Consider the following 104,089-nt stretch of genomic DNA (forward strand, 5'->3'; position numbering starts at 1 on the left):
AGAGAGACAGACAGACAGAGAGACAGAGAGAGACAGAGAGTCATTATGAGTCTGGTAAGATTGATATAGCAAATGAAGGAGAAGAAAGATGTTACAGGTAATGCATAGTTTAAAATCTGCATTCATATTGCAATTCAATGAAACTCTCTGTAATGATATCCCATTGGCACATTCATTGTATTATATGGCTAAAAGGTTAATAGGACCTTCTTGAGCCTTATTTTTGTTGCTTCATTTACTGCAGAGCTAGAAATAAATTGTAAGAGGTATCTTACTTGAAAATTACTCTACCTCGCACAGCAGAATATTAGGCCATAGATCCTACCAGAAAAGCTGGGAAGTGAGCAGGGCCAAGCTATACTTGGCTTTTCTCTATAACCCAGAAAATACTAGTAAATTCCCTGAACAGGGAAGCAGGGACTTGCAGCATTCTACTTGTGAGATGGACTTTTTGCTAAAACAGTAGACTGAGAATCTTAGCTCCTTTTCTTTATTTTCCCATTTCCTTTTCAGACCTGGAGATGAGATGCATGGATAACTGAGGAGACTTGGTCATTTGCCAGGGTTTTGAGGCTGTTTCCATTAGCACACACACTTCTAACTGCTCAGGGTTAGCCTCTGTTCCTGTTAAACACTTTCCCTTCCTGTCCATAACCTGATGTTAATGCAGTGTACTCCAAATGTACTCAGCTCAGCTCCTTGCAGTCCATTGTCTTAACAGTATTAAAGTATTACCCAGCAGTCCCTTGCCCCATAGCCCTTCTGCTTGATGAACTCATTCAGTCTCTTTTCTGGCTGCCACCATTGTTCTCTTCCCCATAACCACACCTCCCTGTCTACGCTTTCCAAATTCCCCTGTGCAAACAGTTCTAACTATAGCTTAAACATGGAAGATTGCCATTTTCTTCATTATTTCCTATTCCTAAGTATGTTTAAAGGTCTTTTTACCCGTGACTTTTTAAAAACATTTATTTATAGACTTGTAGAAATGCAGAAATGTAAGCCATCCTTTTATACCATATTTATAATGCTGCTACATTATCTACATAATGCCAAATCATTGGAATTCAATATTAAAACCCCAGCACAATTCTTGTACAAGCTTCAGGTTTAGAGGGCACCTGCTAGATTTCTGCCTTAACAATTCACCTGAATTGTCAACAAAACGGATGCTATTTAGAATCACATGTTAGATATTCTTCAGTGTGTTTATGAAGGTTTTTCCAGAGAGGTTTAACAGATGAAGAATGACCCAGGATGCCCATGGGTAGTACCATTCTATGGGCCAAGATCCTGGGCTGATGTAAAGGAAAATGGTAATAATCTATTCATCTCAATCCTTTCAGTATCTCAACTTAAGAACTGATTGGTAGTCTCTTAATTGGTGTTAAAGAAACTGGAAGAAAGCACAAATATCTATACAAATGCATTCTTAACAAAATAAAAGAGAAGCATTCACACCACTTACAATACTCATTTCTGCAACTGGCCATGTGTCCTTCCAGTTAAAGTAGGGGATTATGGAGGACAGGTGATTAATGGAGTTTGGCTGACATCTGACTCACAGTAGGTCCAATAGGTCCCTGAAGATGTCCTGTGGTCATTTCTCCAGTTCCAGAATGTATAATTAGGATAGATATACTTAGAAGTTGGAAGGATTCTCACATTGGTTCTCTGACCTGTGAAGTGAGGGCTATTATGGTTGGAAAGGCTAAATGGAAACCTTTAGAGTTGCCAATGCCCCCCCCCCCAAAAAAAAACCAGTGAATCAAAACAGTATTGTATTCCTGGAGGAACTGAAGAAATTAGTGCCACTATGAAGGACTTGAAAGATGCAAGGGTTGTGGTTCCCACCACATCTCCCTTTAACTCTCCTACCTGGCCAGTGCAGAAAACAGATGGAGAATGGGAGTTGACTATTGAAAACTAAATCAGGTAGTAACTCTGATTGCAGCTGCTGTACCAGATGTAGTTTTGTTACTGGAGCAAATTAACACATCTCCTGGTACCTGGTATGTAGCTATCGATCTAGCAAATGCCTTCTTCTCAGCACCTGTCATAAGGACCACCAGAAGCAATTTGCTTTCAGTTGGCAAGGCCAGCAGTATACCTTCACAGTTTTGCCTGAAGTATATATTAACTCTTCTGCCCTGTGTCCTAACTTAGTTAGAAGAGATCTTGATGGTCTGTCCCTTCCACAAAATATCACATTGGTGCACTATATTGATGACATTATGCTGATTAGACAAAGTGAGCAGGAAGTAGCAACCACTTTAAACTCACTGATAACACATATGTATAACAGAGGTTGGGAAATAAATCCAATCAAAATCCAAGGACCGTCTACCTCAGTGAAACTTCTAGGAGTCCAGTGGTGTGGGGAATGCAAAGATACTCCTTCTAATGTGAAAGATAAGTTATTGCACCTGGCCCCTCCCACCACCAAGAAAAAAGCACAATGTTTAGTGGGTCTATTTGCATTCTGAAAACAGTACATTCCTCGCTTTAGTGTTTTACTCAGGCCCATTTACCAAGTGACTTGGAAAGCTGCTAGCTTTCTGTGTGCCCTGGAACAGGAGAAGGCTCTTCAACAGGTCCAGGATGCTGTGCAGGCTGTTCTACCACTTGGACCATATGATCCAGCAGACCTGATGGTACTTGAGGTGGCAGTGGCAGATAGAGATGCTGTTTGGAGCCTCTGTCAGGCCCCTATAAGTGAATCACAGAGGAGACCATTGGAATTTTGGAGCAAAGCTCTACCATCATTTGCAAACAACTATTCTTCCTTTGAAAACCAACTCTTGACCTGCTATTGGGCCTTTCTGGAAACTGAATGTTTGACAGTAGGACAGCCAAGCTTAGGCAGTGAAGGTGTTATAAAACGGAAAGCTGGTGATAATGTAATAAAACAAGGGGCGGGGCATGGAATTCCACAGCTATGGCCATATGGCTCTGGCTTTAGAGTCCAAAAATAGAAGGCACAATTGATGCTGGTTAGCTGAAGCTAAGAAATTTTCAACAACTAAGAAGAGACCAGCATCACTGAGGTGAAATCTCTGGGTAAAGTTTTCTGACAACACAAAGAATCTGTGTTTCACAGATAGCCAAGGCTGTACCTCATACTGCAGCTGGATTTGGTAATGTGTAAGAATCACCCAGGTGGGGCTGGTTCAGTAGGGATGAAGGGGTCTTGTAGAGCATCGGAGGCTTGTAACTATGAGAAGCCAGGGAATGTCATAGGTGAAGATTCAGCCTCAGTTGCAGTTGACAGCCCAGGACTAAAAGGGTCATGTAAAGGAGCTGAGGCTTAACATCATTAAGAGAGCCTATGAGAGGCTATTGGTGAAGCCTCATTGCAGTAAAAGACCCCAGTGCATTGGAGATGCCAGTACCATAGATTAGTCACTATGAACAGCAGCAGCAGTAGAGTCAACTAGAGCCTAGAGTGCTAGAGAGGACAGAGCTGGAGATGTGACCCAAGCCTTTTGGAGGAGCCCAAAGGATCATATGCAGATCCCAGACATTGGAACAAGAAGCTGTTAACCTTGAAGTTGCCTTGGAGACCCCATGATGTTCCAGATACCAGAGCCATGGAGTATCTGATGAAGAAAGGTTCTAAGAGGGAATAGAACCAGCCCAGGAGAAAGAAGTTTGTTGCAGTTAACAAAAATGTAAAAGGAGTTTGTTGCGGCTTAAATATACTTGGCCCAGATTAAAGGTGTGATTAAACCATGCCTGGATCTGGAACTTGCTTTGTCTTGGGCTGGCCTTGAACTCAAAGATCTGCTTGCCTCAGTCTCCTAGGATTAAAGTCGTGTACTATCTTGCCTGGGCCTAAGCTTTTCATGGCGATTATACCTCAAGATCTCTATATCAAGATCTAGGTCAGAAGGCTTTGTCTTCCAGCCTCAAGACTTAGATGACAGGTGTGCCCTCCATTTCTAGATTGTAGTTCATCCCAGATGTAGTCTAACTGACAACCAGGAATAGTCATCACACTGACTTTAGATACAAAGGGACCGGTTGCCCTATACTTGGGCTGCTGTGCTTGTCCTACAGTGATAAACACATGCCCTCCAAAGAGGAACCAGTATAACCCCTTCCTTCTTTAAGCTTCTTGGTCATGTGTTTTGTCATAATAATAATAAAAGCAGCCAATACACCTAAGTGCTCCTGACAAAACATGTTCTTCTCTAATTGGCCTATGGATACTAAAATTATACGTAATTGGTTATTAACTATATATTCTGTGTATTGGTCAATCTTTTTGTATCTTTAGGTTTAGTTTGATTTAAACAGTTCCCGAGAAGTGTTACAATCTCCAGTTAAAATGGGTAATACATTCAAAAATCCCCATTATTCAGGCCACTTCTCCCTCCTACTTAAGCTTGCCAGCAAAGAAAACAAGAAACCAAAGCCATTAGAATTGCTCATTAGAAATTAAGTCATTTTTGTAAGCTATGATTCCAGGGCTACAGAATGAAAATGAAACCTCTATTTTTAACTTGACTTCCTGATGTGAAAAATCCCCCCTCCCCGAGATGTGTGAGGTACTGTCCTGTTTAACACTAACATGTCCTGGAACGTATCCGTGTCTACACAGCCAGGAAGTCATCGTTACTAGTATCACTAAGTAAAGTTTCTTCTGCTTTTGTACATGAGTAGAAACTTCTAAAATGTATGCATAAAATGAGGTGCTTATTTGTGAGAGAACAAAACTTAAACTTCAAAACCATTCACCCAGATCTTTGTATAGCTAGCAACTGTAGGAGCTATACTTTGGGAATTCAAATTAATTACTTAGAATTATGACTGCATAATTTGAATTTTTAAGTATTATTTTTTTAGTGAGAAGGGTATACAGCCATAGGCATTGTTTAGAGAGATTATAACGTGAAAATGGAAGTATAATAGTCACACATGAAGGTAAGAAGACAGAGGCAGTTGCCTGGTTTCTATTTTTGTATTTGGAGCCCTTTCCCAGGCCAGCCCAAGACATAACAATAACTTCAGTATCTCCCTCTTTTCCTTCAATGTGTCTAGTTGGTTTGTGTCTATATCATACCAGATAGCAGTAAATAGCAGATTGTAGCTAACTTGTTAAAACTGAGAAATGTATCCCGATCAGGAGAAAATTATAGTAGCACCCAATTAAAATCTTAAATTGATCCCTGCACGGCACATTCCTCACTACCTGCACTCATGTTCCGGGTTCCTGACTAAGAGATACACAGCCTCTATATTTTGATATACCTAAAACAGCTCAATGGCTGCACCACTTCCTAACCTCCATGTGGTTAATCCATCTTCATCCAACATTCCCAAGTTACTGGGAATCTATACTAGAATCTATATTCCATCTTTGCTGCCCTGGACCCAGTCATCTATATGGTGGCTGGCTATGCTCTTTGTCCAGCACCTTCTCAGGCATGGTGTCTCCTCTACCTCTCCTGGCATGGTGGACCTCCCTTCTTTCCCTCACCTCAAGTCCAGGTAAATCCTAAGTTTCTGCCTCTATCTGCCCTGCCCAGCCATTGGCTGCTCGAATCTTTATTTACCAATCAGAAGCAACTGGGGGCAGGGTTCCTCAGTGTCTTAGGTGTGGACATGTGGACTCTGGTGGAAACAATTTGGGAGATCCAAATTAACATAATACAAGCTGCTCACCATCTCTTTTTCACTTAACACAAACCTGAACCACGAAGTCTGGATAGCTGCCATGTATCCAACCTGAACAAAATTTTGTAAAATGGCATCAGTGGGAGATTCCCCAACCTGCAGGAAGTTCTGACATCATTGAGAAGAGCTGTTTCATCTTAGAACCAAAGAGTCTTGGTAGGAACTCACTACCCTCTCCCACTTTTAGTTCGTTGGGGCATTCTGTTTCTTCCCTGCTGCGCCTGAGCTTGGTGATGGAATTGCATTCTTTTTATATCCTCTGCAGTGAAAAGTCATTGGTTCACAGTCAACTGCCAATTTTATTTCCTGTAATTCATCAAGATTACCTCTCAATTCATTAGTGTCTCCAGGCACCATGCTTGAGTTAGGTTGGACTTACAATGGGCAAGAGACAGTTTTAAAGCTAAATCTACCCTCTACAGGGTACTTACTCGGAAGCATGACGAGGTAGGGAAAGGAAATATTTTGTATGTCGAGTCCACTTTTATGTAGAAAGAAGTGCGTGAAGGGAAATGTCTTGGCTTCTTTCTAAAAGAACACAGCCTAGTTACATTAGTGACTTTGGAAGAGAGCAAAACAAGATGTCCAAGAGGTTTTTGCCCCCAGAAGCAGCCCTGGTCCTTTATTTCACTGTGATTTGACATGCCCTAACTTTTAGAGGGTTTGGAGCCCAAGGGAAGAGAGCTGAATTTAGGCAGCTTCTTGGGAGAGGAGAGGTAAATGTTTTTAATCCTAGAGTTCACTTTCTTGCAGCAGACAGAATCCCATCCTCTGGTTTACTGTATCAGCAGTAAAGGTGTCATGTTTTTCTCCTGTCATGCAATGCTGACAAATGTCTTAACTGATCTATAATTTGAATAAGGGAGAAATTACTAATGGAAGCTGGGTTAAGGATATTAGCAATGCCTATCTCAAGCCCTGCCCTCTCACCTTAGACCTTGCTTTGTTTTCTAATAATGACATATATGCACATGGACTGTTTACTACTTCAAATTCAGCACTTCACAAGTATCCAATCTTTGCATGAAAGAGAAGTGGAAGTTTGCACTGAGTATTTCTGACTTAACCAAAATACCTCATTTACCAAATATTTGAGATTTGAAACCCAGGTTACTAATGACAGTGTTTCATCTATCATTCATGATAGGTTCCAATTTAGACTTCTGTGTGCACACCCACCCCAATCTCACGCATTAGATCTTGCACACTCCACAGGCCATTTTGACCTCCTCATTCCTTCCAAGTTGCTTTTTTGCTGACTTCTATCTCCAAATAAAATCCTTCTTCCTGGTATGAAAACACTTCCGGATGTGGAAAGAAACTGGGTTTCCTCAGAACTGAAACATTCTGCCCAGAACAAGGGCTTCTTAAGATTAGAAGTGAATAAAACCCAGAAGCCTTGGAAAGTACCAGGTCCTTCCCAAGGCTTACACAAACAGTAACCCTTACTGGGGAGAGGAGACACTCTAAACTGCAGAGTAGCCAACAGGTCAGGCATGGAGCTCCAGCGATGCTGTGTTCTTGAGTCATCGCTCATGCTGGGGTGCGCTTTTTGGTCATGCAGTTGCCTTTGAGCAGCCTGTAACTCCTTGCCCATATTCCTGAAAGGAAGCCCAAAAAGCTCACAGGTTCAGTAAGATAAACTTAGGTAGAATCATTTCCCTGGCCAGGGTTTGAATACCCTGCCTGGGGTGAAAAGATGTTTGTTTGTGTCATCGCAGAGGTCAGACTGAACTTACCCACTCTGCTGTAACTGTTATCCTTGCTCATAATCTTATCCAAAGACAGAGAAGCCATTAGCCCTGTTGCACAGACTGAACTAGTTTATGAAGCAGTGTTTCTATTATATGGCTTTGCTCAAATTGTGATCAGCCCACACATTATCACCTCAAGTCAGCCTCGCTGCTCTAACTCCTCCAACTATTTAAGCACAGGTAGGAAGCCCAGCGTTCTGTCCTCCAATGTTACTTTTATAGCTGCAGTGCAGTTTTTCAGTTAATCACACTGTATATGAAATTGAGTGCCCCTGTGGTTTATTACAGCGTCATCTTTGCCCAGGATGTAGTAATATGAGTTTTTGTGGCTGGAGAACCAGAACCTGCATCCCACATCATAAAATTCACTCACTGATGATCACACAGTGGCTGTAAAAAAAAAAGTTAATGATTGATTGACTTATAAATAAAAACAAAGTAACTGTCTTCACTTAAAAGATGGCTCAGTTCAGGACTCTGAAATCTCTGAGTAATTTAATCATCAGAATTTCTACTCTGACCTCTTTGACTTTCTCTATTGCTCCAGGCAGGCCATTTTAGTGATTTTATATTCATTTTCTTAATCCAAAAATGGAAGTAGGGCTTGTCATCTGTCTTACTCCTAGAGAGAGGTGAGGAGTGTCCTAGTCGATGCAAGGCACATGGCTAATACAAAGTTTAATAAAAATGATAAATAACATCCATTATAAAATTGAACCATTGTTCAATTTCTACTGCCCTTTCAGTGGTTTGATTCAATTCTCCCTCACTGAAATTTGAGAACTTTAATCTGATGAGACGTTTTACTAATAACCACAGGCTTCCTGCATTAACCTTTTCTTTCATTAGGTACACCTGGACGATATAAAATTATTCTTTTAAAGAAATCAATACATCACTGTAAGTACATAGAAAACATCTGTTAATGAGCTTCAGGTAAGAGAAATCGAGTACAACATATAATGTCAGAAAAATCCTCATTTTTGATGGAATAGTGCTTTAACTAAGCTCTAATAGTATTATCTTTTATTCTATAATTTCTTAGGCAAAATTCTTGGTGTTTTTTTTTTTGCCAGAGAAATTAATTTTTCTTTTCTGTGAATTTCAGAATGTAAAACCCAAAACAAATCTCTTTTTTTTTTTTGTATTTCTAAAGAAATAGCAAAATTCGAGTCCCATTAAATGACTTTATAACCTTAAAACTGCTTATTGAAAAGTACTAGTCAAATAATGATCTCATGTGATAAATAAAATGTCTTAAGACTGATAAGATTTGGGGAGTTTGGATTAAAGTTAAATACAGCACCTAACGTGGAAGACGACAAATGTGGAGAGAGAGAGAGAGCAGTAAGACATCTGGAAAGTAGATTCCCCACAGTTACTGGTTATGTAATTCTCTGGGTTATTCCCTCCTTCAAAATATATATCTTAGAGCCTATTACAGTTTATAAACATTCTTAACAGTGTGAACTAATTAAGCAAAATATAGGCATGATAAAGTGAAGTAAGCCTCAAGTCCTTTTTAAAAAATAATTCTATCTACAGGCATTGTGAGAGAGATGAGAAGATTTTTTTTTCTTTAATTGAAAATAGATTCTTAATATTCTCATACAATATATCCATGCTGTCTTGGGTCTGCTTCTGCCCTGGGCTATCCAGGCACCATTGTGCACCAATGAAGCTTATCCAATCAGGTGGGTTCCACAATAGCTCATCTAGTGTGAGTGTATAGCTCTCCTTATTTAGGGGTAACAAGGGCTATCTAAACCTGGGAGAGGGGTAGGTGTTTGCAGGGTAAAGGTGCTGGAAATGCTTCATTTGCATGGAGAGGAATTCCAGGGGCTCGCTGGACATGTCCTTATAGGAAGAGAGGAAGTCTAACCTGTAATTTGGACTCCAGGTTATGTGACTGCCTCAAGGGTGGTAGAGGTGGGGGCCATACAGGCTTTGTGTACTGGGACATGCGGATCCAGAGCAAGAAGGGAAACAGTCATCCTCCTGTGGTCTCAGGACAAGATTGGGGGGGGGGGTAGACAAGTTTCAACCTCACACTTGCTCCAGATTGGTTCCCCATATAGCTTTGCAGCCTCACACACCCTGATGATAGCTTTTCCTCCTTCCACCCCTCCCAGTCCTTCCACTTGCTCCCCTGTCTCCACCTTTCTGTCTCCTTAGAAAAGAACTGTGTTCCAAGAGACAACAACCAGACATGACAAGATGAAGACTCCTTCTGGCTCTTATTATTTTTTATTAGATATTTTCTTTATTTACATTTCAAATGTTGTCTCCTTTCCTAGTTTCCCCTCCGAAAATATCCTATACTCTCCCCCCTCTCCCCCTGCTCCCCAACCCACCCACTCCTGCTTCCTAGCCCTGACAGTCTCCTATACTGGGACATAGAACCTTCACAGGACCAAAGGGCCTCTCCTCCCATTGATGACTGACTAGTTCATCCTCTGCTACATGTGCAGCTAGAGCCATGAGTCCCTCTGTGTGTTTTCTTTGATTGGTGGTTTAGTCCCAGGGAGCTCTGGGGTTACTAGTTAGTTCATATTGTTGTTCCTCCTAGTGGGCTACAAACCCCTTCATCTCCTTGGGTTCTTTCTCCTTCATTGGAGACCCTGTGCTCAGTCCAATGGATGACTATGGGCATCCACTTCTGTATTTGTCAGGCACTGGCAGAGCCTCTCAGGAGACANCTGTATCAGGCTCCTGTCAGCAAGCTCTTGTTGTGCATCCACAATAGTGTCTGGGTTTGGTGGTTGTTTATGGGATGGATCCCCAGGGGGTGGTGGGAGACAGTTTCTGGATGGTCATTCCTTCAGTCTCTGCTCCAAAAAAACACCCATTCATGATAAAAGTCTTGGAAAGATCAGGAATTCAAGGCCCATATCTAAACATAATAAAAACAATATACAGCAAACCAGTAGCCAACATCAAACTAGGTGGAGAGAAACTTGAAGCAATCCCACTAAAATCAAGGACTAGACAAGGCTGCCTACTCTCTCCCTACCTATTCAATATAGTACTTGAATTCCTAGCCAGAGCAATTAGACAACAAAAGGAGATAAAAGGAATACAAATTGAAAATGAAGAAGTCAAAATATCACTATTTGCAGATGATATGATAGTATATATAAGTGACCCTAAAAATTCCACCAGAGAACTCCTAAACCTGATAAACAATTTCAGTGAAGTAGCTGGATATAAAATTAACTCAAACAAATCAGTGGCCTTTCTCTACACAAAGGATAAACAGGCTGAGAAAGAAATTAGTGAAACAACACCCTCCAAAATAGTCACAAATAATATAAAATACCTTCTGGCTCTTAAAATCTTTCTGCCTCCTCTTCTGCATAATTCCCTGAGCAAATCCCTCCCCACTGGGGGAGGAGGAAGTCTCTCTGATGATGACCAGATAAGGCATTGGAGTGTCACATATGAGTGGAGTGTCACTAAGAGACAATTTATTGACACTCTTCTTTTAGACCAGTCCAGTAGTGCTTGGTTTTATTCTAGGTCTCTGGGCTCTGTAGTCTGTAGTCTCTTGTTCCCAGTTCCTCAAGCAGCGTTGGGCATGGCTTCTGTCTTGTGGAGTAAGCCTTAAGTCAATGCACCCACTGGATGGCCACTCAAACAAGTTCTTTGTTTTCCCTCACATAGGGTGTTTATCACACACTTCATTGGTAACATCCCTCCCTTAACCTTCTACCTGTTATCCTGTGACAGGCGCTCACCCTTCAGTGTCAAATCAGAGACCCCCCCCCCAACTCTAGAACCAAGTCATTTCCACATAGCTATAATGACTTAAGTACTTGAGATGTAATCTAGTTAATATCAGTGCTAATTAGTGTCATTAAGAAATACTTGTGTTCGTGAAGCAGAAACAATACTTAAACTGTTAAGCATTGAGCTCCGGTACTTCAGTGTGGACTGAAGATCAGGGACATGGGGGATTTTGCTAAATTCAAAACACAAACAACTAACTGGTCACTATAACTCATTGAATAAAAAACTAAGGATAATCTAGTAGTGTGGGAATAAGAAATAGCCATAAACGAGTTTAAAGCAGAATTCAGAACATGGAAAAAATTAGATTGGCTTTAGATTTTAGGAAATTAATAAACACACAAATGTGACATTATATAAGTACTGTGGTGATTACTATGATAAATAAGATTAATATCCTTATTTTAGGAAAACGTAAATAATTCTTCGGGTTATAATACTTTATTAAGTTTTTACTGCTGCTGGATTTTATTTCAACTTTTGAAGTATTTAGCGTGCATTAGAAATTCCTCTTTCATGTCTTTCTGAATTAATAAAATTTAAAGGACATTGAATCTTAATTATTTTTTACTTCTCAATTCTTTAAACATCAAACATTTATTAGACCAAAGTAACAGCCACTGCCAGCTGGTATCCAGGTGTTCATAAAACCACAAAACCCACTAAGAGGTTCACCCTTCAAAGTGAGCATTCAAACGAGCCTGAAAATGTAATTTTAAAAGGTGGAAACAAAAGCAGGGGCATATTTACCCAGCCAACACCTGCCTGGGCAGAATCTGCTGAAGCCCTTATTCATTTGAGATAGCCTGGAATTCAAGGTGAAATCCTGAAATGCAGTGTACTTGCCGAAGTCTCTGTGAGCCTGAAGCAGCAGATGCAAACCCTTACTGAGAGTCCCCAAACAGAAGACTGGCCAGGGTGGATTCTCATTAGACACACATTCAGTCCTATCCACTGTTTTAAAAATAAGAAAGGCTATTGACATAGAATCCAATGGATTACTTAACCTTAGTGTGTATAAGAATATGGCACAATCCATTCATGCTTTCATAGTCATATTAATTAAATGTGTTCTTTGATGAGTTCACAAACATGCAAAGTGCATACTAACTATACCATAGCATAGCCTACTCATATCACTGATATCATATAGTTTTCATTTCTTTTGAAATGTAAAATTATGTAAATTTTACATGTGCCAAATTTATTAGATTCCTTCAATAATATTTTCCAAGGTAATGGAGATGTTGCTTCATTTCTCATATCTGTTTCAGAATGAAGTCTGATCATTCACAAATTAGGCATGCTATGTTCTATACTTCAGACCATAACATACATTATGTTTTTATGATTTAAAAAATATATGATTACATGGGTAGGCTACTTAAGGAAAACCTAAATTTATATTCACAAAACGAATGCATAGTATATTCTTTGACTGGAAAGTTCATCCTACTGATAGAAGGAAAGAAATAAGAGAAAAGATAGAAAGAGAGACAAAAAGGCAGGGGATGAAAGGGAAGGGACAAAGACTGAAAGGGAGAAGATGGAAGGAAAGGGAAGAGAGGGCAAGGGAAAAGAGGAGGGAAGGGGAGGGAAGAGGAGAAGAGGGGAGGGAAGGGAAGAGAGGGCAAGGGAGAAAGGAGAGAAGGGGAGGGAAGAGGAGAAGAGGGGAGGGGAGGGAAGGGAAGAGAGGGCAAGGGAGAAAAGAGGAGGGAAGGGGAGGGAGGAGGAGAAGAGGGGAGGGAAGAAGAGGGAAAGCAGAGTCCATTTGCTTTTATTCGTAGTGTAAGATATTTCATGAACTTTGTCACCACAGACACTTAACCTTAGACCTGTAAAAGTATATTTTCCAAACCTACTCATGCTTTTATGATTTTATTAATACGTTAGTCTTTGACAATCCGTACATGTATAAAATAGTCAAACTCTACCCCCTTGCTTCTTGCGACCATTCCTATTTACCGGCCTTCCTCCCTACAGATATTTTTCTTACATTCATGTCTCTGATTAAGGCTGAGAATGACCTTTGTCTAGGTGAATAAACAGAATGAGAAGTTTGTCTGATTCTGAGTCAATTTAAAGATCAGTAGTAATATTCCCCCTGGGGCCTGTGACATCCTCAGACTGCTTGAAAGCTTTGTAGTTTTATGAGATCCCAATTTTTTCTATTGGTCTGATTTCTTTTCTTCTCTGAGTCTTATTGAGAAGTATTTATCTGTATTTTTATATAGGAATATCCGTCTGGTGGTTTCAGAATACCAGATCTCACGTTGCGTTCTTGACACATTTGGAGTTGAGTTTTATGTGAGATGAGAAATAAGTATCTCATTTCATTCATGTTAATATTCAGGTTTTCCCAGGCACCATCTCTTGGAAATTATGTGTCCTTTCTCCAACATATACTTTTAGCATCATTGTCAAAGATCAGGTATATATATATATATATATACAATAATGTATATATATATAGACAATAATGTGTGTATATATATATATATACAATATATGAACTAACCAGTATATATGGAGTGGACACAGAGAGAAATATATATATATATATACACACACACACACATATATCTCCTTATTTTTGACCATTGATCTACATGTCTATATTATGTCTATATGATTTTTAGTATGATGCTGTCTTTATTACGATGGCTCCATAGTATAACTTGAAACCAGACATGCTGATACCTCCAGAATAGCTTTGTCTATCTTTGGTCATTTGTATTTCCACATACATTTTAATATCACTTTTCTGTATCTGTGAATAATGGCTCTGGAATTGATTGGTATTGTATTGGAAGTGCAAACTGCTTTTGATAAGATGGGCATTTCTATAATACTATTTATTCTTATCTATGAATATGGGCAGTCTTTCTGTCTTCAAGTATCTTCCTTAATTTCTCTCTTCAGTTGTTAGATTTATTACTACGCGCACGCATGTGCGTGTGTGTGTGTGTGTGTGTGTGTATGTGTGTCTATTTCCCTGGTTCCTTTCTTTTTATTGTTTGTCATTGGTATATGAGAAGGCTACTGGTATTTTGTGTAAATTTTTGTATCCTCCTGCTTTGATAAAATGTATTTATCAAATCTAAGAGTTTTCTTCAGGAGCTTTTTTTTATTAGATTATTTTCTTTATTTACATTTCAAATGTTGTTCCCTTTCCTAGTTTCCCTCCGAAAACCCCCATCCCTTCCTCCATCCCCCTGCTCACTAGCCCACCCACTCCCTCTTCCTGGCCCTGGAAGTCCCCTATACTGGGGCATAGAACCTTTACAGGACCAAAGGGTCTCTCCTCCCATTGATGACCAACGGACTTGGTCATCCTCTGCTACATATGCAGCTAGAGCCACGAGTCCCTCTGTGTGTTTTCTTTGATTGGTGGTTTAGTCCCAGGGAGCTCTGGAGATACTGGTTACTTCATATTGTTCCTCCTAGGGAGCTGCAAACCCTTCAGCTCCAGTACTTTCTCCAGCTTCTTCACTGGGGACCCCGTGCTTAATCCAATGGATGACTGTGGGCATCCACTTCTGTATTTGTCAGGCACTGGCAGAGCCTCTCAGGAGATAGCTGTATCAGGCTCCTGTCAGCAAGCTTTTGTTGGCATCCACATTAGTGTCTGGGTTTGGTGGTTATGGGATAGATCCCCAGGTGGGGCAGTCTCTGGATGGTCATTCCTTCAGTCTCTGCTTTACACTTTGTCTCTGTTACTCCTTCCATGGGTATTGTGTTCCTCCTTCTAAAAAGGATGGAAGTATCCACACTTTGGTCTTCCTTCTTCTTGAGCTTCATGTCTTTTGCGAGGAGTCTTTAGTGGACAGAATCATATCATCCATTCATTTTTTACTTCTCCTTTTCCTATATATATATATATTCTCTTTATTTCCATCTCTTGTCATACTGCTCTAGGTAAGACTTCAGACAGTACAATGAACACAAGAGGAGAGTGGTTATCCGTGTCTTGATCCTAACGTTAGTGGAAATGTTTTTTCCCCACCTAACAGGATGCTGACAACTGCTTTATTGCACACAACCATGGCTCTGTTGAAATGGACTCTCTGTCCCTAATATCTCCATGTCTTTTATAATGAAGCAATGTTGAATTTTATGAAAGGTCTTTTTACATCTCTTCACACTATCATGTAGTTTGAAATTAAGCACATTAATTTTTAGATATTATGTTATTGATTTGTGTACGTTGAACCATCCTTGAATGGAGCAGCTGGCCATACTTTTATATATTGAATAAACATTGCTGAGTATTTCCTATGCTCTCCTCCCTAATTTCTTAAACTGTGGTTTCAATTCCGTGTATTGTCACATAACCGGATGTGGTGATTATGGAAAAACTTGGCAGGAGTAAAAGTTTTTCTGAATGCACTATGATCAGAAAATAATTCAAAACCAAATACACAATGAATCCCATTCATCGTGAGCTCGGCAGCACCCTCAGGCTGCCTCACACCACCTCACTGCAGCCTTGGTTCTAAGCACACAACATATCACATTCTGTCACCTCATACAACACCAGCTCCTGCTTTCTGAAACAACTCAGTTCAGGACTGGGACTGCTCTAGGCTACGAAATGCAGTGATTTTGCTCTGCGCACACAGCTTTGCCATTCTGGAAATATAATGGCTTTATTATGAAAGCTTAAACTGTTAAAATATTTGATTTTCAAAATTGTGGACTCACATTTTTTTTCGTTTAAAAACAATCAGTAACACCTGCTTGGGATTAAGCTTGGATTTCTAGTGTGTCCTTAAGTTTGTTTCTACCTTGTAGTCACATGTGCTTATGGAAAATATCAGTCTCAGTTTTGGTGTTTATAGACTCAAATCAACAGACAATTCTGAAACATACTGAAGACCCTCTACATTCTGCAATATCAAATATTTTAGCAAGATTTATTTTTTTAGATTAATAAAGAAGCATATCTGCTTATTCATATGCAATTTGCTTTCATCTTTACATTTTATGGTAAAGTCATAAATGTACCTAATTGTTTTTGAATAAAATTTCTAATAGTAGTAAATATTTGATCAAAATGCCTATTTGGTAAATCCCTATACTTAGAATTGTGTAAGACTTTTTATATACTATGGAAAGCCCTATGTTATGGAAAAACCACACACACAATGGAAATCCCTACACATGATGGAAAACCCTATACACTATGAAAAGCCCTATACAGTGTGGCAAGCCCTACGTACTATATAAAAAAGTTTCAGGTTCATTCAGAAACAAGTAAATAAATGGGAAACAGTTTTGAAAATGTGACCTGATTTCAGTTTCACAAAGAATATTCTAGTGAAACACAGTTTTGGATTAGAAAGAAACAAGAGATGATACTCTTGTCAAAGGTCACAAATGAAAAGACTTGGTCCCACAGTTGAAAATAAGACATTAGGTAAATGAGAGCAGAAGCTAGACAGACATGTACTCTGAAGATGCTGGAGAGATGGGACCTGCCTACACTGTTACCTCACATACAGCAAATTAGTGCCAAGAGATGGTTCAACACATGCAGACAATCAATGAGACAAAAAAAATTCATAAAAAGCGCCAGCTTCAGCTTAAAGCAGTATTTATTTTAAAAAAGAAACATGATGCTTAATATGTAAACTATGAAATATTTATTCAAATGTCCATTTGAAGTATTTTCAAGTAAAAATATATAAAGACAGACATATAGAGAAGCAGCTAGAAGCATTAACAAGTGGCCAGCTCCGCAAACTCAACTGAAATGTAATTCAACAATGCAAATTTTTGTGACATCATACTGCACCAATGCATCCATACAAAAAGATGAACAAGAATTCCCATCGGGAAGTACATTTGTTCCACTGTGCTTTCCCAGTCCTACAAATAGCCCACAAATACCATCTAGCAATGAGTTTGTTGCAGCAGCACTCTCCCAAGAGGGAGCTCACTTAGCTATAGAACCTGCTTTATCTCACACATCACACGTTTGTACACTCATGCCAAGGAATTCAAAGATACATCTCTCTGCAGTGCTCACAACTCATCACTCAGCATCTGTGTATCAAAACCACCTTGCCCTTTTAAGTATTCACCATTTGTACAAAATACAGCCATCACCTTCCCCAAGGTTCAGCATCGCAATGCCATGGTAAAGAACTTAGCCAGTCATGAGGAACGCAGAGAACACAGGGTACCATTTTTGTGTAGGCAGTGTGTTTCCAATCCTGTATTGAGATCACCAGAACAAAGGTGGCCATGCTCCTACATGGAGAATGTTCTAAGGTCATCAGAAACACAGTCTAGATCCAACACAGAGCTTAGCAAGTTTGTAAAATATATCTGGAGCACAGATCAAAGGACAGCTGTGAAGATAATCATAAGATTAAACTGACTACCACTGGGCTAAAGTGATTCCACCAGAACCAGTTAATGATGTTTGCAGAAGAATGAAAGCAAAGCTAAGTACATTTATATAAAGTTCCTGATACATTACTATGAACATACCAGCACATCTATGAATTTTTTCTACTCCTAGATGGCAAAAGTAAAAAAATTAGTAGGCTAAATATTTAGATAAAACTTACAAACTCACATTTTAATGAAGTAAATACAGATATGTTAAAATAAAGATGATTGGACTGAGTTCTGAATTAATAACTAAAATCTTCCTTTCCCAGTGCATGACTACCATGTAATTCTCACTACACAGCAAGAATTACATGCTATGAAATTCAGGGTTCAAGTCTTACCAGAGAGGGAAGACAAATTAAGTTGTCCCAGCATCCTGCACAGCATTAGTGAGACATTTAACTACCTAGTTTGTTTTGTTTTGTTTTGTTTTATCTTGTGCAGCCCAAATAGAAAACATACCTGATACTTATTGTTGCAAAATTCCCACTTGTTGAAAACTACTGACCCTCATTACCACTGTACTGAAACTCACTAATAGAAACAGAAATTCAGGGTCCGCACCTGTGTCTAAAATATGCAAGCTTTGAAGTAAAGTATATACTGTGGTTGCTGCTGATTCTAGAAGCTTCCTAAGGGCAAAACTCTCTGAACAAACATAGTACCAAGAAGAACCTAGTTAAAATTTTGGTTGCATTTTTTTTTTAACAGCAGCAGCAATAATGAAATTCTCAGATAAAACTATTGTCTGACAAGTTTCTCCAAGAAGATGGTTAGGTTGCTCAGATTCATAAAAGAATTTTGGTGGCTTGTGAAGTAGACGCTGTGATATACATCCAGAGATATAGAAAAATATAGGTATGATGAAACAGAATGTTTTGGTCTTAGATTTAAAAAAAATGCTAGTGATCTGAAATCATTATAATACTAAGCTATTTAATGTAATTTTTCCTGCTATAAACTTTCATTCATTGTAAATAATGTTTTTCTTTTATTTACTCAAAGTACTCTTCTACTCTAAGATAACATTATATTATTTAGTACATAGAGTGACAGAGAGATTATAGGCATAGAATAATTCCTAAATTCTTTGAAACAAGATCCTTCCAATTTTAGGAGTAGGAACCCACAATGTCTTGTCTCCTGGTAGGATATGACTGTAGATCTGAGTCTATGGTTATTAGGGGTCATTAGTAAGACCCTTAAGTAAGGTGTGACCACCACCACCCACTTATCCATCCAAAGACCTAACACATTTTCCCACAAGATGCTGTGAAAACCCCATCACACAAAGCGCTCAGAACCCAGTTATCGCTGTGAAGGAGATAACTGAGCATTAGTCTTCTCTTTCTCTCCCCAGCCTTCAACACTGCTCTTAGTGGCTTCATCAAGAGGTAGTAAGGATGTAGCAAGCAGGTCCTCTAAACAGTAATCCATTCACTCTAAAAATCTGTAGTGTGTATGCTAGTGTGTGTTGGGGGGCGGGGGGGGGGAATGCGCTTCCTTTTGCATTGTCTCTGCCAGCCACAGGGCTCTCAGATGCATAATGAGTAACTGGGTCTTTAAAAGTATTGTCTATAAAACTGTGCAGGTGGGGATTGACAGGGCAAAAGGACCTCTGATCTAAACAGACTGAAATACACACACCAAGTAGCAGGGAGTTGTCTGCAGGCTGAAACCACCCTCTGCATTTCAAGTCAACTGGAAATAAGGAAGAAAAGGGAGGAACAGATCTTTTCACTAAGAAAATCTTAGGAAGTGAGTCTTTCTATAGCTACCATCTTGAAGGCATAATATCAAAAACTGAGATACAGCGAGCTGTTCTTTTATGTAAATAGAACAGAAATGATAAAAAAAAAAAAGAAACAAGCAACAGTGTCATCATAAGTTGATAAAGAAGGACATGGCCTCATAAAATGAACAGGTGAGCTTCCTATGTGCCCATAACATGTGCATTTGCACCAGTTATGTGACACAATAGGGACAGATCATTTATTTTTAGATACCAAATAATTGGAAAATTCAATAAAATAAAAGATTGTTTGTAAAATTGGCTATTAAATCATCTACTTTAAAGTTTAATATTAGCAATCAGAGGCCTACTTAGAGGTCACACTTTCCAGCTGTCAAATATATTGAGAATGGACTTTGGAAATACTGTTTGTGGGGAAATTTAGCTAAACTACATATGCAGGCAATCATTCTTTTATCCATACATAATGTAAACAGAAACTATGCAAATGACTTGCGACCTTCTCTATAATCTCCTTGCCATTACACAGTGCCATGACCTAATTCTCAGCCTGAATGTTTAGGGACATAAGAGATCACCTGCATTCTATCAGCACCGACACAGAGCACCTCAGGAAGCCAATGATATTCAAATAAAATAAAGTTTCTTGAGTCATCTCCATTGAAATCTCAAATGTATTTCTCTCCAAAAATAAGGAAAGAAAAAAAAAACTACAAATAAAACCTCATTCATTTCTTTTCTACTATTCACGACTTAACCCAGTTGACATCACTGACTTCTGTATCACATAGAACTTATGAGACAGCCACTAGTGGTTTTTATGTGTATATTTCAATTAACATGGACTTTACATATTTAACATGTGTTTTACAAATATTCTATGATTACTTCTAATGGAAAAATAATGGGGACTAATTTTACCTTATTCACAAAGAAAATATAGATATTACAGTGTCCAAAGTCTATGTACTTTTCCTTGTCTTTAAAAGTTTTTCACATATATTTAATATATAGGAGTGTTTTGTCTGCATGGATATATGTGCACTATGTGCATGCCTGTACATACAAGAGGGCACTGGGTCCCCTGGAACTGTAGTTACCCATGGTGATAGCTGCCATATGGGTTCTCTGTAAAGGTGTTAAGTGTTCTTCAAGCCAAACCACCTCTTTAGCCCCAATCCCTGGTCTTTTAAAAATATAAAATCTTTGCAAGTGAGTGCTAGGGATGGGGTCTTGGAAGGAGCTTAGGTGCATTAGATGCACCCAAATGCCTGCCTCATTAGGTTCTCAAGGTGCTCATTTACAATCAAGAGACAAGCATTAAAATTTCCCTTCTTTGTGGCATGATGGTAAAATGTGGTAGGGACCTTGGGTTGTCTTTTCACACCTCAGTTATAGAATATTTAAAAAAGGGAGAGAAGCAGGCTTTCTTAGCATCCCATTCACCTGTAAATTGAGATGAAACAGGGAATTCCCAAAGGCTGATCTCAACTTACTATGACGTCTAGTAAAGAGTTGCACTCATGGTAACCATCTGTTGCTGTTCAAATGGCAATTAAGAAAGCAATTTAAGCAGACACATAAGGCAATCTGAAAGGCAAAATGTTCCTATATGCATATTTTAGTGTTATAGTATCTGCAGAGCACAGAGAAATAACCCTATCAGCTGTCCTGATCCTGTACCCGCAGGGCTGGGGAGCAAACATGCACAGACTGTGGGTGGACACTCATGACCTCACAAATGGACCTGGACCCCGCCATGTTTACTACGAGAAATGTTCAATCTCCTGATAAAAGACAAGAGCAGGACCTGCTGTCTGCTGAGCAGAGCCAACCATTTCCAAGAGCCACTTGAAATCAAAGGGGAGAACCTAGTGCTTTAAAGAAGAGATAAAGTAGTGCTATAAGAATATCAGTCAACGGAAATATTTATAATCATGCGAGGAGAATAAAATTGCATCTAATCATTGGAAATCTTTATGAGATGCTTTAAAAGTTACATGTTAGATGCTTTGTATACTAAACGAAGAATATTTGAAAATAGAGTATTGTATATTTTAAACTGTTTGGGCTGCATTTAACTTGGTGTTATAGTACTCAAATCATGGTTTTATATAAACATTCAAATATGTGCATCAGCACAAACATTGACCCATGTAATTGCATGTGTATATACATATATAAATCTAAAATATGAGAAACATTTACTTTGTATAAAAACACACATTACAAGTGTGCAGGAGTATTCCTGAATTAAAAACCTGTTTTATGGCCTCATTGCGTTACTTACCTCGACTCTTAGTTGTCGGGAATGGTAACTGACACCCAGTGTCTGCTTCTCTCTCTCACCCTAGCCCTCTAACCCATTGATATCATGCGTGAGTGCATCTCCATCCACGTTGTCCAGGCTGGTGTCCAGATCAGCAATGCCTGCTGGAAGATCCAGCCTGATGGTCAGATGCCAAGTGACAAGACCACTGGGGGAGGAGATGACTCCTTCAACACCTTCTTCAGTGAGACAGGAGATGGCAAGCATGTTCCCCGGGCAGTGTTTGCAGACCTGAAACCCACAGTCATTGATGAAGTTCGCTCTTCCACCCTGAGCAGAGCTCATCACAGGCAAGGAGGATGCTATGCCCGTGGCCACTACACCATTGGCAAGGAGATCATTGGCCTTGTCCTGGACAGGATTCACAAGCTGGCTGACCAGTGCACGGATCTCCAGGGCTTCTTGGTTTTCCACAGCTTTGGCGGGGGAACTGGCTCTGGCTTCACCTCCCTGCTGATGGAGTGGCTCGCCCTTGATTATGGGCCCTAAATGTTGATCTGACAGAATTCCAGACCAACCTGGTACCCTACCCTCGTATCCACTTCCCTCTGGCCACTTATGCCTTTCATCTCTGCTGAGAAAGCCTACCATGAGCAGCTTTCTGTAGCAGAGATCACCAATGCCTGCTTTGAGCCAGCCAACCAGATGGTGAAATATGACCCCCGCCATGGTAAATACATGGCTTGCTGCCTGCTGTACTGTGGTGATGTGGTTCCCAAAGAGTCAATGCTGCCATTGCCACCATCCAGACCAAGTGCAGCATCCAGTTTGTAGATTGGTGCCCCACTGGCTTCAAGGTTGGCATTAACTACCAGCCTCCCACTGTGGCACTTGGTGGTGACCTGGCCAATGCCCAGTTCAGGATAATTTTTTAAAACATTTTGTTTTTACGTGGTCAGAATATAAGAGATTAAATTAACTGTGCCTATGCTGAGCATTTAATTTTTGGATGTTAGGAAAAATATTTTGAAAATCCCACCATTACATTGATACCATTTGAATATGGCTACTGTTTTCTAACTCTGATTTAACATATGGAGCTAGCTGAACAACATTACTGAAGACTCTCCTTCAATGGGTTTGGTCACAGCTCCCTCTTTTGCAAATTGAATTATAACCAAAGTGAAGAAATGATTGAAACAGCCTAGATTTTCACAAAGCAGTGGCATTTCGTTCATAGTTTTTATGTAAATCTGCACTTTTCCTAATTGATCCAGATAGTTTTAACCAGAGGCATATTTTAACAGAACTGTAAAGAGAATGCACACACTGTCAAAAACTCATCCCCAGGTGAAAACAGCCACAAAGAAAAAAGTAAAAGTGAGTAATTACTAACACTGCATATGAATGGGGCTCATAAAGAGAAAGCCCAATACTTGGAGTTTTGTGGGCAATGTCTCCCATGCTGATGTTGTACTGTGATGAGGAAAACATTTTTGTCCACCAAGAAGTACATTATCAAAGAGGTGGACAATGGATAGCATACCAAACTGTACACATTTTCAGGAAAAAAACAAACCACAATGAATGCACAGTGATGTTGCAAACACCAAGCTTCCTGACAATGAGTGATGATGAAGTTAACCTAACAAGTTCTCAATGTTTTTAGTACAAACATAGATCCTAGGATTGTGTCATAAATACTAACCCCTGGAAATACTTGTTTTAGGCATTTAAGAAAATTAGGGTATAGATGTATTTCAATGGTAGAGTGCTTGTCTGGCTTTTGTAAAGCCCTGAATTTGATCTCAAGCTACATACACACACACACACACACACACACACACACACACACTACTCCCACATCTTTTGTTCTTATGCTCTGAGTATAAGCCATTGAAAGATAAGTGACAGCAATGTTGATCACTAAGGGAAAAGAATCCAAGGTCAATATCAAATTCATTCTACCTTCTTTGCTACAATAATGACATTTTTTTCAGAAAAATAAAAAACAAAATACTTTCACAGTATAGATGTCCCCAGTAAGTAAAGCTATGTTTATAGACCTCATATATACAGAAACCATTTTGGTCTTCTATTCAAGGTTCTCAGTCATGATAAAAAACATGGTAGAGGAATGATAGCCCAGGTACCAAAGCCCTTAGGTTTTTTTTCCTTTCCCCCCAGCAGATAGGCACTAGACTCAAGAATTGTGAGCTTGCCTCACTGTATGACTTGCATATTAGCTTGCTACAAATACATGGAGTTACCAGTAAGTTGCTCAGAAATTAATTTGAATACGCTAGAGGATATGAATAGAGATAACTGATTCCTTTAGTCCATCATCAACGTTGTGCTTTCTTGAAATAAAAATCCATTTTGTATCTCAATCCTGGGCAGATGGCCAAGCTTTTGATGCATTAAGTTCATAATTCTTTAGAGTCTTCTGGTACAACTTCTAGTATAATCTGTAATGTTCTGGTTATTCTGTCTATAAAGAAATAAGGAGAAATTAAAATGCATGAAAATCACAGTGGCATAAAAATAGCAAAATGTGAATTATTTGGGGATGAATACTGAGAAGACACAGCTCCCTTCTTTACGGAGCACTTCCGAGAATTATTTACTTCATTACATTCCTATCATCCTCAATTAGTTGACTTGTCACTACTACAACTTCCCATGATGCTTTCTCAGTAAGAATATATTAATATTTTGTATTCAAATAAGAACATTTATTTATGAACCAGGAGGCTGAAAATATTTTTGAGACAATGGGACCGAGATATAAATAAATGTTTACAAATATTCTTCATGTTCAGCTCAAAATGGGTTTGTTCTCTTTTTTTACATAGGGGATAACAACCAATTTCTCAGAACAGTCAGGAGGAGAATAGTATTTCCAGTGTCTAATCTGTAGTACTGTTCAGCAAATTATCTTAATTATCAAGACCTAGTTTGTCTCATGAGTAGAATGAGAAACTTGGACTAATTTGGGTCACTAAGGTCTGGTCCTTAGACCAATTACATTAAACACTCTCTACAATTCAGATTTTGCTTCAAGTCAAGGTCTCAGTCTCCCAAAGGTTTAACCCAGCAAGAGGTAACTCTAATGGACACCAAAATATAATGACCCCTGGCTTATATTACTTTTACTAATATGTTCTGACCACAGAGCTAGGGGGCTGGGCTTGGTGGTGATGGTTTTACGGACATTCTTGTTTTCTTGTTGTCATCAATCCCCATAGAACATCTTTCAAAGTCTCCTGATCTTAAAGAAGCCTAGGTAGCATCCTCTCCAAGGTTCCAGACCCAAATCATTTCCCCTCCAGACACTTTTCTCTTCTCTGATGACTTGTTATTCTAACAAGCCCTTGCACGCAATATTTAACTACATTTTAAAAAGCTATTTTTATCCTTTGTTCTCTGCTTCTTGTGGTGTTGCTAAATGTCCCTCCTTTGAACACTTGGCCCCCATCTGTTGGTGCTGTTTAGGAAGACAGTGTAAGGTTTACGGGTACAGCCTCACTGGGCTATACATAAGAGGGCAAGTTTGGAGACTTTATGGCCTAGCCTTACTTCCTATAAAGCCTCTCCTTGGTTTCTGCTCCCTTGCTAAAGACAGTGGACCAGCCACCTGGGAAACCCCAGCAGTTGTGCCTTCTATGCCAGGAGGGGCTGTCATCACCCAAACTATGAACCAAAAATCCTTCCTCCCTTAGACTGCCTCTTGCCTGGTATGTTGTTGCAGAACAAAGAAAAGTAACAAATACAGTAATAATCCCTGAGGGAGTTTGCCTGGAGACATCCTGTGGTTTTGTTTTGTTTTGTTTTATGGGGGGAGGGCATGTTTTGTTTTTGCTTGTTTTTAACCCTATGTTTATTTAAAGGGGTCTCATGTACAGTAATGTCAAATGTTACACCTTACATATTTATTAAATAAGTTGTATTTTATACAGTCCACTCTGCCATGAAAGCAATAATCAAACCCCATATTTGCAGAGAATAATATGGTAAAATTATCAGACAGACAGACAGAGACAGAGAGAGAGGGGGAGAATAAGCAATGGGATTAAAGAAACAAGGCCTCAAGCCCCTGTTAGCCCTGCTCAAACCCCTGCATAAACTCCTAAACTAATCTCTCCATCCTGTCTTCTCACTTGGTCCTCCACTCCTGACATCAAAGCTCTTTCCTACTGTTTTGCCTTAATGTAGGTCTCTATATGCTGTCTTGTTAGATCTCTTGCTCCCTGGTGTGGGAACTCTGCATTCATTCCAGACAACAGTAGCAACTGGGATGGCCCTGTATCCTTCTGAAAGCACAGTTTCCATTCTTCTCTCAGCTGAGCAAGACCAAGACCCAGAGTGGGTGGTTCAGCCTAGCCAGCTCTGTTGACATTCTCCCCAGCTCTCCCTTTGGGGTCCGAGTGGTGCCGTAATGTTTATTATGATGGGGTGCTCAGACAGGCATTTGGCCTGAGGTACATATTGGTTTCCCGACTTTTCCTCCTAAGCTGTCCTACAACAGTGGGGCTGGCACAGCTGCTCAGTGGAACCAAGGAAGCATCTAGAAACACTACAGAACACGTGGCTTTTGGAGTGCTACATATCCATACTCACAGTAAGGTTAGTGGCCATACAATAATAAATCTCTATTATTGCCTTTTCAAATAAAGATAAGCTGATGACCTACAGTTGGAGGTTTCCATAATTACAACCTACAGAACCTTACAGCCATTCAGTGATTTCGATTTCCATGTTCCATCCTTGTTATTCTTAAAGGAAACCAGGGATACAACTGACTTTGCACAATCTCATCCACACATCACACCTGGGATCCGCAGAGGATCAACAGCCAGGATTGAGCTAGCCTGGGAAGCAGTGCAAAGCTATCCTGCCCCAGAAAATAATTTCAGTATGTTCTCTTAAAGGGGGGAAGAAGGTGAATGCCTTTGTATTTATTTATATATATTTATATTCATACTTTTTAATGGAACATCTTCTGAGCCCCTAAGAAATCTATAGGTGAACTTAATGAATTAAAATGGTCATCTCTAACCTTCAGGACAGTTTATAAATGCATTCACCAGCTTTTGGTGGACTGTTCCCAATGAAGCCACCTTGACAGGCTTCAGGCAGCATAGGCTCTTAGGCTCTCAAATTGCAAGCTTGCTGTCCACAAAGATGGATTACAGGCATTCTGTTCATGGTGGCCAGAATAAATTCTCCCCCCCCCCTTTTTTTACAACCAAAAATAAGGCTGCCTCTATATCTCTCCCTGAGCAAGAGGGACTGACTGCCAGTCATCCTAATGGCTCTCAGCTGCAATAGGGTTGGGTGGATAAGGAGAGGCTACCAAGTTCAATGGCTGCTGCTAGCACTGGCGTGGGTTTCCTGGGTCTAGTACTCTGTGTATCCAAACATATCAGGGTGAACCTGCATACTTTTCCTCCTCTAAGAAGCTTGTCTGTTTGTAAATAAATGAATAATATAGATATAATATAGATATAATATTACATATAATTTGTACTATAATTTGTATTACAAGATATATATTACAATTATATAAATTATAATATATAATACAAATATATATAATATAGATAAATATGTGTATAAATACATTTATATTGTAATATAAATATAAGTAATATAAACAACTAAAGGTCTGCCCCATTGTTACAGAGGAGAAAGCTTTCTGCATATCTGACTATCCCCTTAAGAGAGTGCTTTCTTCTAGCTTTGGAGATGCTATCACATAAAAAAGTGGTTCAATACTGGCATCCTGTGGCCAGAGACATTCATCAGATCTTTAAAAAATCTCACTTCCTTAGGCTCAGAACACTCCCTGACTGTGCCAACTAGCCTTGTACCAGTATCTGTGCACTAGAATGATGTCTAGTTACAACTTCTGGAAATAAATGTTCCCAGGATTAATCTATTCACACATACTAAGGTTAAAGGAGAGACAAAACATAAAAACTAGAGAATTTCACCGGGCAAAACAACATGATATTAAACTATTGAACCAACTGCTCTGGGCAAGGCTCACCTGCCTTCAAGCTCACGTGGAGTTTTCTCTCTAACACAAAGTGTCTTTGGGGAAGGGTTGGGCACTACTATAGGACTCTCTGGTTTCATCTGTGTGTTTTGTTTTGGCCAAAGGCTAAGAAAATACTTGCTTCTGCAGCAATAAATATTATGAATTTTCTTTATCTTACTACAAGAACACTGCCTGAGAGGAAAATCAAACAGAATTACAGGGGACTGCTGTTTTCCCCCACTTCCTTTCAAGGCGTCTATAAAGATAAAGAGCGGCAGTGATCAGAGTTTAAAGCAGAGCGCTCTGCCCTGTTACTGGTAAGAGTTAACAGTGTCCCGAGAACCAATCACCACCCTGGGTTTCCTCCATAGCAGTTCCTTCCACAAATGGCTAATGCAGCGGCCTTGGAGATTCTCAGACCATCATCGGAGGAAGAAACACAGCAAAACCTCTAAAATTACCCGAGCACAGAAGGGCAATGAAGAAAAAGATCACGTTTGAAAATGTCTGATCTGAATTGACAGAGCAGCCTGGAGCCCGCGATTGTGAGAGGAAAGACCAGCTAGAACTGGCCGACTGCACAGGGAAAGAAAGAAAGCCTTCTAGTGGGGACAACAAGAAGAACTTTCGCTTTGTTCTCCTCCGCCCCACCCATCCCAAAGGCTGCTGGCTCCTCTAGGCCTCCGGCTTTCTGTCACGCATGCTCAAGGTCTCTCTAATGTTTTAGTCTGATATTTTGTCATAGGACGAGGATCTATTGCAGTAAATTTTTTTATTGGATATTTCCTTTATTTACATTTCAAATGTTATCCCTTTTCCCAGTCCCCCCATCCCAAAACCCCCTACCCCACCCCCACCCCCCGTGTTTCTATGAGGGTGTTCCCCCACCCACGCACCCACTCCTGTTTATGCTGGGGCATCGAGCCTTCATAGGACCAAGGGCCTCTTCTCCCACTGATGTCCGACGACACCATCCTCTGCTACATATGCAGAATTTTGATGTCCAGCAAAGTGCAATATGGACAATGGCTTCTACTACTTAAATGGTTGTTGGGAGAATGTGCTTACACATGTGCAAACATAGAGAAACCACACAAGAAAGCTGCTACTCTTGGTTTGGTTGTTGTTGTTGTTGTTGTTGTTGTTGCTGGAAACCTCTTCAGCTCACTTTTCCTAACGAGGTAGTATTATAGCCATGATGTTTAAGACATTTGCTGCCTTCCACCTCACTCCCCAACAAACCTTACATCATTGGTCAACTTAATGCTAGCATAGCCACTAGACTTGTTCAACCAAAGAACACAATCATTATGTCACTAAGGGATTCAGAAGAGCAGTGGGCAGCACTGAAAAACTTCTACCTAAAGAAGCTATTCTTGGGCTGGTGAGATGGCTCAGTGGGTAAGAGCACCCGACTGCTCTTCCGAAGGTCCGGAGTTCAAATCCCAGCAACCACATGGTGGCTCACAACCATCGGTAACGAGATCTGACTCCCTCTTCTGGAGTGTCTAAAGACAGCTACAGTGTACTTACATATAATAAATAAATAAATATTTAAAAAAGAAGCTATTCTTTCTCTAAAACTCCAGTGATGACGATCACCAGAATGAAATACCCAGAAGGGCTGCACTCTGCATGCCTTTCCTGTCTCTCTCTTCACGCGGCAGTTACAATGCAGTCATTTAGTTTAACTGACCACTGTGCCACTAGTAGCTTTATTCTCTAAGAGATGCATATTAGCCATGTACAGCTTTATGGGTTTTCTACAACACAGTAGCCAGGGCCAAGATGCTTAAAAGACTTACCTGATAATCGTCTGAACCACTTGGGTTTCTTGTCCCATACAATGAAGAGATAATATGCAGGGACTCCAGTCAAGGTGATAAGGAAGCCGACCCCGGTGCTGAATGGGTCCGAGTAAAGAGAGAGGACAACCATGAAGAGGCAGGTGAAGGAAAATAGTGCTGGGATGAAGAGAGGCACCTGAAACACAACCAAAAGAAAACAGCTTCACGCCTGCGCAGTCCACCGGGGTAGAGGGCGTCAGTCACATGACTGGGTCATCACAGAGCATGTACTAGGTCAGTGTAATTTCTTAACTTGTTTTAGAACATGTGAACCAAGTCTTGAGCTAAGAAATTTTGTTTCCTAGCGGATGGTCTATTCAAATTTCTTTTCTAGGAAAGTATCAACATGATTTACATTTTTCATCTTAGGAGATTGGTTCTTTGATAATCACAATTAGAACCCGCGGAGTCAAGAGTGCCAGTGACTTTGCTACATGTTAAAACCTTTCAGTGGATATTGATTTCCTGTTGAGAGTCACAATAAGACCCAAATGGGAATGAAACGGGCCAACTCTTAGTCAACAGCTAATAAAGATGCTGCGAGCGCGTGGCAACCGATACAATTAGAGTCAAATCCTGATAACATGACTGGCAGCATTATCTGTGCTAAGTCTTAAAAGCAAATAAATAGTGAGATCACACCGACCCACGGACGTCTGAGACTGATGGATGACAAGGCTGCTCTCCAGCCCTGCCAAAGGAAAGCGCCAGGTAGAGGTACTGGTCATCTACTCAGTGGTGAGCTTTCGCCTTGGTATCTCAACCTCCCTAATGCTACAACCTTTTAATACAGTTTCATATGTGGTGACGATACCCCCCAACCATAAATTATTTTCATTGCTACTTTGTAACTGTAATTTTTATACCATTATCAATCATAACGTAAATATCCGTGTTGTCGATGGTCTTAAGCAACCCCGTGAAAGGGTCATTTGAACCCCAAGGGGCCGCAACCCACTGGTGAAGAGTTGCTGCTTTAGAGCATATAGCAGAAAAAAAAAACCACCACAATGTTAACAAGTTCCAATAAGGACTAAAATACCTAGTCTGTAAAGCAGCACTCTTGGCCGAGTTTTAACTAATGAAATTCTCTTTCTTTCACAGCCCAGCTGTTTGCAATCACTTAGTATGAAGACAGGGGTATGCCAATGCTCTGGACGTACCCAAGCCATGTATGAAAACCCAGTGTGGAAAGTATCTTTTAACACTGTCTGTTCTCCACAGATAAAGTCTGTGACTAGTTCACTATATCATACTTAAACATGCATGTCATTTCCCCAAGTGAAGTGCAACAGAGGAGGTTCTCCCAGCAAGAGTTAAATATCATACTCCGCAGGCCCCTGCCCTACCCAACCTGCCCATCATCAAGTTATGACAAAAGGAGGCCTAGGTATTAGGAGAGAGATTTATGTAAACCCATCAAGATGGCCGAAGTTACCTTGAAAGGACGATGCATATCTGGGCGTTTGTACCGAAGATAAATCAGTCCTGCGACTGCCAGCCCCATAAAAAGCCACCTGGCAAAACTGAGGAAATTTAGAAGACTATAGAGGTCTCCGGAGAAGAGCATCACCATCGTCAGAGGATGCTGGGGTGGAGGAGAGACAAAGTAAGCAAAGGGACTAAGGGGGAACAGGTAACAACAGTCAATGGCACCACTTCACACTGTAAGTGTCCCATCCAGTAGTTACTCATAATGCTAGGCTACCATCCTGACCAAAGCCTAGGTCCCACAAACTTCTTTTCTAGATTCTGTTCTTATGCTGCAACAAAGCCTCCTTTGGAGGATGCTGTCAGGAGCCCCATTTCAGTTAGAATTTTGTAAGAATTTGCTGTTTGGTTCCTTTGTTGGTTTCCTTTTCATTGGAAAGGAGACAATGTATTTTCTGTTGTTTTGCTTTTGTGTGGAAGGGTGTCTGTCCATCTTGACACAGGTGCACATGTGTATAAATGCAGGGATATTTGTAAATGCATGTGGAAGCCAGAAGACAATTTCTACCTTGTGAGACAGGGTCTCTCATTGGCCTAGAATTGGCCATGCAGGCTAGGCTGACTGGCCAGGGAACTCTGGGGAGCCTCCTGTCTCTGCCTACCAAGTACTGGGATTATGAATGCAAGTTACTATGCCAATATTGGTTCTGAGGGACTAAACTCAAGTTCTCATGCTTGCAAGACTAGCAGCGTGTATAGGTACACCTTACTTGAGACACTATGTTTTCAAAGAAGAAAAAAAAAATCCAATCACTCAAAATCATGCAGAATCAATTAGAAAATTTCCAATCATAAATATTAAATGTAGATAACTGGGGAACTCTAAGAAAGCTCTGAAATGACTTATGAAGTGCTCTTGGGACCCACACACAGGCAATGACCATGTGACGGTGAATCTCTTAGCTCCCAGCATTGACCTCTTCCTACTCCAGGTCAGCTCTCCCCTTGTGCTGACTGCGTGTGACCCTCAAGACCAGGAAAGAATAAACATAGAGAACAAGAACATCAGAGCAGGACTCTGCAGCTGAAAAAAGCCAAGGACAGCATGAACGATAGCAGAGGCGTCACACGCAAGCCCTCTTCATGGAATAATACATCCTGTTCCCACAAGTGACGTTAGCTTCCAGGCTGTGCACAGAGTGTATGCGTACTTTCAAAAGAAATTTCAAGGAAACATTCTGAAAGAAATTAAATGCATGGAGAAGGAAAAAAAAAATCCAGGGTCCCCTTGACAGCAGATTCTGGTTAAGAAAAAAATGTTACTAAAATCAGAGGGGGGAAAATAACTATAGCATTGCTGATGGGTATTTGAGGGCTCTTATACCTTTTGTATCCCACATTTCACAAATGTTGTTCCCAGCCTAGAGAATCCCACAGTTTACATTTAGGGGTTTTCTTTCTTCTCTTTAAGGTTTGCTCTCATAGGTCTCAGTTTCTCTTGGAGAACCATTTCTCTGCTTGGTGTTTTATCTATGCTTTGAATTACGTTGTATGGCAGGAGCCAGGAGGAGACAATGGATAATTTTTGCACAGTCTGCTTTCAGCTGAACTCTGAGTCCGGAGTTTAGATTGTAACCTTGTGGGTTTTTTTTTTTTCTTTCTTTTTCTTTCCTTTGAGGTTCTCTGCCAAGGAGAGAAACCACAGCCTTCATTTCCCTTCACACCTTACAAATTTCTGCAAAGGTGAAACAGAACTAAGGTGGGTCATATCCCAGGGCATCCGATACACATCAAAAGCACGCCATGGAAGCAAGCCATTGCAACATCTCTGGCCTCCCAGAAAATGATACACGGAGCACCAACTGAGTGGTGAATCGGGAGGGACGTCGGGTCCATTCCCTCCTTCCTAACCATTTTGTGAGGTTATATCTACATGTACTTGTTAATATGCATTACCAAAACAATAACAGCTGGCAAAGGAGTGTGCTTGTGGACATGAATCATAGAGAGGATTTCCGGAAGGTGCCCTTCTCGAGATGCGACGTAGAATAACCTGCGGGGAGAAAAAACGGTGAAGTTGACTATAGAATCAATCATTCAAATGGGTAACAATCTTAAATCCCCGAAGCAATATGGACGAATCTTCCTTATGCTAGGCATCTTGACATTTCTTATCTGGTCATTTGAGTTGTGCTTTGGAGACAAAGGGCAGATTTCATCATAAGTCTCCTTTCAGGACATACAGTGTCTGGGGAATATCTTATATCGCTCCGAGGAAAAACAATAGCAATATTGCACTGAGTAGAGTTCTCCCTATACTTGAGTAGCTGCTGGCAAATTCAGTGCTAGATTGTTAGTGTCAGTCCAAGCTAGCACACATTCAGTGCACATGTACACACATGTACATGCATGTTGTGTTAACATTTCTCTAATTTAAACTGTAACATAGACAAAAAAAAAAAAAGATTTTTTTTTTTGTGCCATCTAACTAAGAAAAAAAAATGGTTACAGATGGTGGAGTGGTGATTTCTGCTTTCAATTTTACTCTTTTTCGTGGCACCTTCAGGAAAACAAAAGACTTTATCGCTAGAAATAAAGGCCGTTATAAGACCCTGTAGACTCACTCTTAAAAAATGCAGCATGCCGGGATCAGAGTGGGCTATGTGTAGATACGCAGCGCCCTCTACTGGACAGAATGAAACCTGCTTCACTGGAATCTACGAGGAACTTGCATATCCCTTTAAAAACAACAGGTTCGGAGGAACTATTGCTTTTCTCTTTAAAAGTTATCCTTATCACATCCAATCTCTAAAACAGAAATGTGTTTCTGAAAATACATGAACTCCCTCACCTGGAGACAGCGAACACACCACCGTTCATGGAGCCGAAGCAGGAGAGGGCAACAAAGATCGGGACTGCTAATGAGAATTTTCCTAGCAGCCGCTCAGAGAAGGTCTGAGGAAGGAAAGAACGGAGCAAATTAATGCTTTCCCCGAAAGTGGAATAAAATGAAACAATTTAGGCCAAACTTGCTCTTTGACTTTCTATTAGCCTGGTGCTACGTGAATGTTTTATTATCCTTCTTTTTCGTTAGGGTCAAACTGACTCCACAAGACAATCCCAGCAGCGGGTACCACGGCATTCCTTGTCTCAGACCTGTGGGCAAAGGTCTAAGCAGTCGCCTTCTCTGTCCCTCCAAAGCAACGATCTGTTTACTGACTCTTTATCAACTATCACCTCCGATAAGAGGAAGGGGCTCAGTTCGGAAATTCTACATTTAGAGACAGAAATTGTTCTGCACAATCCCAGAAAGCCACCTTTGTATGAAGAGGTATAGATACACACTGGCGAGTGTTACCGGTACTTGTTTCACATAGCAACCTCAGTGCGGGAGGATAAATCAAAACAATAGACAAGTTGACCATTTCATCACAAGAGTGAGCCACTCTGAAGGTTCTTTACCCGGTAAGCCCTACCAGCTGAACCTGTTTATGGAGTCAGCCCTCCCCCACCCTAGGAGGCCATCATTTCCTTCCAGGGTTTCCTGTAAAAGGCTAGAACAAAATTCCAATTCTGACAAGCGACAGAAAATATAAATAAATGAAATAAATGGTAGACAAAGTTCTAAGCTTTCCTCCTAGGCTGTCACAGGGGTAATCTTGCACATTTGTATAAAGGATGCTGTTTGTTGTTCTTGTTGTTGTTGTTAATATAGGATTTTTTTCCATTGTCCTTGATGCATCTGGTGTTATGCAATTAACAGACCCCATTATGCTCTCCACAAATTAGTGCTGCCCTTTGCCTAGAAACGTGAGGCAACCGACCAGACACCCAGAAGCTTTGTCCATTTCACTGCCTGACAGCACTGCAGTGGACAAAGCCCTTTTCATGCTGTGACCTCAGACACTGGTTCACAGGACAGGAGATAACCATTCCCTGTGGGTGTTGCTGATAGGAAGTGATACCATGTGAAAAGGAACTGCCCCTTGGTGGATGGGAGTGTCACTGGATGTTGTTAAGTTTTCACCCTTCCTGGCTTTGAGTTAATGAGTGAATTCTTTCGAGTTAAAAATCTGAACAAACACAAGTATGTGTCTCAGAAAAAGCAGTCTCATGGCATGGTCTTTGGAAACAAATATAGTCCCGGTGTCAAATGCTTTGGAATGATATGCACGCAGCTCTTAGGGAGTTACAATGCACACTGGCATCTTCAAGTTTTATCAGAGCACCTCTTTAACATTTAATTGCTTAGTTGTTCCCAAATTTATAAATATCCCAATGTTGCTCTTCCAAGGTCATGCTACAAATAGATCAATAGTCATGGTCCTCCTGAAATTCCTAGAATGATACTTTGGGGAAAGGATTCAAGCGAACATTTGAAAAGTTTCTAACCAGAAATGAGAAGAGTGGGTGATACTTTGCACACTAAAACTTGCATTGATTTGCAATCAGCAACTCCACCTGTCCTTAGAAACATGTTGGGAAGATATTCCCTCTCTGTAAGACAGCCTTGATGGAGTTTTAGGCAGCTTTATATAAAAATGCTTTTTAGGGGATTTAAAATACCAAGGAAAACACATGGCAGAGGTTAGCTGTATGTTATAACACATATTAAGTAAGGTGTGCTCTAAATCTTCAAAATATTATCATTCAGGCCAAGAGAAGATTACCAACTTCAAAACACTTTCTCCTGGAAGGAACCTCGATCAAGCTGCACGGACTCCTCATTAACCCGAATTCAAAGAGTCACGACTGTAATGTAGACTTACCACCGCCACAGCGCTGGACTGCAGCAGCTCCTCCGCACTGATGGTGGTAAAATAGGCCACGTTTGTCAGTACGTAGCCCACTGTGATGATAGCCATGGAGATGCAGATTGCAAGGGGGATGGTTCTGAAAGACACAAAGACATCACATGTGGGTCATCCTGCATTCTCTGCTACCAAAGCATACAGAAGACCAGTTGCAGGGATAGATGTCACCACACCAGCCATAACTGAGGGCTTTGTTGGCACATGGAGGAACATTTTATCAGAACAGAGTACACTTGCAACTTAATGAGATTGGGGGGGGGGCATTCTGTATCACTTGTCTATTGCTCTATCCCGTTCTCCCATTCTTTTGTTTGTTTGTTTGTTTGTTTTTTGGGGTTTTTTGTTTTTTTGAGGCAGGGTTTCTCTGTATAGCCCTGGCTGTCCTGGAACTCACTTTGTAGACCAGGCTGGCCTTGAACTCAGAAATCCGCCTGCCTCTGCCTCATGAGTGCTGGGATCAAAGGCGTGCGCCACCATGCCCAGCTGGTCTATCCCATTCTTTACACCACAACTGTTACTGCCACACCATCCTCACAATCACCTGGAAGGCTTGTTAAATAAAGCACAGGCCACCTAGCCCATCCCTGGGTTTCCGATTTAATGGGATCAGCATCACTCCTGGGCACCTATGTGATCCTGATGCTGTTGACCTGAGGACCACCCGCCTTTCCATTATAAATCCACCCACCACACCGACAGCTTTTTAAAAGGGAGTCCTCCAAAGCATCTTTCACACTCAGGGTTTTCCCCTGAGGAGGATTGTGGTGCAAACAAGTAAGTTCAGAGTTTTGGAAGCAAGAGGGTGGGCTGTAGCCATCTTCCATAAAATGATGGCAATAAGAATTTTGTATGTAAGAGAAGTGTTCACAATAATGACTGTGCAGGGCCCTGCTGTGAGTTCAAAGGACTCTCAAGATCACGAGCATCTAATAAAGCAGCCGTGCAGATAATCCCATGAAATTAGAGGTGACACGCTGTGAAGTATGGACGACTGGACAGTGCTGACACTGTATGGCCTCAAGAAGTACCCAGCACAAATGCAATCTTATATCTTCATTTAATGCAGCGGGAAAGCCAGGAAGCTACTGACCCTCATAATTTGATTCCATGTTACCGATACACATTACTTGCTTAACATAATCGCCTCTTCAGACCCTTTCCAGTTCAGGCAACTTAAACCCTCAACTCCCTGCACTAAAGCTGGCCAATATTTTTTTTTTTTTTTTTTTTTTTTGTAAAGCCATCCTGTTTATCATCCCTCATGGAGGCTTCACCCTGCAGGGTGCCACTAATGAAGACCTCAATATAATTTCTTCCAAGATGAAAATGCAGTACAGAACCAGGAGGGGAAAAGCATGGCCAACCTCCCTTGCCAAGCTAGATGTGTTTAACTCACTAAGTCCCAGCTCATTATACTGAATAGCAATATCCCCTGCTGAGAACAGGCTAAACCAGGCAGTCAGCAACTGCCATTCATTATGCTGCTTGCAGCCTGACACTTGCCCTGATCCCCAAAGCCTTCAGCCTTGACCTCTAAATCCTGGCATCCGAACATGAAAGCAGCAGATGTTCTCCGTCCCCAGTGTGAAGAGGGTCCTGTGGAATTTCCCCGTGAGCACTAGAACAGACCTTGCTAGCCGTAATTGATATGTGCTAAATTTAAATCAAAAGAAAAAAAAAAAGTCACCAAGCCAATGAAATACAAGGCCATGGAACAATTAAAGATGAATTCTATGTCTCTGGAATGGATGACAAAGCAGAGGGGTAAGAAGGAAGACTAAGGACTTCCCATTCGTAGCCAGTGCACTGAATTATTTTGAACTTGGGATCTTTTCACTTGCATAGTAGCCCCACCTGGAGAGTAGGCACTTTCTGTAAAGAAAGATGGATACACAGAGAAAGGGTAAAACAGACCCTCCATTTCTTTCAAGCACACGGTTGACTAAGGTATGTCAAGGTTCTATTAATAAAAGCTGAATTGGCCTTGCTCAGCACAGTGTGATGACTAACTTGTGCAAGAAAAAAAAACAATAATAAAAGTAAGATCACACTATATAATTCTGAAAAAATAACAGAGACATGCATGTGAAACTTGCATAGAACTGAGCCTCCTCCCCGAGTACCTTGAAGCCAGCCTCCATGCCTTTCTTGGGTGGAGTGGGCCTCAATGGGGCTTTCAGCATCTTAGCAGAGGGCAGGCTTAGCCAACCTAGCCTTCTAGGTTAGCCCTGCTTTCTCACTGTGCCACTACCAAACAAAGCAACAGCAGGTCCAGCCATTGGGCTGTTCCCCACCACCACCACCACCACCGCCGCCCCCCAATACACACACAATGTTCTATTAAGCATTTTACATATCCGTCTCACTTTATCCTTGGAAATATAAGTGCTGTTTTATTTATGAAGAAATGAAGTCTTTGGGGTTTAAGCACCTGTCCAAGGATACCCAGGCTGGAAAGTAGAAGCGGGATTTGAATGTGTGCATGACCTAACTTGAAATCAAGGCATTTTAATCCTGAAGCATATACGGCTTCCTGAGCTCTATTAATGTTGGTGAAAATTAAACCATAGAATATTAAGTAAGCTGAAAAGGTTTTATCAAGAGTATATTTCTCACAGGATTGCTGTAAATGGAGGGAAAAAAAATTAGAGTTTTTTTTTTTTTAATCACATTTCTGTAGAGCTCAATTGGTAATGCCAGGAGAATGGTCTCTATTATTATTATTGTTGTTGTTGTTGTTGTTGTTGTTGTTGTTATTTAAAAGGAAAATGTTCACTTGATGAATTTCTCCAGATGTGTTTGTATATAAAAGGGAGAAGCATCAACATGCTTGTCAAATAAGTTGTAATGAGTTATTAAGAAAAGTGCTTTGGTAGCTCTCTGGGGGGTGGGGGGTGGGGGGTGGGGTAATCACAGCACCTGAAATAAGAGTACAAAAAGAGAAAGGTTGTGATCTGGAGCACACTATACCATGATTCTCTCTAATTAGTTCAAACAAAGCCACAGGAACTGGAGACACTGTGGCTCCAGAGTCACTTGCATTGCTGATTGTCCTCAGGTTCCTTTCCACTTTGTGGGAAGGGGTGGGGGTGGGGCAGATTTTTGTGGTTGCCTTGGCATAAATAGCATCCTTCACAAAGGCGAGCAGCTGACCTATCAGGGCTGGGCACCGTGTGGTTAAGTCCTGGTTACAAGTATCAAAGCACAAGAACCACTGGGTGAGCCGATAAAAGCTATTAGGCCACGTCAGAGCGATCTTCCTGGAGGCTTTAGATGCAGAGGGCAGATAAGCGTGGTTAGAAACCCAAGAGGAAGGCCAGCAGCACAGGAAACGAAATTGATTAGAGGAAAGAGAGGAGAGGCCGTGGATATATCAAAGCTTCTAAATTACTGAGAGTTGGCCATCAGTCCTAAACAGCAGCTTCAGCGTTGTGGTAAGTTTGAACAGCGCGCATCTGTTAGCCCTCCGCTCTCTCAGGTATTCCAACATGTCAATGATGGACAAAACACAAGTCTACTGAGGAGAGTTCCTTCATCCTCAAGAGCCTTCCACCATCACGTATGCTTTTATCCGATCAACAGGCAATAAGTATGTGTACCTGATATTTTTATTAGTTGAAAATTGTCTTCAAAAACATCTTAGTCTCCCCACTGCTTAATTTAAATCAGCATCTCTAGCCAGGCCGACACACCCAGTAAAATGTTTCATTCTTTGACGCTACTGACCTGGAACTCTGAAATGACTGCTCGGGAGCTCCTTTCCATTTCTGGTTGTTATGGGTGATGGCTCACTTTTCAAAGATGATGGGTAGAGATTTCATCTTTTAGAAATCTGTATAGCCTCCACTCGCCCCCCCCCCAAACAAAGACCATTGATATTGAAGTGGAAGTGTGGCATTTCAGATCTATGTGGAATAATACATAAAAATAAATAAAATTCACAACTGTAGGAGTTAACTTCTATATTCTTCTGGGCAGAGAAGCCAAGGCTCACAGAGTTCAGTGACATGGAACAAGGTCACAGAAGCAGTGAGTGGAGAGCTGGAAGCTAAACCCAGCCCTCTTGGCGCTTCAAACTCCCAGAACAACATTTGTGGCAATGATATCTGGTGCATAGTGCATTTTATGTCAACTTCAAGGTCCATAGATACATATGTTTCATATAACTGAGACATCACATGCCTGTGTCTGTGACTACGAACCAACTGTCACCTACCACATGTGGAGAAGCTCTTAAGTATGTTGTGCTTAAGCTCCAGGGAGAATGTTTCCAGGAGTTCAATTTAACCAGGAGCTATTGCTGTAAAATCAGAATGAGTAAACCTCACTTGACTCTTTAGCGGTCAAAGAAACATCAAAGTTAAGGAAGGTTTGCTACTCAGATAACCAGAGTAGTGTCCTGATCACTTGAGTTTAGGATGGTCCAAGGTTGTTTCATAACACAAACAAAGTCTTCCAAGACTGTTATGAATCAAGTCTGCTATCTCTGCCACAAGGACCTAGAACTCAGTGTCCTCGAGGGATGCACTCTTCTGTTTGAGTTGTATAACTGGACATGATGGCAAACAATTAGTCATTTAAAAAACAAACAAACATAAAAAAAAAAAATCCACCCACCTACTCTCCCATGCTCTGGAACTTTCTACGTGGTTCATGTTTCAACTTTCTATTTAATATTTCAACACATAAATTTGGCATTCACCAAAAGAAATTAAAAAAAAAAAGACATCATGAATGATCAAAAAGAGCAAAAAAAATTAGCAAACTTTTTATGTGAAATAAATAAATAACAACTAGTGTTTCTCAAGGATGTTTAAAAGTCTGCTGAAAAAGTGGGAAATGGGAGACTTGGCTCTTATGTAATTAAATGCGGCAATGCTTTATTGCAATATTAAGTATTTATAATCATATTAAGTACCTTCCAATTCTAACTATTTATTTTAGAGACATACTTGTTTCAGATTTTCTGTATACTGACCCTGCAGGGACTTTCAAAGATTTATATGATTTTTTTTCCTCAGATTTAACCAAGAAATAATTCAAACATCATTACCTCTCTCATTTAGACTCACCAACTTACTTTTTATAGAGTTATCATATATTTTATTATCACTGCTATTAATTTTTTTAATTCTTCAGACTTTAGTCCTGTATTACAGATCAAATGTTAATGAGTTTAAAAAGCTTTATGGGCACATCTTACATGTTCTGAGTCTTAGTCATAGCAATATCTTAAGCAACCCCTCGATGTTGGATTGCCTAATATGTCTATGTCTAATATGTCCTCACACTCTTAGCAAGGGGGGGCAATTATAACTGTCATTGACCATTTCCCAATGTTTGAGTTCATATGCATCTCCTACTTTTTGTTTTCAGTGATTTTTGCCTCGTTAATATTTAGTGTAGTATGGCTACATCTCTAGTTATCCATTAAGCACGGGAATGGGCTATTAAAAGATAAAAAAAGAAACACATTGGGGTAGATGTAACAAACTACTGAGACAATGCAATTTGACAGCTAAAAAAAAAAAAAAAAACCTATCAAGAAGAAAATACCAGATGAACCTGCTTAATGTTCTTAAAGGATTCATGTTCACGCCTAATGACCATTTCTGGATCACAGTTGAACACACCGACACAAGAAGCACATTGTGACAAAAGAACAGACAAAGATACCAAGGAGTTCAAGCCTATGTGTCCCCGACTGCTTGTGGAGCATGGGGACACTATATGTAGTTGTGCTGAGACACTCCAAAGCCAGTCATTATCTCATCTAAGCCTCACTGTTCGTTCTCTGCATCCACAGAAGAAGTCCATAAACAGAAAGAAAAAACAGAGACCTGGAAGGCGACCTGAGGCATTAAACAGGCATGGATTAAGACTGGAAGGCCACAAGAGGCTCAGGAGAAAGAACACATATGGGAATGTATAATGGGGAGCACAGAAAAAGAACAAAGAAAAGGGGATATAAAGGATCAAGTTTTCCCCCAAACCTCACAGAACAAATGAAGGAAAATGCAAACTTATGACTCAAAAATACAGGGTAATAAGCAATCACAAACATAAATATAAGCATTTTATCCCGTAAATACTTTATTTCTTGCCTACTCCCAGAATAAATTCATGACTAAATAAAATTATACAGCAAAGTGTAGAGTGAGCATAAATTTTCATTTGCTTCCACTTTATACAATCTCAAAAACTTTGCATTATGTGCATCTCATTTTTCCTCATTTTCTGAAGATTTAGTGTGTGTCCTCTGGATGCATTATAGTTATCTATATTTATCGTGAACAAACACAAGCATATTTTAGGCAAGTTCTAGTTTATAAAGACAAAACTGGCTTTAAATTAAATGCTTGCAATTAAATCATAGGATGAAATATCTTAATAGCAATAAATTGAATTCCACAGTAGTGGCTAGTTCTTATTTTTACTATGATGCACATATAATATTCCCCCTTAAAATTCCATTAGTTTCCTCATGATTTGAGGCAAAGTGCATTGAGGTTCCCATGAAGTACTTTTTACCATGGTGTTACTGAAAGTCAGATTTATGGACAGGGCACGTAACTACACACTAGTTTGTGTTCCTCTTTCAAAACTGCATTATTACTGATAAGTAGCTAGCCAGAGGAGAGCCCCCAGGCTTCCTCATGTTAGGAAGGAATGTGACTCATTTTTAACAGTGGGGTTTGAGTGGATGAATGAGTTAGAAGCTGAGATGGCTTATTGCCCTAGCTGAGATCTACCCTAAGATTTCTGTTATTTGATGCTCTGTCAATGTAAGAAACTCCCCCAGAGAATCAGTATTTGAAGAGATGAGCATCCTCTGTCTCACAGTTTTGGAGATTTCAGTGTATAATCACCTGACCCTGTTGGCAATGGCTGTCACAAGGCGGCACTTTATGGCTGGAGTGTGTAATGGGATTAATCCTTTCCTCTCATGTCATGGCCAAAAAACAAAGCTGAGATAAGAGAAGGAAACAAGGTCCCATAATCTCCTGCAATAATAACCTTTCATTGACCCAAAGATCTCCAGGGTTCCTCCCAGATAAAGACCTCCAGTAAGACTGGGGGTGCACTAAGAGGAGATGGAAATTCCATCCTAAAGAGAAGCTCATTAAGACTCATAAATAAAACAACTCAAAAACTTTAGGAAGTCTCTCCTCCATATACATTCGGTGAGGACAATCTCGGGCCTATCTGCTGCCTATAAGAGATGGAGACCAGCTGAGCAGCCTGGAAGGGACACCATCCAGCCTGGAGATTGTGTAATGCGCTTCAGGCTCTCAGCCTTTGTGAAAACCCTGTGATAGGTTGTAGTGCCACGGTAGTCTATGTGTCATTTCTGCTCCTGTAGGTGGCTCCCCACCCATATTCCTGTAAGTAACGCCAGTAAATTCATTGGTTCATCAACTTGGACTCTGGGAGTATCCTTACTTTAGCCTAATGTCAGTTCTCTCCATTTGTTCACTTCTCCCCAGGATTAGTGTCAAACAATAAGGCCTCACCTCTTAATCATTGTATCACCTCCTAATACAACCACACTTGGACCAAGTCTTCATTCCCCGCCCCTGGGTGGGGTGTGGAGGTAATGTAGCAAGACTATTTCCTGAGGAAGCCATACCATGGGAGAACATCTGAACTGCAGAATTAACATAGACAAAAGCCTACCAGGGAGCCAGACATACCCAAAATGGAATGTTAAAAGATTTAAGAAGTAACCTTTTGTTGGTTTAAAGACAACCAGTAGGTTGACTGTTGGTCCAACAAACATTAAACTTAAAGAATCAAAGCATAAGAGGCTTCCTTTGTATGGATTTCTTTCTCTATATTTATAGATTTTAATTAGGTTACATAAGACTAAAACCATGACCTCATTAAGTAGTATTATATATTTAGTTTACAACAGCTGAGCAAATGATATAAAAATCTTCATAGCCTAAATGACAATGTCAAATAAAAATGGATATTTGTCTGATAAAGATAGAGAAAATAAATCATTATTCAAACTTCCCAGAAACAGCCAAGGCACATCTTATTGTTTATGATTTCAAAGCAAGACAAAATATCGTGAACTGCTGAAAAATGTTACTAATCTAACAAAGAGAAAAAACACAATTACCCACTTTTATCCTCAATGACACAAAATGATATAAACTCCAATGCTAAAAGCAAAGTGGTTTATACTGAGTTTGCCCACTGTTGATGGTATATGCAAATTGGTGACAAAATTCCATCAGGCTGAACTGTACACTTAGTATAAACTGACAATGTGCCACACAAGTAAACCAGGCTAATCACATATCTGACAAATAATGAGAAATGGGGCAGATAAACATGCAGCCTTTCAGCTTTACAAAGGAATGCTTCTTCCTCCAAACTTGGCTCCAATATCTCTGGCCAATGACATCAGATCAAATTAACAATCCTTTAAATTTTCATGTCTGATAGGCAAATGACAATTGGTTTTCAAATTGGATCTCTAGGAATCAGACTAGAATGCGGACAGTGGACAGTGGTGGAACACCAAGGCACTTCAACCAAGTACATCTTCGTTTCTTCTTTTAATGCAGAACCAACTTGTTAAAAATGATGTGATCCAGAATTTTTAAGTAATTTTTAAAATTATGGCCCAAGAAATTTCCTTTATGCCTTAGTTAACATTTGGGGCTCAACTGTCGCTTTCTAACATACGGCTTAAATATATAAATTCATTTTTAAAAGTGCCTATATATGGATAATTACATAATCAGTATATTTCTGACCCTATAAAGTTGGAAATAATTTTAATAGTATAGTAATTGAGGAAAAAACAATCCTAGTAGCTAAAGCTAATCTTAGCAAGAAAAGCATAAAGTGGACTAAGGAGTCAATAGCCATGGTCTAGCTTTAGACAAAGTGGCAAATCCCCTGTTGCAGCGCACATGACATAGCAGTTCAGGGAAAGGAGGTAAAGAGAAAAAAATAGAGTTGATGGGCTAAGCACCCTGCCAGTCTGGAAAGATAATATGTCATTGTCGAGCAAAGAAGGAAGGAGACTCCTAGCTAGGACGGTTGACGGCTGCCTGAAAAGGTCACAGAGGCCCACAGAATGACAGAGCCTGGTCACACCCTCCCTCTCCTCTTCTCAAGCTGTCCATCTGTGAAGATTCATATTCCCAGAGAAGTGGAATGCTAAAAGCAAAACCTTTTGGGAACCATGCTTTCATGCAGCCAGCTTATATTTACTAATGTCTTTTCTTAGACCACAGTTTTACAGGCAAAGCCCTCATGGAAGGAATAACACTATACCAAGGTAAAGACACTATCCGATGACTCAGTGATTACATGACCCAAGGGAAACAGAGAGAGTGCATGTGGCCATTGAGCCTTCATGTCCCTTCTCTTCTGTAATTTCTCCCAGCTCATTCCCCACATCTCAAGAACTAAATATTTCTATACATACAATGCCAATGTAAATAAATTGGGGGAATTTTAAATTCCATTCCAAGTCTGACTTTGATATTTGTTCTAACCTGATTTCATGGCATCGTTAAAAGCCTCTATGTTACAGCATGAAAGCTGGGTCTCATCAGGCAGAAATACAGGATGTTGGATTGAGGGGCTTTAGCGACCACTCCCTGGAATGTTTGTCCCTTCACAGTTTTGAAAAAAAAAATACCAGAAGATTCTCTGAGGCAGTGAGGTTCTTGCTCTTATTCTAGAGCACCAGATATAGATTTGCCTCTGCTTTTCCTTCCGGAGGACAGAACAGGCACCAACTTAACAATCTCCTTTGTCCTCTAAAGATATGAGGCTGTCTTCAGCACATCATTACCATGTCAAAGTGTGAGCCTGACTTAAAGAAAAATGAGCGTCACAGAAGGTAATTTAGTGGATAAGTGAGATATCCACCCTCATATTGCCTGTGATGGAATCGGAAGTTTATGTCCGACACCAACATCAACATTTGTGGGGTCTTCATAAGTCACTGTATTTTATAACTTTGGCATTTGTCAGAACTCCATTGTGTCCATCATTATCACCTGAAATTCAAGAGAGCAGGCACAGCAATATCATAAAGGTAAATGCCAACTGTATTTAGCAAGTTCACTGAGAGCATTTGACCAATGCTTGTCAAATATCTTCTACCAGCTAGCTGTAAGTAAAGTGATTAATATACCAAATGTACAGAAATTCTCTAATCAGTGAAATTCAAAATTCAGACAGCACCAGGTCATCTTCTTAGAAGACTATTTATCTGAGATTTCCTTGTTCTAGTAGGTCTTAGGTCAAAATGTTCCCCCTCAGAGAACTCTCCACTCCTTTTCTAAGTACGTCTCAGAACAGTGTGTACAAGTCTTTATTTATGAATACACAACAAACTACACAGAGAAAGTAAGTGTTCCCTGAGCATTCGAAAGCTCCCCAAGGATTTTCTCTAATAAAAATATGTTTGAAGGATGTTTTCAGGATTGTCTGTCCCTCTCAAGTATAACTAATTTTATGATTCTGTATGTGTATATTTGTGAGTGGTTATACACATGTCTATGGGTGACTACATGTGTGTGCACTTGTATGTAGGGACCAGATGACAATCTTGGATAGGCATCTTCCACCTTCTATTTGATATGGGGTCTCTATTAGCTTGGAACTTCTCCAAGTACCCAGCCAGCTGTCAGAGATCTATTTGTCTCTCACCATCTTAAAGAACATGACACTATCCTGTTTTGTTTGGCTAATTGGTTGGTTGGTTGGTTGGTTGGTTGGGCTGTTTTTGTTTGTGTGTTTGGTTGGTTGGTTGGTCAATTTGACAGATACAAGGTAGAGTTATCTGCAAAGGTGAATGCCAATCAAGAAAACATCCCTGTGAGATTGCCTGTAGACAAGCTTGTGGGGACATTTTATCAATTGCTGAATGATGTGGGAGGACCTAGACAGTTGTGTGTAATTTCATCCCTATGCATGTAGTCCTATGCTATATAAGAAGCTACATGGCATTTGCATAAAAACAGAAATGTTGATCAGTGAGGTAGAAGCAAAGGTCAAGAATAAACCCAAGCATCTATAGACACTTGATTTTTTTTTTTAACAAAGAAGCCAAAATCATACAATGGAAAAAGAAAGCAACTTTAACAGATGCTGCTAGTCTAACTGTATGTTTGCATCCAAATAGATCCATATTCATCACCCTGCACAAAGTCCACGGGGATCCAAGACTGCAACATACACAAAACCAGATACACTAAATCTCATAGATGAAAAAGTGAGGAACCACTTGGAAAGCTTTGGTGCAGGAGACAACTTCTTGAACAGAATACCAACAGCTCAGGCACTAAGGTCAACAATTAATAAATGGGACCTCATGAAACTGAAAACTTCTGTAAGACAAAGGATACTATCAATAAAACAAAACGACAGCCTACAGAATAGAAAAAGATCATCCACAGTCCTACATTTGACAGAGGGCTAATATCCAAAAATGCATAAAGAACTGAAGAAATTAGATACCAGCAAACCAAATAACCTGATTAAAAATGGGGTACAGAGCTAAACAGAATTCTCAACAAAGAAATCTCAAGTACTTTACAAAATGTTCAGCATCCTTAGTCATCAGGGACATGCAAATCAAAATGGCTCTGAGATTTCATCTTACACCCATCAGAGTGACTAACACATGCTGGCGAGGATGTGGAACAAGGGGAACACCCTTCCATTGCTAGTGGGAGTACAAACTGGTACAACCACTTTGGAAATCAATTTGATGGTTTCTCAGAAAATTGGGAATGGTTCCATCTCAAGTCCCAGCTATTCTACTCTTGGGCATATGCCCAAACGATGCTCCAGCTATGTTCATAGTAGCTTTATACATAATAGCCAGAAGCTGGAAACAACCTGGATGCTTCTCAAATGAAAAATAGATAAAGAAAATGTGGTATATCTACATATGTAATACTACTGAGATATCAAAAAACAAAGACATCAAGAAATTCGCAGACAAATACATGGGAACTAGAAAAGATCATCCTGGGTGAGGTTACCTAGATCCAGAAAGATAAATATGGTATGTACTCACTTATAAGTAGAAATTAGACATAAAATACACATTAACCATGCTACAATCTATAGATCCAATGGAGCTAAGTAACAAGGGAGGATGCTTGAATCTCATTCAGAAGGAGAGATAAAACAGACATCAAAGGTGGATAAAGGGAGAGATCTATATGGGAGAAGGGGGTGAGGAGGGGAACAGGGGTAGCGATTAGATGACCAGAGAGTAGAGGGGAGAGAGGACTGGAGAGAGAAAGGAAATCAGTAGAGGGGGTCATCTCTGGGATAAGCTGAAAACCTGGGACAGGGGAGGTTCCCAGGAATCTATAGGATGACTCTAGCTAATACTCCTAGCAGCAGAGGATATGGAGCCTGAAGTGGCCACTTCCTGTAGCCAGATAGGACTTCCAGTGGAGGGAGGAGGACACTAATCCACCCATAAAACCTGCAACCAAAAATTTGTCCTGCCTACAAGATGTGCAGGGAAAAAAGATGGAGCAGAGATGGAGGACCAACCAATGACTGGCCCAATTGAGACCTATCCCATGGGAGAAAGCCAACCTATTAGTGATACTATTAGAAGGTTATTAATGATACAACACTATTAATAATACTCTGCTATGCTTACAGACAGCAGCCTAGCTTAACTGTCTCCTGAGGCTTTATCCAACAGCAGACAGACACAGATACAGAGACCCACAGCCAAATGTTAGGCAGAGCTCAGGCAGTCTTATGCAAGAGAGGAAGCCAGAAGAGTCAAGGACACCATAAGAAGACCTACAGAGTGCACTAACCTCGGCCCATTAGGGCTTACAGAGACTCAACCCCCAACCAAAGAACATTACTCAGGCTGTAACTCGGCTCCCTGTGTATATGTAGCAGATGTGCAGCTTGGTCTTCATGAGGGTGCCTTAACATTTGGAATGGGTCTATCTCTAACCCTGTTACCTGCAGTGGGATCCCTGTCCTCTAGCTGAGCTGCCTAGTCTGGCTTTAGTGAAAGAGCATGCACTTAGCCCTGCTGTGACTTGATGTGCCAGTGTGGATTGGTATGAAGGCCTTGCATTCTCTGAGGAGAAAAGGAGAGGGAGTATGGGTGGAGGGGGGATGTGAGATAGGAGAGGGGAGCTATGATTGGGATGTAAAGTGGATACATACATACATACTTATATGCATACATACATATGCACATACATAAAAAGAAAAGGAAAAAACAAAGAAAGCTGAGCACGCTATAAGGATCAAGCTAACAAGCAGCATTCCTCTGTGGCCTCTGTTTCCATTCTTTTTTTTTAATTAGGTATTTTCTTCATTTACATTTCAAATGCTATCCCAAAAGTCCCCCAGACCGACCCCCCCACTCCCCTACCCACCCATTCCCACTTCTTGGCCTTGGCATTCCCCCATACTGAGGCATATAAAGTTTGCTAGACCAAGGGGCCTCTCTTCCCAATGATGGCCGACTAGGCCATCTTCTGTTACATATGCAGCTAGAGATATGAGCTCTGGGGGTATTGGTTAGTTCATATTGTTGTTCCACCTATAGGGTTGCAGACCCCTTCAGCTCCTTGGGTACTTTCTCTGGCTCCTGAATCCATATTTTTAAGTGACTTTCACGAGCATGTGATTAACTTGGCAAAGGTCACAAAGATCCTAGATAAGTAAGGAAGCAATGAGGGAGCCTGATCAGAGAAGGAAATTCTCAGCCCACCAAAGTATCCTACAGATGCCAATTATAATGTCAAGGGACACCAGATGAACAGGATAGCACTGCTCCTGGCCAAGATCATTTTCAATAAAACACAGGAAACTCTTCCATTCATGCATAGGCTCACACAAACCTTTCTCCAGAACACACAGAAAGACTGCAAACCCGCACTGGACCAGAAAGGCACAGGGATAAACCAAACCACTGCAAGGCTCCCCGTCAGAACAATGCAGGACTGGAGAAACACTGCAACTGTCCTGGTCTGTGTTTAATCTTTTCTATATAATTTAAATATACCAGGTATATAATTTAAATATACCTGGTATATAATTTAAATATACCAGGTATCCTGAAACCATCACAGGAAAACAGGCTGGTGCTGGAATAAGTCAATAGCACCATAACCACTTGCAAATAAAATAGCAGGCACAAAAGAAGGTCAGAACAATATGATTTCTGCATCTCTTCAACAGATATTTTCCCTTGAAAGAAATCAAGGAGAAAGGAATGTGCTCATTTTTTTAAGTGCAGAATGGAATCTACATAACTGCTTAGGAAATACATTCATTGTTTCTCCAACATGTGATAAAAGGTTAATTTTCATGAGTATAAACCCAAAAGGGCTGGATCTATTTATACAGAATAGTCTTAACTAATATGTACTCTTCAATGGGAAATGTTGGCAATTGCACATATCATAAGCAACATTTCTTCATGTTAGCACTGGTACTTCTGCTAATATTTTTGGCATGTTGTTTTGTTAAAAGTATTCTGAAAAAAAAATCAAATATCATGCATGTACTGTGTTAATGTATTTCAGAGGGAAATGAAGGGAATAAAAAAAAAAACAGATTAAGACCATTCACAGCCACTTTCACTAACTTTCTTCTAATCTGAGAAGACAAAAGAGGCAAGCTTAATGATTCAGCATGGCACATAGACAGAAACATGTGGTGAAGCATCGGTGGCGCATAAAGTGCACAGTGGGGGCGTGATCACAAGAGATAACACCTTCAAGAGAACTTGAAACGCCATGAGCTGTACACTTCAAAGCACTATTCATGTTATTTCCAAATATAGAAAATGCTGAACACAAAACCCCTCCATACAAACATAAGTTGTGCTCAATACGGATTTGTTTAGAGTAATAAGGTAATAATTGAAGCAGCATTTCTCTCCAAAGTAAAAAGAGATTTTGAACATTTTAATAATAAAATGGTATAGTAATTGGCTGTTATACCAATAGAATAATAAATGAAGTAGAATTACCTAAAAATATCTTAGTATAGAACATAAAATTTAATGTGTATTATTATATCATGACAAGTGCCATAATTTATGAGCTTCATAAACTTAGGGATATTATTACTTAGATAATGCTGAGTTGTTGAGAGATTTTGGGGGGAAAATATAGATGATAGATAGATAGATCGCTAGGTAGATAGATAGATGATAGAGATAGATAGATAGATATTAGATAGACGATAAACAGATAGATATATTAATGATAGAGAGATACCTGTGTATGTGTGAGAGAGAGAGAGAGATTTAAATGTTGTATACAAAAAGGTTATGACCATAAAAGCAATATACATGAATAAAAATGTTTACTATATTTAAATACAAATGCAAAATTTCTGCATGCTGGCATTTCAAATAAACAGAACAAGAGTGACATGTAATAAAATATGAGAAAATGACTCCACCACTAGGTCAGGTGTTCAAGCCCTAGAACTACAAAGAAAGAAAACTGGGACAAATAACAAAAACGTGGTGATACCCAGTGCCAGCCACAGGAAAACAGTGTCTCCTCTTTACAAGGCATTTTGGGATCACAACAGTGACCATTTTGATGATCATTGCATATGAAATAGTAGATAAAACCCAGCATCCAATCTAAAGGAAATAATTGGATATACAGATTTGTATAGAAAAATCTGTAATCTAGCATTATTGTATCAAGGAAAAAATGATGTTTTCAAATTCAACAAAAAAACAAGAAATTCTAAAGGCATGTCATCCATTATTAAAATAGCATCCACTGAGAAATTAGGGATAGGGAAATCAAACGGAATAGCATGAGATGAAAAGGCTGGGACAGATCTGTAGGCACAAGAGTAGAGTGGAGGGTGAGCCATAGTAGGACTGTAAGGCAAGACAGGGGATGGGACAGTAATGAGGTAGACCACACCCTGGGGAACCCAATAAACTAGCAAAAGGTGAATAATAGAATGCCAATAGTGAAGAGAAATGTGTGTGTACCTTTACCCAAGCCACATAATCAAGCACACACGACTGACTGACCACTCACAGGGACAGGAGACCAACAAACATAACTATCCAAGTGAGCACTATTTTGACTCAATATGATCGACAGACTCTACATGTCTCTTTCATATTTTCTTAAAATTTTCAAATTTGGCCATCAGTTATTATTCAAGAGAAAGTGCACATTACCATATTAGAAATCCAATAAAAATCATTTTCATTGATATTGAACATGTTACTCTTACTCTTTAAGCAGAATATAAGATAAACAGAAAAAAATTTTCATCATTTGATCATTATTGGATTACAACTACTCTTTTGAGTCCTAGCTACTTTAAAATTTGGTAAATAATATGTGCTCACTAGGAGAATACAGAAACAAGATAATTTGGTGGTTTGGGGGAGGTCTATGAATCTCTGTATAGACGGGCAAAGTGGGCAGGCAGGGTTTAGAATCCTGGAAATTCCACTCAACTCTCTTATAGAAATGACAGCTCCATTGACATCATGTTTAGAGAACAGAAAGTTTTTCTACTCTGCTTAGTCACAGACTTGTATCATGAGCCTGAAGGTCTGAAAAGCACCTAGACACCCCGAGTAGAGCTTTCTCCCATGCTGGGTCCATAGCTTACTCAGCTTGTGGCTTGGGAAGAAGAAAGTCCCAAGACTCAGAGCACGGTGTCCTTGAGTCCAGTGAGTACTAACATTCTCCCAACACTGTCCCTTGCTAATCTCTCCCTGGTGAGAGGACATTGCATTAGGAGAAACAAGTAGATAAACACGTACATATGTCCAGGGCACGTTGAGCCTTTCTTGCCTAAGTGTCTACACAGCCGGAAAAGAGCACCTGAGATCTGTGACCCCCAGCACTGACCAGCTCAGCGCTTTTGTCATGTCAGACAGAAGACAAAAGCTAACCGTGTCTTCTGTGTCAATTTCTCTGTTTGTTCCCCGAGGATGAAATACAGAAAGTGGAAGTTTGATTGCTTGACTGTAGCAGTAATGGAAAAATTAAATATAGCCACTCAAAGAGCTACCAAGCTCTTTTTAGGAGCCAGTGTATGTGTGAAGACACCAGAGCCGTTAGACTTAGCTTAGCCATCCCTTTACAAAATCCTGAAATTCCAGCACCCCCACCTTGTAATGTGTCTCATGACCTTCTCTAAACGACTTCTGCTATTCTAGGGACCACATTCATTATTTTTTTGCACAACTATAGAAATCTGAATGGCAAAGCTACAGACTTTACTGTTTGTAGAGCTGTTTTATTAAATGCCATATAGGACATGTTTAATGGTGATGTCTCCCCACCAGCTAATTTCAAGGCTACAGTCTTACCATAGCCACCTGTCTTAGATTGTAGATGTTGACCTTTTAACTCTCACCTTATAACCTAGTATGACTTATTTTCTCAAGCCAAGTTTATGGTGACGTAACCATGACAAGGGCATACTTTAGTTAACTAAGGCATACAAGACATTTCAACGTTCAGGTGTAAAGGAAGATAAATACGAACATAGCTATTAGTACAAGGTGATAATATGAAGAGTTTGAGACATTGCTATTTGTTCCTGAAAGAATGGGAATAGGATAGCAGCAGACTCAGAAGGAGAAATGGCATCATGGGAAACAACAGAGATGCTGCTTTGGAAAGGTGGGACCTGGGACGCCTATAAGAACCCTGTGCAATGTAGATATCTCAGGCCTTCAAAGTGACTTCATTTACAGCATCATGTATTCTAACCTGTCACCTTCACTTTGTGTAAGAGTACACCACTTAAGTTTCAACCCTCCACATAGTAATGCACATTTAAAGTATATGCTATAAAGATAAATTCACTAACAATTTTCTATATGGTCCCGTGTGCCATCTACAAAATATGAAGGTTTTTGATTATATCATTCTCACGTTAAAATGCACACCAAGTCTGAGCTGCTGTGCCTTTCCCAGGAACTATCTACTCTACCTCTATAGGAGAGAATGTAAGTTAAATAAAGAAAATAGAGCACAGGAGCAAATATCTAGCAAACCCAAAGAACCATAGCCCATCTCCTGAGAAAGTCAAGTACATCAACAGTCTACATCTGTAAAATGGCCTCCATGTCAAAGATTACAAATGCTTACTTCTGAAATGAGATAAATTCTGCCTCATTGAGAGTAGTGTTTCAAACAAGGGTGTCATTTACCTTGTGATAATGAGCAAACTAAGCATTAAGGCAAGAGAGATAGGGGAAGAAAAGAGAGAAAAGATGAGAGAAAGACAGAGAGAGAGAGAGAAAGAGAGAGAGAGAGAGAGAGAGAGAATGAATGAATGAATGAGAATATCACATATACAAATCCTGGCCTGGTAATATCTAGAGATTGCAAATAGGTCAACATCTTGTTGTTAAGAAATATAAAAATAAGCTGGATATAATGATGCATACCTTTAATCCCAGCACTCAAGAGACCCAGATAGATGGATTTCTGTGTGCTTGAGTTGTGAGCTAAGTTCTAGAATACCCAGAGCTACATGATAAGGAGAGTTTGTCTCAAGAAGAGCAAGCAAGCAAGCAAGCAAGAAAGAAAGAAAGAAAGAAAGAAAGAAAGAGAGAGAAAGAAGAAAAATGAAAAGTCAAATATTCTATCATTAAAAGTCTACTGTAAGAATGACATTGTCAAACATATCGACATATATTATCCTTGGTTCCCACAAGAAGTTTATTAGGTGAGGATTAGAACACACAAACAACAGGTGAATACCTGTAAATTTGTGAAAATCATGACAAAGGGCCCTCTTGTGTTTATTAGGCTAGTCGGTGCAAATAAACAATATGATCCTAATGGGCTATTGAAAACATCTTCAGTAGTGCAGGAGACTTGTTGAATGATCCTTCCCTGCTCGTATTCATGCTTTTAAGAGAACCAACAAAACACACAGAATACTAACTGAAAATCTTCCAGACCACTGAGATTTACCAGGAACTGTCTGTCTCCTGTGAGCATATTTAATAAAGAAAATAAATAGAATCAGGGATTCCTCATAACACAACATGATTGATTTCCTCACAAGTGTTATTCTTGTTTCCTGGCACACACACACAAATCATGAGCCCTGTCCTTAAGGTAACCTTACTGAGTTAGATTCCAGGATGTGGCCCTTGGTTTTATGGTCTAAGAAATTAGCTCATTTCCCCCATTTGACCATCTATCCTCTAACCGTCTTCTGAAATTAACTCTGGCAACTGTAGTAGGGTTTCTTGTATCTCAGGTCTTGTCATAGTCCACTCCCCTTCCCAGAGTTGGCATCTTCTGCCAACTACATCGGGTATGCTAGAGCTGAAAGGACAGGCAGAGTCTGCCACCATAGCATCCTTCACTAACAAGCAAGATGCTGAGAAAGGACAAAGAACAAAGATAGCTAAATCTAAAGCAAAATAATCCAGATGCAGAAATGGAATCTTGGCTGATGTGGTGGGCACATGTCTATAGTCACAGAGCTGGGGCAGCAGCAGCACTGCAAGTTCAAGGTCATCCCGAGCTACATGCTAAGATCCTAGCCCAGAAAAACAAAAGGCAGAAAAACCTAGAATCTTCTCTGATCCATGTGGCTCTATGAGCACAGCACCACTGTGAAGCTCACTTTGTCTAGCAGGACCAGTGGTCTACCAAGCTGCCTCCCATCCTGTGGTCATACTGTTAGCTCTCTCTTTACCTACGTCCAACTTTCCCCGGAATATCCAATGGGTGATAGCTGGTCTTTAAAGTATTTTGCTTGAAATGTTTCCAGACTCTAACCTATGATTTGTATTTGATGCTAAAAGTCTAAGGGCCTCCTCCTCCTCCTCTAGCACCTACCCACTCCTGTGTGTGTGTGTGTGTGTGTGTGTGTCCATGTCTGTTTATCTGTTTGTGGTTATGTCCATCTAATGTGGGTATGTTCATCTGTATTCAGGTGTCTGTGAAAGCTAGAAGGCATAGGATCCCTTGGAGGTGGTGGTATGTGTGCTTGTAATCCATCCAACATGGATACTGGGAGCTGAACCTGAATCTTGAAACAGCAGCAAGCAGTCTTAACCACTGAGCCATCTTTCCAGCCTTAAGATTCATCTATTTCACCAGATTGTGACGACTTTCCTTTCTGTCTCCAAGAACACAAGTCATCTGCATGACTACTGACTTCTTCACATTTCCCCATCCAAAAGCAGAACTTGAATTTCCTAAAACTCAAAGCAAGATTGGTTGCTAGCATGTCCTGCAGTTTCAATGCTAAAATCTCAAGGTTGATATCAAACAAGATACTGGACAAGAATCCTTTACAGTTATAGTTTGGAAATTTACATGACTAACCAAATTCTCTGGTTTGGATAATTTTGAGTTATAAATATTCTTTATAAACAAACCATCTCCTCTCGTCTCATTTGCTTTTCCAGTAGCAGAGAGAATCAATAAATGGATCATTTTTCACTAATAAAGAAACACCTGCAGCCCTATATTTACGAAGGGAATGCAGGGACAAAGTGTTGATTCATCTTATTCTCTAAGTAGGTAGATCTCTAGCTTAGGCCAGGGATAGGTGACTATGTTTCTTCTGCTGCATGCCATGTCACTGTGTCTCCCTAGCAGTGGAACAAGTGTCAATTAACTTCTCAAAGATGCTGTTTTATTATGACCAAACATGCAAAAGAAGGTTAAAGAAGTCCCCACCACTATAACTCCATTTAAACTGGTTGTCACAAGAAGAAAACCTACTGGACTTGAAATCAAGTTAATATTTCCAAGCACTGATTTCCATTCTCCAAAGACTTTCCTTGGCACCTGCCTGCCAGTCTCAGTGACTGCTAGATCAGGTCCCAAAGCCTTCCAGTGGAAGCTTAGGCTTACCACAAGCCAACATCTGCAATGTCCTACACAGGATGCATTACGCATCAGTCCCTGAAAGCAATCATTCTTCTACAGTTTCTGGATGCCCAGGCCCTGCGTCAGACACCTACATCTCTCTGTTCTGCTTTCTGCTTCCTCTTCTTCTATAGTACAGTTCTATAGTTACTTCCTTAGTTCACACTGATGCCTTTTATGATCAAGGGCTCACTTCTGCCTTTCCTCCCACAAGATTAACTGGTTTGTTAGAAAGACTCTGAGCTCTGGAGCTAGAAAAATCATAGATTGTTGTCCTAATCTTCTGTCTGGCCAACTGCATAGCCATAAGAATGAAGGCATTCTACTCCTGTGAGCCTCAGCTTTCTCCTCTGCATGAGAAACATATCATGCAGTGAAACAAATCACCTGAGTTACTAAGCCCTGTAGCCCATCTATGAGCCAGATTAAAATGCTGTTTGTATAGTTACTAAAGAAATATTTTTAAAGCTGTGCATATATATATACATATATGGATATGTGTGTGAGAAAGAGAGAATATATGTGTATATATGTGTGTATATATATGTGTGTAAGTGTGCAAACAAATATATATTTCTAGTTAATATATTTATATATGTATATAAAACAAGATTTATATCTTTAAATTATGTAAAAATTAATAAAATTTTAGCTTGCATTCTTATAAGCTGTACTAACTAGCTTCTTTACTGGAAAAAGTAAGGATAAAATGTCTAAAATACATGGTAGAAGCCACTCAAACCAAGACTTGGTTTCAAGGATTTCATAAAATCATTTTCTGATAAGACAGTCAACCTAAAAACAGGTCAAATACAGACCAACTATTCTACCAGTACCATCAATCAACTGTATGACAATGGCTATCCGGGTGAGGGCATGCTAATATTTATCACAAAAGAAGAAAAAAAATGTCTGCCAAGAAATTGCTTCTGACTCAGATGCATGCATGAGCTGGGCATCACCTGAGGGACTTGGGCATCAGCACAATTCTCCCACTTCCCTCAGCCTTCTAACTTCTAATGAGAGAGTGATTTGCTGATGGAGCAGCAGTGTTCTAAGCTGATTATTAGTTCACATGTGCAGAAAAGGCACCCTCCGTTCATGAAACAATCATGTTAATCCTTTAATATTTTCAGAGCTTACGCTTATAAAATATTCTAATCTTCAAAGAATATAGGTGTGGGTTGCAGCTGGTGTTTGTAAATTACTTGTTGAGCTCATTAACATGTTTGAATTTCACACATTCATCCTAGGAACCTTGAGGGGGCATAATGTGAGGATTATTATCACCCATACCAGAGTGGTAAACACAGGCTCACCACGCAGTGTAGGTCTGTATGAGGTCAACCAGCTGCTTACAGCTAGGCAGGGTTTGAATTCTGATTTTCTGCAGCAGCATTACTGGCAATGACTCTGAAAGCAAGCATAGTTCGTGTAATGAAGGAATGCCTCTCCCTCACTGCAAAGTCTTAACTTCCTTTGGTTCCTCTCAGATACACTCTGGGAGTAGGTGTGTCTTGTGCCTGTACAAACCCTATCATTATTTCCAGGGTTTGGATAACCAGAAAAAATTATCAAAACAACTTTAAGGCACAATGTGTGTGAACATAAGGGCCTTCTTATGTCATGAGCTATATAGACATGATAACATATCTTGCATTTATACATTAATAAGAGTCCCAGGGAAGGACTAGAAATGGGTTAGTGTGAGTGCCTAAGTAGGGCCAGCTCACACAATAGAGTTTATGGTTCTAAGATATGTTTCATCCATTATAATCCAGACTGTGAATTTTACTTCTGGGCCACATTTTGGGCATAGTTATCTGACTTTCAAACACAGACATACCAAAAAGAGAGGAGGCAGATTATCTGCATGAATGAGAATATGGATGAAGGGAATTATGAACATGTGATCGCAAAATTGGGAGACAAGATAATTGCTGACTTGATACTTCTGAATACAGAGAGCATATACATGTAGTCAAGTAGATGCTTGAATACTACTATGGTATAAGCTTCTAGATTTCAGAGACTCTGACACTGAACCCAAAGTGTGAGCTATTTCATCCCTCACCTGGATAATATATATTGTGATCAAGACAGCAACCACCACCCTGCTTATACCATTCAAACATAATTTATCCCAACTAGAAATGGTTGTGAATTACAAAGTTGCTAGTCAAGACACACAATAACTAGCTCAATGCCTTAAAAGGCACCATCACCGTGGCATTGGCCTTTCATCCCAGCAGTCTGGAAATGGATGGATCCCAGTAAGTTCACAGCCATCCTGAGGTCCATTATGAGTTCTGTGCTATCAGAGCTCCATCATTGGAAAGCCTGAATCTAATAATAATAGATATTATTATTAGGATAGACTGATTCAAGGATATAAAAGTTGCCATATAAGTGGCAACATTGTAAATGAGGAAAATACCTAATAAAAATATTTTTAAAAAATGGCAACATTTTGCCACTTGTTACTTGTTGCTGTTTAAAGGTCTGGTAGAAAAGAGTCACGTTCAGAAACTCTCCTGTTTCTCCTCTAGTTGAAACTCTGCTTCCCATCACCCCATCCATGTTACCATTTGTGGCCTCTTATTTTGTGCTAAAAGAAGCAGAAATTGGGTGAAGATAAATAAATTAACCACTGTTATCGATTCCAAACATGGCTTTTTTTTTCTATTCTAGATGCCAAATATAAACTTCAATGAGATTAAAAATAGAAGTTAGAAATGACTGAATTGAAAGAAAATAAGGAGATTCAAAAGCATTCCCCTTCAAAACTCTGCCTTTTGATGTGGTTGGAATAAAAAAGAAAGAAAAAGTGCTGTGCCCTCCACAAGGCACTTGAAGGATTAGTAGCTGTCTTCTTTGATTGCCCCATGATAAAATATTATAATATAATCCTATAATTTCTGCATCACTTATTTGATACTTCAGCCTTACAGGAACAAAGGGTCTTGGAGCCAAATATATTTTTTATGCATACATGAAACTGAGAAATGCAAGAATTTTGATCCCAAAGTATACCAACCCCATGTCCCACTAGGGAGGAACTTTCACACAAAATACAGCAAGGAAGAAGGAAGAGCAACCTGGTGACCTTGCGTGGTAAAGGGACAATCATGTCGCCTTGCCACGTGCTCAGATGCTGGCCTCTGTCTGCCTCAGTGGCCCCAACAATATCATTAAATTTCGATGGTGAATCACAATGGAATTGAAATTACTAAACTGTGTATTTATTTCCAGGGAAGCACACCATGGGAACATTTTAATTTGGGTGTTAATTGTTTCAAAATTGAAGAACGGCAGTGTCCCGATTTAAGATAAATCCAATGGTGTTTTGCCAAAAAAAAAAAAAAAAAGGACATTTTTAGACTGAGAGATATAAATTCAATTTTGCAGTTTGGATTATTTGTCAACCTCATTACAATTTAAATCTTTCATATATTTCTTACTTATGAGAACTATAATTATCATCCACTTAAGAGTAGTAAACAAAGGCTCAGAAGCAATTTGCTTCACCATGGGGTTGAATCCTTAAAATCTTCTATTCAGAAACTTTATTTTTAAAGGGATTTACTTGGCAAATACATTTGTAAGTCAAATTGGCTTAATAATATACGTTTTCTAGAAATTTATTTAAAATGGGTTATTTTTCTATGAAAACAATCAGTTTATATTACAAAAAATCAAACATGAGTATACATAATAAAAATTTAGTTCTGTTCTATGATTGTAAAATCATATTATTTTGTAATGAACAGTTTCACAAACTTAGCTACAATACACACACACACTGTTATCTTCTAAGGAGTTGTTATCTTCTAATTGAGCACATAAAAACAAAGATTTTGATCACATAAGGTTGAATCATAATAATGACAAAATGAAAGATAAAAATAATTCCACAACTCTGCTTCAGTCTCTCTCATGAAACTTCACTGCAAAATCTTAAGTCAATTTTTTTTATGTTGTTTTTGGTTTGTTTGCTTGCTGGCTGGCTGGCTGGCTGACTGGCTTGCTTTGTTTTGCAGTTTCTAATATGACTAATGGTTTTATAGAATCTGGTACTTATAGGCCATATAAAACAATATAATGACAAACAAAACAGTCAGAAAGAAATCAAATGCCTATGGTAAAAATTTAAGAGTGTAGTATTGAATGCAATATAAACAGCAATGTTGTTTTGTGGGNCCACTGTGGGCCAATCAAAGGTTCACTCTGTCTCACCAATCTGATCTCAGTGTATTTTTTTTCCCAAACCAAGTTCCTCTTCTAAGTTATCATTAGTACAAGGAGCAATGACTTTGAGGCACCAATTAATATAAATTGGAAGCAGGAGAGATATTAATTAAACGTGACACTCTGATTATTTAAACCTTCTATTTAAGTTGATCGTTCAGAGCACAATGAGGGGCTGTTCTTCAAAAATGATGGATGGTACCAAGCTTTACTGACTCCCTCTATGTCTGTCGTTTCCAACAGAAGGAACAAATGATGTGAGAAGAACACCAGAACAAGCCTAATAGACAGACTGACTAATCTCATACCCCCAAGGTCAAACCAAAGCAATTCATTTCTTAGCTTTCATCAACACAAGACATGATTTATCAATCGGTGAACAGGATTTCAAACAGTATACGTCTAAATGATATGTTCTTTGTGCTGTGTAACTTTTTGAACAATGATAGATTGTGTGATATATTCCCCTACCAAAATAATGTCATAAGGAAAAACTCATTATATTTCCTAAGACACATTTTTTAAAAACCTGAATATGTCATCTGTCAGTATTACTCCAAATGTCATTTGGGGAGATTATATTTCCAAAGTATATCCCTTGGAATTCTATGCCCTTTGTGGTTCAAACATTATATATTAATATCTCTAAAAAACACTATTTTTATTCATATATATATACATATATGTGTGTGTATATATGTATATGTATATATATGTATATATATGTATATGTATATATATATATGGAGTTGTTCAACCAGTTGAGGATAATTATTAAAGACAATATAACAAAACTGTTATTTCTTGTGTTGTTATGAAAATTAATGCATTTGGGAGACGACTCAGTTGGTGAAGTGCCCGCCACACAAGCCTAAGCACCTGACTTCAGATTCCCAGCATTTGTGAAAACTCCAGGTGTGGAAGCACTTGCCTACTGGCAAGGTGGATACCAACAAATCCCTGGAGCTCACAGGCCAGCCAGCCTAGCCAATCAGTGAGACAGTCTCACCGTCTCAGAAAATAAGATTGAGAGGGACTGAGGAAAACTTCCAACAAGGATCTCTGGCCTCTGTGGGCGTGTACATACATACATATGAACATATTCCCCAGCACTAATGTTTATAAGGACAAAGCATTGTAAAAAAGAAAAAAAGAAAAGAAAAAAGAAAAGCCATGAGAAAACTCTCTCAACTGTAACATGATGTAAATGTAAACATAGAGATTATTGTCAAACTGTTCTCTTCCTTCTTAACACACCTTTAGAACTGTTTTTGGAGGCATGCCTGTGATGGCTCAGAAATGAGTTCATAGGGTCCTGTTAGGTAATCTGAGAGATGTCTCAAACTGCGATAACATGATCGGAGTAGGCAGCTAAGAACATGATACTTTGCGCTGCATCCTATCTCCTTAAAACCACATCGCTATTTTCACTGACTTAAATTAATTATCACCTACTCTCTATTAGTTTGGGAGGGGGAGATCTGATTACTTGCGTGGGGGAGGCAGCAGAAGGGAAGGGTGATCCCCTCTCTTAGCTGATGATTCATTGCCCCAGCTGCCAGCACGTTGCATGTCTCGGCACACCTGGACACATGCACCGGTGACTGATTAGAGAACACATTTATCTTGGCGCGTCACAAAGGAGATGCAACCGTAATCACTCTCCCTTGCAATGAAAGGCATTTTGGAATCTGTGTCCACCTATAAAATAATCTAGAGTACGCATTTGGACCAGATCCATAGAATTGTGCCATCTGTTCTTGATACTTATCTCTAAATATTTCCCAAATCATTCTTGTGTTCTAAAAATAAAACCCAGTTTGAAAAGGCCTAGTCTGACTGTTAAAATGGTCACACGATGTCACTTTAAATCCTAACACTAATGAAAATGATCAAAACTCTGAGTTACTTCAGTTGCTAATTACAAAACCTGACATTAACCTTCATTGTGTACTTAAGAAATTCTGTGGATTTATCATGTTTTAATTTTGAGAAAATGAATGTATTGGCTAATATTTTTCAGAGTTCTCTAAATAAGAACTGACTTAACTAGCTCTCCTGTGTGAAGGAAGAAAAAGGGATCAACACTTTTGTTCGTCAACCTGTCTCATATTGACCTCAAAATTCTGGAGACTCTTAACAACATGTGCTGAGAAATTCTATATACTAAGACCTTAGTGAGTTGCTAAATTAAGGAACTAGAGAGAGTTCAGAGCATTTCAGGGCATGTTGGCTTACATCTCATGGAGTCATTGACCAAAGAGGTCCCATGGGAATCCCCAAATGAAGCAGACTGTTGCCAGAGTAATTGGTTGCTCTCCACATTGATGAGAAGGCCTGTTGCTGAAGACAACTATACATCCCTCGAACATGGAGGTGTTAAGGCAGTGCCTACATGGAGCCTTTATCTCTACATTCCACCTCCTTTAGATACTCTGCATACTCTCAAAAGAGAAGTGAAAACGCCAAGCCAGCCACAAACCCGCTACACTGGTGTACTGCTTGCATGATATGCCAGGGTAAGGGAGGCACAAAGCTTTTGGGGTATCTAAGCAGTGACTGATTTGACTTAAGGCCTACACCACAAGATGAAACTCCGATTGCTTGGGTGACCAAGAACCTGAGACTACATAGCCCAGGTACTGAAGGGAAAAACCAAATAAGACTGGTCTATAAAAAAGGGGGAGATGTAGTGATAAAATTACTTCTAACGATATTCTGCTGTACTCAGAGACCAGAAGCTTCCACCTGCGGCAGACAGCAACACACATAGAGACCCATTACGCATGGAATGAGAGATCTTGGAACACCCATTCCTACATGAAATGTCTCCATCAAATCCCTTGTGTTGGAGCCAGAAAACCCAAGCTTAACAGCCAAAGGAGATGCAAGACACCAAGAAAGCAAGGATCTCTAAATCAACATCAGCAAAGCTCATATAAACTGAGAGACGGAGGCAGCATGCGCTAGGTTCTCTGCATATGTGTTGCCCCTTCTGCTTTTGTGTTTGGATAGGATTCCTGAGTATGTAAGTGAGTGGGTCTCTGACTTGTGCTCTCCCTTGAACTATTTTCCTCTTTGTTGGTTTGACTTGTTCTATTTCCATGTGATAGATTTTGTTTTATCTTATTATATTTTACAATAATGAATGAATGCATGAGTGAGTGAGTGAATGAATGAACACCTAGCCACTAGGGTAAAGGTTAACGTGTGAGCTTTCACTTATACCTGCTGAGAGAGGGAAAATCAATTCTCTCAAATAGAATGACGCTGCTGGGTGTATCATTCATTCCAGGACAGGCCTCAGATCCTGGAGTAGTTGATCAACATATAATTGGATGCTACTGTGGTTTTTTTTGGCTTGGTTTGGTTTGGTTTGGTTTTTTCGGGGTTTTTGTTTCTTTTTTGAGTGTGTGTGTGTGTGTGTGTGTGTGTGTGTGTGTGTGTGTGTGTGTGTGTGTGTGTGTGTGTGTGTTAGTGTGTGTGTGGTGTGTGTGTGTGTGCTTTTATTTGGTTACAGTTTGATGATTATAGTTTTGTTGGTTTGAAGGAGTTTTATTGCACTGGGCTTTTATTTGTTTTTTAGGAAAAAAAAAAACCTTAAAGTTGGGTAAGTAGGGAAGGGGAGAGAGTATGGAAGGACTAGGTGGAGGGTAAAATATGGTCAAAATATATTTAAGGCTAAAAGTTGTTTTAAGTAGTAAAAATATAATAATAACACCTCTACCAAAGGACCCAATTTTCATTCCCAGGACCCATGACAGGAAGTTCACAACTGCCTATAACTGTAGATCAAGGGGATCTAACACTTTTGGCCTCTACAGATGCACACACACATACATACACGCATACACACACATACTCACACGCATACACACACACATACACACACATACACTAGCAACATATGCCTGACAAATTGTTAAGATAAGTCTAAATTGTTAGGTAACTCAACCTAAAACATGAATTACTTCTGTAGCACTAATATTGTGACCTAGAATATGTCTTTAACCTATAATTTGCTATTTTTATAATGAATATTCTCTTACATTAGATTTTAGCAATCTCTTTAAAATATTTTACCTTTAAATACCATACTAAGTCCTAGTTATTTGTCTGATGTAATGGGAATTCAATAACTACTCTACATAAAATCTAGTATGAACTGTTCTTTCTCTGTGTCATGCTAATGAGTCTACATGCTAATGAGTCTACAATAGCTATTTATAATCAATGCATTAGAGTCACTTGGTATCCTGCTTATTGTTTACAAAAAAATGTAAGAATTAGTTTTTGGTAAATATTTTCTCTACCTCTAATTTCAGTTACAAATATCAAAATATTCTTATAAATCAGCTATATTTCTTAATAAACAGGCCTACTTCATGTTGAAATTACATATTGATTTACATAGCAGTCGAATCAGATTCTACAAGGCATCATGTTAAAGTCCATTGTTGGCTTGTATGTTCTAAACTTTGATGTTTTGCTAAATGTATCTCCTAGTACACTTGGTGCCATAATTTGGTAGTTCACTGAACTGGCAACCAACCCTGTTCCACAGTGGTGCACTTTCTCAGCTCTATGCTGCTGCTTTTTCCACAGGTCAGATCTCTGTCTCTGTCTCTGTCTCTGTCTCTGTCTCTGTCTCTCTCTGTCGCTCTCTGTCTCTCTCTCTCTCCTCCATCCTTTCTTCCCTCCCTTTCTCTCTTTCTCTTTTTCTCTCCTTTCCCACCTCTCTCTTTCTCACGCTCTCTTTCCCTCTTTCTTTTTCTTTCTGTTTCCCCACCTCTCTGTTTCTCTCCCTTCCCCCTCTCCATTTCCTGCTAACACATAGTCACTTGATACCCTTGATGAGCAACATGTCCCAGAATGGGATTGCAAGCTTGTACAACCACTCTGGAAATCAATTTGATGGTTCCTCAGAAAATTGGACAAAGTTCTACTGGAAGATCCAGCATTACCACACTTGGGCATATATCCAGAAGATGCTATAATGACACATGCTCCACTATGTTCATAGCAGCCTTATTTACAATAGCCAAAAGCTGGAAAGAACCCAAATGTCCCTCAACAGAGGAATGGATACAGAAAATGTGGTGCATTTACACAATGAAGTACTACACAGCTATTAAAACAATGAATTTATGAAATGACAAATGGATGGATCATCCTAAGTGAGGTAACCCAATCACAAAAGAACACACATGATATGCACTCACTGATAAGTGGATATTAGCTTAGAAACTCAGAATCCTTCTTAGAAGGGGGAACAAAATACCTATGGAAGGATTTACAGTGACAAAGTTTGGAGCAGAGACTGAAGGAATGACCATCCAGAGACTGGATCCACTTGGGGATCCATCCTATAAACAACCACCAAACCCAGAGAAGATACCAACAAGTGCTTGCTGACAGGAGCCTGATATAGCTTTCTCCTGAGAGGCTCTTCCAGTGCCTGACAAATACGGAAATGGATGCTCACAATCATCCATTGGATGGAGCACAGTGTCCCCAATGAAGGAGCTAGAGAAAGTACCCAAGGAGCTGAAGGGGTTTGAAGCCCCATAGGAGGCACATCAATATGAACTAATCAGTACCCCCAGAGCTCCTTGGGACTAAACCACCAATCAAACAAAACACATGGTGGGACTTGTGGCTTTAGCTGCATATGTAGCAGAGGATGGCCTAGTTGGTTATCAATGGGAGGAGAGGCCCTAGGTCCTGTAAAGGTTCTATGCCTCAGTAGAGGGGAATGCCAGGGCCAGGAATGGGAGTGGGTGGGTTGGGGAGGAAGGGCAGGGGGGAGGGGATAAGGGATTTTCAGGGGGGAAACTAGGAAAGGGGGTAACATTTGAAATGTAAATAAAGAAAATATCTCATACAAAAGAATTTTAAAAAAAGAACTTCTCACTTTCTCTTAGCTAGCTAAACACTCTGCTGTAGTGTCAGTCACACTATTGCACATAGTCTGGACACATTTAATTCACAGAGAACACAATAAAATGCTTGAAGATAAGCCTCATTCATCCTGAAAGAGGCTCCTAGCACAATGGGTAGAAGATAGCCCATAAGTAACATGATATTTTGTATTTCTTCTACTTTCCTTCTTTAGTGCATAGATTTTTAATATACAAAGTAGTCAAATGGTTACATGCAAATCATAAGTTAATTTGCAGTCCACTCAATGCATTGTTTAATTAACATCCAATCATCTAGCAAATACTTCTAAGAAGAAAAAAGTCACCAGGCTCCCAAAGTTACAAGTTCCTACAACGTCTTTCAGTTACTTCATAAGTTTCCACTGCTTATGTTATTATCTCGAACTACACAGTTGTTCTTTTAAAGTACATATATTGCCAGAAATAATCAGCTTTTCTGATCAGACGAAACTTGATAAGAGTTCACATTATGTTATATGTATGTGTTTATATAGGTTACATAAAAGATATCCTTATTCTTTCCTACATTCAGACTATAAGGCAATTTAGTATTGAATATACTATATTGTTATATATATAATATTCAACACATATTAATGTTACTAGGTAATATATTTATATTTGTGAGGGGTAATTTATTATGAAACTTGAGTCAATTTATCTAACAGAATAATGATAGCAACAACAGTAAAGTTAACTGGCCCACACTGAATTTCTCCTTTAAGTCCATTACTTAATTAGAAAATTTAAATGTTATGCCTAACAAAAATCTCACAGTGAATGAGGTTACTTACTTTTCAGGGTTATCTACTTCTTCAGTAATAAAGTTGAGGTAAAACCTGTGTTACAAATAAACAAATAGCTGTTTATTAGTGCGTTTTATCATCACAATCCAAAGTTTCACATGTTAAAAGTTTTTAAATCAAATGAAGAATCATGACAATCACATTAGAATGTATGCAGGAAGATGAAAATAGGCAACTGGTGAGAACTCTCACAGAATACTTTCTACTAAGTCGTAGTGGAGTCATTGAACTATGTGGAACATGAAGACTGTAAGAGTGGAACACCCATTAACCTGTAGGGCAAGCTCACAGTTTACAGGGTGTCTAAGAGCCACATGATACAATGCCAGGAAAGGGCACAAGAGCTAGAACTCCGGGGCCATCCTGGAACCAAGGTCCAGGAGCACTTCCAGATTAACTCTCTCCCAAGCCAAACCTTCAAGAATGCATAGCATTTACTCTAGTAAGGTGTTATGACGTCATTCCAGGTTGAAGTGGGCCCAAAGCACAGAAGTGCATCCCATGACTCTGTGCTCAGGGAAAGGAGAGGTGATAACATATTCTGCCTTGGGAGTGTAAAAGACAGCGTAGGAACAAAAAGTAAGCATCCTGTGGCCTGTGCTTCCTGCATATCTCAACTGAGAGTTAGGAACAAGAGAGTAGCAGCAGCCTTGTAGGAAACTGCTACTTACTTTCTACCCAGAACACAGCACATGAACAGGGTTCAAAAGTTGTACAAGTGAGAGTTTATTATATGTTTCAAGTTTTCTAAAAGAGTAAATTTAAAATGTTCTACCAAAGAAAATTAAAAACTATATGCCAGTTATATGGCTATGAAAATGTTTATTTACTTCGATTTAATCATTTCAAATTCTATTTATAAATCAAAACTTAATTTTTTTATGTCAGGAGTACACATAATTTGTCAATTTATAATTTTGATTAAACTTTCCACTCACACTTCTTCCTGTAGAGTCTCTGCCAGTATTTATCCTACACAGCCTGAGTCATAAACCTATGGAGGAGGGGAAGTCTCAAGGTTGTTCAGACAATTCATGGGAGGCACACTGTAACTTACTAGTTTATCAAGAATGAAAAAGATAGTCCAAACATTTCCTAGGTCCATAATATGTTTCTGGGAATTGTATGAAAAAAAAAAAAAAAGAGCATTTGGCACTTTCAAGGCTCATGGGATCTCAAATTCTTATCCCAGTGTCAGAAGCTGGGAAATTCTGATTGCTTTTCTTCACAGTGAGCTTCTACCCTGCCCATACAAGGGTGGCTGATGTCTTGTATCCTTGACTTTGTTTTCCCACTAAAATGGGCTGTTACTGGCCCTTTAAGTCCTACTAAGTTCTTTCTAAGGGAGGTTACTCCTCAAGTAAGGTTGAAGGAAATTCCATTCCCAAATAAGAATAGGGGACTGGATGAATACAATGAGGAAATTAAGACTCCTCAAGAGTACAGTTGAATATAAGAAGAGCAAACTTGCTCTCTCTTCATTCCATCAGCCCAGGGAACATCTGCAAGTGAAAGTCACGCCTTCTACGTTATCTTATTCCTTAGATGCTAGAATATCCTCCTGTATGGTGCATGGAACCATCATGTGAAAGTCAAACTCCACTCTTTAAAACCAAAGATTCAGAACATTAGCTGTTCATCGGCCACATGCTTAAAGCATCGCACAGCCTTTGAGAAAGGAGAAAGCTTGGCTTGCCCCATGATCACGACAATCCGATTAAATCCACGAGTCAGCTCATGCTCAAGAACAAGATGGCTACACCTTTAAGGACTACATTATGAATTCATATTTGAAACATATAGACAGAAAAAATGCAATAGCAATAAGTGTGATATAAAAAGTGCACACATTCACGCACATAACTAATGATGTGTTTTAACAACTAGAAAGTTAAAAAATTAAAAACAGCAGTTGTTACTCTAGGAGAATGCATATAACGTTGTTATTCTAGGAGATGAAACTGTCGGTGTGACCCTTACTGTGCACATGCTCCATTTTTCAGTATTTAATGCAAGACTGGCTGGCAGAATTATAAGGGTGGACTATAAATGAGCTGCTACTCCCGCTCTGAGTATATCAGGGATAGTGCTGTGGAATGTACTATCTGTGACTGATTTGACATGTTTGTTAGAAGCCTGAGGCAACAGGCAGTATGCAAACCAAATGAAATAAATAAGCAAACATATAAGTAACACCCCAAACTGAATAAACCATCTGAATTAAGGAATATGCCAGGTTTTGTATGTCAGAGATAGCCAGTTGCTTCTTAATAGTTGATGAACTGGTCTTTCTCAACAACCCTAATGCAAGAAGGGAACTGTCTGTAGAAAGAATATGACTTCAAGTATTTTCCCATGTCCCTAAAGAATACAGGAAAGGATAGTGCCTGGGTACAGTTTGGGGAGAAGAGGACGAAAATGGATCATTTCAGTGCAAAAGTTCACACACTGTAGGAAATACATCTTGATGCCTGTCCAGTCTCTAGTAAGTAGGCCCACTGTATTCTCTCTCCCCTTGCTTAGTTCTCAAGGTCCCTGGTAACTGCTCATGAGGTCTATTGTCCAACATTGTCTATGACTCTGCATAAATACGATGGTTGGCCCTGCACTGTAACTCCCAACCTTGTACCTGACTTTTTAAAGGAAACAGACTCTTTAGGTGATTTGACACAAAGGCGTACAATAATCCTGGCTGATGCTTCAGGGAAACTAAAGCCATTGAGGATCCGATTAAAGAGGGTGACAAAAGACACTGAAAACCAATTTTCTATCACACAGTGAAAAGAGAGGGGAAAAAAAAATCTCAACACGCTATGCTTAGCTTTGGACCCAGATATAGGACTGAAATTGGTTGACTCCCCAAGGCCACAGGCTGACTGGCAGATGGATTCCTCTGAATACGGACATTGGCAATAATATTAAAGTTGTGCTCGCCTGACTCTGTGACCTGACTGAGTTAATGACTTCTTTTCCCCTAATCATGTTTCTGTGGAGGGGGTTTTCATCATTCTGGATAGGTTCTGTGCTCCTCAGAGCCAAAACTTTACTCCAGCCAGGATCCCTGAGGGTTGGTGGAATCTTTTTCCTATTCTGCCTAGCAGCTGGAGGTGACTGCTCTTACAGCAAGGTATCCAAGACAACAGTTGGTTAACATGCTACCCGTCTAAACAGTTAGCAGTCTGGCTAGAAATTCCTCATCATAACTGCCTTGCTTTTCTCTCATTACAATGTCTACACATATTTTTAGTAAAATATTGTTCTACAGCAATAAAAGGAGTGGTAACCACTTAACATGCCGATTTACGTCTGCAAGCCAGTTTTGCAATCATATGGTAAAAGACGGAGAATTCAGGCAGCTAAGGTTGCTCTTATCATGCCTTTGTCTATGAAACTCAGTTTAGACTCCCCTTGTATCCATTTCCATGGAAATATCTGCACCTCTGCATTGCTAAGCTTACAGGCTCTTCCTTCTAATTCTGATTCTATTCTTTTTTTTCTTCTAAGACTGAGAGCCATAAATTAATAACCAGGTCCTCTCCCCTCTTCACACAGCAGCATTGAGCCAGCAAACAAACCATTACAGCTAAATACTTCCTTATCATCCTCTAGCTAAGTCATTTGGGTCTGATAGCATCCTCATTTAAAATCCTAGATTTACTTCCCAATACTGCGACTGAACCCTCAAGAACACAAAGAAACTGATGGTTCCTGGCTCTCCAAACTGGGGTTGAAACACAAGGACTGTGTAGACAAAAGTATAAATAAAGTTTTCTGTAAACTTCTATTACCGTTGGAAGTGGTTGCACTTTGGACTGGGGATGGGTGAAATGCAATATTAATAAGAAGTCAAGATGAAAAGAGTCTTTATCCACCAAAAAAAAAAAAAATCCACAGAAGAAAATTGGCTATACACGAAGCAGGTGACCTGAATATCCAGTGCTGGGAGGTGGAGGAGTGGGGATAGAAATCTTTTAAGATTCTGTGGGAACAAATGCAGGGTGCTCACAGGCAAAAGAGACTCCATTGAACAGAATTAATCAAATCTGCCGTGTGAAGATCACCATGCTCCACATTCTTGAAAGAGTATAACAGGCTCCCAGCACCCAGCTGGAGCTGAAAGCACTTGTCCCCTCCCCTGCTTTGCTCTGGGGCTCCCAGGGACCCTCACAGTGGCTTGGCTGCTGCCCCAGGGCATGGAGCCCTGATCCAGGCTCAATAGATATAGAAGAGTTGATTCTGCTTCTAACACTGTGATCACACTCGCTTCTTTTCTCTGCTTAGCACCTCATTGTGCTTTGGACAAAAGTGAAAAGACTTCAAAAACACTGAGATTCAAAACTGAAGCATGCATACAAATGGCTGCAAAATGCCTTCTGCGGGGATACAAATATTATATGCTGATCTTATTTGGTAACCTAACAGCCTTCAAACATTTTTTTTGCTTCAAAACTATGCTAAGCCCACGTGGCTGGACTCTATGGAGTTTCTTCTAATGTCATATTTTTACAATTTGTGAGATTAATAGGGTGCATACTGCTTATTTTTAATGCATTTTATAATATCTGGAAGGTAATACAAAATAATGAGTAGGGGGGAGAAAATTTTATTTGTGTTGTAAATATTTACATAATTCTTGAGATGGCAATGTTTCTTGCTGGCATTTTTCAGGCTCACAGAGGGTTATCACAGCTTTAATTACTAGTCTTATAAAGATGCAAAAAGAGCTACTACACATTATTTGCTCCAAAACAATGAAAATTAATCTTTCTGAAATGATTCTAATGTTATACCGAGTGGGCTTTCTGGATATAGTAGTTTCAACTACAGCTTAAAAGGTCAATAAGTAGTTACAGAAAGTTTCTCTCTGATATTTGATTACTGTGACACATGTTCCTCAACAAAATACTACTAAATCAAGACAGGAGGACCACAGGCAGACAGACACAAGGGACAAAGACTTACTTCTGGCATCATAGTGCCAATTATATTTGCTACCCATTTTTTTGTTTTCAACTGCTGAAAACATCTTAATGAAACGAATAAAGGGTGAGACTATGTTGCATACTACTTGACCACTTAACTTTTATTTTTGTGATTTCTCCTTTCCTAGCTTTATCATATGGACCATATTAATCGCCTGAGACCATCTCACTTCTTCATATGTTTCTTCCTCGTGACCGAATAGAAAACAATCATCAACTTCTATTTATGAATCTCTTTAGTACTCTACCACAAAGACTGTCTGTCAGGACAAGTACTAATCCCAAGTACCCCGTGGTACTATACTGCTTCCACTGATGAATAGTGAAAAGTAATTTATAATGACCATTAAACCCCAGCATTTGTTTGTTCATTTTTATGACACTGGACTAAATCTAATAGCATCCTTAACTATTTGAGGGCCTCAGATATTGATGCCATAAGCTTCAGGCTTTGCCACACTGAAGGAAACTGAAAGAATTTCTTTCTGTTATCCTTCCATCTCTCCTTCATGCTTCTCTTTCTTCTCTTCCAAGGTAAAGCTGCAGAAACTAGAACCTGTCTTCCTCTAAGTGGCTCGTAGAAGCCAGAACTGATCTCCAGCAAAGCCAACAGAACAACCTAGAAATATATCTCCCACATTCTCTGCCTTTCTGTGGAAGGTAGGTGCACAGTTCTCTGCTATACCTTGTCTCACAACACATCATGAGATTCTCAGGTGAGAGAGATCTATCCTATCGCCAGGAGGAAGAAACGTTACACAAAGAAACCCAGGAGAGTCTGAGCAGACAGAGCTCACTTAGTTTCCTCTAGTCTATTTCTGTTGCATTATGTTCTTTGGCAGGAAAAATAAATTTATTAGATTTACAGGTCTTCATTTCTGAGAATTCTGTGTTACTTGAAACTTTGACTAAATAATTTTTGTGTATATGACATAATGAAAATTTCACTAGGGAAGAAATGTGTGATATGATACTTCTATGATAAAAAAAAAAGTGAACAAGACAAAGGGCAAATGAAGATATTCAATATAAGTATCTGGACATATCAACTTACCAGCCAGCATATGCATACATCCCATAATAAAAAGCCAAGGGCAACCCCATTAGATTTGTATCTCTTCCTGAAAATGCATCTTTAAAGTGATGTGTTTGCCCTGCAATTAGAATGGGAGGATTTTTAGAAAGTGACAAAGAATTGCTTAATTATTACAACCCTATACGTGGTTGAGAGCCAAGCTAGCCCGTTCTGACTCTGCTCATGGTCAACTCTAGCTATTGATACTGTACTCAATCTAGGGCAGGACTCCCAAGCACACACTTGTTGTCTCCTAGACCATTTGAAAATTCTTTTGTAGATGACCAGAAGGATTAAAGTGGCATTTATAATAGGCAATTCCATTTCTCTTGCTTGGGTGTTCTCCATTTTAACCATGAAACTGAAGTTTTAAGAGTTTGACAGAATTCAAAGACAATAACTTATGACCTGGTGCGAAATGAGAAGAAACATCAGAGCCTACCTTGAGTGAGGAGGCATCCAGAAACTCCTGCACTACCCCTCTCCACATTACTGAGCATCCCACATCACTTAGGATCCTGCTGCTTATCCCTGTAGTGCCTTCCACACCTGCTTTCTAATGCAGGAAAAGGCTGCAGAACAAAATCCACTCCTGAAGCACAAGACTTGTTCATAGAAAGGTGCCCTGGAGCACAGGCATACAGACTCACATCAGATGTCTATAGCCAATGTCAACCAGCAGCACAGTGCTTAACTGTGACACGTCATTCTACCCACAAGAGTTTTCTTTATAGAGATGACTTGACCCCATCTTGGTCAATGCCACCATTTTTTTCTATGAAAATGAATAAGAGATTACACCAAACTTCAAACAAAATTCTACTAACTTTGGCACCAACATGAAGACCGAACACCTTAATCTATCATACTTTTCTTCCCATTTGGTGAACAGTGGGGTATCTTTTGCTTTGAATCTTTGGGATAGATTAAGAGGTTAAAAAATCAGATTTGTGTTAGTCAACACAGATTAAAAATTAGACAAAAAATATGTCTGCCCCTGCCATCCAAACAGCAAATGAGAGTATAGGAAATGATCAAATAGAAAATTATTTTATTGGCTGGCCCTTATATAAGAAATGAAAGGTGGTCATGAGGACAGGGGTAGATGATATATCTACAGCACTGTCTTGTAAGTCAAATAGCAGCTGTTGCTTACACCACGAGACCATCATTCCTAATGACAGAATGTAAGGATGGGGACCAATGAGGACATGGCTCTGTCAATCAATGAGTGCTATTTTTCTCAAAGCAACCAACTTCTAAATATAGTTTTATGAAATCTTGGCAGGAAGAGTCCAAAATGCCCATTTTGCTAAAATATCTATATGCCTTAATAGAAGGAAAAATAAACATATGAGACTCAGAAAAGGAACATCTGTAAGGACTGGGAAGATTGCTTAGCAGCTAAACACATATACGAGTCTTGTAGAGCTCCTGAGTTCAGTTCTCAGAATTCATGAAAAGTAGCTTACAACCACCTCTCATTCCAGCTTCAGGGCATCTGATGCTCTCTTTTGGCCTTTGCAGTTACCTGTACTCATGTGCATATGACACATACACACACACCAATTAAATTTTTTTAAAAGAAAGAAATCTCTATTGAATATTTTTGTATAATCTGTGGTATCCTTAGCCTAACAAGAGAATATCCTCTAGAGTGTAGCCATTAGTAATTAATAATATAAAATATTTAACTGTGTAAACTGATCCAGGGTTCTTCAAATGAACCCTTTTGAGATTGTTACAAAATAGGAACATTGTTTCTGAAATTGAGGACTATTTCAGATACATAACACAGGGCTTGGGGAGATCAAAGTGACATATTCAAATGGAACTTTCAGCCATCTTATGGGAACACACAAAGTCCAGCTACAACTAAGATCTGATTAGCATAGAAATAAACACACCACACACATCAGTGAAGTGTTATTCTTCCTGGAGTGTCAGAGAAATATGGAAAAACTAAATGATCATGTTATAAACTAAAATCTCAATTTCATAAAATTTCGCAGAAATAAAGGAAATATGTGTTCTCCCAAGTACCAAAATATGCTCCAAATGCAGGAATAGCCTCTGGGAATTTCTTTGTTGTGTGAGAATAGTAAGAATTAAAGTGGTCCTGTGAATTCATGATACTATAAGTGATAATAGAAATACCACGCTATTGTAGCTGACAGGAAAGGTTCAGGCATTTCATCATAGTCTCTGCTTTCCAGAAGCTTGTAATATAATATCAACTACTAACCATGCCCCACTTTGCACACACATACACATAAATGAGGGGTCAGAACCAGCTACAGAGTGTAGCTACCCATCACATCTGGCATTACACAGAGGAAAAGCCACATTACAACCATGTCTAGAAGAGCTAGTGGCTCACATTCCTCTCCTTTCCAGAAACCGAAGGCTCCTTACAGATGACTAGAAAGTCAACTGAGGAGATGAAGGAGCAGAGAGTATGGACAGCAAGCCCACACCTTCTCTCACTTCATTGTGTTTATTCACGGGCTGAGGTTACTAGATTTGACCGAAGCGTTTTACCAGCAGGACTCTAAGATCACCCACTAGGCTGATTAAATGGACAAGAGCCATTCCCTTTCCTAACTAGAGTGACCAAGTTCTCAATGTTGTTGTTTGGTGGCTCTATGATGGCAATGGGTTTGCTGAGCTTTGCCACTTCCTTTTGTGTTGGAACTCCCCTCCTGCAGGGTCATTGGATTTCCCTATAAATCCCTTTGCTTAGAACTGACGATGTCAATGTAAATGAGACATACTTAACATGCCCACATAATATGTCACCTCTTTCCAGTGGATTCACTCTACCATTTCTATTTGCTGCTACAAATTCAGTAACCTGTTGGGTCCTCTTTCTCTTCAGAACATTTCCACTAAATCTATGCAAGCACACATACCATCTACTTGGGCCAACCATACACTATGACATCATCACTCAAATTCTTATCTTATTAAATAGGAAGCTCAATGACAAATCCAAAAGCTACACCATTTCTTCAGAAATGAAAGTTTTACATAGAAAATAATGTAACAATAAAAGCTAAGTTTTTGCAATGTTCTATTGTCATATAAGGATCTTGATTTTAGGAAGGCTATTTCACGACTCTTCTGTGTATACTGATCTCAGAGTGAAGAAATGCAAATGAAAAAAATCAAGAATTATTGGTCATCTTCCATTATTTTCCAGAAATATTTTTATCTTTCATAATTGTTTCTACTACTGAAAAGTTCTGGAGTGCCAACAAAGAATATATTGATCTGTACTAAATAGCAAATTCATTTTGGTTTGTTTGTGCTTTTTACTTCAGGGTTGACTCCAAGCCATTCATACCAAGGGAGTTCACAGACACCTTATTTTAGTTGCTCCATCTCGCAGACACCTTATTTTAGTTGCTCCATCTAGCCTTAATTCTCTTGCTGCCATTCAACTATAAATACCAACTCATCCTCAATGTAGCCTTTCAAATCAATTAGATGACAGTACAGAGTTTAAGTTCCACAAGCAAAGACTAATTAAGGATTCTGCTAGACAAGCGAAAGTCAGTGTTAGAAGAGACCAGAAGCAGATACGCAGTTTAAAACGCATTTCCTTTCAGTCCATACCTTTAATTAGCTGTATAACTCCAGGGACTATAATTATCAGAATTGCTGTGAGCTTGCAAAAGGTTAGGAAAATCTGGATCCGGGCACTCCAGCTGACACTCGTGCTATTTAGGACCATCACCACAGCTGCAAACAAACAGACACAGTCACAAAAGGCAAAGTCCCATGAGCACAACGATGTCTTAGGTCCTTGTCAGTCGAAATGAGATCTATAAACCTGCAGTGCTGGCATGAACTACCAGAAATTAAGAAGTGCAGAATCCCAGGCTCTGTCTAGATCCAGGCTCTCCTGTATTAAGATGGCTCTTTGAGAGACACTCAAGACTGAGAAGCTTAGATAAGTCTCCTATACAGTCAGAGTATCTCTTTTATCCTTTACACATTGATAACAATGAACATATATTAGCATGCAATAACAATAAAGTGAAATATCTTCATCCTGAAGTCACCCAGTGGTCAGGATGGTACTGAAGAAGGGGTAAGAAGTGCTTTGTCTGAGATCCTGTTCTGTACTATCAGGACCAGACCTACTAAGAACTATTCTTGGAATTCCTGACTTCCAACTAGATAATGAGGGTGAGTTTTAATCTACCCTGCAACTATTGGTTGCCAGCACATGTTTTCTACTGAAGCAAAAGGTCTTGGGACTTTTCAGCTTAGGATGCACAGTGAGTCTGAAGCCAGAAGATTTTCTTCTTAAGATACTGTTGACAGTTTCCTAAGCAGCCACCCCTGTCCACATCAAAGACAGAAAAGTGGCTATTCATCCTGGCATTGCCAATAATTGCCAATAATCTCTTCCTGGCCCAGGTAGATAATTAACATATTTTTGTTGAAGGAATGAGTAAATGAATGAATGAACTGGGTTCTCAGAAATGTTAAGGCACAGTTTTAACGGTGGTATTCTAGGCTTTCATTTTCTTCTTGATGGAGTGTTCAGGAGTATTTCTACACAGTGAACTTCAACTTTATGTTCTTGCCAAGAACATAGGCACAGTATAGACCAAAACATCAGCTATTTTATTCCTGACATTTATGGGTTTCACTAGTAAGTTTTACTTTAGTAAAGATTATTCTCCCTTAAAAAGATTTTTAAATGCATAAAATTATTTCTCATGGAATTAAAAGAAACACCAGCAGAATTCATGCCATTCAAATTAGAATTGCAGAGTCAGGAGTTGTCACTGTGTTTCCCTTGTATAATATAATCTATTAGCTCAATTCCATAATTAAGAATTGGTGAGATGTCATTAATAGACAATAACTAATGCGAAAATTAAAACAATCTATACCAGAACAGTGCCTAATTAATATACATTCTTTTAATGGTTTTGGATTGCCATCTAAAAATCAATATACCGTAGTCAATCATGTATCACATGACATAGTGTTTATGATATGCTACTGAGCCACAGGGAAGGTTAACTAGTCATTGATGGATGCATGGAGGTGGGTAGGGGATGATAAAGTCTGAAACGGAGGAAAGAAGGATGTCAGGAGAAGTATTTATTAAATAATATCAGGGGCTGGAGAGATGACTCAGTGGTTAAGATCACTGGCTGCTCTTCCAGAGCCCCTGAGTTCGATTCCGAGCAACCACATGGTGACTCATAACCATGGGCTGTAATGGGCTCTGTTGCCCTTTTCTGGCATACAGGGCTCTGATGCCCTTTTCTGGCATACAGGGATCCATACAGATGGAGCACTCATATACATAAAATGAAGAAATAAATTAAAAAGTAACATCAAGAACCTATAGATGACAAAACGTAAAAATATTTTAACTTTGAAAATTTGAAAATTCCAAATTTGCAAAAAGGTGTGGAGGGATCAAAGTCTCCACTGAAAGTAAAATACGGGGTAGTAATGAAGTATGTCAAAGCAGTAATTATGAGAAGACTCAGAAAGGTCTGAGATGGAGGCCAGCATAATTCAGCTATGTTTGAGTGAATGCGTGAAGGGATAACTAGATCTACTGTCAGTGCTCAACGGTATTATCAGAAATGATGAAAATCAAAATAATTTCTGTCTGGAATACACACAGAGACATTGCATATAGAAAATAGTCAAATACAACCCTGCTTCTCCCCAAGTTATCTAATGAGTATTTCTCTATGCAAGTGACTGTGTGATTAATGGCTCATCACATGAGAAGGATAATTTTTTTAATTAAAGAGGTCCAACTTTGACATAAAAGTGAAAAACAGAAAAAAAAAAAAAAAAACCTTGACCTTGGTTGTCATCAGCAACAAAGAAACACTGTGTTTGCCCTATTTCAGATAATCCAAAGTAGGAAAGAGGCCCTGGGAGGAGAAAGGAGACGAAGAAAGAGGGAAAGAAAGGAACCAGACATAGCACACATGAAAAAGTATTCTCCTTTGAGGAACATCTGAACATGTGCATAGTTGAGGAAAAAAGTGCTGTCTTCAAAGGAAAGCAAATGATTGATATCCACTGAAACAGGAAAAACAATAAGGATCTGGAATATTTTTCTGTGTTTTCTAAAGTTTAAAAAACAAATGGAAGGCAAAAATCAAACATCATGATTTGAGCCTTCCACCTTGCTTACCCTTAGCTGAGGGAAGAAGACTTACTTAGTGAGACTGGCTTTCCTTAAAGGTTTCTCCAAACCCTGCTTTTTTATTCTGAGCATCTAATCTCTCTCTCATTAGTAGATACACCATATTCCAGGAGGTTCACCTCACTGACCCAGAGGTACCTATAGCTTAGCAAATAAGGAGGCTGGCTGTGGGTTAGCCAGGAGAGATTCTCTGGCTAAAACTGGGGCTCCATCCTGTGTCTTAGTAGTGGAATTTAAGGGTGCCTCAGCGATTTATCCAACAATATTCAACAGGGACTAAATTCTTAAGTACACACACCATCTATCTCTACCTTAATAATAAGATGTCTGTACCAGCACTCTGGCATGAGTCTTCTTTTAAGTAACTATTAATTTCATACATGAGAAAAAAATTTGGCTTAAACTTTTACCAAAATGAAAATTCAGGAATATGTGGGCTTTATTTACTAACTTAAGATGCAGTTTTGTAGAAATGAAAATGTAGCAGGGAAAGCTATATCCATAAATTCTAGAAATAAGAAATTCATTTTTGAAAGGAGTTGTATTTTAAAAAGATGTTTAGGGGATCTTAAGGGACTGGTGCTGTGGTTTAAGGACCACCAAGTATTTCCTTCTGCACATGAAATCATTTACGGCTGTCTTTCACTTTGAGGAGAGATGTTACAGATTATTGGGTAGTCTCTCCGATTCATATTCTTTCTGACTCCCGTCTTTGGAGCGCTTCCTGCTAAACTGATAAAACATACAGATGGTATATTTGAATGGTACATGATGAGATAAAGCTGGTGCCTCCACTTCTCTATGCAGCCGCTGCTGCTGGGTTGCTTTATCTTTCAGCATCCATTTCCTGGATGCACCGATTCAGAGAGAACCTTTAGAAGGCAGAGGGCCAACTCTATATCATTGATCTCGCTTTAGGAATAGACACAGCCAGCACTACATAAATGTAAACTATTATCTTCCATCAGACATGGTTCAAAGACATCCATGGATAATGTTTGCTAATCCTCACATTTCTATGACATGGTTGCCATGTATTTTATATGAGCAGGTAAAACTCCGGGTTCTGTTTAACCTGTCCGTGTTCATATGCAGGTAGTAAGTGTTAAGATAAGATTAGACGCCAGTAGGCTAAGTCCTGAGCTCACACATTTACCATCAGCTCATGGGTGAAACAATAAGAAACTAGCTCAAAAGGTATGTGTGAGCTCACTGATACCATTGGTTTCCTGAGGACTTGTGATGTCTCTTTTTCTTAGATCCCTGGGAGTATTCATGTCTGACTTAGGATCTCAGGGCACTTGAATTCCACGTCTTATGGACAATCTTCCTGAAGGATAAGTCTGCCATTCCTCAGGACCTGTATATCTCACTGTGCATGTGTTGTAATTTAGCTAATGAAGGAAAGGGGTCAAGACACCTAAACTTCAGATTTAAAGAGATACACACACGTACACACTATGATTGAATTGCCAACACTAACTAATCATATATTTTCAATATAATTTGAACTCCAGGAAAACAGAAACAACAGTACTATATTTGTAGAACTGGCTGAGCTGATTTGAGTTTGTCTTTCTCTGTGTGTATGTGTCTTCCTGTGTTTGCACAGTGCGTGCAGGTGTGCATGTGGGTGCACACATGAAGAAGCCAGAGACAGATGTTGACCATCTTTCTCAGGTGTTCTCCATGTTATTTTGGAGATAGGATCTTTCAATGAACCCAGAGCTCACTGACTTGGTTGTGAAGGTCTTCCAGTCTCTAACACTGTGGTCTTGGGATTTACAGGCTGAGGGTAGGTCTTCATGCTTGCTTAGCAGACACTTTACCTCCTGATCCATCTCTTCAGCCCCATAGCTATTATTCACAATGATATATAAATGCCATTTTCTTTGTTCCTCTCGATTACTACCACAAAGGTTAATGCTGTGCAATATGACTGTATTGCTGTAAAGTTAACCAGCAAAGGATACGAGAATCAGAGAGATGTGTTGAAGAATGGCATGGGTAGGTATCATAACACAAGAAGAAAGTATTTTTATAATATTCCACTTGAGAATACTTTTCTTTAAGCTTCTTGAGAATATGCTTCTTTAGGGTTCAGCTTTAGAGAACAGAACAATAGACTCCACATTTCAGTATTTATACTGAATGCATGTCTCCATTCCTTCTAACTATAAGAGCCATGAAGCATGTTATCTTCCACAAAGGTTATTGATCATGTCAGAATTGGGCTTAGGGACATAAGCCAAAGTCAACTTACAAGATTTTCTAGTTACACTTTGACATAGCTAATATTTTTACTAAAATGGACAGAATTTTGGATAAACACAAGTGTCTCATGTTTATCATTGACCAGAGGAGGGGTTCTTTGGAAAATGTGGGTAAATCAGCATTTAGATAAATCCTTCCCCCCACTCTGCTATTATCTTCAAATGGACGGTTAATATTTTACAAAATTTGAAACTCTTCTGAAGTTTGACCTTTTTCTATACTAAATTAGAGACTTAAATTCCTCATTTTCCTCAAGGAACTCAGGGAAGTAATTTATGCAATTAAACTCTTACTTTCTACATCTCCACAACCTTTTCCTGAAACAGGCAAAACACCACCTATAATCACTTTGAAGAATAAAGTATGTGAAAGATTTGCCCCCAGGTAAATTTCTCTTTCTCCATCCCCTCCCCCTGTTGTTTCATTAAAGCTAAATTCCTCTTAAAGGCCATTTGACTTCTCCAATTAATCCATCTCCCTACGTTACTTCCCACTGAGACGTGAGAATATTCCTGTTTCTCTTTCAGTACTTCCAAGTTTAGGAACTTGTTCCCTGATCAGGATCTGTAGCTTGTATCAGAATTTACAAACTAATATTTATTCGTTTGTGGAAAAAATAGAAGGAGACATAAAGATTCCATCAAGCCTCCACCAAACTGCCAATGTATGAGCCCAAGCACAGCTTAGTGAACCTTTCTTGCAATTGCTTTAAAGGTTTACTGGGGGGTCTTAACATTTTGAATTTCATAAAATACTAATGTCTCATTTTAAAAGGCTAAAAAAATGGGGTTAATAAGAGAGTCACTCAAAGACAAAAAATATCTTGATTATTCATATAATGTCTTGATCAAAGCAGGTAAAAAATGTGGCTTTGTAAATATCTTCATATCAGGGTTTACTTTAAGATTTTTTTGTTATTACACCTTTTAGTTAATAACATGTATTGTTTGTCTATGGAGTTCTTCAAAATACTCCTTTTCTCTTCTCAGTCTTCATAAAACAACTGTGGTGTGACATGGCCTCATTCAGGGAAAGAGAATATGGCAGATGTAAAAATGGCTGATATTCCAACCCTTTAGTGCACTGTCAGAGTCATCAAGAGCTTCTCATGTTCTTGATGGGACTCTTCAAAAAAAAAAAAAAAAACTCAAAACCCTGATATAATTTTATATCTCTATAGTCATTCAAGATACACTGATATTTCATAGCCATTTTATAAATCAATAAACAGAAGCATAAATAAGTTTAACAGCCTCAAATCATATAACCAAGGAACCATTACACTTTATTCCAACTCCAGGTTGTAGGTCTCCAGGGAACTATAACCATTGTGTGGGATGATTCAGCGCACACCAGCTCAAGGCACCAGTTCCAACATCTTGTCTAGCTGACTGTATCTTTCGACCACTAACCTCCCTTCTTCCTGAGTACTGAAGCCACCTAAAACTTCCGTTTAATGGGTCACAAACTACAAGTACTTCTACTTCAGTAAAAAGAAACTCCTTAGATCTCTTCATATGAAGTCAATCAGTAACAGATAGCCACTAAGCACAAACAGGCAAGCTAAGCACCGTGGAGGGACTGGAGATGTAGCCCTGTGGAGGTCCCTGCTCTCAGGGGAATTCTGGTGACATTTTTCCACAGAAGTATAAATATTCATCAGTAGCCCTGCATTCTTAATAAGTTACAGTCATCGTCACAAATAACTCTATATCGGACTGAACCCTCACAGATCCACAACACTGGCATAATTATCTCAAGAGAATACTGAGGTGTAGAGGAAGCAAGTTCATTTGTCCTTAGGTGTTCCTAGGTCTGTGGAATTTTAACTGTCCAGAACTCTGAAATGTCTATGTTGAGTCATTTCCTTTGTCTTTCTAGAGATATCACAGAATAACTGTGTCTTTAGGATTCAGCTATTTAGTTCAGACACCCATGTCTGTCACATCAGATATGCTTTTAGGTAGAATCACTAGCACTTTGTTACAGACTACTGTGTGCAAGTTCAGGGACCATCTGTTGTCAAAAGTAAATCAACCTTTGTGTTTAGTAAGCCACTGTGATGCGACTCTCCGAGCAGACTTTCTGAGTATGCAATTCAGTTATTCCTGTGTAGCATTTGGGAGGCTGTTAAATGTAGTTAGCCATGATCAGATAGATTCAGACAACAACAGTTCAATCAGCAATTATTATCCTGTTCCATGAGATACCACAATGCTATAGGAAATGGCCATCATATATAACTCCCTATCACTATGTAACATTGTACATGGTCCTCTTTTCATTTACTTTGTGTTTTTAAGTCCTAAAAATCTATGCCCATTAATAATTTAAAAAAATTCCTAATTTGTAGCCCATAGAGAAATCTTCTAGTTGAGAAAGGCTATTGATATCAAATATTCAGGAAAAACAACAACAACAAAAAAGGTCTTATCGTAGCCTGAAATAGGTAGAGAAAATGGTAACCCTAAGGGTGGCAGCTAATATCACTGTAAACTACACAAACACAGCAAATACACCCAGCATGTAAACTTAACCCCAGCACAATTCATGAGTAATAATTCAATGTGTCACTGGGGTAAGGTGATTCCCAACACAAAAACAATTCTTCAGAATAGTTCTTAATCCTGAACAGTATCTTCTGATACACAATCCATTTAATATTTTACCAAGGAAGTGGTTTTGATTTGTCTGCTTTAAGAGATCAGCTACCCTACCTCAAACCTTGTGTTCCTGTCTGTAGTTTCCAACACAGACTGGAAACTGTAAGCACAAAAACAACAACAACAAAAAAACAACAACAAAAAAAAACCCATAATTTTGGGGGTACTATGCAAAGACTCTAAAGAAAATTTGCCTCCAATCTCTTTGTTCATTGCTTTCTTCTTTTCAGTTACAGCTGCAATACTCACTGATGCCCACAGCTGTTACGAGCTTGATTGCAAGTTCAGGAATTTCACATTGAATAAAAAATGGTTCCAGGATGTAGCGTCCAAATGCCAGGGATATCACAGCAGTAGCTCCAGGGCTGGGAGAGAGTATATTTAGGTCAACTACAGGAAACAATAAATAACAGTTTTGCTGAGCTTCAGATCTTAGCATTTAACATGTGGAACATATTTAACATGAAAGTCTATCATGTTTAGAGCTTAAGTTGCTATACACTCCAAATGCAATATTGTCTACACTAGTAAGGGCTGGATTTTAGAAAACCTTTGTTGAAAATTAGTAGTTATAAGTGTTTATGCCAACATATGCCTAAATGTTTAACATTGATCCTTAATTTTCTAGTAAAAAGAAATCTCAAAGCCAAGTGAGTAGTCTTAATTTCTTAAGGATATTTATTTAGAGAACCACAGAATAAGAAGACAAAATTAGGCCTGAGAAGATAGCAATCCAGACACTAATAAGTCATACCACTTGAGTTCTTCAAAGGGAAAAAAGGAATATTCCATTTCATCTTAAATATGAGGGCATATTCTTGCCACACACAAGGAAATCCACAAAATTGCCTAACATCTCAAGCAAGAGTCCCTTTCAGCTTTTCTTCCTTCTTGTGGTTAACACCTAGTCCTGATCCCTGGATCACCAGAGACCAACCCATATTACCTGACTCCAACCTTGATCTCCTACCTCCAGTCAAAACCACAAACATTGTAACTTTCTTCTCTCCCAGGGAATTCCTGCCTCCAAAGGGGATGTTTTGCTATTCTCTAGCATTTATAAAAGTCTTTGATTTCTAAACCTAAATCTGATAGCATCATTTCAGTATCTTTAAAACATGCTCTGACCATGGTCAGGCCTTGCACACATAAGCTTCCCAGGAACAACAACTGAATCACTTCTGCCTAGAGCTGTTTCATATAGCTTCTTTTTGTGCTTAGTATCTGGTTTTAGTCTTGGTCCAGAGATGTGACTCTAACCTTCCCCTTGTCCAAGCATCCTTTTACACAGCACCAAACCTGGCCCCTCTACACTGCTTATCACAGTAGGGCTTTATTCTAGTTAAGGTGATCCCTTCTGCTTGACTTTGAAGTCTGTGGAAACAACACTTTGTCTGTCCTAATCAGTATTTTATCCCAGTACAATGGTGAGCAGGTCTGTTAGAGTAGAAACTCAGTAGGTATTGAACATCATGTGACTACGTGGCCTCAACGTTGAAGTCCCCATCATGTTAAGTGACTTTGCTTGGATTAGTTTTGCAGGTTATTCCTGACAATAACCAACTTAATTTGAAACTATAGTTTTAATGGGGAACATTTAGATACCAAGGATATTACTATTTAGATGTCATGAGAAGAAATGAATTTAAGTCCTAGGGAATCATGTCCTTCATATAATTTGCTATTTCACTTGTTTGAAAGACTCTCCTAGGGAATATGAATGTATTAAAAAGCTTCTAGCATTTATTTAGGTAACTTGGCTGTGCACATGCATGTGCTCATGCACACATGCACACATGTACACACACACACACACACCATAGAAGAGTACTTTCAAAATTAAGGAACATCTGATTATCATCTGTTTAGGAGCATGAATTGTGGCTCATTCCAATTTAGATCTCTTTATCTTGCTGCCTGCCATTTGGCAGCAATTTGTGGAAAGAAATTAATGAATGGGTACCATATCTGTCCAGTGCAAATGGAATGATCACGCTGTCAGAGCAACAGTGAACAATGAGATAAAGTTACACCACAAATGCATGGATGAAGATGGAATGAAGTTGAAGGGCATGAGGCAGGGAAACTCAACAGCCTGGCAGGCCCGCATTCTACAGAAGTATTCTTATTTCGATGCTATGTATGTTACATTCAAAATAACATAATCTTAGGTTTCCTGACACTTGTTAAGAAAAAATTAATATCTAGGATGCACAGGGCACTGATGTAAATAGTACAAAAGTCATAAAAGGTGTAAGACCTGTTCTCACATACTTGAAATGCTTATAATTCTAATAGGAAAATACTAGTAGATAGCTAAAGTATTACAATACAACATGATGAATTCAAAGTCAAGTAGAGGCCATTTTTGTTTTTCAGAAGAATTAAGACATTAAGAGATGAAAGAAATATAACAAACTAGGGATAAACCAGAAATTAAATATATGTACATATATATACACACACACAAATAAACTTTGAAGAGTATATAGGAGGTGACAGAGAGACCCACAGAAATACATCCCTGATAGAGAATTCTTAGAAAAGAAAAAAAATACTCTTTTTATCATCATTTAACACTAGCAATTTCTAAGTAACAGAGAACAATTGTTACCAATGAAGCCTGCACTACTCTGAAGTTCGCTATTAACACCCTAACAATTGTTCCCGTTCGCAGACACTTAGAGCTCTGTCTGCCTTTGTCACCTCTGTTAACTTAGCTGAGATTTTACTAGTCTGTGTCTTCCTAATGATTTCTAATGAACTACGTGATCACAAAGTGCAAGTCACATCCCTTAAAGCACAAAACACCGGTGACACAAGTTGTACATGTGACATCACAGGCTCCTCACAATGTTGGGGGAAATTTGCTATTCAGAGTGACTTGGCACTATTCTGTGCCAAGAGAGTCAGGAAGGGGGACAGAGCCTTAGAGCAGTACAATCAAACAGTTTTTGCAACTGCAGATCGCCGGTTTGTTTAATGTGAGGAAATGAATCATTCATGCTGTGTTAACTTGATTCTTTTTCCCTGTTTGTAAAGCATCAGACTTGATAATACACTAAGTTGTTTGGCACAGACATTTCTTAGTCATAAAAGTAAAGTTAAATGTCCTGATGACATAATCAACAATAAAAAAAAAAAAGAACCCTGTAATTCCTAGCACATTATATAGTGTCTGCTCAGCCCAAGGTATAATTTATCAAAGTGAATTTTGAAGGTTCCCCTCATCTCAGATAAATGCCTTTTCTAGAAAAACATATATCTATTAAAAAAAGGTTGGAGTTTAAAGAAAACTTTTTTTATGCCTTAGGGTCTGTATTGCTTCAACAAAATCACGTGACACACATTTGTAATTAGTTAAAGCAGTCAAGATGATCTGGGAAAGCAATGAAATGAATAGGTGGATTTTCCCTTAATTGTTTCCATCTCCTTACCGTATTACAAGCAGTTCCACCCAGACTCGAACAAAAGCCAGCAAAGGACCAAAGACCTCCAGAATGTATGTGTAATGACCACCAGATTTCTTTATGCTCGTACCTAATTCTGCATAGGACAGGGCTCCTGTGAAAGGTGATAATAAAAAGACACAAAATTGACATAGCATCGAGTAGTCTTGTGATAGAACACACACATCATTGTCTGGGTTGCATGCTCTGTGGCTGGAATGACCTTCTTCATGGAAACAGTCGTCATCTTCTAACTGAGACCCACCAAGTTCCTCTTTTAACTTCCTCACACTTGAGACCTGCCTCCTACTAATAAAACAGAAAAGCCAAAGACTGGAAAGATGGCTCAGCAGTTAAGAGCACGGGCCTCTCATCCAGAAGACCCAAACTCAATTCCCAGCATCCACATGGGGACTCACAACCATCTGTGTCTCCAGTTCCAGGGGATCCAAGGCCCTCCTCTGGCCTCCTTGAGTACCAGGCATGTGCAGAAGCAAAACACTCACACACATAAAAACCAAGGAAATGAACTGAAAAAAAAAATGTAAGGAAAGGAATTCTGTTTGAAATGGTACCTACAAGCATGATACAGAATGTGTGGTCAGAAACCAGAGGATAGAGGGAAAAGTAAAGACAGATGCCAATGATGCTGACCTATGATTTGAGTAACACCACCTCCTCATACTAAGACAAGGTATTCACTCAAAGTGGACTCACTATGGTATTTTAATAAACTTTAATAAATAATGTTTCTGTGGCAAATCAAAATATAGATGATCTAAAGAAGAGACTACATTCTGTGTGAGATTGCAATTGATGCAATATGCTTTGTCAGCAAAACGAATCTTGACTCCGTTGTTCTGTTCCTAGAAATGGTTATTCTGGATGATGTTTGTGAGATGTACACCCAGTCATTTAAAAGAATGTCTGTTGTAAAATAGAGATTCCATAGTGTACAGTCATTTATGTGATGAAAATTATAAACTAAGATGGGAGTGTTTAAAAATAACACTCGTATAAGATTGGGAAAGTTATATCTAAATTTCCCAGGCCCTAAGTTTCCGCACCCTTTGAAGGGAAAACATGAATTTTTCATCTCATAAAAGCATTCGGGATGTAACGGTGGGAAAGTGACACACAGATAGGATTGATTGACACAGCTAACACACCACATGGATGTTACCAACTGCCTCATAGTTAGGAAGGACATGAAAAATCTTAATTTCATCCAAAAGTCAATTAATCAATCAACCAGTCAATCAGACACCTGTGTCTACATCGCTTAGCACTCAAACATTTCTGCCCAAGCACCTACAGGGGCTCCACATGTGGAAAGTAATTGCTCATCAGCAGTGTCTCCCATAGATGCTCAAAATAACTAGGACTTGAAAAATTAGAGAAACCTGAGCATGATTTTGTCAGGATCACCTGGAGAATATTTTTTAAGTGTGAACAAATGAGAAAAGGCACTAAGACCACACCCTAGACTCATCTTCGGAGATCAGACTCCACCCAAAAGAACAACCCAAGCAGTTGTATTGCTTTCCAATGCTCCAGATGCTAAAGTGATGGCGTCACGGACAGCTACTTAAGTACTTCATTAGCTTAGACCTAAAGACAATTAGCAAACTTCTTCTGGAAATAATGGTCACCATGTTGGTAGATTGTCCAGAAAAGCAACCTATATAGCCTTGTTATTAGAAAGACTCTCAAAGACCTTGGAATTTACTGTCAGGGAATCAATGGCCAGACCTCTGTATGCTTTGCCCTAGGCTTAAATTGAGTTCCGGGGGAATGGAATTTTCATTTAAAGGTCTCAAGCTCCATAGCTATGTGCCCAGATGGAAAGAAGTTCAAAGCGGGCTATAAAAGTCCACGTGTTGACCTCGGTGCTCAAAAAGTTGTAAACCAAACACAGATGCTCCTCCCCTTCCAGAGGGGTAACTTTGCCAAAACATGCTACATTCTAAATACCAGTCAGTGGGAACTGTATGTACCATATATAGCCTAGGAACCATCCTACACAGTTGTCTGGAGCTAGACAACATTATCCTATAAAAGTTCATTTTATAACGGTTTAAGACAGCTCAAGTAATTTATTGAACAAACAATTACTAGCATCTACCACTGGAAATTTAAAAATAAATATATCATATGCTGAACCATCTTAAGTTGGGGACCATCTAGGTCCACATTCTTGACTTGAAAATGTTTACACCCTTAAGTTCTAGAGTTTTAATAAAAGAAGAATTTTCTCCTTATATCTTGCTTTGCTTCCTATTTGTGAAGACTTTGTGACAAAAAGCTGCCAGTAATTTAAGTAGCAGTACCATCTCTGAAGCTGGCAGTCAAACGCCCACTCCAAGCTACATCACAACCCCTTAGCTCTGTAGTTTCTTGAGCTTCCAACAAAGATGGCAGACTTATTTATAAGCACATTATCACCATACAAGTCAGTGTGCCTTTAACTAGCTCAACATTCCAAGAACTTTATTTTACAGCATCTGAATAAGCATTGATTGTGTGCGAAAATCAAATCACACAGTGGGAGCTGCCTGTGTATAAGTATGCAAAGTTCAAGGAACTGGTTGTAGTTTTTCTGATTAGATATTGATTTATTCTAAATATATCAAGTACTGTAAGACGCTTGAAGCCTGAGGGTACACAGTCATTTAAGACCAACAATTGAGTTTCTCCTTGCTTATCTGAACCTGCATATGTCAGAACCACTTTAATATTAATAATGATAAGAATTCTGTTCTATTTTTAATAACTGTATTACTCCAAAGAATGAAGAAAGGGGACAGCTGTCACCAAACATCTCATAAAGCATAATCTATTCACATAAATGATGTTCCCAAGTTCTCTAGGTTCTTAAAGTAATCTCTTCATAGATCTTTCTATAGCAAGACTGCTTTCAAGATTATCTGAAATGCCCCCCTTCCTAAAAACAGATATGTGAGTTCTCTAGGTAGGAAACTTTCCCTCAATCAGTATTTAAAGTATCACAAGACCTGAAGTGAAAGGAGGAATGGAACAAGTTTGCACTTGGTCCCAGAAGAACTTGGTTCCAAGTTAACAAAGTAACTTCCAAGTGTAGGCTACTTTGGAACCAAAGTATTGCCCCGTAATATAAGTCAAATTTTAAAATAAATGGCCATTCCCAGGTTCTTGTGGCCTTTACAATGAACTTGAAAGGAGTTTTCTGTTGATTTGCCCTCCTGATCAAGGAGCAATTATTTTCTCTGCAATATTAACCCTCAGTCCCATCAGAGAAACGTAAATTTTAGAGAGAAAAAAATAATAAGCACAGTAATACCAGTTCAGGTCAGATGAACTTCATTGAATGGGCAGAGAAAGTATCTGTTTCACAGAGACCTAGTAAAATACAGATGAAGAAAACAGATCCAGGCAAGGAGGGAAGACTGACAACCAAGTGAAGCTTGCAAACGAATACCGAGAAATTATGAGAAATGTCCTTAAAGTAAGAAAAAAAAAGCATAGGGGAAAAAAATTGAAGCCTTTGCCCCATTTATGGAGACGGAGGAGTCACATCAAACACACATCTTCCCAAGGACTTCTGAAAGCATAGTATTAGAAACGGACAAGCCTATGAATGTACAATATTTAAAAAGGCAAAGAACGCCACCCATTTGTTTAGCAAGTAAAAGGCCCGTGACAGTGTTCCGAACGTTCAGTTCCGCGTGTAAATAGGCCACACTGGCTGCACCTCAAAGGTGTTTCTTCCAGCGAGCCAGCTGCCAGAACTATGCTCTAAACAAGCCTCACAAACCCAAGCCCTCTGCACGGAAGGAAGGCTTGGTTTTCTGGGTCATCATAGTTTTTTCCTCTCAGCAAACCAGAAAAAAAAAAAAAAAAAAAAAACGCCGCCAGAGTCTGTCTCAGGCAGGAAAGCAGAGTATAGCCTGCAGGAAGGAATCTGAGAGGGTTCAGTCTTGTGCCAACAGTGGACAGTGTGTTTGGGTAGTGCACATACCTGAACAACAACAACAAAAATTCCAAATATTTCCTGTAGTATTTGCCCATTCATTTACTCCTCAGAAATAACCCTTTGCTCTCCCAGAGAGCCACACAGCTACACACACTCACACCCCCAGAGAAGAAGCGCACTCACCAAAAAGTGACAGTACTCCACAGGCAGACCAGAAAACCAGGGACATGCCCACGCTGCCCGTGTTCTGGAGTATGCCCTTGGGGGAGATGAAGATGCCTGATCCGATGACGGTGCCGATGATGATGGAGACCCCCCTCAGCAAAGTGATCTTCTTTTTCAGAACTACCTTCTCCTGCCCAGGTGGCTCTTGGTCCCCCATGGAGGGCAGCCTCCCGCTCATATTGCCCTGCAGGTAACCTCCTTTGGAGATGGTGGCCACAACTGGCTTTCTGACCATGGCAGTGTCACACCAGAGGAGGGGGATGAAAAAGAAAACAGAGGGGAAAAACAAAACAAAACAAAAAAAACCCTTTCAACTTGTTTCTCTAGAGGTGACTGATCACTGTTCGGTCGTGGCTTCCCCTTTGCTATCACCAACTGGCTCTACACTATTGTGTCCACAGGTGAGAACTCAGAGGTGTGTTTCAGCCTTCGCTGGCTCTATAATTACTCCTCTTGCTCCTCGGAGCACCTGTGTGGCACCGGCTCCAGGGGCAGTCAGTTAGCTGCAGCCGCGGCTGCTGCCCTATCATTACACACCAGCTCAGCTTCCTCGTGGAAGGCTCCGTATTTAAGCTACCGCCTGTCACACCAACTTACTGGGCTGCATGATGATGCAAATTCTCCAGGTTTGCATCAGCCACATGAGAAAACTCCAGCTTGAGAAAGCGCCAACATTACTCAGCTCTTTTTTTTTTTTTTTTAACAGTAGCCTGTGGATTGCTCAATGGATCCAAAGCATTTCCCAGAACAAAGCATACTCTTAAAGAGGGGCTTAGCCAATCCAGAAGAAGTAAACAGGGAACCAGGGAATAGACACTGTCCCGGTGACTTTAAGCAGCTCCGCTCTCAGAGAGAGAAAAGAAATTGGAAAATGAAACAGAAAACAATTACTTCGTTTTAAGGAGTTGCTTCTTAACTTTAAGGCGTGCATAAAAAATGATGTATTCACAGCTGTTTTGACAATGGAAAGTGCCTTAGGGCTGCTCTGTTTGCAACAGCAAAGTTTATACTTCATAATTTGTATTCTCCTTACTTCCCCGGGTGTTTCCTAGCAACACTGTCAAATCTAATATTTACAAAGCCAGAAAGTTTCTGCACACTAGAGCCGTGGCTACACACAGCTGCGCATGAACAGACACAATTATTTCCTAAGACCTGTAATACACTGGTGTTTAAGATCGCCACCTAAGTTTGAGAAGTTGAACGATCATAGTGACTACAGAAAATAGTCTTTTTCTGATTCTTGTCAGCACAGTGTGATTTCCTGAACTCGGTAGAGGACTCGGTCTTCATTTGCATGTTGCTCCATCAAATTAAGAAGACTCCACTTTGAATCTTAGGCAATACTTATAATTGCATGAAGACACGCACAGAGCAAAAGCTTGAGAAGGGAGTCCCATTATAACAGTTGGAGAGAGTGAGGAGATTGCAGGGCATATTTTTTGGATCTATAAGCTATTCTGATTATAATTGAAAATGTATTAAAATCAACAGGTACTAACTTTTAGTTAGCTCAAAGCCAGAAGTTTTCAGTGACTGTGACAGAGTGTACAAATCCATTTCAGAAAGCTAAAAGAATGTGTTTTTACATAAAGAAATAATGAAATCTTGAGGAGATAAAAGTGTTTACTCTGACTGAGCGTTCTACAATGCACACATGTGCTGAAACTTTACACCCTATTCATATACACAGCTTTCATCTTTGTCAGTTAAGAAGAAATTTAAACCTATAAAAGTACATTAAAACTTCAAACTGGGGTTAAAATATCTACATTGAAAAAATTCTTTTTTTAAAAAATTAAACACTTAAACTTGAAACTTTTTGCTTCTAATCAAGTGTCTTATGTGTAAAATAAATAAATAAATAAATAATTACCAAAAGAAAAATGCATCTCAGCTATCAATCTTGGCACCAGGTCCCTGTGGTTTGAATTTAATGAGAAGAATCCCATGCCATCATTATCCTGAAGCTGTGTTCAGACCCATGATTAAATATGCATTTGAATCTCAGAATAAAAACAACCAACAGAAAATCTCTGTGGAAGCAAGGTTGGCTGAAGGGGGAGGCGAAAGGGATAAGGGGAGGGGGTGAAGGATGGGGGGATGATGGAGGCAGGAAATAACTTGGAAAGGAATCGTGGAAAATGTCAGAGCCTTTCTGGTAGGTCCTTATCTGAGAAAATGCCATGACATAATTACCTTCTCACACGAATAACTGAGGTCACATGATTTCCCTTTTATATGACCTACCCACCTTCTGCATAATTTGCTTTATACAAATTATCATTTTTATAAAGCCCAAATTAATACTTTTTTCAGCTTTTCTATTCCAAAAAATAATAAATGGGGAAAGTTCCTTACTCAATCCTGTACAGATTCCTCAACAGGAAATCGGAGGACTTCTCCACCGCCTGCCCGCCCTGTTCCATCTCTCCTGTTCTTGCTCAAATGTCCTCTCACATAATTCTCCTGATTAATGAGCATAAGAGGTACTCTCCCTTCTCTGTTCCATTTCTCCTGTTCTTGAGTGAACTTCCACTCACATAATTCTCCAGATGAATGAGCATAGACAGGGAGCAGGAAGCGTTTGTTTCCTCAAAAGGGAACAATAGTTCCAAAGAGATAAAAGTTTAAAGTGAAGCACGAAGACCCCAGGCACCAGTGCTCTGTCCTGGCCATGGCACCAGGCTTTGACCACTAAATTATAAATGGTTGGACTAGTAAGACAGGGGACTATTAAGACAGGATGTTGGAAACATTTTAAAGGAGAGAAAAAAAATGTTCTTCCAATTCTAAATAACATTCTCCTCCTTGGTAATTTTAATAGGAATTTATGGAGAAAAATATTCTAAAATTATACTAATAGCCAAGAAGGTGGTACTACCTATGTGAGACTGAGATTCCAACTTTCTTCAAAACTGCACACAGTTAATAAAAACCTTCATATATCTCTCTGAACCACCTACAATTTTACAAAAATAAAAATTACAGGTTTCAGAGAAAATATTGAATCACCGTTAATGTTAAGATGCCTTTATAATCACCAGTGTTAACCTTATAATCTAAGAATTGGTTGGTCTTCAAGTATATGTATGTCATAGAAACAAACTCTAAGCAAATACACTTACTGTCTTCCTCCTGCTTCCTGTCTTATTTTGAGCATTTTAGAGATTGTGAACACATTTGTTTAAGGAATGGCCTCAGTTCCCTAAAAGAATTCCACATGTAATATACTATGCTAGTTAACATGCTATGCTAAAGGTAACAGCCCCATGTGTATAAATGTGGCTGTATAATTTAGGTGTGGCCAATAATTAATAAAACAATTATTTTTCCAAATGCACTCATCAGAATGAGACCTGAGCTGAAATATTTCTTACTAAAACTAGAGTTGCCCTTTCTTACTTGGTGGCAGTTGTAATGACAGGGATCATCAAACAACTGGCAGACATGTCTCCTGCTGCATGGGAAAGGTCCCCATAAGGATACTTAGTATCACAGCACTATGGCATATTGCCAAGAAGGTCAGATTGGTGCTGATCCCTGAAGATCTTCCATTGATCTTCTGATTATCTACTGAGGTTCCTTGATAGGAATGCTGACTAGTACCCCACATATATATATATATATCAGTCACACATGGATGGTGGGCTTGAATGTGAAGCATTTAGAAGCAGGTTGTACCATGTGATAGCCATTAGCTATGTGTAGTTAGCAGTCCTGGAAATGTGTTTCACATTTAAAGTTGTATGAGATGACTTCCATAAGAAAGACATTATATGCTTGGTGAAAATTTAGAGAGTTTTCAATATAAAATAGATGAGAGATATATTTTATTTATTATGTTTGAAACAAGAGCATTCTTGCTCTTTCAAAGAGTAAAAACTATGGGTGTGTGGTAAGCAGAGAAAAAATCTCCACTAATTTTGTGCATCTCACCATAAAACAGAAGCTATCAATCTTTGCCCGTGAGTAGCCAAGTAATAAATAATTTAGGCTTCATGTTCACTTTTGGTCTCTGTTCAGTGTTCTTCACTTATGGATGTAAGAGTGTACAAACATGTGTTACAACCTTTTAAAAACGTGAAGACTCATTCTTAGCTTCTGTGTAGTTTTTCAGCTGTTTGTCTGGTAGTGTTGTGTCTGCAGTCGGAATGAAGCAAGACAAAACCATTGCAATGGCTCAAAGTAGGGATTTTTACAAATATAGTTTTATTAAAATACACCCATAACCACTTATTAATCTATTTCTAAAACTCCTTTCTCATCACAGCAGCATGGCTGGACCATTATGAAAGAGATGAGAAGACCCCAGAATGGAAATGCTTATTTGCCTCTAGCTTAAGAACACACATAGGATCTGACCTGTGTTTACATTTACAGTTTTCTTCTTCTAAAAACCATCCTTCGGTGTTTATTGCCCTCAAAGGGAGGTATGCTCCAGACTTAATTCATTAAATCCATCCTTCCCTCTGCCTAAAATTCTATCACTTAACCCACTTATATTGTTTACACACTTCAACGGTTACAATCAATTAATATTCACCAGTTTTCTCTGATCCTCATTAGATTGGTTGTTCCCTGATACGGAACTGAGTTCACAGTTCTGTGGCATCCTGAAATGCTTTAGTCAGCTGTGGAGTAGAAATCACTGAGTACATTTTATAATCATTAACTCAGGACTACAAGCAACACTGGGATGTGCCTATGATGTGAAAGGAAAAGGTGGGACTCTGTTGTAGGGCAAGGAAATGAGAGCTAAGTCATGATTGGTAATGCTAAAAGGTAGATGCGTAGCATACAGAAATGAAGGCTATAACAATAGCAGAATATTATTTAAAGATTTGGAGATAAACAGTGGGAGGAACAAAATCACACTGTTTTCTCCAAGGAAAAAGAAGGAACACGCCTAGGGAATGATTTTAAAAAAGCAAGGACATTGTTCATTTCTTAATGCTTTCAGAATACCATGTTCTTATTGACTGATAACATGGAAACAGAGTATGATGCAAATAACACCAAGCTAAAGTGAGACAAAATAACACAAAGCTAAGAAATGATCAAAGTGGTTTCTAAGGTCCTTTAATAGGGGGGAAGGTAGATGAGATATTAATTCCTTAGATGATGTGGCTACTTATTTGTGTTAACTAAGGAAGACAACACTAAATGAAAAGAAAAATGAAAGAGAACAGAGGAATAGAAGATGGGGAGGAAGGAAGGAGAAATATGTGGGCAAGGTGAAGGAGAAGGGAAGAAAAGAAAGGAGGGAAGAAGAGAAGAAGGGGAAGAGAAAAAGGAAGGAAGAAGGAAGAAAGGGGAACAAAAAGGAAGGTAGAAAAGGAAAGAATTAAAGAGAAGGAAAAGAGAGAGGAGGGAAAGAAGAGAAGAAGAGTGTGAGAGAAAATAAAGGGAGGCGAGGTGAGAAAGGAGGTGAGAGGGAGAGAGGAGGAGATAGGGGAGAAGAGAAGGAGGAGAAAGGAAAGAAGAAAAAAAGTAAACCAAGCAAAGAAATTCATGATCCCTAAGAAATAGAAAACAAAAAAAAATCGATAATTCTAAATTATAATCAGAAAAGTTGAAAAAAGGGAAGAAGGTTAAGAAGACAATCAAGTTTAAGAATAACTAAAATAAGTATCCAAATATATAAATCATATATCAGTATAGTTAAATGGGTTAAACCACCATTATAAGGCATAAAGCAGATAGCTTTTAAAAATAGCATTCATTCAGGGTCTAAATACAAAATAAAATAAAAATAAAAATAGACCATGACCTTTAGATAACTTTTTCAAAAATTTGTGAAGGCTGAAAGAGTCCTTGGTCAGATAAACATCTTTATGCATTGAGGAACACAGGTTCAGAGGCTGAAACCAAACATGATGCAATTACAGGGAAAGTAGATGCATAATAACTTCTGCACAATTCTTTAAAATTTCCCAAATTCATTAAACCAATGAGAAAAACAAGAATGGCTTGTTACAAAGTTCTTGATCCATATCTCCTCCTCCTCCTCCTCCTCCTTCTCCTCTAACTTATGTTCTATTTTGCACTGGCATACCTTAGATCTTCCCTGAGGATGAACTTATACTATTGAGGCAACCATTCCCGTGGGAGTAAACCTTCTAGGAGTAGAGGAACAGTGTGGAGGATTCCCTGATCTGAGATTGTGAAAGCCTAACACTCCTGAACAGAGGTAAAACTTAACGCATAGTTTATCTTGTAAGTTCATCCTACAATCCTACAGTTTCACTACTAAAACTATATCTATACATATAACTATAACTATATCCATATCCATTTATCTATCTATCTATCTATCTATCTATCTATCTATCTATCTATCTATCTATGGTCTGCTTCCACCCACTCTTGCCCCTCCTGGATCCTCCACTCCTGTTTAGTGTTCCTGGAAGTGTGTCTTTAGCAAATCTTTTGCATATGATTCCTCATCTTATCACTTTTTCCTAAAGACCTCAGATCAGGGAAGTTGTTACTGGGGTTGTCTAGAATGCATCCTCTGAGGAAAGGAACTCAGGTTTACTCACCTGCTGGCCCATCTCACAAACAACTGTTGCCAGCTCTCAACAGGCTGTGGTGTTACTATTTCCAAGACTTTCACCTGGAAAGGATATGAACAGGATAGACTTACAAAGCGGTGTAATCCCTGTGCACTCTCTTCCTTTAGTTGTACTAAAGGCATTTTCTTTAATATCAGCAGTAAAATGTGTAAAGATGTGGAGAAATAAACTTGAGGAAATATGAATAAGAATTATACATCTGTGTGATATGTGGAACTACTATGAGTTTCCTTACATGATCATAAGCTTTGATTACATAGGGAAATACTACTCCCCAGATGTACGTGTAAAATATGTACAATACATACAATTTTCAGAAAAATGGCTTAACAATGTATGCAGAAAAGACAAATGCCATACATGATTACAGTTAGAACACAGGTTTGTAAACATCACTAATCATAATCCAAAAACAAAGGAAATATTGTCAAAAATACAATGAAGTTATAGCAGTTTATTTAAAAATTTAAAGATCTACTAATTAGTATAGGCAAATTTCTTAAATATAATATTCATTTTATTAACTAATGAAAGAAGGGTATAAATTACATGTCTACATGACATGACTGTGTATGATCTCTACATAGATGGGGTACAGTATTCCCTGTAATTTGAAACACTGCCTTCTGAGGCAAGAAGGAAACTCATAAGACTCAGAAAGCTACCGACGTTTGCAAGACTCAGAAGTGACAAGGTTCACAGCAGAGCCCCTCCTGAAGCCAGGAAAGAGGTTAAAAGTGATTGAGAAGAGGCAACTCTCCAGGAGAGCAGACAGCTCCTAGGGTGGTACTTCCACAGTAGTCCCTCTTGCTGGAATGACCTGTTCCTGGATAGAGCTGCTTTTAAACCATCAAGCTCCAGTGTATAACCTTTCACCCATGATCCAATACGTAAACCCAATAAAATCATGGGCTCACTAAGTCAGATTTGAGGGAGAGCATTTCTTTGGTCCATCATCATTCGTATCTTGGGTGAAGAGATGTTCGCTTTCATCTCCCAAGGTAAAGTGCTGAAAAGTAGGGGTAAGAAAAGAAAACTTTGGATTTGATACAATACTTGTTTTGTCAGATACTTAACCATTTCAAACGGTTTAATTAATGATGCTTTTTTAAAAAACAAACAATTTTAAAAGAGCAATAAAAAGAGAGAAAAGGGTGAGGGGGACAAGGTGACTCTCCAAAACAAATAAAAATACAAGAGCCACAGCCAGTCTTCGGAAAGCTAGCCAATTAATTGTGTTTTGAAGCAGGGTAAATAAAAAATAAAAGGAGACAATCTATAGCAAATTTTAAAAGAATACATGCAGTAACTAAAGACAAAATATAGGTTTGAAAGCTATAATTTGCTATGAACTCGGCACAACTTGTTAGAAAACTAAATTTAAAGTAATTTTGAAACCTATCATTGCTAATATGTACCAGAGTAATAAGAATTGAGTGAATTTCTTTGATAGTTGGAACTAATCAATAGTTTAACATCACAAGTCACAGTAAATGAAGACTGGAAAATTTTACAGGGTCTCTACAAACACTTCAAGGATATATAATTCTTAACTTATGCAAACTACGACTCCAAGTAATATATCATAAAATGCCCCCTTTCATAAAGGCTTTTTTAATCTTAGCTTTCAAAAGGTAGTAAAATGATAAAGAACAAAGACAATGAAAATCCAGTTTTATTTAAAACAAACACAAATGCATACTACACAGTAAATAAATAAATAAAATGATTTGCACATAAAAGCCATAAAATCTATAATATCCAAGGATATGTGTGCAAATATGTAAAAAAAAACTGACTCAAGTGAAGACAAGGACCATTCACAGATTTGTCACACACACACACGCACACACAGCACACACACACACACACACAAAACCTATAGAAACCACCTTCAGGTATAAACCAGTAGTCCACAGTTATCAATAATAAATATTGACTGAAAGAGAAGTGTTGCTTGTGAGAGTCTAACAGGATGGACCTACCTGAAGTACGGAGAAGGCAACACATACAGCAGGTAAAATGCACTCTCTACATCAGCCACAACCTTCAGCAGAGAAGGGCCCCAGCCACAAACTCTACACCATGGATGACATAAGCAAGATCTGTGGGATTTCTGTTTGTATTCCATGCTCTTCCCAGCTCTAGCAGGACAAAACAAATGCTGAAGCAATGCACACACAAGCTGAATCTGGGTATATGCCAGCCAGCAGCTGTCCAATACAGGCTTATCTCATCAACCCCAAACCCCTGATTCCAAGTTACCGCACTTTATACCCAGACACTAGCAGAAGATCTCATCTTCTTACTCTAGTCTTCTCCTGGATAGCATAACCTTACGGAAGACAGAACAGAGAAACAAACAAACAAAGCCTCAGATACATGCAACATGTGACCTACTGGACCATATAGTGCCACGTAAAACAAACCTTAACATATTTCAGGGAAGAGATGCAGTGATTATGTTCTCTGACTACATCTCCATGGGAAAACTGGAAGATGAAATTTAGAGTCCCAGTTTAAATCTCTGGTCAAAATAGTAATTGATTTAAAAATTCTTATGGATGGAGGAATAGTCAGAATACTGCACCTAAATTTGTAAGCACTAGTTATAGCCACATTAGAAAACAAGAAAAACTAAGAGGTAAAGAGTAAGGCTCCAGTGTAAAAACTTAGAAACAATAAGCTCAACAAGAATAAAAATAAAACACAGAAGTTCAATAAATTCTACCTATTTCAAAGGTGGACAAAATAAAAGTAAACTGATAGCAATATTAATCTCTATCAAAAGAGACATAAAATAGTATAGATAATACAGGAAACATTATACTAATGTGACCAATTCAAGAAGACCCAGGTAGATGGAACAGCAAGGAAAGGTGCTTGGTCTGAGCCTGATGATCTGAGATTCCCTGAGACTACATAGTGGAAGGAGAGAACCAGCCTCCACAAGTAGTCCTCACACTCTTACATGTGAAGAAAGGAAGGTGTAAGCCTGCACAGTTTCTCTCTCTCTCTCTCTCTCTCTCTCTCTCTCTCTCTCNCNCACACACACACACACACACACACACACACACAAATACACACACATCACAACACACACTCATACACATCACAATATCACACATATCCCACACACTCATATACATATACACACAACACATATACACCAAACATTAATTGCAAATAAACAAAATGTTAACAAGGAAATACTGCTTAATTCAGTCTTATTAGATTGAAATCCTAGAAGTGACAAACCTTCAAACTTATGTTCAAACTTCGCCAAACATAACATACTTGTGAAGACACCAAGTGCTAAGATCTGCCAGTGCTTCAATTTCCTTAATAGATGTAAAGTTAACACAAGGTCGAAAAGGGTTCATAACAGAGTCTTATAAATATTTTTAAAGATCAGTATAATGAAAATTTGGTTACTCTGAAAGAACTTAAGTAAGAGATAAGAGAATGTCTTACCGAAAGTGATGTTGGCAGGAATTTTCAGCAATCAACTCATTACAAACACCCTAAGCCCTCTCAGCAGGGGGGTGCTTATTGACTGTTTCATTCACACAGTGGAGTGCGGAAACACAAACCCTATAACTTTGTAGAAAACCATGAGGAGTCTTACCATAACGTTCAGTAAAATCCAGCCACCATTCAATAGAACACTCTCTTCTTCCAGCCAGCAAAACCAAGGGACATACACACAAACTCATCAATCATCCCCAAAGCACAAGGAAGAATTAAGGGAATGGAGCACAAAAGAGGCCATGACAAACTTCCTGAAAAAACATCAACATAGTAGCTAAGGGTCTATTTTGTCTCTAGTTTAAGGGAATATGCCTTATGGTTGTGGGGAAGGCATGGAGGTGGGATGTGGAGCAAAAGGTCACATCTCATCTATCTATAGTCGGCTGGTGCTTGTCTTACCCCCTCTATTCTAGAAATTTCTTCTTTCTAGAATCCAAATCCATGGAGTGGTGCATCTTACATTAAAGTTGGGACTTTCCTCCTACATCCAATATCTCTATAAACAATATTACTGACATGCCCAACATATGTCTTCTAGGTGATTCCAAAGCCAATTAAGCTGTCAAAGAAGGTAAGGTATGATGTGTATCTTTCGGCTCCATGATTACTTGTTTGTTTTTGTTTTATATTTTCAGTGTTAGACACAGAGCCTAGGCCCCACACTTGCTAGGCACATGCTATGCTTTCTAGCTCTAAGCCACCACCTCAGACCCCTGTAACATGTCTTAACCAGATATTTTACACGAAGAAAGGGAAAAAAGTTAACCTTTTCTTTTCATAAGAGGACAAAGGTCAAGATGGATAATGTCTATGTGTTTGTAAGAATATGGAGAAAAAGAAAAGAAACTTGAATATTGACAAGAGTATAAATTTATACGAAGACTTTAGGAAGCCATCTAAATCTATCTATAAAAACTAAATTATATATGTGCTACAAATTATGTCACCAGAAAATGTCATTTATAAAAATTCTGTATAGATGTTCAGAACACAAACACAACAACCCCTCTTGGCAGCAATGCTTTCAGCAGCAAAAATATAGAAGCATCATGAGATAATAGGTGTACTCCATCTTGCCCCTACCAATGAAACCGGTGATGTCAATTTGCATGAGTTAATATCCCCAAAGCATTATGCTACATAGAAAAAGGAGGTTGCACTCAGCACTGTCCCAGATCTGTTAGAATAAAAAGCACACGACCTTGTATGTTGTCTGTGAATCCATAGTAAAAGGATCACAGATTTCCAAGAGGATTTGCCAACTCCAAAGGATGCTCACCTCTGATGGAGGAAGAGACAAGAAGGGTAGTTACAAGACAAGGTTTGGCTGTAATCTATGTTTTCATTTCTTAAAAATGAACACACACTGATTATGGGATGGATCCCCAGGTATGGCAGCCTCTAGATGGTCCATCCTTTCGTCTCAGCTCCAAACTTTGTCTCTGTAACTCCTTCCATGGGTGTTTTATTCCCAATTCTAAGAAGGGGCAAAG

The 104,089-nt window shown here is 39.2% G+C and overlaps 1 protein-coding gene and 1 pseudogene across 1 annotated transcript; one reads left to right on the plus strand and one right to left on the minus strand.

Annotated features, from left to right (window-relative positions):
• Window positions 1-16,801: 16,801 nt before the first annotated feature.
• Window positions 16,802-93,057, minus strand: Slc7a11 (solute carrier family 7 member 11). The gene is made up of 12 exons (XM_021158042.1): window positions 92,446-93,057; window positions 88,299-88,425; window positions 85,111-85,226; window positions 77,344-77,469; window positions 73,705-73,804; window positions 67,657-67,701; window positions 35,737-35,860; window positions 33,819-33,922; window positions 32,924-33,020; window positions 30,975-31,124; window positions 29,495-29,672; window positions 16,802-24,137 (listed from the first exon to the last, which is right to left on the minus strand). The coding sequence occupies exons 1-12, from the start codon at window positions 92,720-92,722 to the stop codon at window positions 24,073-24,075; spliced, it is 1,509 nt and encodes a 502-aa protein (XP_021013701.1). The 5' UTR covers window positions 92,723-93,057; the 3' UTR covers window positions 16,802-24,072.
• Window positions 21,752-22,581, plus strand: LOC110291809 (annotated as a pseudogene).
• Window positions 93,058-104,089: the final 11,032 nt, after the last annotated feature.

This window comes from Mus caroli, chromosome 3 (genome assembly GCF_900094665.2).
Source record: "Mus caroli chromosome 3, CAROLI_EIJ_v1.1, whole genome shotgun sequence".
Lineage (NCBI taxonomy): Eukaryota > Metazoa > Chordata > Mammalia > Rodentia > Muridae > Mus > Mus caroli.

What these genes read in the sequence shown, in the direction of transcription:
- Slc7a11 (XM_021158042.1), bottom strand. Translation starts at nt 92,722, where the DNA reads ATGGTCAGAAAGCCAGTTGTGGCCACCATCTCCAAAGGAGGTTACCTG. An exon ending in AGTTATACAGCTAATTAAAG is followed by an intron (nt 73,805 to 77,343) that starts GTATGGACTGAA and finishes TTCTAATTGCAG; the next exon opens with GGCAAACACATCACTTTAAA. An exon ending in GAAGTAGATAACCCTGAAAA is followed by an intron (nt 35,861 to 67,656) that starts GTAAGTAACCTC and finishes TGTGTCTTTCAG; the next exon opens with AACCATCCCCCTTGCAATCT.